The sequence below is a fragment of the Pelobates fuscus genome, chromosome 3 (assembly GCF_036172605.1).
Source record: "Pelobates fuscus isolate aPelFus1 chromosome 3, aPelFus1.pri, whole genome shotgun sequence".
In the NCBI taxonomy this organism is placed as follows: Eukaryota; Metazoa; Chordata; class Amphibia; order Anura; family Pelobatidae; genus Pelobates; species Pelobates fuscus.
The window spans coordinates 328405570-328549748 of record NC_086319.1 but is presented as its reverse complement, the minus strand read 5'-3'; the positions used below and the strand labels follow the sequence as shown (position 1 = coordinate 328549748).

Genomic DNA, 144179 nt, shown 5'->3' with positions numbered 1-144179 from the left:
TCTAGCATTGCATTGACTAATACAAATTCTACACCCTTGATTCATGCACAGATCCTACATGCAAGTACATCATTGCATTCACACAAAGCAGTAGGGACATGTTTGGGTGCCAGTGAATCCTCCCCTTTGCGCATTTACTCATAGATTCCATGCATTAATTATTATAAGAAGCTGTAGTAGTTATGGCAATTAGGGTGTCCATTTTAAAATTTTGGTGGATGAAGGTTTTTTTAAGAGGCCTCGCACTAGAGCATCACATAAGACCTCTCTAAATCATATATCATATATCTGTGTGTATTCAACTGTGTGGCAATTTGCATCTTCTTGTGTCGCAGGGCTGCCACCAGAAATTTTGGGGCCCCTGACACAGCCTACGGTCTGGGCCCCCCGGGGCCCGCCCCCAAGTCAGTCCACATGACCCGCCCCAAGTCCGCCCACATAACCCGCCCCCAAATGCACCCACAGCGCCCATCTTAAGTCCACCCACAAGGATGAAGTGTCTGTGTACTGAATTTGTTTGTGTGTGTGTATAGTGGCTATAAAATGTGTGTAGTGGATACAAAGTGCGTGAGTAAAGTGGATACGCTGTTTATAGTGGATTCAGATTGTATGTTTGTGTAGTGGACAGAGTGTGTGTGTATAGTGAATGCAGAGTGTGTGTTTGTGTAGTGGAAGTAGTGTGTGTATAGTGGATGTAGTGTGTGTGTATAATTAATGCAGAGGGTGTGTTTGTGTAGTGGAAGTAGTGTGCGTATAGTGAATGCAGTGTGTGTTTGTGTAGTAGATGCTGTGTGTGTGTAGTGGATTATGTGTGTAGTGAATGCAGTGTGTATTTGTGTAGTGGATGCTGTGTGTGTATGTGTGTGTGTGTAGTGGATGATGTGTGTAGTGGATGCAGTCTGTGTGTTTATGTAGTGGATGATGTGTGTGGTTGTGTAGTGGATGATGTGTGTGGTTGTGTAGTGGATGCAGTTAGTGTGGTTGTGTAATGGATGATGTGTGTGGTTGTGTAGTGGATGCAGTTAGTGTGGTTGTGTAGTGGATGATGTGTGTGTGGTTGTGTAGTGGATGCAGTTTGTGTGTTTATGTGGTGGATAAAATGTGTGGTTGTGTAGTGGACAGGGGCGGGCTGGGCCGGGGGGCAGGGAGGCAATTGCCCCCCAGGCCGCCCCAAACCATTTTAAGACCGGCCGCTGCAGGGCCGGCCCTTTAAATGCTGCAGCCGCTTGAGCGCTCTGTTAAGAGGCTCAGGCGGCTGCAGCACATCTTCTCCCCTCCCCTGTAGCGTGGCCGAGCTCCTCTCCGGTGCGGTGGCCGGCCGGAGTGATAGGAAAGTGCACACTCAGTGTGCACCTTCCTGTCAGTCCGGCCGGTTACAGGAAACAGAAACTCCTGTTCCGCGCGGAACAGGAGTTTCTGTTTCCTGTAACCGGCCGGACTGACAGGAAGGTGTGCACCTTTCTATGACTCCGGCCGGCCACCGCACCGGAGGGGAGGTGAGGGGGGTTAAGAAGAAGGGGGAGGGGTGGGGAATTAAGAACAAGGAGGGAGGGTGGGGGATTAATAAGAAGAGGGGGGGAATTAAGAAGAAGGGGGAGGGGTGGGGAATTAAGAACAAGGAGGGAGGGTGGGGGATTAATAAGAAGAGGGGGGGAATTAAGAAGAAGGAGGGAGGGGTGGGGAATTAAGAACAAGGAGGGAGGGTGGGGGATTAAGAAGAAGGAGGGAGGGGTGGGGAATTAAGAAGGAGGGAGGGTGGGGGATTAATAAGAAGAGGGGGGAATTAAGAAGAAGGGGGGAGGGGGGAATTAAGAAGAAGGGGGGAGGGGTGGGGGATTAAGAAGAAGGGGGAGGGATTAAGAAGAAGGGGGAGGGGTGGGGAATTAAGAAGAAGGAGGGAGAGTGGGGGATTAATAAGAAGAGGGGGGAATTAAGAAGAAGGGGGGAGGGGGGAATTAAGAAGGGGAGGGGTGGGTGATTAAGAAGAAGGTGGGGGATTAAGAAGGGGGGAGGGGTGGGGGATTAATAAGAAGAAGGGGGAGAGGTGGGGGATTAAGAAGGGAGGAGGGTGGGGGATTAAGAAGAAGGGGGGGAATTAAGAAGAAGGGGAGGGGTGGGAGATTAATAAGAAGAGGGGTGATTAAGAAGGAGGGGTGGGTGGGATTAAGAAGAAGGAGGGTTGGGGGGATTAAGAAGAACAGGGGGTGGGGGATCAAGAAGAACGGGGGGTGATTAAGAAGAACAGGGAGGGGTGATTAAGAAGAACAGGGGGGTGGGGGGATTAAGACGAACAGGGGGGGTGGGGGGATTAAGAAGAACAGGGGGAGTGGGGAGATTAAGAAGAAGAACAGGGGGTGGGGGATTAAGAAGAACAGGGGGGAATTAAGAAGAACAGGGGGATTAAGAAGAACAGGGGGATTAAGAAGAACGGGGGGAGTAAGAAGAACACAGGGGGTAAGAAGAACACAGAGAGGGTGGGGGAGTGAGAAGAACACAGGGAGGGTGGGGGAGTAGGAGGGAACACAGGGAGGTTGGGGGAGTGAGAAGAACACAGGGAGGGTGGGGGGAGTGAGTAGAAAACTGGGGGGGAGTGAGTAAGATCACATGGGGGGAGGTGAGGAGAACGGGAGGGGAGTGAGGAGAACACATGGAGGGGGGGAGTGAGAAGAACACAGGGAGGGAGGGGGTGAAAAGAACACCGGAGGTTTGGGGGGGGGGGGTGAGAAGAGCACCGGGAGAGTGGATGAGTGTGAGAAGTGACTGCTAGGGGAGAGGGTGGGGGGTGGAGAGACCACTAAGGGGCAGGGGAGAGCTCTATAGGACAGGGGACAGGACAGGGAGCTCTTTCACACTACGCGCACACACACACAATGCATCCCTATACGTACACAGAAACACACAATGCATCCCTACACACACAAAAACAACAACATGCTTCCCTTACACACAGAGAAACACAATGCATCCATTACACACAAAGACAATGCATCCTTTGCACACATACACAGAAACACACAATGCAAACCCTTACACACACATGCAAACACACACACTGCTTCTCTTACATATACACAGAAACACAATGCATTTCTTACACACACTCAATGCACACACTTACAGACACACACCTTGCATCCCTTATGCATACAAACACAGATTCACACAATACATCCCTTATACACAAACACACACTGCTTCCACTACAAACAAATACACTGCATTACCTACACAAACTGGTATCCCTATACACTACCTACCATAAGCACACACATTAGATCCTCTACAATAACACATAACACACTCCACACATACACACTCCACTCCCTGTGAGCGAACTCATGGGTGGAACATGTAGGTGGGCCTTATGGGCATACTCATCGTCAGGCCCTGGGGCCCAGACCTTGAGCTGTGTAAGGGGCCCCCAAAAAATGGAGCTGCTTCCCATTCTACTAGAACTTTGAATTTTGTGACTACAGTTACAAGCAGCCTCCAGAGATCCTGTTCTACACCAGACCAGTGGAGCCAAACTGCAGCCCATCACCATCCTCATCTGATTGTAAGTAGGCAATCCAGGATATTATTAGTGACACTAATCTATAATTTACCTCACATTAAAGGGACACTATAGTCCCCAGAACCACTTCAGCTTAATGAAGTGGTTCTGGTGTCTATAGCCTGTCCCTGCAGGCTTTTTAATGTAAACACACACTGTGTGCAGCATTGGTATTAGTTCATATGGCAGATCATATAGGTGAAGCATTGTGATGTCACATGGGGGGGCGGCAAATTTTTCTTTTGTCTAGGGCGGCAAAAATCCTGGGCAGGTGCATCAGTCTACTGGTGACCCACAGGAGGGGAATGCACTGATTTCACAGCACTCTCCTCCTGCCCAGATCCGTTTTTACCGCAGTACAAGTGCCCTCTGCCCCTAATTTACAGTGGCTCACACTCACAGCAAGCAGTGCCTGGAGCCCTTTGCATAGACGGGAACAAAGAGGTTCTGCAGCAGCTGGCCGTCCTGCAAGCATTACATTAAACAGCTGTTCCCCATACAGCCACAGGTGACATTGTGCTGGGAGACTGTGATTACTCTTCACTTCCTCCCAGCCTACAGAGCAGCGCATGGGAGAGAGTGAGGAGGAGGCATGATTTAATCTTACAATAAATCCTCTAAGAAAAACCTTTATAAATTTGGAGGGACCAGCTCTGGTTCCACAGTTTATTGGTGTTTACTCTCATCTCTGTATTAATATTGAGGGAGGTCTAAGTAGTAACGTCAGTGTGTGTCAGCAGGGCCAGCCGTTGGGGTGGGCAAGCTGTGCGGTCACGCAGGGTGCCATGACAACAGAGGCGCCCGGTAGCCAACACAGCTCACAAGTTGGGGACACCAGCATATTCAATTGAAACGATTCGCTGGTGGTCCACTGGTGCACACCAGCAGTAGGTGCAGTCAGATCATATCCTCTCCCTCGTGGTTCCGGCGCTCAGTTAGTGAGTCAGAGCACAGGCTCAGAGATTCTCAGCCTGCGCTCTGACAACATTGAAAGTCAGAGCCGTGAAGGAGCGGGTATGGCAAAGAGCTACTGATTAGCATAACATCAATATCCGTTATAAAACCAGAAAAAGGTGGGCATGGATGGTGAACTGATTTGGTGGCGCAATGGGCCACTTGACTGGTTTTGCCCCCCAGGCCTGAGGCTGCCAGCCCTCCCCTGGTAGTGGATGCAGTGTGTGTATAGTGGATGTAGTGTGTGTGTATAATTAATGCAGAGGGTGTGTTTGTGTAGTGGAAGTAGTGTGCGTATAGTGAATGCAGTGTGTGTTTGTGTAGTAGATGCTGTGTGTGTGTAGTGGATTATGTGTGTAGTGAATGCAGTGTGTATTTGTGTAGTGGATGCTGTGTGTGTATGTGTGTGTGTGTAGTGGATGCAGTCTGTGTGTTTATGTAGTGGATGATGTGTGTGGTTGTGTAGTGGATGATGTGTGTGGTTGTGTAGTGGATGCAGTTAGTGTGGTTGTGTAATGGATGATGTGTGTGGTTGTGTAGTGGATGCAGTTAGTGTGGTTGTGTAGTGGATGATGTGTGTGGTTGTGTAGTGGATGCAGTTTGTGTGTTTATGTGGTGGATAATGTGTGTGGTTGTGTAGTGGATGCAGTGTGTGTATTTGTGCAGTGGATGACGTGTATGGTTCTGTAGTGGATGCAGTTTGTGTGTTTATTTAGTGGATGATGTGTATGGTTGTGTAGTGGATGCAGTTTGTGTGTTTATGTAGTGGATGATGTGTATGGTTGTGTAGTGGATGATGTGTGTGGTTGTGTAGTGGATGCAGTTAGTGTGGTTGTGTAATGGATGATGTGTGTGGTTGTGTAGTGGATGCAGTTAGTGTGGTTGTGTAGTGGATGATGTGTGTGGTTGTGTAGTGGATGCAGTTTGTGTGTTTATGTGGTGGATAATGTGTGTGGTTGTGTAGTGGATGCAGTGTGTGTATTTGTGCAGTGGATGACGTGTATGGTTCTGTAGTGGATGCAGTTTTTGTGTTTATTTAGTGGATGATGTGTATGGTTGTGTAGTGGATGCAGTTTGTGTGTTTATGTAGTGGATGATGTGTATGGTTGTGTAGTGGATGATGTGTGTGGTTGTGTAGTGGATGATGTGTGTGGTTGTGTAGTGGATGCAGTGTGTGTGTGTGTGTGTTTTGGATGTGTGACAAATGCTGCTGGGATTTTTTTTTTTTTTTTAAGAATTTGTATAATTAAAAAGATATATTCCCCCCTCCCTGCCTCTTACCTGTAGCCAGGAAGGGGGACACTGGATTCCCTGGTGGTCCGGTGGATCCGCTTGTTGGGGCAGCAAGGAGGAGCCCAGCAGACTCCCTCCATGTTCTCCCTCCTGCCAGCCACTGCTCTATGCGAGCCCAGCATGCATTGCGTGCCGCGGAGCGTTTTTCATGACAACCCGCGGCAACGCTTTACTGCTGTGGCTCGCGAGAGTGCTGGAGGGGAGGTAAGTATATCCTGGGCCCTGCTTGGAAGCCAGCAGGGCCCGCAGAGGCATATATACATAGCGGTACTCGCTATGTATATATGCAGATTGAAAGGCTGGGGGCCCGGGCATGCAGAGGATTACCTGTGCAGTCCGGGCCCCCTAGGACCGCCGGGCCCGTGACAACCGTCATGGTTGTCACCCCCTGATGGCGGCCCTGTTGTGTCGTAATATATATCTGTGAGTGTGGCAGTCTATGTCTGGGAATGTGTGTTTCTAGCAGTGCGTGTAACTGTGTGTTAGTGTGTACCAGTGAATGCCTATCTCTGTGTTTGTTTGGGGATGCATATATGTAGCCGGGAATACCTATCTGTGAGTGTGTATCTCTGTATCTGAGAGAGTTTATCCATGGGTGCTTGTGTCTGGGAGTTTGTATCTGTGTGCACCGGTGAGGGGCAGTTTTAACAGTATGGTTTTGTAAGGAGCCCAGCAATTTCTGATAACTGGGAATTATGAATTGCATCTTTGCACACAAGCTCCTTCTTTTGAACACGCTCTCGGTCCGTCTAACAATGTAAAGATTCTGTCACGACTACTAGTGTGGTCCAGCACGCAGAAACTATGTAAACATATACATATACATATACATATACAAGGAAAGGAAAATAAAAGGACAGAACGTAAACCGGACCTTAGAATGGCCGGACTAATACGCTAGAGACAGAGAATGGTCAAAGGGAAAGCCGAGGTCAAGGAAGCCAGAAAATACACAATACCGTTTACACAAGCCAAGTCAGAGAAACCAGAATTTAGAATAACCAGGGAAAAGCCAAGATCAGGATACCAGGAAATCAGTTACATGAATATAGAGCACACTCTGAGTTAGGGATTTAAATATCCCTCTCTATGCTCTGATTGGTCAGAGGGCGACCTCTGACCCCAAAACGTGCGTGTGCGTTGACGTCGTGATGTCACGCACACGTTAGTATAATTTTCGGGGGCGGAGCTAGAGATGGACGCGACCAAGCGGTCGGCGCCATCTTGGATTTGGGCGCGATGCCCGGAAGACCTGGGGGAGCGGTTGCCGGCTCGCCGACGAGCAGGTAAGCTCGTGTTGTCGGCGAGGCTGTGCCGGTCGGGCACGGACGTGTGACTCGGCGGGCCGGCGACCGCAACAGATTCTAATCCCTAGAACAGAAATTTTCAGCAGTGGTTTCATCTGGGATAATGCTTGGAGACTGTGACAGAGGCAAGCAGAGCCAAGACCAAATGGAGTTCAGTTAAATATAATGTGGGCATGGGTCAAAATGATAATTCTATAGATCATTTGAATACGTCCTTGGTTGTCACGTTATTTAAATGAGACAGCAGATGGCAGTGTTTGGTTATGGTTTCTAACAGTGAGCACCTATGTCTGTTTGAAGAAATTGGTAGTTACAAGGAAGTGCTTTTTGCTTGTGTAGGATAGATTAGAATGTAGACATATTTTATCAGTGAAATATGTATATGGGTCACCATTCCATGTCACTGGTTAAAGTCATTCTCATAAGTCTAATCTAATATTGCTGCTCCTGTTTCATTCTGATAAGGGTGTTGGGCTGGAAAGCTTCATATCAGATTCCTGCAGAACAAATAAATGCATTTGTCCTGGAGTAAAATTCAGAATATGGTAATGTCTTGTAGCAAAATACATAATGTTACTTATTTACACTATATATATAAATGACACCCCACTCACCCCCTCCCTCCACTTCTCTAACATCAGTTGTTTTAAGTGTTAAACTCTATCAGATTGATCAGTATTGCTTCAGACCTGAGGAAGAGAGGAAAACTCTCAAAATCGTGTCTTTGAAATATTATGTTAGTCCAATAAATACCAAATACTCTGGTATTTTGGCATTATATATATATTTATGCAATCCACTAAACTAAATTAAAGAATACATAATTAGATCCTTTTTCCAATATCCAATTTTCACACTGTAAAGTAATGGCAGTCATTCAGAGAAATCCAGATCATTTTTCATTATTGGCACTTGTGAGCAAACCACTATGCCAGGCCCACAGTTTACAACAGAGTAACAAGCAACTCATTCCTGTTCTACTGGCACCCGATGTACATCTTGTATATGAGGATGATCCATAGGTAATCAACTTTGGAAACTGTCACTTGCAACCCCTCCTTTCATAGTTACAAAAGAGACCTGCATCCATCATGTTTAGCCCACCTGGACAAATCTCCATTTTGCTGTCCATATACCCGGAGGCTGTTCTGGAAGCATGTGCGCTTGCAGACCCACGATGCCGCCACCTCGGTATCCATGGGTCCATGGACATAAAGCACGGGCTCTTATTCAGGCCTGGGACTGAAGTTAAGGGGCACAGTTGTCCTGCGGTTCGGGAGGCAATCAGCAGCGGGGAATTCAGCTTTACATGCCAAGCCTGGAGACAGAGAAGAGGAATGCTGTCCCTGACATTAGGAAGAGCTTTCAGTCATGGCCCTTAATGCTCCTTTACTACTCAAGACCCAGTGGCACCAGTTGCCTAGTGTGTCTTTGGCATTCTGGTATTGCCTGAAGATTATTAATATGTGCAACTATCAGCATCTTGAGCTTGATTACCTGTGTCTATGGGACCCTATCCCATGTCAATGTCTCATTTGTTTATACCACATTATATGGTGCACTAGAACAGTGTAAGTTTGTGCCTAGACACTGACAGTATCTTTGAATATTGACAGACCTGGTTTATTATTATTTTCTCATTAAGTGTTATTAAAAAAATGTGCTATATTATCGTTGTCAATGCAATTGTCCTACTATACCTTGTTGTTGTTGTGGCATTGTAATCTTGTCTGTATATCCTAAGCCTAGCAACAACAAAAAAAGACTATAAAACGTTTTTTTTTTTTAATAATTCCTTTACTTTAAACTAAATCTTCCAGTCTAAATACACGACCTCGTGTCCTATAGAACATGTGCCAAAAAGTGTACAGCATACATTGCACTGACATTGCAGATTATTGCTTAGTTTGTCTATAACAATTCCCAAATCCTTCTTGTGTGTTATCCCTAATTCCCTTTTTACTGTTTAAAGGGACACTATAGTCACCTGAACAACTTTAGCTTAATGAAGCAGTTTTGGTGTATAGAACATGCCCCTGCAGCCTCACTGCTCAATCCTCTGCCATTTAGGAGTTAAATCCCTTTGTTTATGAACCCTAGTCACACCTCCCTGCATGTGACTTGCACAGCGTTCCATAAACACTTCCTGTAAAGAGAGCCCTATTTAGGCTTTCTTTATTGCAAGTTCTGTTTTATTAAGATTTTCTTATCCCCTGCTATGTTAATATCTTGCTAGACCATACAAGAGCCTCGTGTATGTGATTAAAGTTTAATTTAGAGATTGAGATACAATTATTTAAGGTAAATTACATCTGTTTGAAAGTGAAACCAGTTTTTTTTTCATGCAGGCTCTGTCAATCCTAGCCAGGGGAGGTGTGGCTAGGGCTGCATAAACAGAAACAAAGTGATTTAACTCCTAAATGACAGTGAATTGAGCAGTGAAATTGCAGGGGAATGATCTATACACTAAAACTGCTTTATTTAGCTAAACTAATTTAGGTGTCTATAGTGTTCCTTTAAGGTGCAAGTTGCCTGTGCATTCTTTAACTCAAAGTGCATAACTTTACATTTATCTACATTAAATTTGTATCTGCTATTTGAGTGTCCAGTCCCCCAGTCTATCTAAATCTCTCTGCGGCAAAGTAATATCCTGTTCATGTTGTATTACTTTACAGAACTGCAAACACCGAAACATGACTTTCAATTCTTATTTCAAGACCATTTGTAAGTATGCTAAATAAAAGCAGTCTCAGAACAGAACCCTTAGGGCGCCGGAGCAGGGGGGCGCAAAAATCAGAATCCCCTGCCTCTGCCTCTAGGTGCATAGTCGATGTGGTATGATCTACAGTACATTTAGTCTTAGATCTGTATGCGTCTGAGGAGTGTGTCCTCATATATGAGGGAGATTAAGGTTAGACCTCAGTTGGGTCTCATTTTCAGTGGGCGTGTATATTATGTCTATACCTTGTGGTATCGTGCGGGTGGTGTTGCCTATCTTGCTGGTCCATAGGTGGAAGTGTCCGGAGTATCTGTTAATCGCTACAGGTTTGATCATAAGATATCCGCCCACCTCGCATTAGAGTGTGTTAGTATTTGAGGTCGGTGCTGCCGAAGCCTAGAGATAAGGTGAAGACAGAGTGAGGTAGATGGTGAGTAGAGAAAGAAGATAGCGAAGAGGCTAGAGCGAGGAGAAAGAGGAAGAATAGAGGAGGAGGAAGAGAAAGAGAGAGCGAGAAAAAAAAAGGGTGGGGGAGAATGGATAAGAGAGGGGGACTTGGATTTCTAATTACCTCTCTCTCCCTGCAGCCTGAAGCCATTGAAGTCGGCCGGACTCTCATGATGATGTCAGGAGGAGGGGGCGTGACTTTCACTGCTCCTTCTACCAGACTCCCCAGCGGTCCTGGGAGAAGAGCAGTAGAAGTCACGCCTCCTCCTCCTGACATTATCAGGAGAGGCTGGCCGACTTCAATTGTCTGCTTTGTGCTAGATGCAGACTCCAGCACCTGTCTCACCCTTCCCTGGCCAAACCAATTTTTTTATTTTTTTTAAGCAGCCCCTGTGCCACATCACAGCCCCCTGTGTCCCCCCTCTAGAGCTAATGTGCCCCCCACCACGTTCCCTGTGCCCTCTAGAGCCCCTGCCCCCCTCCACAGCTCCTATCACCCTCTAGAGCTCCTGTGCCCCCTCTCTCAGTCCCTGTTCCCCCTCCTCACCACAGCAACTCACTCCAGCTCCTGTCCCTCCCTCTCCAGCTCCTGTCCCCCCACCAGTTCCTGTCTCCCCCTCTCTCTAACTCCTGCCCACCACTTCAGCTTCTGTTTTCCCTCCCTCTCCAGCTCCTGTCCCCAGCTCCTGCCGCCCCACAGCTCCTGCCCCTCCCTTCCACAGCTCCTCCTGCCCCCCCCCCACTCAGGGCCTGTGCCCCTCACCACAGCCCCTGTCCCCCCCACAACAGCCTCTGTTTCCCCTCTCTAGAGCTCCTGTCCCCCCTCTAGAGCCCTTTTCCCCTTCCACTCTCCACAGCTCCTGCCACACCTCTATCAAGCTCCTGTCCCTTCTCTCAGCCCCTCTGCCCCTTCTCTCAGCTCCCGTACCCCGTCCTCACACAGCCGTGCCCCCTCCTCAGCACAGCCCCTGTCCCCCTCTCCAGCTCCTGCCCCCCCTTTCATCAGCTCCTGCCCCCCCCACCCTCTCCAGCTCATGTCCCCCAATTCTCAAGGCACTGTGTCCCCCTAACAGCCCCTGTTTGTCCCTCTCTCAGATCCTGCCCCCCTCCCAGGGCCTGCATCCAATACCACCGCCCATGTCCCCCCTCTCAGCCTCTGTCCCCTAAACCACAGTCCCTTACTCCCTTACTACACATCCCTCCAACTACAGCCTCTATCCCCCAAGTGCAGCTCTAACCCCACTTTTACACCCCATACCCCCACTACAGCCACTATTCCCCTAATAAAGTCCTATATCATCCCCACTTCAAACCCTCTCCCCCAATTACAACCCATATCACCCCCACCACAGCCCCTTTCCCAAATTTTAGCCATCAACCTACTTCAGTCCCTATCCCCCCACTATATTTCCTAACCCCCCAATTATAGCCCATTCCCTCCACTACAGTCCCTAGCCCCTTACTACAGCTCCTGTGTCCCCACCTCAGCCCCTGTTCCCCCAGAGCCCCTATCCTCCTCCACAGCTTCTGTCCCCCTTCTCCAGCTCATGTGCACTCACCTCTCCAGCTCCTCCCACCACTCAACAGCCTCTGGGTCCCCCTTCCACACCACAGCTCCTGTCCTCCCCTCTCTAGCTCCTGTCCCCCCCACCTACTATACAGCCCCTGGGTCCCCCTCTACAACCCCTGTGTCCCCCTTTCAGCCCCTGTGTCACCCCTTCTCAGGGCCTGCGTCCCTCACCACAGCCCCTCTCTCAGCCCATGTAACCTGATGTGGCCCCACCAAAGCCTCTGTATACCTGTCTCGGCCCCTGGGGGGAAGAAAGAGACACACAAAGAGGCTGGGGAAAGTAAGAGATACACAAGGAGTTTTGTAAGAGTAACACAATAGGGGTGTAATACATAGTAAAGGGGGGATAAAATGCACTAAATAGGGTAAAAAATTAAAAAGCGGGGTTACAAGACACACAGGTGAAGAAACATTTTTTGTTACGGTGTAACCTCAGCTGGTTTCCTTATTTACCAATATAACGTCTTAAAGCATAGAACTTAGCAGGGCTAGCCATACAGATATCTTAGCCATGATATTATATAGTTAGTAAGAGATCTTCTATCTAAAATATATAAATAATTGAGAATACAATATAAAATGAGGATTGTCTTGGAAGCAATAAAGTTTTGTCTTTTTAGATATTTATTACATAAAAATATAAATATAGACATATAAAATCCATTACAATAATTTTTAGCAGAATTTATAAAATTAAACTAGATGCTTGCAAATATAATTTTAAATAGAATAACACACCCTTTTGAACATGTCAACATCTCTCAGTCATTATATGGAGCGTGTCTGTTTCCAAATCTCTCCTCTGTCCCTTAACATTAAAAAGGTACATAGTTATATAGTAGATGTTCATTTTAGGACAACCCTTAACTTGGCAAAGATACAAGGCCGTAGCTAAAACGTAAGTGCACACTTCAGCGGAAATTCCCTAACTTAAGACAAGATGGAGTCTTAAAGTCTGAACATCTTATCTATTGTTTATACTAAAACGTAAGTGCACGTCATGGGAAATTCCCGGATTTGGGGAATTTCCACTAACTTGGGACAAGATGGCTTCCTAAAGTCTGAACATTTTATTCACTGAATATGGGAAAGAGGTAATGTATTAATGAAACATTGTATGAAAAACAATATGTTCCATTCTAACACCTTGTCAGTTTGCAATATATCTTATAGACAAAGTACACAGTTTAAGAAATACAAAATTTCATTGTAAAACTTGTAATATTTGCATTTGCCCATAACAAAGGGGGGAGGGGGGTGCGTCAAAATTCATCTTCCCCTGTGTAGCCAAAAATCCTTGCACCGGCCCTGCCTCTGTCCAGCCCTGCCTGTGTCCAGCCCTCTCAGCCCCTGGGGCGAAGAAAGAGGCACACAAAGAGGCTGGGGAAAGTAAGAGATACAAAAGGAGGGTTCTTAGAGACACACAAGAGGGTGTAGGACATAGTAAAGGGGGGATAAAATACACTAAATAGGGTAAAAAAATTCAAGAGAGGGGTTACGAAACACACAGGTGAAGACACATTTTTTTTAAGGGGGGAGGCCTTAAAATGCATCTTCAAAAATCCATGCACCGGCCCTGCTTCTGTCCAGCTTGGCAATTTATTTATTTATTTAATTTATTATTAATGACAACTCTCTGTACTCTATATTTAAGCCAATGCTTTACCCATGAAAATATTTTCTATCTAGAGCAATTTCTTTTAGTTTGAACACTAACCTATTGTGTTGAACCATATTGAATGCCTTTACAAAATCCAAGTAGATCACATCCACTGTAACTCTATACTTCTAGTTTCTTCTTCATATAAGGCAATTAGGTTAGTTTGACATGACCTATGTTTCATTAAACAATGCAGATTTTTGCTAATAACAATGTTATTGTTAACAATGAGAATATTGAGAACCATCTATGCTCACTGAGAGCCAGAGGCAGCCACCTTATCCAAAGAAAGAAATACCCTTTTTCAGAGACAGTCTCTTAGCCGCGAGAGCATGTAACTCTGTGCTGGATTGGGAAATAGCCTCAGCCTGGCTGTGGACAGGTAGCCATAACAAGTCAAAAGCTACCTTAGTCGCTGAACTGATGGAAACAGGATCTCAGTGAGAGATGAGGACATGGCTGGTATTCTATGGTCCCCATCCGTCGGAGAAGATTGTCCAGACTACCATGGTTGACGTGACAGCCTTTCTGCAAGCAGAGTGAGAGAGAGATAACCAAATCTGATTGGCGGAGTTGAAGCCTTTAGGGGGAGCAGTACTGGCTTCCCTGAAAGCACAGTTGGGGAAGAAGAAAGTTCAGAAAGTACAGCTCCGTCTGGCCATTGTTAACCTTGGGCCACAAGGTCCCCAAGGCACTGGAGTTTCCCTGGGTCCTGCTGCTGCACATCCCGCTTCTCGAGTTGGTCTACAGTGTCATATATTTCGGCAAGATTGACATGTATAAATGGAATAACCACAAGGAACAGATCATGCTCAGTGGATCTGGCCCGGGCTATACAGATATGTCAGAGAACACTGATAAAGGGAGGTTAGCGGAGACGGGATCCGTATCGTGCCATACGTGCTGGAATTGCAAGATTGCTTGGAGGAGCAGACCCGAGCAGTACCAGAGAACCTCCTGGAGGCCCAGGGTTGCGAGCATTTATGGTATGATAGGGGTGCAAGGGACTGCAGCTTTGAGGTCTGGCCAAAGGTCCTTGTACTGAAATTAGCCTGGCAAAATCAGCTATAGGTTGCCTAGCAGGGCCCTTTCTGAGTGGTGCAACAAAAACAAAAAATATGTAAACTCTGAGGACAAAAGCTTAAAAACAAAAGCTTTGGTAAATCCCCGCTAAGGTCTCAAAATAGTTTTTTTATGCCATTACAGAGAGAACATATTACGAAGCATATCAGACTGATCCCATCCGCAAGGGCAGTCCAGAACTTAAATGCCTGCAAGTTCTCTTTGCACGAGACACACAGCAACTCCAGACAATTGTTTCAGCCTTCTTTGGGTCTCATCAGTGAGGTGTAGCTGATACCCTTCTAGGAACAATGGGCATCGGTACCATGTCTGGATTTGCCTTTTAACTTTGGGAGAGATTAGAGAAAGTCAGTAGCTTGCCCTTCAGTAAATCCAGGGGCGTATTTGCCGCGAGGCAAACAAGGCATTTGCCTTGGGCGGCATTTTCCAGGGGGCGGCAAAAAAAGCCGCCCCCAAACGCCCAGGGCAAATGCCTTGTTAGCCTTGCGGCTAACAGACATCCTGGGCTGGTGGCTGCTGGGCTGGTTGCTGGGCGGGCGGGCGGCTGGCGAGGGAGCACTTCCTCTGAGCTGTCTGCTCAGCTCCCTCGCGCGCCGCAGAGTGAGGCTGGGAGCCGGAATATGACGTCATATTCCGGCTCCGCCTCCCAGCCTCACTCTGCGGCGCGCGAGGGAGCTGAGCAGACAGCTCAGAGGAAGTGCTCCCTCGCCAGCCGCCCGCCCAGCAACCAGCCCAGCAGCCCGACCGGCAGCCCCACTAGACCCCAGGGAGAGGGAGAACCCCCCCAGCATTCCCAAAGGTAAGGAGGCTGGGGGGGTAAATTAAAAAAAAAATGAGTTAATGTGAGTGAGTGTGTCTGTTAGTGTGTGTCTGTTAGTGAGTGTGTCTGTTAGTGTGTGTGAGTGTGTCTGACTGTGTGTGTCTGTTAGTGTGTGTGAGTGTGTCTGTTAGTGTGTGTGAGTGTGTCTGTTAGTGTGTGTGTGTGTCTGTTAGTGAGTGTGAGAGTGTGTGTGAGTGTGTCTGACTGTGTGTGTGTTAGTGTGTGTGAGTGTGTCTGTTAGTGTGTGTCTGTTAGTGTGTCTGTTAGTGTGTGTCTGTTAGTGAGTGTGAGTGTGTCTGTTTGTCTGTTAGAGTGTGTGTGTGTGAGAGTGTGTCTGTTAGAGTGTGTGTGTGTGTGTCTGACTGTGTGTGTCTGTTAGTGTGTGTATGTCAGTGTGTGTGAGTGTGTCTGTTAGAGTGTGTGTGTGTGTCTGACTGTGTGTGTCTGTTAGTGTGTGTATGTCAGTGTGTGTGAGTGTGTCTGTTAGTGAGTGTGTGAGTGTGTCTGTTAGCAGCTAACAGACACACTCACACACTCACTAACAGACACTCACACACACTGACATACACACACTAACAGACACACTCACTAACAGACACACTCACTAACAGACACACTCACTAACAGACACACTCACACACAGACACACTCATACACTCACACACACACACTGATAGATACGCATCCATTAGCTAACAGTTAGCTAATGGATGCGTATCTGTCAGTGTGTGTGTATTTAGAAGGCGGGGGAAGGGTTGGGTGGGGGTGGCGGGGGGGGGTGGGGGTGAGGGGGGCGCCTGAGTTTTGTCCTGCCTAGGGCAGCACAAAACCAGGATACACCCCTGAGTAAATCCTTTCTAAGGTCTCATAATAGTTTCCAGGTGGTGGCCCAGTTCCCCTGATGAGAGAATCCAATGCATGTTCCATATGAACATGCTCAAGCCCTACAAGCAGGAGGTAGCAGCCATTTGTGCCCCTGCACCAGAGGATTTTGAAAATCCTCCTCTATCTGATCTCTTTGAGAAAGTCGATCAGGCAGGTTCCTTGGACCAGGGTATGAATTAGGGTTTCAGGATCGAGCTCAGATCCATCAGCTGCTAGAGGCCAAGTGAGTGTCAGGGTACCTGTGGTCTCTACCTCCGAAAGAGGTAGAGACTTAGCTGTTCCTCCATCCAGACGGTCTGATGGCTTCCTTCCCCGCGGTCTATCCGGTCATGCAAGGCCGTCCGCGAGGGAGTGACTGCCTTTTACAGCATCTAGGCAGGAAGTCGTCATCAGGACACTCCCCCGGAACGATCTGTCAGTCAATTGCTGCTGGACCAATCAGGACGCCTCGGAGGCGTGGTTACTGCTCTGAACAGGGTATTTAACAGAGCTTCTTTCATTAGCTCATTGCCCTGTCGTGGTTCTAGCTTGTTCTAGTCACTCAGTGCTTGTGTATTCTATTATCCCTTTTGGTTTTGACCCGGCTTGTTTACCTTACTCTGCTTATCTCTGTTACCCTTGATTCGGCTTGTCTCTCGCTTACCTGTCTTCTGTTACCCTCGACCTCGGCTTGTCTTTGACCATTCTATACTGTACTACTTACGTTAGTCCGGCCATTCTAAGGTCCGGTATACGTATCTGGCTACTGTTTGTACTCTGCGTGTTGGATCCCTGTCCCGATCCTGACATTACGACAGGGCCAATGGATCCTGCAAGTACAAACAGTCAGCTGGCTTCTCCTGATCCTAGGTTTGAAGCCATGGATCACAGAATGGATCAGATGGCGATTGCGCTACAGGCTATTATCTCGTGCCAATAACCCACCAGAGGAGATACGTAATACCCCTGTTTCTCCTGTCGGTTCAGGTCTAGAGGTAGCCACAGTGGGTGCTTCTTCTCGCATTACCCCCCCAGTACGCTATGGTGGGGCTCCTGAGAAGTGTCGTGGTTTTTTAAACCAAATTAGTATCCACTTTGAATTGCAACCTCGCTCTTATCCTACAGATAGGGCAAAGGTAGGATTTATTATCACCCTACTCATTGAGAAAGCTCTGAGATGGGCCAACCCACTATGGGAGAACGATAACCCATTAGTTTATAACTATAACGCATTTGTAGCTACTTTTAGAAGAACATTTGACCCTCCAGGTAGAAAGGTTAATGCAGCCAGATTACTGTTGCGCCTGAGACAGGAGAACCGAACACTGGTGGATTATGCACTAGAGTTCAGGTCTCTGGCGTCAGAAGTCAAGTGGAATGAGCAGGCGTATATGGATGTATTTTTGAATGGCCTATCTGATGTAATCCTTGATGAGGTTGCTACCAGAGAACTCCCTGAGAATTTAGAAGATTTAATTTCGTTCATCTCTCGTATAGATGAACGTTTAAGAGAGAGACAGAACACTCGAGAGAGGAACCGGAGACCTTCTTTTAGGTTAGCCCCCGCTTTTCCAAGTCCTGACTCCACGGTATCTTTGCTTCCTGAACCTATGCAGATAGGGTATACCCGCCTCTCTGAAGAGGAAAGACAGTACAGGAGAAGAGAGGGTTTGTGTATGTATTGTGGAGCCAAGGGTCATTTACTCTCGAACTGTTCTAACCGCCCGGGAAACGCTCGCACCTAAGTCTCTCTAGAGGACAGGCCTTGGGTGTTTCTATTTTGTCCTCTACTCCTAATTATAAAGATCACAGGCTTCTGCTACCAGTTTCCTTAACTTGGGGGAAGGAAGTAGTAAGGGCTATGGCATTGATAGATTCCGGTGCTGCTGAGAATTTTATCGACCAAGCCTTTGCTATTAAAAACAATTTCCCATCCCAGCTAAGGGAGACACCCTTGGCTGTTGAGGCCATAGATGGTAGACCACTACTAGACCCTGTTATCTTTCGTGAGACCATACCCATTAATTTAAATGTTGGTATCCTACACGTGGAGAATTTATCTCTTATGCTCATTTCGTCTCCTTCCGTTCCCATAGTTCTGGGGTACCCATGGTTGAAGAAACATAACCCTATTATCGATTGGGAGTTAGGGGAGATACTCTCGTGGGGCCAGGGCTGCCAGGATCGGTGTTTGTGCAAGGTTTCTCCATTAGCTAATATTAACATACCGGAGAATCCTACTCAGTCCACAGAAAGACAAATACCAGACCTTTACCTAGACTTAAGGGCAGTGTTTGACAAGAAGAATGCTGATTCTTTGCCGCCACACAGGTCATTTGACTGTAAAATTAAGCTTCTACCCGGGACTATGCCTCCGAGGGGCCATGTATATCCTTTGTCTGTTCAGGAAAACTCGGTTCTAGAGGAGTATATTCGGGAGAATTTAGAAAAGGGATTCATCAGGAGGTCTTCTTCTCCGGCCGGGGCTGGGTTCTTTTTCATTAAGAAGAAGGATGGCACGCTGAGACCTTGTATCGATTACCGAGGCTTGAATAAAATAACTGTCAGAAATGCCTATCCTATCCCACTGATTAGCGAGTTATTTGATCGTCTTAAGGGCTCCAAAATCTTCACCAAGTTAGATCTCAGAGGGGCTTACAATTTGGTGAGAATCCAGCATGGTCACGAGTGGATGACGGCATTCAATACCCGGTATGGCCATTACGAATACACTGTTATGCCATTTGGACTATGCAATGCTCCTGCAGTATTTCAAGATTTGTTAATGAGGTACTTAGGGAGTTTCAGCATGATTGTGTTATTGTTTACCTGGACGACATACTAATACACTCTAAGGAGATTGAGACTCACCATAGACAGGTCAGAAAGGTATTACACAAGCTGCTGCAACATGGTCTATATTGCAAATTGGAGAAGTGCAGTTTTGATCAGTCTCAGGTAGACTTTCTTGGATACGTGATTTCTGGGGAAGGTTTTAAAATGGATCCTGTAAAACTCCAATCTATTTTAGACCGGCCTTTGCCCAAAGGACTCAAGGCTATCCAAAGGTTTATTGGTTTTTCCAACTACTATAGGCGCTTCATTAAGGGATACTCCTCTATCATTGCGCCTATTACCAATATGACCAAACAAGGGGCTGATACTAAGTTCTGGTCTAAGGAAGCTCTTGGTGCTTTAAAGACTCTCAAGGAACTTTTTGCCTCGGCCCCCATTCTAGTCCATCCTGATACGACTCTGCCTTTCTTGCTCGAGGTCGATGTCTCTGAGACAGGAGTTGGGGCTGTTCTGTCTCAAAGGTTAGGGGTGGATAAACCGTTACACCCTTGTGGTTTCTTCTCTAAGAAATTTTCTGGGCCTGAGAGCAGATATGACATCGGGGAAAGGGAACTGTTAGCGGTCATTAAGGCCTTAAAGGAGTGGAGACATTTACTGGAAGGGACATTACACCCTGTTACTATCTTAACGGATCATAAGAACTTGTCTTATATTGGGGAGGCTAAGCGCTTATCCGCCAGGCAGGCTCGCTGGTCCTTATTCCTCACTCACTTTAATTATGTACTTACATATAGACCTGGTTCTAAGAACTCTAAAGCCGATGCTTTGTCTCGTCAATATGAACCATCCACTATAACTGAACCAGTCCTGTCCTCCATAGTTCCTAAGGGGAATATCATCGCGAACACGAATCTCAGGATTCACTCTCCATTGCTTTCCGAGATCATGAAGTTTCAGCATTTGGCACCCAAACAGACTCCTAGGGATCGACACTTCGTTCCTGCCGCTCTCCAACTGGAGGTGCTACGCTGTCTCCATAACAGCAAGGTGGCTGGGCATCCTGGCATCCGCAAGACATATGCTCTGGTCTCTAAAGATTTTTGGTGGCCTGAGTTACGTAAAGACATTAAAGAATTCATCGGGGCATGTGAGGTTTGTACCAAGACCAAGCTACCCCATTCGCTTCCATGCGGATTTCTGCACCCTTTAGAGGTTCCTGAAAAGCCTTGGTCCTGCCTGGCAATGGACTTCATTGTCGATTTGCCTATCTCCAAAAAGCAGACTGTCATTCTCACTGTGGTGGATAGATTTACTAAAATGGCTCACTTCATTCCCTTACCTAAACTCCCATCTTCGCCCGAATTAGCGGAGATATTCGCCAGGGAGATTTTCCGTTTGCATGGGATACCTTCCCAAATTGTCTCTGACAGAGGCTCCCAATTTGTTTCCCGTTTTTGGAAATCGTTCTGCTCCCAACTGGGCATCAAATTTAATTTCTCCTCTGCCTATCATCCTCAGTCCAATGGAGCTGCTGAACGCACTAACCAAAAGATTGAACAATATTTGCGTTGTTTCGTTTCTGAGCACCAGGACGATTGGGTCGGTTTGATTCCTTGGGCGGAGTTTGCACATAACAATCTCATTTGTGATTCTACGCATTCTAGCCCTTTTTTCTTGAATTATGGCTTTCATCCTTCCATCCTTCCTTCGGAATCTTCTTCTCAGGGGGTACCGTCGGTGGATGTTCATGTTGCCAATTTAAGGAAGTTGTGGGATCAGACTCGACAAATTCTTCTGCACAATTCTATGCTGGTTAAAAAACACGCTGACAAACGTAGAAGGGCAGCACCGGTGTTTGTTCCAGGTGATAGAGTATGGTTAAGTACTAGAAACATTCGCCTAAAGGTGCCGTCCATGAAGTTTGCTCCTCGTTATATTGGACCTTACAGGGTACTGTCTCAAATTAACCCAGTTGCGTATCGTTTAGCGTTGCCTAATGCCTTACGCATTCCGAATTCATTTCATGTTTCCTTGCTAAAACCACTAATTTGTAACAGGTTCTCCTCCACGATCGCCCCTCCTCGCTCAGTTCAGGTGGAGGGTCAGGAGGAGTATGAGGTCAATTCCATCATTGATTCTCGAATCTCCCGGGGGAAACTGCAATATCTGGTCGATTGGAAGGGTTATGGTCCTGAGGAGAGAAGTTGGGTACCTCAGGAGGAGGTGCATGCTCCCCGTCTCCGCAGGGCGTTTCACTCTCGATTCCCTTCTCGCCCTGGTGTATTCCGCCCGGTGGGCGTATCTGAGAGGGGGGGTACTGTCAGGGTACCTGTGGTCTCTACCTCCGAAAGAGGTAGAGACTTAGCTGTTCCTCCATCCAGACGGTCTGATGGCTTCCTTCCCCGCGGTCTATCCGGTCATGCAAGGCCGGCCGCGAGGGAGTGACTGCCTTTTACAGCATCTAGGCAGGAAGTCGTCATCAGGACACTCCCCCGGAACGATCTGTCAGTCAATTGCTGCTGGACCAATCAGGACGCCTCGGAGGCGTGGTTACTGCTCTGAACAGGGTATTTAACAGAGCTTCTTTCATTAGCTCATTGCCCTGTCGTGGTTCTAGCTTGTTCTAGTCACTCAGTGCTTGTGTATTCTATTATCCCTTTTGGTTTTGACCCGGCTTGTTTACCTTACTCTGCTTATCTCTGTTACCCTTGATTCGGCTTGTCTCTCGCTTACCTGTCTTCTGTTACCCTCGACCTCGGCTTGTCTTTGACCATTCTATACTGTACTACTTACGTTAGTCCGGCCATTCTAAGGTCCGGTATACGTATCTGGCTACTGTTTGTACTCTGCGTGTTGGATCCCTGTCCCGATCCTGACAGTGAGCCACCTTCTCTAACCTACCTGGATACAGCTTGGCTCGGCATAGGGTAGACACCCTAGGACAACAGCTCTTATGCCATTTGCCAACCCCCCTCCCTGAAGCAGTTAGGGAAGAGATGAGAAAAGAGATCCAGGACATGCTCCGTTTGGGGGTTATTGAAGCATTGTGCTGGTGCCAAAGCAGGACAGAACCACCTGCTTCTGCATAGACTACCGTAGGTTGAATGATAAAAACAGTATCAGATGTTTATCTCATGCCCTTGGATGAGCTGCTAGATCACATGGCCAGGGGAAGGTACCTCACTACTAGACCTCTGCAAAAAAACTTTGGTAGAACCCCCTGGCCGAGGAAGCCATCCTAAAGTCGGCCTTCGTCACCCCATTCGGCCTGTATCAATTCAAGGGTCATGCCTTTTGGGCTGAAAACTCTCCAGCCACCTTCAAACGGATGTTGTACAGGCTCCTCGATGGCCTGGACATACCTGGATGACATTGCGATCCTTAGAACCACTTGGGAGGAACACATAGAGCACATAGATGCAGTGCTGTATAAAAAACAGGGATGGTGGCTTGACCCTGAAGTTGAACAAATTCCATAGCAGAAGTACATTATTTAGGTCATTGGGTGGGTTACAAGAAGCAGCGGCTGGAATTGGCCAAGATAGAGGCAGAATCCAATTTGCCAAACCTCCGCCATAGTTATAGCCATAGTTATAGCCTTCCTGGGTATGGCTGACTATTAAAGAAAATATGTTCTAACTGTAGCTTCCTAGTTAATCCCCTCACCAATCTGACTAGGAAGAAGATTCCCAGACAAGTAGTATCGTTTCCGGAGCAGGCGTTCCAACAATTGAAGGCAGCATTTAATATATGCCCCGGTACTAGAATCTCCTGATCCATCTAAACACTTTCTTGTTCACACAGATGCATCTATGTTTGGGTTGGGATTTGTGCTGAGCCAAGTCAAAGAAAATGGCGGCCAACATCCAATGGCCTACCTCCACTGACAGCTATCACCCAGGGACACGAGCTACACCACCATTGAGAAAGAGTATCTGGCCCTGGTTTGGGCGCAAAAGAAACTACAACCATACTTATTTGACCTACACTTCTCTATGTTCAGGGATCACAACCTGTTAATTTGGCTTAAGCAGGTGTCGGGGAACAATGCAAGATTGTTGTGGTGGAGTTTGGGGCTCCAACCATATGACTTTACCATCCATTACCGCCCCTGTAAGCAGAACAGTAATGCTAATAGCTTATCCTACCAGTCTGAACTGGAAAGTGACTGTGAGCACCTTGCACATCCCCAAGCTAACTAGTAGGGATCAGGCTGTGTCTGCCGGACTAATGGTTAAGAGAGTACCTTGTGGCAAAGCTTGCTCCAGTCATGCTACTAACTGGTGCAGAACTCAAAATCTAACTCCTCTTAAAGGAGCCTAATCTCACACCTTGGCTTATCCACACTCCGGCTAAACTTCATTCAACTATATCTCTGACTGGGTACATCTGATCTGGGCGTATTTTGGACATCTTGCTTGTGGGGATTAGTCCTGTGCAGGGATGCATAATTTGTTAATGTGCTACTGTGGAAACACATGTTTTTAACGTGTTATTGTGTGACGCCCTGTTTTCTGGAAGTTAATAAAGTCAGTCCTAGATAAATAAACTATCCCCTAGACACAGCGGCGCCAGGGAGGAAAGCTATTGTTCATGTTGTAATTGTCCCTTTAAATATGTGTGCTGGGTGACAATAAAGTGTGTTTTTACCCTTCACCAAGTGTCCTCTGGTGTTTGAGGAAAGAGCTATGTTCACTCCAGTGCTGCATTCTCCAGTCAGAGAGAACTTTTAACTGAGGTGCTCAGCCGGAGTACTGTGCTCCGTTACAATCCTGTACGGGATGCTGATTTAAGCATTTCTCTCAAAACCTTTTTTTTGCCTTAACTTGTTTTGTTGTAGTTACTGTGATGCTCATCCATTGTACAGAGCTGCCCATTCTATTGACATTTTATATTAATAATAATGTGACGGGTGTATAGGTGCAGTGACAGCATATATAAATGGCAGCACATCTTTCGTATACACGTCTGTGCTTGTGAATCTCTAAGGCTCAGTCTATCTTGCAAAAATTTAGAGCTTTGATCACATACTCTCCACCCATGTTTTATGTTGAGGTTTGGCTCATTGAAATGTTTAAAGGCAATCTATTGTCCCAAAAATAGCAGTTAATTTTTGCCAGCTATAGGCTTCCTTCTATCATTGAGACCTTTCTCCACCCCCAATTTGCAAAAAAATAATTACAAATATTAATTAAGTAGATTAAAAATTACTCATTGACGTCTTCCGCGATCCAATACTTCTCATAGAGAACATTTATTTATTATTGAAATATGCATTGTACAAACATAACTTATGTTTTGATGTATTGCCAAATTTCATTGAAAGCTTTTAACCTCTTAAGGACCAAACTTCTGGAATAAAAGGGAATCATGACATGTCACAAATGTCATGTGTCCTTAAGGGGATAAAAAAGAAAAAGTTTTTAAAACATAATACAATAATACTTGGAGTTTTACTGCTCAGAATCCCTCCACCCAGCAGAGGCAGAGTACAGTGAATGCTGTGTACAGCGCCCCCTGTTGCTGTGTAGTGGTGGTCTTCTCCCTGGCATGCTGCCTGCTGTAACAGTTGTATATAGTATACACCAACCCCCTTTCTATAGCTTTCAGTGCATAGCATAACGATAGCAGCTCTGCCCCCTCTGCGGTAAGCAGCCAATCACCCAGCGCTGTGATATTAGTCTGTAAGAGGAAGATTCCTGGAGAGGAAACACACACATTGTATTCCCTGCACAGACAGTGTGTATACCTGGAGTTTCCAAAGGTAAGGCTGTCTAACTCTTTCACAACACTGATACATGAACGTTCTAATCTGCTGCTTGTTCACGTGGGGCTCACCAGACCACTGTCCTAGCAGTGCATAGGAAAAGGAATGCATTATGGGAGATGATCCTCATTGTGAGGGGGTGTGATAAATAGCTCAGAGCACAATGTGAGGGGCACAACATGGCATAGATCACATCAACATCCTGCTGTCATAAAGTGTCAGTGATTAGGTTGAATGTAATTCTCAGTGTTACTGTGTAACTGATGTAGACTGAGCATGTGTTTCTATTCCGTATTATTTATTTTCCTTATTGGAAGGGGTGAGGGGGGCAGATATATTGTATTTAGAATCTTGCAGAATTCCCATTTGAGTCTGTCACTGGTCAGCCCATAGTTAGGGGATACTGGGGCACATTATGTGTGGTTTGATTGTATAGCTTTACTTGTAAATAGGAAGTGCGTGCATGATCTATCTGAGATGGTGTTGTTGAGTGAGTCTTGAAATATAGGAATTTGGTGCAAAATGCAACCTTAATTCTTACTGCAGTTTGTTTACTTATATTTACTTTTCAGGCAGTCATGGACTTTTTGTGTGTTTTGTTGAGATTTTGTATGCGCATATTTTGGCATGTGTGAACACTTTTTTTTTTTTTTTTAGTAAATCGTGATGTTAAGCAAACACAAGTGATGTACTGCCCCTTTAAGTCTCTCCCTGTCTGGTTGTGAATACAGTGTACTTATAGGGTAGTCCCTCATGCCAGCTTGACTAGCGAAAATCAAGGTTCCTTAAATTTGCATTTTACTGACCTTGAAGACAGTAGTTTTGTATAGATGTGAGCCTCAGGATTTGTAAATAAGACTTGATAATACACAGTATCAGTTCTGCCTACATTCGGTGTAACCATCCCTGTAGCATTGTACACTTAGTAACACATAGGAATTCCACTGTGGTGTGCATGTTTTGTTGGTTCTGCAACCCCCATAACTCTCCACTGGTGTCATGGCAGAAGGTTTCAGAAGTTGCAGTCAGTGTTGCCTGAGGACCTTGAGTTAGATGTCCAGGAGGTGGTTTCATATATATATCTATCTATCCTGTTGTTCTCTACCAGCTATGATCACTTTGTCCTTTTTTTAATTGTATTGCATCTTCACTAAATTTGTTTTCTATTTAACTGGTCAAAATCTAAAAACAAAAGTAAGTTCCCCATTTGTTTTACAAATTGCCCATCTCAAGCACTCCAGACTTGCGTCACAGAGTAAGAAGATCTGAAACCAATTGCATTTATTCACTTGTGTTTATTGCTTTTGCAATCTATGTTGAAACTTCGTAATATCCTGCTTCTAATGCCAGCTACAGCGATTATGCTTACCCTTTACAAATAGGTGGATGTTAAAATCACAGGACTGTATGAATGATCTACTTTAAAATCATCTGCAAAAGTAGCACAGTTTGCAGCTTAATGGCACTGCCTAAATTTTTTCATGCAAGGGGTGGGCAGAAAGGGCCCCAAGCTCTTGAAGTTTTGCAGGAGCTGGTGGTCTATTTTGGCCACACCTGTTTTAATGATGTGGCCAGTTTGTCAGTCCAGAGTTTAGCAAGTCATTCTTTCCCAGCATAATAACCAGACTGTAAGATTGGGTCTGATATTGGCGTTTATACTCTAATAACGCTTCCCCAAGGACTCCAAAGCTATCAGATTGTCAGTAAAAGTCAGTAAATTATCTTTGCTATTAATAAAAAATATTTGGAGCCCAAACCCAGCTTCAAAACTTGATTCATTCATGTAAAAAATATACTGTTTTGATCTATGGAAACCCAGTTGCATTTTACAAAGTCTGGACCCCCAGGTTAAAGATTTAGTAGTCCTTATACCTCAGAGCCCTACAGGAGATATATGAGCAAGTGAGTGAATGAGTGAGTGAGCTAGCCAAAGAGGACTCGTGCGGGTCCCTGTTGGATTTTAGCTTTTCAATCCAAAGGCTGAGTTATTGTCTCCCAATCCTGCTCGTCTTGCCTTTCTGATTGTCATCATTGTGGCTATAGCTTGTAAACTAAATAATAAGCAGGTTGTCACTCTTTATTCAGATTTCTTGTGTTTTACATTGATTTCTGTTTGAATAAAAACTTGGAAAAAAAATAATAATTTCAACTCAAGGTGACCACTAAACAGGGTGTGCTTTTACCTCTGATTCTGTAAAGGTCAAAACAATTCAAAGATCAGTGCGCTCAGTGAATGAAGTGGCGTTAGTTACTGTATCAGGAACTGTGAACAAGTAAAAAAGGGGCTGCAAATATTAGGCCAAAATAGCTTCACTGGAAAAATGGCTATTTTGGCCACTTTTCCCAATTCATCTATATAACATTTTCAATATTGGCGGCAATCCTTGTTAACCCCTAAAGAATGAGGGTGATTGTACAAATTCTGTACCAAAACAAAACCTAGAATGTGAGCTATATGTCTGTTCAACCATAATTTGCCTCTTTCATATTAAAGGACCACTATAGACACCCAGACCACTTCAGTTCAATTAAGTGGTCTGAGTACCAGGTCCCTCTAGGGCAGTGATGGCGAACCTTTTTGAGCCCGAGTGCCCAAACCGCAATGCCAACTTTTTTTTCCTTAAAGTGCCAACACGGCAATTAAACCTCAATACTGAGGTTTAAGTTTAGAAAAAACAACTCGTACTGTTGTCTGAACTAATTAACAACTTTTGTTTTAAAAGAACACAACAGAGAGTTCAATGATATAAATAGATAAAATTAAGCTCCAACAAATGCAATACATACACACACAGACTGCTGAATACATACACACAGACTGCTGAATACATACACAGTCTGCTGAATACACACACACACAAGACTGCTGAATACAGAGACTGATGAATACACACACACACAGTCTGCTAAATACACATACAGACAGACTGCTGAGTACACACACACACAGACTGCAGAGTACACACACACAGACTGCTGAGTACACACACACAGACTGCTCAATACATACACAGACTGCTGAATACATACACAGACTGCTGAATACACACACACAGTCCGCTGAATACACACACTGCTGAGTACACACACACACAGACTGCTGAATGCACGCACACACACAGACTGCTGAATACACACACATACTGCATTGAGGGTGTAGTGTATGTGTTTGTGTGTGGTGTGCTGTGTGTGTGCTGTGCTGTGTGTGTGAGGGGTGCTGTGTGTGTCTGAGGGTTGCTGTGTGTGTGATGGTTGCTGTGTGTGTGTGTGAGAGGGTTGCTGTGTGTGTGTGAGGGGTGTTGTGTGTGTGTGTATGAGGGGTGTTGTGTGTGTGTGTATGAGGGGTGCTGTATGTGTATGTGTGTATGAGGGGTGCTGTGCTGTGTGGGGGGTAGGGGTGCTGGGCGGGGGTAAAAGTGCTGTGCTGTGGGGGGTAGGGGTGCTGTGTGCGGGGTAGGGGTGCTGTGTGGGGGGTAGGGGTGCTGTGTGTGGGGGGGTAGGGGAGGGGAGGGAAGCTGGGTGTGGGGAAGGGGAGGAATGCGAGGGGTGCTGTGTGGGGGGGTAGGGGTACTGTGTGTGTGGGGGGGTAGGGCTGCTGTGTGGGGGGTAGGATTGGGGAGGGATGCTGGGTGTGGGGGAGGGGAGAGATGCTGGGGAGGGGTGCTGTGTGTGGGGGGTAGGGGTACTGTGTGTGGGGGGTAGGGGTACTGTGTGGGGGAGTATGGGTACTGTGTGGGGGGTAGAGGTACTGTGTGTGTGGGGGTAGGGGTGCTGTGGGGGGTAGGGGTGCTGTGGGGGGTAGGGGTGCTGTGGGGGGGTAGGGGTAAAGGTGTTTAAAAAAAAAAAAAGGATGCTAAATCAGTATCCCCCTCCCTCCTTCTTACCTTTAATGAAGGAGGGGGGGACACAGCCATCCCTGGTGGTCCGGTGGTGGCAAGTACTGCTTCCGGGTCGGGAGGCAGGGGGAGGGATCTGTGAAGCAGCTCCCCTGTCCTCCCGCGCGATGCTGTGTGGAGCATTGCCATGGTAGCGGGCAGCAACACTCCACACAGCATCGCGCGGGAGGACAGGGGAGCTGCTTCACAGATCCCTCCCCCTGCCTCCCGACATGGAAGCAGAGTAGGCGCCTGCCGTTTTGGGCAGGCAGGTGCCTACTCTGCAGTGATGGCGAACCTATGGCCGGGTGCCCACAGAAAGGGCCCGGCGTGCCACCTGTTCGCCATCACAGATCTAGGGTTAACCCTGCAGCTGTAAACATAGCAGTTTCAGAGAAACTGCTATGTTTACAATAGGGTTAATCCAGCCTCTTGTGGCTGTCTTATTGACAGCCACTAGAGGCGCTTCCGCGCGTCTTACTGTGAAAATCACAGTGAGAAGACGCTGATGTCCGTAGGAAAGCATTAAGAAATGCCGCGCATGCGCATTCATCGCTGACGTCGGAAGAGGGAGGAGAGTTCCCTAGCGCCGAGGGAGCCCGGTGCTGGAGAAAGGTAAGAGTTTAACCCCTTCGTCCCCGGCGAGAGTGGGAAAACTGCCGTTTAACTGATGATATCATCGTCCTTATGTTTGTGTCACACCACTGAAAAAACTATTTAAAACAGACCAGAAGGAAGGCACAAACAGCCTATTGGCACTATAACCACTACAGTGGGTTGTAGTAATTATTATTAAAAAAAAAGGATCTCCCTCACCGGCCCACATGTAGTGTTTTGCGGCCACCGGCGGGGGAGAGAAGGAGGGAGACATGAGAGGAACCCGGAGGAGCTCTATCTTGCAGCTCTGCCGGGTTCCTCTTGGGAGACTCGGAGCATTGCCATGGCAATGCTCCGGTTTTCGCGAGAGTGAACTCTATCCCCACAGGTTAGAGCTCACTCACCACTAGGACCACCACGGATGGCAGCAACACGATCTCCCCTCCCAGGCTAAAGGTAAGAAGGGAGTGGGGATATACTCACACACACACACCCTGCAACCCTGACATTCACAGCACCCTCACTCACACACACACATACTGCACCCCTGACACTCACAGCACCCTCACTCACACATACACACTGCACCCCTGACACTCACAGCACCCTCACTCACAAACACACTGCATCCAGATGAATGATCCCACTTCTAAAACCAATTGTAGCGGAGCTCCCTGTACCCCTGGCTGGGTACCTCCGCCAAGGACCGCTTCATAGCTGGAACAGGGGACAAACAGCAGAACTTTTTCCCACAGTCGCCGTGGCTTGACTAGGGCCCTGGAACCGCTCCTTCCTGGAGGGGAATGGGGAATCCCCCTGGCGGCGAAACGTGCGTCGGGACGTTCACAGAGTATGATGCTGGTCTAAGAGATATGGGACGATACTAACTAAGACCTTTACCGACATTACCAGCCATACTCTATCAATAATATTTTACATTTTATCTTTACCTTTATTTTTCAGGTTTTTTTTTTTACTATTTAGCTCTGATCATTTTCCTCTACAGCTGCTTAACCACAGTAGACACTTATAGCTATTCTGCTTTATCAAGACCACCAGGCAGTCTATGTAGAGGAGGAGGGGGGACTAGCATTTTTTAAGGGGTGCCCTCGAAGGCACAACAGAGTAGGGAATCTTATTGCCTGCAGGATTTGCTTCCCAGCTCCCCTTTCTTACAGCCTGCTATGTTATACCTCTCCCCTCCAAGCTAATACGATATGCTACAAATGTAGCCTTTGTACATACTGCTACATTTTTGTTACATATTGCTATGTATTGTGTGATTACATACCTATACTCACCCATATATATTCCTTTTCTTGTTACATTAACAAAACTTAATTATTAGTTGTTTGTATTAATATTTTGACCACAGTTATATATGTATATTTTTTCTTTATTATCATTTATTTGAATATCTATTTATTTATGATTTGTTTTGTAGGATTTTCATCCTATTATAGATATTAATGTTCTATATGACAAGTGTTTTGATATTTTAAATAATTATATTAAATGTGACGTTTTCTCTATCTACTTTTGGGTTACTCCTCACGCAAAAGGGTTTATCTCCTAAACTGTGTACCCTTGTGTTTTCTTCACATTATAGCGAATGGGGAATTAGCTCTAGTCCTTACTAGTACTTTCCCTGTTGAATCCCCTGCAAGCTGGAACAGCAAACACAGGAGTAAATCTTCCTGCACTCCAAAACGGTGTGTCGTCCTGTTATTGGAGTGCAAGAAGATTTACTCCTGTGTCTGCTGTTCCAGCTTGCAGGGGATTCAACAGGGAAAGTCCTTGTAAGGACTAGAGCTAATTCCCCATTCGGCTCCAGGAGGCCCTAGTCAAGCCACGGTGACTGTGGGCAGAAGTGCTGCTGTTTGTCCCCTGTTCCAGCTAGGAAGCGGTCCTTGGCGGAGGTACCCAGCCAGGGGTAAAGGGAGCTCCGTTATAACACATATATACAGACACACACACATACATAAAGAGACACATACATACATAAATAGAGACACACACACATAGACACATACAGACAGATATATACAGACACATACACACATACATACACACAGACAGACACACACAAGACACACATACATACAAAGACACATACAGACAGACACACACACACACACACACACAAGACACATACAGACAGACAGACACACACACACACACACATAAGACACACATACATACACACAGACACATACACACACACACATACAGACAGACACAGACAGACACATACACACAGACAGACACACAAACACATACAAACAAACACACACACATATACAAAATGTTTAAGTCACCCTCCTGTTTCCTACCTTTTAGGTGCATGAGGGTGACTTAGAAACATATAAAGTGACGGCAGATAAGAACCATTCGGCCCATCTAGTCTGCCCAATTTTCTAAATACTTTCATTAGTCCCTGGCCTTATCTTATAGTTAGGATAGCCTTATGCCTATCCCACGCATGCTTAAACTCCTTTACTGTGTTAACCTCTACCACTTCAGCTGGAAGGCCTTTACATGCATCCACTACCTTCTCAGTAAAGTAATACTTCCTGATATTATTTTTAGACCTTTGCCCCTCTAATTTAAGACTATGTCCTCTTGTTGTGGTAGTTTTTCTTATAGTCTCCTCCTTTACTGTGTTGATTCCCTTTATGTATTTAAATGTTTCTACCATATCCCCCCGTCTCGTCTTTCCTCCAAGCTATACATGTTAAGATCCTTTAACTTAAGTTACTTTTCCTGGGGTGTGGTGGCTCAGGTTGATGGCACTCTGAGTCCCTCTCCTGCCTCCCGCGCGGCTCTCTGATAGCTGGGAGGAGTGACGGGCAGTCACTTTCTCCCAGCAGTGATCTCATCACAGAGGGTCCAGTCGCAATGTTAAAGCGCTGCAGCGCTGACCGGGCCCCCTGGAAATCCATACCCATCGGGTGACCCTAACAGCATGGGCCACCCGATAAGCCCCTTCACCTGCGGCCCCGGCAGTTTGCCACGCGGGCCAGGGCCGCAAAACATGGTGGCGGGTACCCGGTCGCAGGGGTCCATAGGGCAGCCGGGGCCTCTGGAGTGACGGGCCCGGTCGCAACTGCGACCCCTATATGTACGCCACTGGTTAGATCTTTTAGTGAATTATGGACAACCAATACATAAAATAGTTTCTTTCATAAAGCAGAATAGTTTAACCTTTATGCTTACATATAAATTGCTGAGTTCATGAATTGTGTGCAAAGTATGGTATCTTCCAGTTAGAAGTGAATATGAACTTCTTAAAATAACACCATGTCATATACTGTGACTGGATAAATAGACAGCAGTATAAATCCTCTCAATGCAGTTCTAGGTGACATTGAAATGCAGCAAACCAAGTATCAGTGGTCGATATAACAATGAAAGGGCTGGTTAGAATTTGTTTTGGCCCCTTATAGAGCAAGAGTGACCAAAAGGTAGATCCCTAACAGTCGTAAAACTCCCTCCATGCTTTGACAGCTGGGGAACTACCATTTGCTCATCATTGTATGGTTGTATTTGTGAGCAGTGTCTGTGTGCTTTTATGGAGGTATATGTTTGTAGGGGGTATGTGTGTGAAAGGAAGGGTGTATTTAGGTATAGTGTCGACGTTTGAATACAAGGGTGTTTTTGGGTGTAGTGTTGGTGTTTTAGTGCAGGGGTAAATGCAGGTTTTGTGTTGGTGTTTAATTTCAGGGGCGTATGTGGGTGTAGTGTTGGTGTTTGAATTTTGTTTGAATGCAAGGAGATATTTGGGTGTAGTGTTTATGTTTGAATGCAGGGGTGTATATGAGTGTAGTGTTGGTGTTTGAGTGCAGTGGTATATTTAGGTGTTGTGTTGGTGTATAAAAGCAGGGGTATATGTGGGTGTAGTGTTGGCGTTTGAATGCAGGGGTGTATTTGAACTGTAGTGTTGGTGTTTGAATGCAGGGGTATATTTGAACTATAGTGTTGCTGTTTGAATGCCGGGGTGTGTGTTGGTGTTTGAATGCAGGGGTGTATGTGGGTGTAGTGTTGGCGTTTGAATTTTATTTGAATGCAAGGATGTATGTGGGTGTAGTGTTGGTGTTTGACTATAGGGGTGTATATGAGTGTAGTGTTGGTGTTTGTATGCAGGGGTGTCTTTGAGTGTAGTGTTGGTGTTTGAATGCAGGGGTGTATATGAGTGTAGTGTTGGTGTTTGAATGCAGGGGTGTCTTTGAGTGTAGTGTGGGCGTTTGAATTTTGTTTGAATGAAGGGATGTATTTGTGTGTAGAAGTACGTTTGAATGAAGGAGGTTTATATGTATGCAGTGTTGATGTTTGAATGCTGACAAACAGATATTCCTACATATATATACACATACACTAATACAGAGGCGCACACAGATCCACACTCTAAAAAACACACATACACAGATAAACATACATAAATAGGACACAAAATCTTAGTCATCCTCCTTCCTCCATACTTTAGGCTTCCCTTTCCCTGGAGTATGGTGGGGGCTGGCTAGGGCTGTATGGAGATGTCTGCAACATTTGGAACAGGCTGGAGTAGATGTGAATGGGCACGGGATGTCTTCTTTCTCTGCCTCCTGTCCTCTTACGCAGCATTCTGTGTATCGGGAAGAAGTGAAGTATGATCACCTTCTTCGGCTTAGCACAACCAGGCATGGGTGCAACCACACTGGTCTGGTTTGTTGTGCTGATAATGAGTGACGGCTCGTCAGAGTTGCCCATCGAATGGCCCTTAGCATGAAGGCCACCCAATGGGACCTTGAGTGGTAGCACTGACTGCACCTTTGGTAATTCCACCCCGCATACCCTTTGTAGCTCCACATGCCCTATCTATGGGATTTGTTTGCTCCCATGTTGTTAGTTTAAGACATTAAACACTTATTTGTAACAGTTTGTCTCTCATTTACTGTTATATGCCCACAATAATTTTATAAAATGCTATAGATTATGTAGGTGCCAACAACAATAAATACATAAATCTGTGGTTAATGCTGCATGGAAGTATGCCAGTCAGTAAAGCTATCATGCTTTCTAAATTCCTTGAAAGCTGATCTCCAGAAGTATTTTCCTTCTCCCCACCTCGACTAATTTTTGGCTACAGGCTACATGCGTCCTCTGTAGTCTAAAGTGTTGGATAAAAAGTGTTTAGTCACTGTGACTATTCCATTCTATGACACAAATGTAATCTCCTCAACAATGATGTTCCAAAAGCTTTTATCTACTACTTTTATATCCTTTACTATAGTATAACTCACACTTATGAATTAAAAAATACCATGCAATCTTCCTTTATATTTGAAAGGAGCACTCCAACGAAAATAATATTTAAAAAAAAAACAAAAACCACAATTTAGTAGATACGCTCCCAATGAAAACATACATATATTTTTTTCTGCAGCTTTTTTATTTTGTGGAGTACATGAAAAAACAGCATGTAGAAGCTGCAGGCCTGCAGAGTTTGCAAGCCTTTCTGCCTTTCCCCGTACAGCATATCAGTCTGTGCTGAGTAATTAACCAATTAGAAGGTTCTCGTTGAGAACCCTCCGTTTTGGAGCCGTAAGAATGCATACACGACTGCAGATTTCCTATGCTTCTTAGAGCTCATTGAGAAGGGTGGAAAGCAAACTAAAGTACTTAAAGGGACACTCCAGGCACCCAGACCACTTCTGCCCATTGGAGTGGTCTGGGTGCCAACTCCCACTACTCTTAACCCTGCAAGTGTAATTATTACAGTTTTTTATAAACTGCAATAATTACCTTGCAGGGTTAACTCCTCCTCTAGTGGCTGTCTACTAGACAGCCACTAGAGGGCACTTCCTGACACATATCACAGATTATTTGTGTGTGAGTGTGTGTCTGTGAGTGTATGTTAGTGTGTGTGAGTGTGTGTTAGAGTGTGAGTGTGTGTGTTAGTCTTAGAGTGTGTGTGTGAGTGTGTGTGAGTGTGTGTTAGTGTGTGCGAGTTTGTGTTAGTGAGTGTGTTAGTGTGCGTCTGTTAGTGAGTGTGTATGTATGTCTGTCACTGAGTGTGTGTCTGTCAGTAAATGTGTGCGTCTGTTCATGAGAGTGTGTGTGTCTTAAGCACTTACCTTTCTCCAGCGCTGGACTCCCTTGGCGCTGGGAATCTCTCCGCCCCGATCCGCCTCTCAGCTCCGAATGCGCACTGAGAAACATGAGTTTCTCTGAAACTGCTATGTTTTCAGCTGCAGGGTTAAAACTAGAGACCTGGCACCCAGACCACTTCATTGAGCTGATGTGATCTGGGTGTCTGTAGTGGTCCTTTAAGTGTATGTGTTTATGCATGTACTGGCGTACATACTGCGGTCGCACAGGTCGCAGCCCTGCGACCCGTTGCCCGCCGCCATGTGTTGCGGCCCCAACCCGCGCAGAGTAAGCGCGCGCGCGGGGGGGCTCACGGATCAGTTTTCGCACCGGGGCCCCATGGGTTGTGTGTACGCCACTGTCTACTGAGCTAACCAAACCAGAAAAAGTTAAATTAACTGTTGTCTGCTTGAAAGCCAAGAGGGTGTAACCAGGCTAATTTATAAAAGTGTCAATTTCTATTGAAATCTGCACTTTTTTCAAAATGAAAAAAGAGGACACATTTTTCACAAATGAGCTTTTCAGCAAGCTAAAGTTATTTAGGGATCTGGAGTGACCCTTTAAAATCAGGGCCGGATTAAGAGCACAGTGGGCCTGGAGCTGACAATTATGATGGGCCTAATTACGGACTCTTATCGACCCAAATCACTAAAACAATCATACCTCCCAAGCGTCATGTATCTGATGGAGATGGTGCCCGAGGGAAACTCATAGGATGAAGCTATAAGAAAACACATACTCTATGCTAATCTCTCTCTGATTTATGCTTTCATCTTTCAAGTAAATCCATAACCCCTAACAGCAGTGTCCAGTGAAGCAAGAAGTCAATGGGCGGGGTAAAAGGGTGTGCCACTGGCACAAATCACGTGACAAGACCTGCCAAAAGGGGTGAACATGCCCAAAAAGGGGGCATGTTTTTCCAAAGAATTGGAAGGTCAGCCTGGCATGAATACATGTCAGGCTGCCTGCCAATCCTGCAGGCTGCCCAACTAAGGACATACTATGCAGGCAGCACCTTGAGCTTGACATAAATGCGTCTAATAATGCGCTCACTCCATGCTTTCTAAGGACTGTCCCCTAGCACTCGCTGGTCCACTTGTCTCCTTACCTTCTTACTAGCAGGCAGAAGTTCCTGGTATATAGTCTGAGACAGAGAAAAGATGTATGTAGTGAGTGTAGAAGAAAGGGGACATGCCACAGTGTTAGAGAGACCAACGTCTGCATTACCTAAACTAATTTTAATGTCAGCCAGTCCACACAAGTTTTGTTCCCATACATCTCTCTTAAGCTTCCAAACTTAAAGGGACACTATAGTCACCAGAACAACTACAGCTTATTGTATTTGTTCTGGTAAGTAGAATCATTCCATTCAGGCTTTTTGCAGTAAACATTGTCTTTTCAGAGAAAATAACTCTACTGGCCGCTCCTTAGATGGCTGCTTCCTGGGGCAGTACTGCCTAGTGTGCAGCACTGCCATTCAGTGTCTCCACCCTCTGCATGCAGACACTGAACTTTCCTCATAGAGATGCATTGATCCAATTTATCTTCATGAGGAGATGCTGATTGGCCAGGGCTATGTTGGACTTGTGCTGGCTCTGCCCCTGATCTGCCTAGTTGACAGTCTCAGCCAATCCTATGGGGAAGTATTGTAATTTGCTCAGACCACTACTTCTGAGCCAGCAGCTGCAGAATTAAATACAAGTAATATTTTACTATATTTAGGGAGGCAAGAAGGGGCCAGGGTGGTGGTTTTAACATAATAGGGTCAGAAATACATGATTGTGTTCCTGACCCTATAGTGCTCCTTTAAGCAAGAGTATGTGAAGAGTAGTTAAGGTTGCCACCTTTCTTGGAAAAAAAAATACCAGCCTTAATCATTTGTATAATTAATTAGTTATGCGTGACATCACATGATGTAAATCACAAGGAGTGACATCAGAGAAAATTCTGTAAAATCACGAACAAACTACTCACAGTTTGATTCTGCTGTATAGATGGATTGCTCCCAGTGTCTCCCTGTGTCTCAGTGTCCCTATGTATCACAGTGTCAGTGTCCCCATGTTGCCCAGTCCCTTAGTCTGCCAGTGTCTGTGTCCCCATTTCTCCCAGTGTCCCAATGTCTCAGTGTGTCTCCATGTCACTAGGATACTGGGGACACAGAGACATGGGGACACTGAGAGACCTGGGGACACAAAGACATGGGGACACTGGGAGACATGGGGACACTGAAACATTTGGGGACACTAAGACACTAGGGACACAGAGACATGGGAACACAGACACTGGGAGACTAGGGGACACTGGCTGGGAGACAGACACTTGGGGACAGTTGTGGACATAGACATGTGGACACTGAGACATATAGGGGCACTGGGAGACATGGGGACACCAGGCACACTGAGACACTAGGAACACAGACACTGGGAGACATGGAAACACTGAAACATTTGGGGACACTAAGACACTAGGGACACAGATACATGGGGACACTGGGAGACTAGGGGATACTGGGAGACTTGGGGACACTGAGACACTAGGGACACTAGGGACACTGGCTGGGGGACATGGGAACATAGTGTCTCCGTGTCCCAATGTCTCAGTGTCTCCCAATGTCCCTATGTCTCATAGCGTCCCCATGTGTCTCAGCATCCCCATGTGTCCCAGTGTCCCCTAGTGTCTCACAGCGTCCCCAAGTCTCCCAGTGTCTGTGTCCCCATGTGTCCTAGTGTCTCAGTGTCCCCTAGTGTCTGTGTCCCCATGTGTGCCCTAGCGTCTGTGTCCCCTAGTGTCTCAGTGTCCCCTAGTGTCCCCATGTTTTTCAGTGCCCCCAGTGTCTCAGTGTCCTCTAGTGTCTGTGTCCCCATGTGTCTGTGCCCCCTAGTGTCTCAGTGTCCCCATATGTCCCCTAGTGTCTCAGTGTCCCCATGTATCCCCTAGTGTCTCAGTGTCCCCATGTGTCCCTGCTGCCTTTCCCCCTATCCCTTACTTACCTGAGCTGTAGAGCTGCTGTCTGGACTCTCTGTGCTGTGTAGCTGCTCCCCCACGGATCAGTGAGTAGTAGAGAAAGGCAGGGAGGGATTTTCTGTAACTTCCTAGCCCTGCCTCTCTCCACACGCAGTGACCCCTACTGGCCGGTGCTGGCATTGCAGAATAATTTCCATTTATTCTGAGAAAATTACTTGCATTTGTATTGCCGGTATTACTGCAATACTGGCACTGGCCAGGCAGCTTAAAATACCAGCTGGGGGGGCGGAGTCTGCCCGCCAAGCCGAACAGACGTGGGGGAGAAGAGCTCCTGTTAGGCGGGCAGCATACAGGGCACATACGGAGGCTACAAAGCCCAAAACTCTCCAAGGGGGCACCACCCAAGTTGGGGGTGCACTCCTGCATCGGATGATACCTTTCAGGGGCCCATTGGACTCAAGTGACAGGAACGCCGGCTGCGGCCTGCGGGAGCGGGAGCCGGAGAGAGGCAGACGCTCACTCCGGCACTGGACCCCCACAAGACTTTGTTGCTCTCCTATCCCCCCCCCCCCTGGACTGGCGGGGGTCATCCCGGTCCCCACTGGACAAGCGGACTACAATTACAGAAGAGTGAGGCCAGTTACAAGGCCTGCGAGGGGCACAGGACCACCGGGACCCATCTAAGATGGCCGTCTGGCATGCGCCAAAGCAGGGGAACACGAGTAGTCACTTACTCTCTCACCCCCTGGACAATCTTGATCAGCTATGCCTGAACCTCTGTGCGATCCTGGGTGACAGGGGAGTACCCTATCGGCGAGCGGCCCGCATGGTAGCTGCATGGATCCGGCCTACAACACGGCGAAGCTATTATGACTACCCTCTCCTGGCCTTCACAGCAGTCACACGGCCACGCAGGCACCGAAAACCGAAAAGCTACCCAAGCACATGTACCCACTCCCACTCGCAAGTGAGCAAGCACACTGGGCAAATCTCACGCTCCGGCATCACATCGGCCCAGGCTACCCCACACAACCCAGCCCTGAAACACTACCTACCTGGGCCAGGGGTCGACACGAGATCCCCCAGAAATCACCATCTTCACTCCTCTGAGGTCCCCAGCCATCGCATGGTACCTCAGGGAAACCGAGCACATGATCCGCCCACATGCAGACAGGAGACCCGTGCCCACCATCCACGCAGCAGCATACAAACACCACCTGCCTATCGCAATGCTAGCCTCACCACGACGGACCTGAGGGGCAGAGGCCTGCGGATACCCACCTTACGCCCAGCCACCAGAGGCTCTCCACTGCAGTCAAGACTGGACACATCACAGCTGAACGGCACCCGCACACCCACGTACCAGCACTCACAGCGGACCTACAGGATGGCACACGAGACTACTGGAGAAGCAGAATGGCCGGTCTCCAGCTCAAAGCCACCAAGAGGCATAGGATGACTGATACCAACTGGGCGCACAGAGTATGGGCCTTATTCGTTTTTATTATGTTTTACTAATTTTTTCACCAGCCCTCTCAGGACTGACACTGTGCTGCATTATTTTGCTGCCTAATCACTATTATTTGTACTATTATTTGCATTATCCATAACTCACTATTTGCCTATGCGCTATTTGCCCATACTTACTAAGGCTGCAGCCTCTATGCTGCAGAACCACCTTCTGGCCCACACCTATATGGGTTACTTGCTGTGTAGTAGTCTAAAATGCTATGGTCTCCCATAAATCTTGTACCCTAGCTCTGTACATGCCTCAATAATCTTGTTTAAATAACCGGGTATCTACGCTAACGCATATTAAGTGACATCCTTAACGTTACTTACTAGTAAAATTTTGTTTTTTAAAACTGTGCCACTTATTCATGCCATGTATTTGTTCTACGTCGACATCATTGCTTATTTACTCTGACGCGGCATTAAGAGGTGCACTAGTTGGCTATGCACTATTTGCCCTTACGCTATTTGCTCATACACTATTTGTATACACGCTATGTGTCTAAGCACAATCTGCCTACTGAGGCTGCAGCCTCTATGCCGCAGAACCCCCTGAGGGCCCACACCTATCTGGGTTACTTGCTGTGTAGTAGACAACAATGCTATGGTCTTCCATAAATCGTTTACCCTAGCTTTGTACAAGCCTCAGTAATCTAGCTTACTAACCATGTTTCTACGCTAACGCATATTAAGCAATGTTCTTACCGTTACTTGCTATTATACTTCTAAAAAATGTGCCACTTTTTTCATGCCATGTATATGTTCTGCGTTGACATCATTGCTTGTTTATGTTGTTATGGCATTGCAAGCCTTTGTGTTATCATGTGCGCAGAAAAAATAAAGAATTTAAAAAATATATATATACTAGCTGTGCCAGTAAAATACCAGTCAAGTGGGAAACCTAAGAATAGTGTGTTAAAAAAAAAAAAAATTTTTTTTTTTTTCTTTTTTTTTTAATGGGCCTATTCCATGGGCCTGGGCCTGGGCCTGGGCCTGGGCCTGGGCCTGGAGCTGCAGCTCCATCAGCCCCTATGTTAATCCGGCCCTGTTTAAAATATTATTTTATTAACTTTGTGCACATAGTGTTCCTGTGTTAAACACGCAAGCATGCTCACAGCTCTTTACATGAACTCACATGTGCAGTCTACAGAGCAGTAGAACAAAATGTAACATGCAGAAGAATTCTGCAACATCTACGACAGGCTCGCAGCTGCTACGCTAGTAAAAGTGATTTCGAAATGTCACGTGGCCAGTCCTTGGTGTATACGTGCAGGGAAACAGAACAAAAGTGATAATAGCCGACTGCACAGACTATAGTTACGTGCTGAATGAGACGGGAGGGGCAAAACCATGCCCTTTGGCCTACTGTAGAAAAAGTTATTTGAACCGTAGGACGTACAATACAGAACTATCATATACATGCTTTTTATGTAAGTTTATTGCACAGAGATTAAGTGAAAAACATGAGGCCTGCAGCCTTTTTCTATATTTTTTTTAATTTTATTTTTAAAGGGCAAGAAACATCTTATATGGGTGCCTTTTTTTATTTTGTTAACATTATTTAAATTTCAAATAGTTTTCTTTACATATACTGAAAAGGTTTTGCCAGGTTCACCGTCCTAGAAGTACCGTACACTTTCCAAAGGGATTCCTTGGTATTTTGCCTGGAAGATCATTATAAATGTTGTCTGCCCAGCAGAGATTCATGGGATATGTAGTTTAGCAATGACAACTTATTTAATGAAAATACAAGAATAAAGTTATATTACAATTTAGTTAAAAGTTGCATTAAAAAAATTCTAGGAAAATTTGTTTTTTTGTCACATGCAGAAGTAATGTTTCTTATCCTTTTTAAGAGGTATATGCCTCTGTCACACTGTGGCTAACAAATCAAAGCCAATCTCTGATCTTCAACAGAAGAATGACTGCTCATGTGCACATTTCAAATATACACATTTAGTGTCTGTCTCATAGGAGTGAATGGTAGCCTCTCCCATCCGTTTTATGGAGAGGCACAGAGCATGTACTGTGGAAAGCTCACAGATATATACTCAATGCACGGTATGTGTTATTAGTATTTATATAGAGCCAACATATTCCACAGCTCTCCTGAGGTAGGCCAATACATATCGTTAGGTTTCTTGCCCAGGGACACTTACTGGTAATGTGGTAAGGCAATGCTGTTACCATTTCTCTAACCAACCCAAACTGAAAATAAATACGTTTTAGAAAAAAAGAAGAGGTGTGAAGGTATAGGAGTATTAAGAAGTATTTTTTTCATACTCTTACAGCTCTGCTAGCATGCATGAATACTGGGCACTGAATGGATATCTTGCATTTATGTGTCTATAGTGCATTTAGAGAAGCCAGACTCAGCGATTTGTGCTGGCATTATGTTTGTGTACTACTTACAGCATTATGTCTACTGGAAATTGATTCAAACACATCAAAAGGGGATTAAGGGTCAGATAGCACAATAGTAATATTTTAATTCAAATCCTTAGCAACATTGAGCCTGATCTATAAAGGGACACTATAGTGACCAAAACAACTTTAGCTTAATGAAGCAGTTTTGGTGTATAGATCATGCCCATGCAGTCTCACTGCTCAATTCTCTGTCATTTATGAGCTAAATCACTTTGTTTACACATCCCTAGTCACACCTCCCTGCATGTGACTTACACAGCCTTCCTAAATACTTCCTGTAAAGAGTCAACAAATATTTACACTTCCTTTATTGCAAATTATGTTTAATTTAGAGTTTTTTATATTCTGCTATTTTAATAGATTGCTAGATCCTGCAGGAGTCTTCTGTGTGTAATTAAAGTTCAATTTACAGAGCAGGAGAAAAAACGTTTTTAAGTGAAAAACACTTTTGAGAAAGCCTCTTGCCAGGTGAAACCCGTTAAGTGTATTTATTATTATTATTATCTACCTCAATTTGAGTGTTTTTGTTTGTGTTTTATATTTTTATATGAATTACCTTTAAATAATAGTACTTTTTTATTGGACCAACCTTTACTGCTATTCTGCTTGAACTACGCTAGCCGTGGTGGGGATTGTACCACCCAAGCCCGAGGGATAGAGCAGTCCACATCTGCTCCATCAAATACCACCATCTATACTTACAAGTGGGCACTACACTATAATACCCTAAGCCCATATCCGCAGAGCTGCTTATGTTTCCACCATTTGAGTGACTGCAACCACCAAGAACCAAACTATATCTATAGGCTGGGATTGCCCATGCGTTCAAGTTGGAGCTACAATTTTAGCTCCAGGAAATTGTGAGTGTTTTTCTTCTGTTTTATTCTATTTATTTGGACAGTGACATACTACACTATACATTTTCTCCCTGCTTTTATATAGATTTTTTAAGGACACTTTAGGTGCTGCACCACTCCTTGTACTTTCATTTTAAAGTAAGTTACATCTGATTGAAAATGAAACCATTTTGTTTTCATGCAGGTTGTGTCAGTCTTAGCCAGAGGAGGTGTGGCTAGGGCTACGTAAACAGAAACAAATGTGCTTTAACTCCTAAATGACAGTGAATTGAGCATTGAGACAGCAGGGGCATGATCTATACACCAAAACTGCTTCATTAAGGTAAAGCTGTTTTGGTGACTATAGTGTCCCTTTAAGCCACATTAGTTATTGTACAGTGAGCTGTAATTATAAACTTTTTCCAGGTCTCTGGAATATCCTTTTAATCCTTACGAAAAAACACAATTAAAAAAAACAATAGTACGTATTGGGAACTGCATGGAATTAGAATGAATAGAAGCTGCGCAATAGCTTTTAACTAGTAATACCTGTGGTTTTTTCCATTCTAACTAACATGCCTTCTGTAAACGAACTTCACTGGAAAATGCAGAAGGTGGGGGTTGAGCATGTGAAGTGAAAATAAAGTCGTATTGCCAGGGTATCTCTTCTGAAAAAATATAATGTTAAAAAATTTATATGTAGCCAGTGTTTTTTTTTTTTTTTTGTTATGTGGACCTCTCAATGAAAATAAGTGAATGGCAAGATTTGTTGCACTTACTTGAAGTTTAGGTACAAGCAGATCTTTAGACCTTGGGTTTCCATATTCTACCAAAATAAGAAGCTTAACAGACATCCTATACTGGAACAGTACATTTCAGCACTGCCAGAGCAAACTGGACATGCTGCTACCTCACTGACCTTGTGATAAGTGCTAATTAACTCCTGACAAATGTATACAGTGTAACTTTCCCAACTATACTTTCTGTAGCCTTGGCCAAGTCATGCACTTCTTCGCAATGGGCCCAGAATTTTCTTTCTCCTCCCACTGTGCCATATCCATAATGACTACTCCACTCGTGGTCTCTCCAGTCCTTTTGTGAAGAATCTTTCCTTCCCATGAGTGGTTCTCCCTGTTTACTAACTGTTACTGTGCATCTGAATAGTTTGATCTGAGATGAGAGATATAAACTGCAGATCTGACATAGTGTTGATGCCAATGTGCATCATGTCCTTTAGTGACTTCTCTGGTCCATCCTGTAGGCACACACTAAGTTCCATCTTAGAGGTCTCTAACTGCCTGTGGTGGCATCCATGTCATAGATTGCACCAGAGACACATGAAACCCCAGAAATACTGCTGCAATTATTGCACAGGAGTGCCATGAATGTTAACGCTTTACATGGAAATGAACATGATAGTGTTGTCATACCTCATACCTGCCCGGGCCTTCGATTGTGTAAGATTTCAGATAACGGAAGGACAGGAAGGCAGAGCGATCCGATGCTGGAACACAAACATTTTAGGTTAAACATTTTGTGAACTGTTTAATCCCTATAGCGGAGCCAGCACAAACCTCCTAGTACCATAGCAAATGAATTTCAATGAAGATGTAATGGTGCCCAAACTGGTCATTTAATAATAATGCTACCAAAGTGCTTGGTTATGGAATATGTTACTGATATACTATACTTGTCTTCTAATATTACATCCAGTGCATGTCACCAAGATATTTACCTATAAATTTTTACATTATCATTTTTTCTTTTCCAGTTGAATACACTTTGTAGAAATGGGCTCCATCGGAGTTATGTCCTGTGGCATCCATGCCCAGCAGTGTGCCAATATATTGAAGTCAGGTGTGCACAGAGGGTCCTGCCGCAGCCTTCACATGACAGGGAGATATGCCGCAAAAGAATATTATGATGTGGTTGTAGTTGGAGGAGGAGCCGCTGGCATCACCATGAGTTCTCGGATGAAGAGGAAAGTAGGAGCCGGCAATGTTGCTGTTATAGAGCCAAGTGAGGTACAAACTGAATATTTATCAAAGCTCTACATCACATTGTCAACATTATTATAATGTGACTTCTGAAAAAATCCATACAAACATAATATTCTATTCTATTGCGTGGTTTCGTTAAACATGAAGAATATCTGCCATTTTACTTATTATTATTTTTTTTATTCTTTATTTTGATACAAGCAGCCATACATAAGTTATACAAATCATTTGTATACTGCAACAAAGAGATATTAATATGTGCAGCCATCTTGTAATTTTAACTTTATGGTTGAACACAAAGACAGATTACTTGTCTTTTCACTATATTTAGTTTAAATGGTTATCACAACAAAAAAAATGTTTTAAGAAAATATTGATTGTACTCAGAGTAATCCTTCGTATCCTGTTCCCCACGCCTCCAAAGGGGAAAAAACATCTAAAAATTGTGTTTTTTCCCGCTCTGAGGGCAAGTTGTCCGTCAGCCCGATCCTGTATGTACAGTGTTGCTGAATTATCTTTCTAGAGTAATCTTTATATCTGACATTGTAATGATAGTTTCCCCATTACAGTTTACATATATATTGCTAAATAACTACCAGAAAAAGATTTATCTGAGGTAATACAATCAAAACCCTTGGGAACTGTGAAGTTTTTTAACAAAGGAAAAAAATAAAAATAAAATAATAATATTTATTTGCCACCTCTATAAGTGCACATAAAATATATAAAATTATAATATAACAAACAGGCAGTAAAGCTGCTAGCCCACTATAAAAGATGCTTGTACCGGAGTATAGAATGGAGGGTCATACTTTGGGACTATATATTAGGATTTATTTCTTAATAATTCCTCAGCCACTGGAAATAGTGCTAACTGACAGACACAGCAAGCAATCTATCTCTAGATGTACTAACCATTAATGCACTGATTTGATCTCTATAGAAACACTATTACCAGCCCATGTGGACTCTCGTCGGTGGTGGTGCAAAAAAGCTGGCAAGTTCTGAGCGTTCTACATCCAGTCTGATCCCGTCAGGAGTTAAATGGATCAAGTCAGAAGTAAAAGGCTTTGATCCTGATAAGAACTCTATCCGCATTGATGATGACAAAGAGGTATTTGTTTAAAAAAAAAAATCTATTGTTATTTTAATCTGCCCTCAAGAAACTCTGACTAGGGGCAGCTTTAAACTGTGAGCAGTAAATCTGGTTGTACCTCTGTTTGTAGTTTTTTTTTTTTTTTTACCTGTGTATAACTAGAATTACTACCTTTGAATTATTACACATGAGATCAGCCACATGGAAGCACATAGCCACTGTTTAAAACCTATTGCCCTGGTGATAGACTTGGATAAATGAATTGAATAATTGTAACAATTCTCAGTATGTGCTTGAGAGGTGCTAAATACCTGCAGTAGATAAGAATGAGAATGCCATAACTAATGAAAGACTCCAGGGTTTTGAGACAGGCTGAGATTGCTGACTGGTTATACTTTTAGGAAGTTTTACCAGATATTGCCAGATATCAAGTTAGGGCCAGTCCATCGACTGCAAGACAGACATAGACCAAAATCAAGATTTATTTTTGGTACCTTTCCAATCTTTTTCCATGTACAGTAAGCATTCATTCCTTACGTGTAACCACATGACCAGGAGGAGTTATTGTTAACACTGGAGTTATCACGTTTAAAACTCGTGAGTTTGTATCTTAAACCCATTCTACCACACTCTCAATTACGTGATTAATGTTAAGGTGACACGCCAGAGCTCACTTTAGGGTATATTAGAAAGCTTAAGCTAAAATCCTTTTTTTTTTTTTTACCTCTCTTTTTTTGTTTGTTTGTTTTTTTCTTTTTTATATATTTTAATTTTATATATTTATTTATTTGAATTTGAAAAGCATCTACAGTACTGTTTGGGAATCGGTGCACTTTAAGGCAGAGGTCAAAGTACCTTTCCAATCTTTTTCCATGTACAGTAAGCATTCATTCCTTACGTGTAACCACATGACCAGGAGGAGTTATTGTTAACACTGGAGTTATCACATTTAAAACTCGTGAGTTTGTATCTTAAACCCATTCTACCACACTCTCAATTACGTGATTAATGTTAAGGTGACACGGCAGAGCTCACATTAGGGTATATTAGAAAGCTTAAGCTAAAATACTTTTTTTTTTTACCTTTCTTTTTTTTGTTTGTTTGTTTTTTTCTTTTTTTCTTTTTTATAGATTTTAATTTTATATATTTATTTATTTATTTGAATTTGAAGAGCATCTACAGTACTGTTTGGGAATCTGTGCACTTTAAGACAGAGGTCAAAGTGCAGGCTGTAAATATATTCTACAGATAGAAGCAGTTTAAAGGGCCAGTTGTTCCACTTTGTTGCTCAAGTGTCATTTTTTATTACAGAGTACTATCTCCTGTAATAAACATCGTTAACAAGCATTGTACGAGAAGCTCCTCCTCTGTATTCTTTTATGTTTTCTCCATTATTTCTAAAAAAAAAAAACAGATATGGAGAAAAGCTCTAAATGGCAGCTTTAAATTGTATAATAAACCTTTTAGTTCTTGCCTTTACCCTGTTCTTCATTTCTTTGAATAATTCGGGTTGACAGGGTTAATCAGCAAGATTTCAAAGAATGTGTTAAGGTGTTTATTTACTAAACAGGGATTTGTGGTGAGTACGAAACTGAATTTCAAAATAGCCTTACATCGATATTCCCTACTGAGATCGAGGGAATTTCATGCAAATCCCGATTTAGTTAATACAAATATTTATAGCTAATATTAGAGTAATAGGTGTATGGGAAACATTTTTGAATTTGGCAGTTTTGCCCATACACATTTAATTGCTATTTCTCCACATTTTGTGAATAAACCTCAAAATTCTATTTTATCAGATTTTATGAAATGCGTATCACATTCACTAAGCATATTATTTACGTTCAGAGATATAATAACCAACTTTTGGCAGTGTGGAGGACCTGTGCCATGATGCTCGGGGTAAAAAGGCCAAAGTTAGGAAGTACCAGTCGTGTTTTCTGAAATGCTGTTTTAGAGCATGATAGCATAGCTATAGAGAGGGCCCACCGGCTATAGTGTTAAACATTGTAAGCACTGCGAGGAAATGATTTGTGTGATTTATGTTTAACCAACTGAGCATTTAGTGGCGCTTAACTTATGAGATAATGTAATTACTCTGTTTGTCACATATAATAAAGCAGGAGATTGATGGTTAAGAAATGAACAGCATGTTGTTTCTTCATATTGAGACAGCCTTATCTCTAAAATATTAAAAACACTCTGTATCAGACGTGTGCATAAGTTTATTAATCCAAAAATGTATTAAATGTTTAGTACAGGATTTACCTGAGAATTTATATCTCATAAGACTTCACAGGTAAATCCTGGACAAAACGATTAATTCGGCATTAATTAAAAGGCATTTGATTTGGACGAATTTCCAGAACAATGTTTTTCAATAAAATACAAAACAAAGGAATGGCCCTGGAAAAACCAATACTATAAAAGAATATTGTATGAGGCAGCAAACCTAGAGTAGGTTTCCCTCTAAGCCCTACTTGCAAGAATAATACAGAAGGTAAAAAGGGGAAGGTAGCACCAAAGAAAAAAACTAAATATTAAAATTATATATTTAAAAAAGAGTTCAATAACAATGTCAGATTCACACCACAAAAATGCCAAAGAGAGAGAGGAAGGTCCTAATGCAAATCTTGCCGGAGGGATAATCTACAGTCTTTGGGAGGAATGGTCTCTGTGGGAGCCGAATGGGAACAACTTGTGGGATCTGTATGTGGAAACATAGAAAGGATGATGGTGCAATACATCCAATAAAAATCAGATTATAGAAGCAACAGGGTCTAATGCAATCCTACTCACGTTTGGTAGAGCTATAAACCAGCTCTAGGATGAATGGCATACAACGGCAATCCCCACTTATAGGACACGTGATGAAATGTAAATATCAGAGTAGTTTGTAGACCATAAATAGATTTTTTTAAAAAGGGAGACAACTTATAGTGCTCACTGTGTAAAGATTTTTGATAGGAGTATAAATATAAAAGTGTGTACTCACATTTGGTTGAGCAGGCGGACTGCTCAATGAATCAGGCGTGAGTGGTATAATCCCCATCTAGGATTTGTTGGAGTAATACTCAACTGGAATCATAAAATCCGGATACCAAGCAGCGACAAAAACCTTCTTTTTTTTTACCTCCACTTGAAAAAACCTCTATAGGTGAAGCGTGTTGTGGATATTTTAATATTGTGTTTAATAAAGGTACTTTGGCTACTTTTAACTACATTGATTGTGCCATTTTACTTTTTTTTTATCACCTTTTGCTTCTATTTTTATTTTTTACTGTCCTTGCTTCGTAAACAGATTTTATGATTCCATTTGAGTATTACTCCAACAAATCCCAGGTGGAGATTATACGACTCACACCTGATTCATTGAGCAGTCCGCCTGCTCAACCAAATGTGAGTAAACACTTTAATATTTATACTCCTATAAAAACATTTTACACAGTCAGCACTATTAGTTGTCTCCTGTTTTTTACCCTTTTATGGTCTACAAATTACTGCGATATTTACATCTCATCACATATCCTATTAGTTGGGATTGTACCGCCATTCATACTAGAGCTGGTTTATAGCTCTACCAAACGTAAGTAGGATTGCACTAGACCCTTTTGCTTCTATAATCCAATTTTTATTGGACGTATTTCACTATCATCCTTTCTTTGTTTCCACATATACGGATCCCACAAGTTGTTCCCATCCGGCTCCCACAGAGAAAATTCCTACCAAAGACTGTAGATTATCCCTACGGCAAGATTTGTATTAGGACCATTCTCTCTCTTTTTGATATTTTTGTGGTGTGAATCTGACATTGTTATTGGACTCTTTTTAAAAATATATAATTTTAGTATTTAGCGTTTTTCTTTGGCGCAACCTTCCCCTTTTTACAAATTTTTTAATAGTCTACTCCGTATTAGCCTGTGACAGACCTTTACTATCACTGCTCAATTTCATACAGTTCGCACCAAAAACATTGTTTTGTGACACGCAAGTTGCAGAAAACGCTCCCAAGTAGCAGATAGTGGTGCAGGCCCATATTTAACTGCATTAACTCTCCACCTAGGATGAACTACAGGACATTACACCCCATACACAAGTACTGCAGCAGCGCTCAGCATATGGGTAACATGAACGATCCTCCCTGCTGAGCATCCTGGCAAAAATGTGTTCTGGATAAGTGGCATGCCCACTGTTTGCATAAATCAGACAACCATTCTATATAACAATACAAACAAAGAAATAAAGCTTCACAAATATCACATGTTTTGTTGTATAGTCCTTTAGCCAATTTTCATGATGTGTATTTTTAACCAAATAATAGGATAATTACCCAAACTGTAGACACATAAATGAGGACACAGAGGACAATTTCATCTTGTTTTTGAGTGTCACTGGGCAGCGATGGCACAACCCTTGAGTATTCCAATGCGTAACAGTAAGATCACAGTGCCCAGATAAGACAAACATGGTTTGGTTTAGTGAATGATACATTGCTACATTAAAAAATTTCTAAAGAAACATCAGCCCAATTGGAGGAATTGTTTTCCCTTCAGGAGCTTTCGGCAGTGATAAAGGCAATGCCTCTTAATAAAAGCCCTGGGCCAGATGGTCTCTCGGCATGCTATTATAAACAATTCCATAATATCCTTGAGCCACATTTTCTAAGAACTTTTAATGGTCTATCTCCAACTATGGACACCCTGCCATCAATGTTGAGAGCAGTAATTGCTGTGATACATAAAGCAGGGAAAGATCCAGAAATATGCAGTAGTTATAGACTGATTTCTCTTATTAACGTTGATTTAAAAATATTTGCAAAACTCTTGGCAAATAGGCTGAAGCCCCTCTTGCCTGGACTGATCCACCCTGATCAAGCTGGCGTTGTCTCTGGCCGTGAAGCCAGAGATAACACCACTAAAATCTTGAATGTACTACATGGAGCTTTAATAAATAAAAGTCCTACAGCTCTGTTAACTATAGATGCCGAGAAGGCCTTTGACAGGGTGGATCGGTCCTATCTGTTTGCTACTTTAGAGGCATGGGGGCTTGGCTTGAGATTCTGCAATTGGGTACAGACCTTGTATAGAGGCCCCTCTGCTAATGTCCGTGTTAATGGTCAACTATCCAACTCCTTTATTATTAGTAACGGCACCCGTCAGGGCTGTCCATTGTCCCCTCTTCTTTTTGTTTTAGCATTTGAACCTTTTTTAGAAGCCAAACAAAAGAACATAGACATTAAAGGATATAAGTATACGGGAGGAGAGGTTAAAGTAACTGCTTTTGCCGATGACGTTTTATTTACGCTTATAGAACCCCGATATACATTTCCTTATGTTCATGAGGAATTGGAGAAATTCGGTGGCTTATCTAATTTTAAAGTAAACTCAGATAAGTCTGAAATATTGGGAGTGGGGATAAATATAGGAATTAAAGAGGAATTACAAAAGCTATATAAATATAAATGGACAGACACTAGTATAACATATCTAGGGACACAACTGACGATACATCTAAAAGATTTATTCAAATTGAACTATGGGAAACTATTGAGAAAGATTGAAGAAGATCTAAAAAATGGAACCAGGCCTCTTTCACATTGATCGGGAGAGTTAATATTATAAAAATGATGATTTTACCTAAGATACTATACTTATTTCAGACATTGCCAGTCTTACTGCCGAGAGACTTCTTTAGAAAATTGCGATCTACATTCCTTTCATTTATATGGAACCATAAAACTCCACGTATTGCATATAATACATTGACACTACCTGTCGAGAGAGGCGGCTTGGGCCTTCTGCATATCTATAGATACTATGTTGCAGTATTATGTGCGCGAATTAGAGAATGGACGGCTACAGACAAGGGGAAGCCATGGTATAGGATAGAACAGGATTTTATAAAGGTGAAGTTGGAGACCCTGCCTTGGCAGAATTGTAAATTAAAATTACTATCACCATCTAAACACCCAATTATAAACCACACCATACAGATTTGGAGAAGGCTTAAAGATAGATGGGGGCTATCCCCGGGACTATCGGTATTCTTTCCAATAGCCTCTAATTTGGATTTCCAGTTTGGGCCGGGTCATAAACTATTGGAAAAGTTAACTGGAGATGCAGTCCCTTCAGTAACAAGTTTAATAACAGATGAAATACCCAATAGATTAGAGAGTTCCCTTCATGGGACAATATGACAGCGCTTATAGATAGAATGGGTATCAGGTATTTAAAGTTTTTCATAAACCAAAAAGTGCTACCATATTGGCAGACGAGAGATAGAACAGAATTTGAGTCACTTTGTGGTCCCGGAATAGAGAAAAAGCATTACCTGTCCAGTATATATAGTTTAATTCATAAGGGTGCTATGGAGAAGACTGTCCCTTCATTCCAATTGAAATAGATGCAAGGTTTGAATATTCAAATGGACAGCAACGATTGGTCATTTGTGTTCAAATTCATCCCCAATTTGAGCACAAATGACCAATCGTTGCTGTCCATTTGAATATTCAAACCTTGCATCCATTTCAATTGGAATGAAGGGACAGTCTTCTCCATAGCACCCTTATGAATTAAACTATATATACTGGACAGGTAATGCTTTTTCTCTATTCTGGGACCACAAAGTGAGCACTTCTAGGAAAAATGTTTTTTTTTAAAAGAGTTACTAGATGGTACAATACTCCAGACCGACTTAAAAAATACGGAGCACTGGCTTCGGATGGCTGTTGGAGATGTGGCGAGAGGGGGGCGAATATGGAACAAATATGGTGGGAGTGCAAAATTATTGGGAACTATTGGTTACAGGTACTGAGTGTCATTTATAAAATCCTTCCAATGCTCGATCATTTATCCCCATCCAAGATTCTGTTGGGTTGGCCAGCTTCCTTCAAGGAAAATAACAAACAGATATTGTTGAGTTACTTATTGAATGAGGCAAATGCTCTGATCCCGTTGTATTGGCTTAAATCTAGTATCCCGACTAAAGAACAATGGATTCTTAGAGTGGAAGCTTTGAGGGAACTTGAAGAAGTTCATTGGGCCATTCAGGGGAAGAGAGACCATTATGATAGGACATAGGAACTATGGCGAACGTATTGGGCAGAAACACCATAGCAAGACAACACCATAGCAAGATTACGTTAAGATATACTGAAGATGAGTTATTAGACCACTAATGTTAGAAGTATTGGCAGAACCCCTCTCCCTTTTTTTTTTTTTTGTTTTTGTTTCTTTCATCTTTTTCTTTTCTTCTTTCTTTTTTTTCCCCTCTTTTCTCCCCTTTCTTTCTTGGATTGTTTTAAGCATATGATGATATGGGACTTTGATAATGCTATTTGGCAATGGCGTAAAGATGTCCCAATATCTGACGCAAGTATAAAAAATAAATAAAAAAATAACAGAACATTGCTACATTAAGAGTAGGAATAATATGTGGTCATTTTTAGAGGATGTGCTAGGAGAATGTTGACAGGTTTATGCTTGTAGAGGGCGGTGGGGGTAAGGGTTGGGGAACCTCAATGCCACAAAACTAAAGCATCTCTATAAATGAAGCATCCCCATTGGACACATGGAATATTGTGTTTAAAAAAGATTAAGACATAAAACCCAAGGGGTAGTTGTTGATTTTTGCCAGTTTGCCCATTGGACATGTAGAAATAATTATGTAAAAATAAACCTGCATAAATATATAACATTTTAAATTATCAGTTATCAGCAGTTTTGACCGTTTGCCTTTTGTGCCATCTAATATATTGAATATGTCTGAATTAGTTTTATACTTTAAATAAAAAAAAATTACTTGGGCAGAGCCCACTTCACCTACTATGCCATATGTTTACCTGTTGTACATCGCTGTGGAATATGTTGGCACTATCCAAATAATTGTAGTTGTAAGAATATATATATATTTTTTTTCTCACTAGGTATTATTTTTGTTCTGACATTACAATGTAAGAATTTGTTACAGTGGCAAATTCCTGATAACCACCTGCAGCGTTTTATGTAAAGTGTTGACCTCTTGATTTAAACAGATGTCACAGTAGAAAACCAAGGTTGGATTATTGTCCTAGAAACAACGAGTCCAATCCTTTAAAATCCTTAATCCTTGATATACTTCTTACCTTAACCCAAGACAGCAAAATAAAACCAACTAGCTTAACTGCTACTAAACGCTTGTTTTAATGCTGTAAAATAATATCATATAAAGCATGTGGTGCCTACCTCCTAAAGACCTTTACTCTCCGATGTAAGCATTTTATTGTCACACAACCATTTATTTAGATTGGTTTAAAGACAACAGAGTTAAATGCTTGATTTGGCAGTGGATTTTTTTTAAAGAGAGCAGAACTTTCAAAATTACTTTATGACATCAATTCCATCAATTGCATCTCTATATTGTTCCATTCAAATAGCCTTCAAATATGTAGATTTAATTTTATACTTAAAGGACCACTATAGTCACCTGAACAACTTTAGCTTAATGAAGCAGTTTTGGTGTATAGAACATGCCCCTGCAGCCTCACTGCTCAATCCTCTGCCATTTAGGAGTTAAATCCCTTTGTTTATGAACCCTAGTCACACCTCCCTGCATGTGACTTGCACAGCCTTCCTTCAGTCACTAAAACTGCTTTATTTAGCTACAGTAATTTAGGTGACTATAGTGTTCCTTTAATGTAGTATATTTTTTGTCTAATCTGACCTCACCCCATGTGCTGGCATCCTTCATAATAATTATACGTGGCTTTTCTTAATTTTCTTTTTCCTGGTGAGGTTTTCCTGGTACGTAAATCTCACCTTCTTCTTGTGCAATGTGATTGTATAACTGATTAGAGACTTCACATGTCTGAATCAAACTGTTCTGTGTACACTACTAACCCCATGAAACAATAAACGTATTGTTGACATTTTGTTAACTTTCTTCTTTTTTTTCTTTCTTTCTATTGCAGATAAGCTATAAATACTTAATCATTGCTCTCGGTATCAAATTGCAGTACGAAAAGGTAAGATATTTTTTCTTTGATTTCACTCATACAGTTAAACAATCTGAGGTTTGCAAAGCTTTAAAACACTGTAAACTATGTATAACTAAAGTTAAATGTATGGCAACCAAATTGCATTAAATGGACACTATGCAACCAGGCCACGTTATGTCAGTGAAGGGTTTTGGGTGCTATGTCCCTGTAGTTTTGTCTCTGCAAAACAACAATGTTTATATTGTAGGGTTTAAATGCTCTATTGCAGTGATGGCGAACCTATGGCATGCGTGCCACAGGTGGCACGCCGGGCCCTTTCTGTGGGCACGCGGCCATAGGTTCGCCATTAATGCAGAGAAGGCACCTGCCAGCCCAAAACGGCAGGCGCCTACTCTGCTTCCGGTTCGGGAGGCAGGGGGAGGCAGGGGAGGGATCTTTGAAGCAGCTCCCCTGTCCTCCCGCGAGCAATCAGTGTGGAGCGTTGCCGCGCGTTACCATGGCAACGCTCCACACAGCATCGCGCGAGAGGACAGGGGAGCTGCTTCAAAGATCTGTCAAAGTGATATGTGCAGCTGCATGGTGGAACCTGGAGATAGGGGGAATGGAGCCAAACATACCTAAAACCTGCCATTTTCCAGGTACAAATCCGCCCTCAGATCCTTTGTATGTCACAAGTTGGATCACTAGTGCACTTTATACAATGAGATTATTTCCATTTTGTCCCCATAAACTGCACTGATGGCAACAGAATTTATTTATTTTTTTGAAAGATGTAGCAGTCTGAATTCCTCTGCCTTTTGACACGCTTTACCAAAAATAGTCTCGTCCACGAGACAAAAGTAGTCCCTTACAGTGGTTTAAATCAAATATCTTTATTGCATACTGTATGCAAGTTCTTCAAAAACATTCTATCCAGATTCAACCTTTAAAAGTGTCAGTTATGTTTTTACTCCCATTTAAATCCCACCAAAAACTGCAGAGTGCTGAGCTCTAGGGGGGGGGGGGGGGGGGAGAGAAGATAAGGATTTACCATCCTTTTTTTTTTTTTTTAAACGTTTACCCCCCCATCCCCACACACACACAGCACCCCTACCCCCCAGCAGTACCCCTACCCCCCCACACACAGCAGCCCTACCCCCCAGCAGTACCACTACCCCCCCACACACAGCACCCCTACCCCCCAGCAGTACCCCTACCCCCCCCCACAGCACCGCTACCCACCCAGCAGTACCCCTACCCCCCACACGCAGCACCCCTACCCCCCCCCCCACACAGCACCCCTACCCCCCAGCAGTACACCTACCGCAGTTCCCCTACCCCACACACACAGCACCCCTAACCCCCACACAGCACCCCTAAACCCCAGTAGTACCCCTACCCCCCACACACATACACATCACCCCTACCCCCCAAACACTGCACCCCTACCCCCCACACACAGCACCCTTACCCCCGCCCAGCACCCTCACCCCCCACACTGCACAGCACCTCTCTCACACACACACAGCACCCCCCATACACACACACACACACACACACACAGCACCCCTCACAGACACATACAGCACCCCTCACACACACATACAGCACCCCTCATACACTTACACAGCACCCCTCACACACACACAGCACCCCCCATACACACACACACACACACACACAGCACCCCTCACAGACACATACAGCGGGGGGGGGGGAGAAGGAAGGGGGGGGAGAGAAGATAAGGATTTACCATCCTTTTTTTTTTTTTTTTTAAACGTTTACCCCCCCATCCCCAAACACACACAGCACCCCTACCCCCCAGCAGTACCCCTACCCCCCCACACACAGCAGCCCTACCCCCCAGCAGTACCACTACCCCCCCACACACAGCACCCCTACCCCCCAGCAGTACCCCTACCCCCCCACACAGCACCCCTACCCACCCAGCAGTACCCCTACCCCCCACACGCAGCACCCCTACCCCCCCACACAGCACCCCTACCCCCCAGCAGTACACCTACCCCCAGCAGTAGCCCTACCCCACACACACAGCACCCCTAACCCCCACACAGCACCCCTAAACCCCAGCAGTACCCCTACCCCCCACACACATACACATCACCCCTACCCCCCAAACACTGCACCCCTACCCCCCACACACAGCACCCTTACCCCCGCCCAGCACCCCCACCCCCCACACAGCACAGCACCTCTCTCACACACACACAGCACCCCCCATACACACACACACACACACACACACAGCACCCCTCACAGACACATACAGCACCCCTCACACACACATACAGCACCCCTCACACACACATACAGCACCCCTCACACACACACACAACACCCCTCACACACACAACACCCCTCACACACACACACAACACCCCTCACACACACACACCCCTCAACACCCCTCACACACACACAACACCCCTCACACACACACAACACCCCTCACACACACACACAGTACCCCTACCCCCCCAACACAGCAGCCCTACCCCCCACACAGCACCCCCACCCCCCACACAGCACATCACCCCTCTCACACACACACACAGCACCCCTCACACACACACACAGCACCCCTCATACACAAACAAAGCACCCCTCATACACTTACACAGCACCCCTCACACACACACACAGCACCCCTCACACACAGCACCCCTCACACACACACACATACACTACACCCCTCAATGCAGTATGTGTGTGTATTCAGCAGTCTGTGTGTGTGTGTATTCAGCAGTCTGTGTGTGTGCGTGTATTCAGCAGTCTCTGTGGGCGTACTCACCAGTCTCTGTGCGCGTACTCAGCAGTCTCTGTGCGCGTACTCAGCAGTCTCTGCGCGTACTCAGCAGTCTCTGCGTGTACTCAGCAGTCTCTGCGTGTACTCAGCAGTCTCTGCGTGTGTACTCAGCAGTCTCTGCATGTACTCAGCAGTCTCTGCGTGTACTCAGCAGTCTCTGCGTGTGTACTCAGCAGTCTCTGCGTTTGTACTCAGCAGTCTGTGTGTGTACTCAGCAGTCTGTCTGTGTGTGTGTACTCAGCAGTCTGTCTGTGTGTGTACTCAGCAGTCTGTCTGTGTGTGTACTCAGCAGACTGTCTGTGTGTGTACTCAGCAGATTGTCTGTGTGTGTACTCAGCAGACTGTCTGTATGTGTATTCATCAGTCTCTATATTCAGCAGTCTTGTGTGTGTGTGTGTGTATTCAGCAGACTGTGTGTATATGTATTGCATTTTTTGGAGATACTAATAAATATAAGCTTAATTTTATCTATTTATATCATTATTTAAAATTTGTATCATTGAACTCTCTGTTGTTGTGTTCTTTTAAAACAAAAGTTGTTAATTAGTTCAGACAACAGTACGAGTTGTTTTTTCTAAACTTAAACCTCAATATTCAGGTTTAATTGCCGTGTTGGCACTTTAAGGGAAAAAAATTGGCATGTATTGCGGTTTGGGCACTCGGGCTCAAAAAGGTTCGCCATCATTGCTCTATTGGCTATCACTCAGACAGCCACTGGAGGTGAGTCTGATGAAATTGTCAATCCGATGGTGTCATAGAGACCGTCTGAGTGGCACAGTGTGGCATTTTGATGCACATGCGCACTAGCCTCCCAATGTTTTCGTTAGCCAACGCGTTGGGCCAGTCATGGAGAGTGCATCTTGACTTGAGAGAAAAGGTAAGTAAAATACCTTTTTACTCCTTATGGGGGGCAGTCACATAAATAGTGACTAGGGCTCTATAGTGTTAGGAATACCTATTTATATTTCTAATGCGGTAGTGTTCCTTTAAGCCATGATAATAATCAAAAGCCCGACATCTCCCGCAGGAGAAAAAATATGCAGAATTACTGCAGTATGTTCTTTGTTTCCAAGAGAAAAATATATCAGAAATAACATATGCACCATCACAATGCAGTTTAAAAACTGTCTATACTTTGTACTGACCATATTCTAACCATATTCTAGCAGTAGACTATACCCTGAACATTATTAAAGAGTTTAAAGGCACAAAGACCACTTCATCCATAGGAACAGCAATGCCTACATTACAGGGCTAAAATGCCTTGAGGGGTTGTCATTCGCACAGCCACTAGAGGCACTTTCTCTGAAATAGCTGCGTAACACACAGCTATTTCAATAAGATGGTTTTATAGAGACCATCTGAATGGTGCAACATTTTGCCGCGCATGTGCAATCGTCTCCCAATTCTTTCCTATGGTAAAGCATTGGATTAACTGAAATCATCTATACTGACTCACCCTTCCAACTCTCATAAGGCAGGGTTAACTCTAGTATAGATAGTTTATAACTATATGGCAAGGAATACATGTTTGTATCTTTAATGCTATAGTGTTGCTTTAAGGGACAGTTTTTCCGTTTTTTTGCTCAGTAGATAGTAGAGAGCTTCTCGGCAAATCACAGACTCTGATTTACTGCTGATATCCAATACTCTCTCCAAGGTTTTTTTTTATTATTATTGGTTACTTTTATTTAGGTTTCGAATGACATTAACAGAACACTATCGTGTTAGGAATACAAACAACTTATCTACAAAATGTTTTACATTGCAGGACTAAAAGGACAGGACCATTGTACCCGAACACTTCATCGAGATGAAGTGGTCTGGGTTCCTAAAGTGGGCCTTTAATCTACCTGCATTGTTTGCCTATGGATATTCATTAATAATATTGTTTTATTACTCTCTCGGGTGACTGATCCTGTTTAAGAGTCTGTAAAGACAGGACGTACCTGCACTTTTGGTTGAGTGAGACATTTTGATTTTGTTTTTAGAGAGCACAGTGTATTCCTCATAAATTCTGATCACTTTGGTCACATTGATGCAGAAAGTACCCTGGGAGAAGTGAAGAGTGTGGTGGGTTTGCAAGCATGTGCCCCAATCATCTTGATGACATTGGAAAACAAAGCTTAATGTAGTTGTTCTGGTGAGTATAATAGCTCCCGTCAGGCATTTTCATGTAAGCACTGCCTTTTCTGAGAAAAGGCAGTGTTTACATTACCCCTAGGGACACCCCCAAGTGGACACTTCTCAGATGGCCACTGGCGGGGCTTTCTGGCTCAGGACTGCACAGTAGGCAGCCCTGCCGTTCAGCGTCCCCACGTTCTGCATGGAGACGCTGAATTTTCCTCATAGAGATGCATTCGCCCATTTTGAAGATGTCACAAAGGGGGCGGAGCCAGCACCGGCTGACCCACACGGCGTTTAGGGGAGCTAAGGGGGGGCAAGCCACCTAAATGGTGGGTTTAGCACTATATGGTCAGGAATACATGCTTGTGTTCCTGACCCTATAGTGATCCTTTAAATTAATTTAGATTTTTAAATTTGTATTAATATAAAGTGACATCAAGCTTTTCTATTACTATTACTATTACTAATTTTTTTAAGATCACTATTTCAGGCAGTCCAATCTCGATTCAGATAGCAAATCAGTAGCAATAAAGATAAAAAAAGCTATAATTTCCTGCAGGGGGGGAGGAAGGGGGGGGGAGAGAAGATAAGGAGTTACCATCCTTTTTTTTTTTTTTTAAACGTTTACCCCCCCCATCCCCACACACACACAGCACCCCTACCCCCCAGCAGTACCCCTACCCCCCCACACACAGCAGCCCTACCCCCCAGCAGTACCACTACCCCCCCACACACAGCACCCCTACCCCCCAGCAGTACCCCTACCCCCCCCACAAAGCACCCCTACCCACCCAGCAGTACCCCTACCCCCCACACGCAGCACCCCTACCCCCCCCCACACAGCACCCCTACCCCCCAGCAGTACACCTACCCCCAGCAGTACCCCTACCCCACACACACAGCACCCCTAACCCCCACACAGCACCCCTAAACCCCAGTAGTACCCCTACCCCCCACACACATACACATCACCCCTACCCCCCAAACACTGCACCCCTACCCCCCACACACAGCACCCTTACCCCCGCCCAGCACCCCCACCCCCCACACAGCACAGCACCTCTCTCACACACACACAGCACCCCCCATACACACACACACACACACAGCACCCCTCACAGACACATACAGCGGGGGGGGGGAGAAGGAAGGGGGGGGAGAGAAGATAAGGATTTACCATCCTTTTTTTTTTTTTTTTTAAACGTTTACCCCCCCATCCCCAAACACACACAGCACCCCTACCCCCCAGCAGTACCCCTACCCCCCCACACACAGCAGCCCTACCCCCCAGCAGTACCACTACCCCCCCACACACAGCACCCCTACCCCCCAGCAGTACCCCTACCCCCCCACACAGCACCCCTACCCACCCAGCAGTACCCCTACCCCCACACGCAGCACCCCTACCCCCCCCCACACAGCACCCCTACCCCCCAGCAGTACACCTACCCCCAGCAGTAGCCCTACCCCACACACACAGCACCCCTAATCCCCACACAGCACCCCTAAACCCCAGCAGTACCCCTACCCCCCACACACATACACATCACCCCTACCCCCCAAACACTGCACCCCTACCCCCCACACACAGCACCCTTACCCCCGCCCAGCACCCACACCCCCCACACAGCACAGCACCTCTCTCACACACACACAGCACCCCCCATACACACACACACACACACACACACACACAGCACCCCTCACAGACACATACAGCACCCCTCTCACACACACATACAGCACCCCTCACACACACATACAGCACCCCTCACACACACACACAACACCCCTCACACACACAACACCCCTCACACACACACACAACACCCCTCACACACACACCCCTCAACACCCCTCACACACACACAACACCCCTCACACACACACAACACCCCTCACACACACACACAGTACCCCTACCCCCCCAACACAGCAGCCCTACCCCCCACACAGCACCCCCACCCCCCACACAGCACATCACCCCTCTCACACACACACACAGCACCCCTCACACACACACACAGCACCCCTCATACACAAACACAGCACCCCTCATACACTTACACAGCACCCCTCACACACACACACACAGCACCCCTCACACACAGCACCCCTCACACACAGCACCCCTCACACACAGCACCCCTCACACACACACACATACACTACACCCCTCAATGCAGTATGTGTGTGTATTCAGCAGTCTGTGTGTGTGTGTATTCAGCAGTCTGTGTGTGTGCGTGTATTCAGCAGTCTCTGTGGGCGTACTCAGCAGTCTCTGTGCGCGTACTCAGCAGTCTCTTTGCGCGTACTCAGCAGTCTCTGTGCGCGTACTCAGCAGTCTCTGTGCGCGTACTCAGCAGTCTCTGCGCGTACTCAGCAGTCTCTGCGTGTACTCAGCAGTCTCTGCGTGTACTCAGCAGTCTCTGCGTGTGTACTCAGCAGTCTGTGTGTGTACTCAGCAGTCTGTCTGTGTGTGTGTACTCAGCAGTCTGTCTGTGTGTGTGTACTCAGCAGTCTGTCTGTGTGTGTACTCAGCAGTCTGTCTGTGTGTGTGTACTCAGCAGTCTGTCTGTGTGTGTACTCAGCAGTCTGTCTGTGTGTGTACTCAGCAGTCTGTCTGTGTGTGTACTCAGCAGTCTGTCTGTGTGTGTACTCAGCATGCTGTCTGTGTGTGTACTCAGCAGACTGTCTGTGTGTGTACTCAGCAGACTGTCTGTGTGTGTACTCAGCAGACTGTCTGTATGTGTATTCATCAATCTCTATATTCAGCAGTCTTGTGTGTGTGTGTGTATTCAGCAGACTGTGTGTATATGTATTGCATTTTTTGGAGATACTAATAAATATAAGCTTAATTTTATCTATTTATATCATTATTTAAAATTTGTATCATTGAACTCTCTGTTGTTGTGTTCTTTTAAAACAAAAGTTGTTAATTAGTTCAGACAACAGTACGAGTTGTTTTTTCTAAACTTAAACCTCAATATTCAGGTTTAATTGCCGTGTTGGCACTTTAAGGAAAAAAAAGTGGCATGTATTGCGGTTTGGGCACTCGGGCTCAAAAAGGTTCGCCATCATTGCTCTATTGGCTATCACTCAGACAGCCACTGGAGGTGAGTCTGATGAAATTGTCAATCCGATGGTGTCATAGAGACCGTCTGAGTGGCACAGTGTGGCATTTTGATGCACATGCGCACTAGCCTCCCAATGTTTTCCTTAGCCAACGCGTTGGGCCAGTCATGGAGAGTGCATCTTGACTTGAGAGAAAAGGTAAGTAAAATACCTTTTTACTCCTTATGGGGGGCAGTCACATAAATAGTGACTAGGGCTCTATAGTGTTAGGAATACCTATTTATATTTCTAATGCGGTAGTGTTCCTTTAAGCCATGATATTAATCAAAAGCCCGACATCTCCCGCAGAGAAAAAATATGCAGAATTACTGCAGTATGTTCTTTGTTTCCAAGAGAAAAATATATCAGAAATAACGTATGCACCATCACAATGCAGTTTAAAAACTGTCTATACTTTGTACTGACCATATTCTAACCATATTCTAGCAGTAGACTAGACCCTGAACATTATTAAAGAGTTTAAAGGCACAAAGACCACTTCATCCATAGGAACAGCAATGCCTACATTACAGGGCTAAAATGCCTTGAGGGGTTGTCATTCGCACAGCCACTAGAGGCACTTTCTCTGAAATAGCTGCGTAACACACAGCTATTTCAATAAGATGGTTTTATAGAGACCATCTGAATGGTGCAACATTTTGCCGCGCATGTGCAATCGTCTCCCAATTCTTTCCTATGGTAAAGCATTGGATTAACTGAAATCATCTATACTGACTCACCCTTCCAACTCTCATAAGGCAGGGTTAACTCTAGTATAGATAGTTTATAACTATATGGCAAGGAATACATGTTTGTATCTTTAATGCTATAGTGTTGCTTTAAGGGACAGTTTTTCAGTTTTTTTGCTCAGTAGATAGTAGAGCTGACCCACACGGCGCTCACCGGCTGACCCACACGGCGTTTAGGGGAGCTAAGGGGGGGCAAGCCACCTAAATGGTGGGTTTAGCACTATATGGTCAGGAATACATGCTTGTGTTCCTGACCCTATAGTGATCCTTTAAATTAATTTAGATTTTTAAATTTGTATTAATATAAAGTGACATCAAGCTTTTCTATTACTATTACTATTACTAATTTTTTTAAGATCACTATTTCAGGCAGTCCAATCTCGATTCAGATAGCAAATCAGTAGCAATAAAGATAAAAAAGCTATAATTTCCTGCTGGAAGATAATTGTCAGCACTGTATGCAATGCCATCTAGGTTACACATGGCAAATTCCCAGAGGTCCTTCCTTGCCTTAATGACGCATGTGAGATTATCAGACAAAAGGATACATGAATCATATCAGCTTTATAACAAACATCATAAATCGTGGAGAACAAATGGCAGACTGTGTCCTAAAACTCAGTTATCGGTTTGACAGATGCTAAAAAAAACAACAACAAAAAACTCACACTTCTCATAAATGTCTACTCTCATAGTGTCTACCTATTTATTCCTATTCCTTGGGATATGTGCGCTTGATTTTATTAGATTTTTGTGATAGTTACCATGCAACATCGGTTTATATGTTTTTGAGGTCTGAAAAATAAATTTAATGTGGAAATCCACTCTACTTTATTACCCTCAAGCCTGGAACGGAGTACCTCCATTTTGGCTCAAATATTGTTATAAGCGCTGTCCTTTCCTGAAACTGCTGCCAGCCAGCAGTTAGAGAGAAGAGGAGAAACAATGTTTTAATTTACCTCCTTTAACCCCTTAAGGACACATGACATGTGTGACATGTCATGATTCCCTTTTATTCCAGAAGTTTGGTCCATAAGGGGTTAATGCACGGTGTTCCTTGTCTGCTGCTATTGCCAAGTGCAAAATCTTTAACATAAATTTAAAAGACAAAGAAACATCTCACAAAAAAGGTTTAACAAAATTAAACGAGGTACAATGTTTTTGTTTTATTGTGTGTTTAATTTCCAGGAAAGTGACAGCTGTAAAGTTATCCCAAGCATTAATGATGAATGTAAAGGAGCTACTTCCCTAGTTTTTGCCAGAGTTTTTGATATGGTTAACGATAATATTCCACTAGATAAATCCAGCAAGCGATGCCGTTAATCATTTACTAATCTAGTTCTGTCCCTTCTGATCAGCCAGAACTCTACTACTACTAGGTTTGACAATTGTTCTCTTCCTTTAAAGCAGCTCTGTACCTGTCTGGGATCTTAGTATAATTTGCAAAGATCCCCGACTGTAACTGCTCCTGTGGTGGCCCAGGTGGTGCAGGGGAAGCTGAGTTTTACTTACCTGAAGTCATCGCTTATAGCTGCTGCTGTGGTCTTCCTCCCAGTCCTCTTCAGCTCTTGGCACTGCAGCTGTCAGGAGCCCACATCAGTGTTGCACTCTCGCGCATGCATGTCTATGAAGTCTATGGAGGGTCCCGCGAGATTGCCTTATCCTCCGTAGACAAAGCCTTTTCCCTACATTTTATCGTTGTGCACTATTCATTTTGGAGGGGGGAACTACACTGCTGCCTTAAGTTTCCCATGGGGTCTTCCAAGGATTTATTGTAGAACGCCTCTCAAAATCATTATTTTGAAACAGCAGTCACAGTTTTCAGTGGTTAAATGATCCAACATTAAAAAAACAAAATGTATCACAACCAGCAGGTGGATTGCAGGTTTAATTCTCAGAAATGTAATGATGGATCACTAAAACAAAATGATCTTAAATATTCACACACAAAAATGATCAGCTAATATTTAGAATAAAGTAAAAAAAAATCATACTTAATTTAGAATAAAAATAACGCCATTATGATTTGAGCCAAGAAATCCGATACATTTCCTGTGTGAAGTTAAACCTTCCACAGGCGTTCATACTGGTGAATAATCATAGAAACCTTATCACAAAATAATATAATATTTTAGAGAGCAATCTTACCCTGCTTAATACATGGCAGTGGGCCTCAAATCTAAAATATATTAATCATCCAACTAAAATTAACCTCAATAAAACAGTTTTTTTGACTGTATTTTGCAGCTTTAGTTTCCATAGTAATTACCCAACTTACTAGGGTTTATCCAATAAACAGCAAATTGTGATTAACTGAAAATCAAATTGCATAATTCAGGTTAAGGTAGCCTGTGACTATATAGGTGATATAGAAACTTTTTCCAAAGCTGATATATTACTTATCATTTTGGTTTTAATTACAGTATCAATTGCTGTTCAGTGAATAAGCTCCAGAATGGTGATATTTTAAAATGTACTGCTGATACTCAGACATAAGACCTTCTTTAAGTAAACGTTACTGCAAAAATTATAAAACCCTAGGAATCTGCAATTAACACACGAACTTCAAATGTAGCTATCACTTTGTACTTTATTTTATCCACTTGCCTTTTTAATAAGTTATTAACTTGGCACATTAAAACGAGGGGCTTAAAAGACTGGTATGTAAATGCTTGAAGGATCCACTAGGTGGAAGTATGCTCACAATTTATCCTTCATGTCTTGGCCATCAGTACAAGTTACAAATAACCATTGCAAAAAATATTTTTTATTCTTGATTGTGTGCTGATCTAGAATTCATTCTTAAAACCCACCCTTAAGACAGTATTCATTCTGAAGACATAACTGATATCTTATTTTCTACTGTGTATACCACTGCAAGTAAGCAATGGAAAATGGGCTTAATATACTCTTTTAATTCAAAATATTAGTGTAATTTTACGAGCCATAAAATATTATTTTACTGTTATTTATACTTTCCTTACTAGCCCCACATTTTAGAAAATCTGAACTACTATGTATCATCTGCCAGACACACAGTCCAAAAGTTGATTGGACATTTTGGTACACACAGGCTAGGGTGGGTATTAGTTATTGTCATATACAGATTAGCCAATTTTGTGTTGATACATTTAAATGAAGTTACATTTACATATGTTTAACAGTTGTAGGAAAAAGTTGACTTTATGAGCTACAGAGTGTACAGAATTTGGCCATGAGTTTATATTATATGTGTTCTGTTATGTTTTTCTTGTAGGTGAAAGGTTTGCCGGAAGGTTTTCAGTATCCCAAAATTGGTTCCAACTACTCTGTAAAATATGTGGAGAATACGTGGAAAGCTCTGCAGGATTTTAAAAAGGGAAATGCCATATTTACCTTTCCAAATACTCCAGTGAAATGCGCTGGGGCACCCCAAAAAATCATGTACTTGTCAGAGGCTTATCTCAGAAAAGTAAGTTCCCAATACTGATTGTGTATTGTGGTGATCGGGAGGTTTATCAAGATTTTATATACATCATAGCATGGGTGTTATTTTTGGTGGGAGAACAAACCTCAGCCTTTAAAGAGTCTCTACAAACAGCATATCAATTAATTTTTTATCGAGTGAGATATAGTACAAATAGATCCCATCTTTCTAGACCCGGAAACACAGGCAAATGCCGGGTCTACGATGTTGGCCATGGGCTGAGGCAGGCTGGTGTGATCAAATGAACTTCCCAACTGGCCCAGGCAGGATCAAAATTATTGGAGCAGCATGCAGCATCCCAAAGAGGGTACTCTATGGACAAATGGGAGATCAAAGATCTTTACACTCTAATACTGGTATCCCTGGGAGTATGTAGCCTGTACCAGCAATAGGTGCAGACTATCTGAACTGCTCATGCAGTGTGAGCCACTCAATGTGTTGCCATCAAGCTACCTACTGGAGGTGTAAACCACTTGCTTTGCCCACCAGCCCACTATGGAACAGATTCCAATTCCCTTCTTCCTAGACAAAGGTAGCAAGAAGGAAGGGGGAAATCTTTTTTTCTTTTTCTCTCTTAAAGGGACGCTATAACATTAGGAATATAAAACTGTATTCCTAACCCTATAGTGCCCATGTCCCTTTCCTAATGCAAATGCTTGGCGAGCGTCACACGCATAATAGAGCTTCCCTATAGGAAAACATTGAATCAGTGCTTTCCTATGGGGAATTGGTATACCTTAGCATGAGGCTGTCCCGCGTCAATTCTCGGAGTTAAACTCCCTTAGAAACCAAGTGTCTCTAGTGGAAGACACCTACTAGTGGTTGTCTTAACCCTGCAATGTCAACATTGCCATTTCTCTGAAACAGAGTTAAGGGGACACTGGTGCTGCACCCAGACCACTTCAATTAGATAAATTGGTACCTATAGTGTCCCTTTAATAATAGTTTTTGTTTGATTTAACCTCCCTAGCCCCAGTTCAAGAAAAAACTCCAAACATCCTCCACCACACTCACTACAAACAGACCCCATCACACACAACTAGCACCCTATCTACAAACAGACACACACTACAAACGACCCTATCTACACACACTATACAGACAGTCCCCATACACAGACACACTACAAACACTACAAGCCCCCTTCCACACACACACATTACAGCCAGACCCTACCAACACACACTACACACCATCCTTGTCCAAATACATACTACAAACAGCTGTCGCACATATGCAACACCATAAACAGCCTTCCCACACTTGAGCAACAACGCACTTTGGCTCCTTACCAATTCTGCTCTCTCTTGCCCCATTGATGAGGAGACCAAAGACAAGTCACCAGGAAATGCAGCAATAAGCATGTCATTGAATATGCTTACCCTACTTAAATCAGGAAATTAACCTGTGCAAGAGCACTTTAGCAGGTCTGTCTCTACAATTCACGCTTTAGTAAATAACCTTGTTTGAGTGTTAGAATGCTTTATCACCAAAAAGAAACTTGCTGTTTCCCAAGATTCTCTATAGATAGCGCTGTCTACCATACAGTTAATACTGAAGAGACGTTACTTGCATAGCCTACACTTTGCTGTAATAGTTTTTATGTTACTGATTTTCAGATTCCTGATTGATCTAAATTGAGGCAAAACATCATTATACCTGTTTGTTTTTGTGTGTGTGTGTGTGTGTGTGTGTACCTATGGTGACCATTTTATTATCATTATTATTGGCATTTATATTTCGCCATCTTAATCCGCCACGCTTTTACAATTTTACAAAAAGGGGGAAATTTAACAGTAAATGAGACAATTAGAAAATGTTACAGGAAAAAAAGGTTGCCGAGGACCCTGCTCTAAAAAGCTTACAATCTAGAGGAAGTGGGGTATAAATACCACAAAAGGAAGAGCAGTGTAGGGGGTAACAACCAAGCAACAGAGTGGGAGAGTAGCAGAATTGGAGTGTGAGAGTGGAGTGTGGCCCTTTGAAAAAGCAAGAAATAGGTTTGTAAAATAAAAATAACTATGGGGGGACTTTGGTAGAGTCTGTGTTTTTTTTTATATTTGTCCATTAATGGACGGTGTGCAGTCATAAACAGTCATTATATTCAAATGTAATTTAGGTCCTACAACACCAGATCACAGATACTAGTAATGTATTATATTATATCTCGATCAATGATTAAAACATCTGTTGGAAATGCGAATTATAAAGGATTTTTAATTATTTTTTTAAATCGTATTTTATTGAGATTTTATCCAAGAGATAGTAAAGATCAGAAGGAGCATGCAGACTCTGAAAAAGTATAACCACAATATGGCAGTAGACACAGGTTACATAAAATGAAACGTGAAACATTGAGAATATACAGTTAAGGTGTAAAACGACTTATCAACAATGTTGAAATCGTTGCTGGGGTAAGCTGCAGCGGTGCTAGTTCAGCAGTAAGTTTTTGTGGTTCTCCACAGACGTCGGACAAATTGTCCCGTACCATATCCCAGAAAGGTACGATTTTGGAGCAGCTCCACTAGATATGTTCGATCGTCCCTTCGCCTTCAATGGTTGATACAGCAGTCGGAAATATTCATTTTATTTCTTACATTGCAGTATCAATTAGTATTATAGTATTTCTTAGTATTAAAATAATATAATCAAACATTCTTATTAGAGTGCCTTTTATGTAACTGTCATGTCTCAGTACAGATGTAGAGACCACACTGTGCCTCACCACATAAGATGTTTAAGGAGCAATACAGTTTTTTGGAAAATAAAATGTATCCACTACGGTATGATGTTAGCATTCCAGGAGATACTTGTTAAAATAAAATTTTGGGATCACTGACAATAGCCAATCAACCTTTTCCTGAACTTTATCAGTACTTCTACTTTAACATGTGGATTGTCCCATTTACCTTCATGAGGAACACATATATAGCCAATAAAATCCTGAGTTTGTGTCCAGTCACCCTTGGGTGAACAAAATCCAGCACATGCACCCGGTACAAGTAGAAATCACTGACGTCCATTAAATGATAATGTCCCAGCTTCCTCTGTGACCCTATAACCTTATTGTGTTATTCTCCACTGTGAATAGCAACTCAGGTTGCCCTTGTTACAATCCTGTTTGTTGTCCCTTAGGAAAGATCATATCTCAGGCCTCACCTGCTATTGTCCTGAGACATATTGTGTACATAATTCATTTTCTGCACTTTCAGAGTGTAATGGTGTCGTGGAGACAGGCACTGAGGGTAGTGGTGTTGTGGAGAGAGGCACTGAGGCTAGTGGTGTTGTGCAGAGAGGCACTGAGGCTAGTGGTGTTGTGCAGAGAGGCACTGAGGCTAGTGGTGTTGTTGAGAGAGGCATTGAGGCTAGTGGTGTTGTGCAGAGAGGCACTGAGGCTAGAGGTGTTGTGGAGAGAGGCATTGAGGCTAGTGGTGTTGTGCAGAGAGGTACTGAGGCTAGAGGTGTTGTGGAGAGAGGCACTGAGGCTAGTGCTGTTGTGGAGAGAGGAACTGAGGCTAGTGGTGTTGTGGAGAGAGGCATTGAGGCTAGTGGTGTTGTGAAAAGAGGCACTGAGGCTAGTGGTGTTGTGCAGAGAGGCACTGAGGCTAGTGGTGTTGTGCAGAGAGGCTTGAAGATTATGGTGAGGCCTAATAGAAAGCAGTTGTTGTTGGGGGATTCCATCATAAGAGGTGTAGAGATGGACAATGGTCGTCTTGTGAGGTGTCTTCCCGGAGCTACTGCTCACAGAGACAGGAGACGTATCTGTAATATTGTTAAGCAAGCAAAGCAGGAAGGGGAATTGGATGTACTTGTCCATTTAGGGACAAATGACTTGGCTTGCAATGAGGTTTCAGAGGTTAAGGAAGTTTTTAGTGTTTTTGCCAATGATATACGGCAGGTTGCTTCCACACTGTCATTCTCTGAAGTTCTGCCTGTGCATAACACTCAGAATGACAGGCGGATGCATATTAGGGACTTTAATTTGTGGCTTGGTGAATGGTGTCGGGAGCAAGGATTTGGCTTTATTGCTCATGGTAGCTCTGTTTGGAATGGAAATAAACTGTACAAAAAAGATGGTTTGCATCTTTCTCAAAAGGGAACAAATGTTCTCAGTGAGCAGTTCAGAGGTTTTGCTAGGATGTATTTAAACTAGGAGGGGGGGGGGGGCAAAAGGGTGATAAAACATCAATCCAATTGTCCCCCAAAACAAGGACAGAAGGTGCCTGTAGCAAGTGTGTTAAAAAATGATAAGCTTAGAGTCATATCTACAAATGCTCACAGTTTAGGGAATAAGATCCATGAACTTGTGGCAATAATGGCAACTGATAGTGTAGATTTAGTCGATGTTACTGAGACATGGTATAATGAGAAAAATGACTGGGACATAGCAATACCAGGGTACTCTTTATATAGAAAAGACAGGGAAGGCAAGAAAGGGGGAGGGGTGGCCCTGTATGTGAAGGATAGCATAAACTCTAGCCTAATAAAGGTTAGTGAGATGAACATAGAGTCCGTTTGGGTTACGTTAGAATTTGGTAATCACACAGTAATTCGTGTAGGTGTGATTTATAGGCCCCCAGGACAAATTGAAGAGTTAGATAATCTACTAGTTGAAGAAATAGCTAAAATGACAATGAAGGGGGAAGTTATCATCATGGGTGACTTTAATCTTCCTGATGTGAATTGGAAAACAAAAATAGCTACTTGTGCCAGGAGCACACATATTCTAAACTCCCTACTGGGATTGTCTATAAAACAAGTCGTTGAGGAGCCAACTCGTAAAGAGGCCATACTAGATTTAGTGTTAACAAATGGAGATTTGGTATCAGATATTACTGTAGGTGAAAGTTTAGGATCCAGTGATCATCAGTCAGTGTGGTTTAATATAAGAACAGTGACTGAGTCACACCACACAAAAACAAAAGTTTTAGACTTTAGAAAAACAGACTTTTCTAAAATTAGAATATGTGTAAAGGAGTCATTATCAGACTGGAGCAACTTAAATGGAGTCCAAAAGAAATGGGATTATTTAAAAGCTGCACTACTGAAGGCAACAGAAAATTGCATTAGGCTTGTCAGTAAAAGCAAAATATTCAAGAAACCACTGTGGTACTCCGCAGATGTGTCCAAAATAGTAAAAAACTAAAAGTTAGCATTTAGTAATTATAAAAAAAAAACAGAGTGAGGAAGACAGAATGACCTATAAGATTAGGCAGAAAGAGGCTAAGCAAGTTATAAGAGCTTCCAAATCACACACAGAAGAGAAAATAGCACAGTCAGTAAAAAAGGGGGACAAAACTTTTTTTAGATACATAAATGAGAAAAGAAAAGTAAAACAAGGATTAGTTAGATTAAAAACAAAAGAAGGAAGGTATGTAGATGAGGATAAAGGTCTAGCTGACTGCCTCAATGAATATTTGTGTTCGGTATTTACAGCTGAAAATGAAGGAAAGGGACCTCCGTTAAGAAAAAGGATAAATGAGTCATTTATTACACGTGAGTTTACAGAGGAAGAGGTTCTATTTCAACTGTCAAAAGTAAAGACAAATAAGTCAATGGGACCTGATGGAATACACCCAAAGCTATTAAAAGAGAACAGATTTATTTAACCAATCATTGTTAACAGGAGTAGTCCCAGAAGATTGGAAGTTAGTGAATGTTGTGCCCATTCACAAGAAAGGTAATAGGGAGGAGTCTGGCAACTATAGGCCAGTAAGCCTTACTTCAGTAGTGGGGAAAGTGATGGAAACCATGTTAAAGGATAGGATTGTTGAACATCTAAAAACACATGGATTTCAAGATCAGAGACAACATGGGTTTACTTCAGATCATGCCAAACTAATCTTATTGATTTTTTTGATTGGGTAACTAAAATTATAGATCAGGGTGGTGCAGTAGATATTGCTTACCTAGATTTCAGTAAGTATTTGACACTGTTGCACATAGAAGGCTTATCAATAAACTGCAATCTTTGAGTTTGGATTCCAATATTGTTGAATGGGTAAGGCAGTGGCTGAGTGACAGGCAACAGAGGGTTGTAGTTAATGGAGTATATTCGAAGCTTGGGCTTGTCACCAGTGGGGTACCTCAGGGATCTGTACTTGTACCCATTCTCTTTAATATTTTTATTAGTGATATTGCAGAAGGTCTTGATGGTAAGGTGTGTCTTTTTGCGGATGATACTAAGATATGTAACAGGGTTGATGTTCCAGGAGGGATAAGCCAAATGGCAAGTGATTTAGGTAAACTAGAAAAATGGTCAGAGTTGTGGCAACTGACATTTAATGTGGATAAGTGCAAGATAATGCATCTTGGATGTAAATACCCAAGGGCAGAGTACAGAATATTTGACAGAGTCCTAACCTCTGAGGAAAGGGATTTAGGGGTGATTATTTCTGATGACTTAAAGGTAGGCAGACAATGTAATAGAGCAGCAGGAAATGCTAGCAGGAGAGGTATTAGCAGTAGAAAGAGGGAAGTGCTCATGCCATTGTACAGAACACTGGTGAGACCTCACTTGGAGTATTGTACGCAGTACTGGAGACCATATCTTCAGAAGGATATTGATACCTTAGATAGAGTTCAAAGAAGGGCTACTAAACTGGTTCATGGATTGCAGGATAAAACTTACCAGGAAAGGTTAAAGGATCTTAACATGTATAGCTTGGAGGAAAGACGAGACAGGTGGGATATGATAGAAACATTTAAATACATAAAGGGAATCAACACAGTAAAGGAGGAGACTATATTTAAAAGAAGAAAAACTACCACAACAAGAGGACATAGTCTTAAATTAGAGGGACAAAGTTTTAAAAAATAATATCAGGACGTATTACTTTACTGAGAGGGTAGTGGATGCATGGAATAGCCTTCCAGCTGAAGTGGTTGAGGTTAACACAGTAAAGCAGTTTAAGCATGTGTGGGATATGCATAAGGCTATCCTAGGTATAAGATAAGGCCAGGGACTAATGAAAGTATTTAGAAAACTGGGCAGACTAGATGGGCCGAATGGTTCTTATCTGCCGTCACATACTATGTTTCTATGTTTCTATGAGGGCCATCTGTTGAATTTTAGTCTGGGCAACTGGTTTAGTCAGGACAAGTCCAGCAAGAGAATACCAATTATTTTGCAACTTAACCTCTTCTTGGTCATCGACTAGCATTGGGATTCAATTGAAGATAACTAATAAACATTGGTTTTGTTTTTTCCCATAGACAGGAAAGCGATCAGATGCCAATATCATATTTAACACATCCCTGGGAGTCATCTTTGGTGTTAAGAAATACGCAGATGCTCTGCTGGATATCATCAGGGAACGAGATATCCAGGTGAATTTCAGGCACAATCTAATTGAGGTGCGAGCAGATAAGCAGGAAGCCGTGTTTGAGAACTTGGACAAACCTGGAGAAACCAAAGTGTATCAGGTAAACCAGGAACGATCAAGGGCTACATACATAATTATATCATTACCTGATTGCCTATTCTCCAATACTTGTTACCTGATTGCCTATTTTCCAATACTTGTCACCTGATTGCCTATTCTCCAATAATTGTAACCTGATTGCCTATTCTCCAATAATTGTCACTTGATTGCCTATTCTCCCCTACTTGTCACCTGATTGCCTATTCTCCAATACTTGTTACCTGATTGCCTATTTTTCAATACTTGTCGCCTGATTGCCTATTCTCCAATAATTGTCACCTGATTGCCTATTCTCCAATAATTGTCACTTGATTGCCTATTCTCCCCTACTTGTCACCTGATTGCCTATTCTCAAATACTTGTCACCTGATTGCCTATTCTCCCCTACTTGTCACCTGATTGCCTATTCTCCAATACTTGTCACCTGATTGCCTATTCTCCCCTACTTGTCACCTGATTGCCTATTCTTCCCTACTTGTCACCTGATTGCCTATTCTCCAATACTTGTCACCTGATTGCCTATTCTCCCCTACTTGTCACCTGATTGCCTATTCTCCAATACTTGCCACCTGATTGCCTATTCTCCCCTACTTGTCACCTGATTGCCTATTCTCCAATACTTGCCACCTGATTGCCTATTCTCCAATACTTGTCACCTGATTGCCTATTCTCCAATACTTGTCACTTGATTGCCTATTCTCCCCTACTTGTCACCTGATTGCCTATTCTCCAATAATTGTCACCTGATTGCCAAAACGGCCTACTTGACACCTGATTGCCTATTCTTCCCTACTTGTCACCTGATTGCCTATTCTCCAATACTTGTCACCTGATTGCCTATTCTCCCCTACTTGTCACCTGATTGCCTATTCTCCAATACTTGCCACCTGATTGCCTATTCTCCAATACTTGTCACTTGATTGCCTATTCTCCCCTACTTGTCACCTGATTGCCTATTCTCCAATAATTGTCACCTGATTGCCAAAAGGGCCTACTTGACACCTGATTGCCTATTCTCCCCTACTTGTCACCTGATTGCCTATTCTCCCCTACTTGTCACCTGATTGCCTATTCTCCAATACTTGTCACCTGATTGCCTATTCTTAAATACTTGTCACCTGATTGCCTATTTTCCAATACTTGTCACCTGATTGCCTATTCTCCAATACTTGTCACTTGATTGCCTATTCTCCCCTACTTTTCTGTCTCTTGATTTTTGCCTTCCTGGCCTAATTTTGATTCCTAGTCTCTCCCTCCTTTTCCAGCTATGTCCACCAATCCTCCCAATTTGGCACCTGGGTGGGACTGTCTATTGGCAATAATCACCAAACCCTGAATATGAAATTTATTTTATGCTTCATCACCTGCCATGTCACCCCCTTTTGTGTATCTGCTGACCTTCCTTTTGTGTCTGTAATAATCCCAGTATTCCCCTTATGTTTCTTCAAAGCCCCTCACCAGCTTTTATGTCTCTCTTAACCCCCTTACACCTTGTGTGTCTCTTTACCCTCAACAATGCTTGTGCCTCCCACCATCCTACCTGCCATATATATATACACAGTGGGGCTGCAGTAAAAGGATTTTCATCCAAGCTATGAGTGGCATGTAGGAAGTAGCAAGAGAGAGAAAGGATTCAGATCCTCTTTTTATTCCACTCACAGCTCCCTCTCAGTTGCAGTCCCAGGCCTGCTACATTTAGTGACAGTACAGGAAGGGGTGCTCCCCCACCTCCCTGGTACTTTGTTTGCCAAGTACACAGGATTTTAGGATTTTTTTTAACAAGGTGTACAGACAGTCAATGAAGATCGCAGATCCTGAGGGCCAATTACAGTGATCTCATTTGTTCTTCATAATAGGTTATAATATGTTCTGCAGGTGTGCAAGACGCACAAACTCAGTGACAGCAGTGCACGACAAACAGTAATAAAAAGAAACATTAATAGTAGTAGCATTAATTAATTAAGAAGCATTAATATACTTTAGCATTAGCTAATTAAGAAGCATTCATAGACAAACTATTAAAATGTGTTTGTTTCAAGGGTTATATCCAAATTCCTTATCATAGGTTGTTGTTATCACTGGGCATTGCTATGGCTTTATTTTAAACACTGAACAAACTTATAAACGCAACACTTTTGTATTTGCCCCCATTTTTCATGAGCTGAACTCTAAGACCTAAGACTTTTTCTATGTACACTGCTCCTTTGCCGAGATAATCTTTCCACCTCACAGGCAGGGCCGGATTAACATAGGGGCTGATGGAGCTGCAGCTCCAGGCCCAGGCCCATGGAATAGGCCCATTTAAAAAAAAAAAAAAAAAAAAAGTCTTTTTTTTTAACTTTTTTTTTTTTTTTTACACACTACTCTTAGGTTTGCCACCTGACTGATATTTAAAGGCACATCTGTTATTTGAGGCTGCCTTGCCATGACGGTATTGCAGTAATACCAGCAATACAAATGCAAATATTTTCTCAGTTTAAACGGAGATTACTCTGCAATACCAGCACCGGCCAGTAGGGGTCACTGTGTATGGAGAGAGGCAGGGATAGAAAGTTACAGCATCTCCCTGCCTCTCTCTACTCACTAATCCACGGTGGAGCAGCTACACAGCACAGAGTCCAGACAGCAGCTCTCAGCCTGCAGAGACAGACTAAAGCTCAGGTATGTGAAGGATAGGGGGAAAGGCAGCAGGGAGACATGGGGACACTGAGACACTAGGGGACACATGGGGACACTGAGACACTAGTGGACACTGGGAGACGTAGAGAAACTGAGACACTGGGAAACATGGGGACACAGACACTAGGGGACACTGTGAGACATGGGGATGCTGTGAGACATAGGGAACACAGTGTCCCCATGTCTTCCAGCCAGTGTCCCTAGTGTCTCAGTGTTCCCATGGCTCCCAGTGTCCCCTAGTCTCCTAGTGTCCCCTAGTCCCCCTGTATCCCCATGTCTCATTGTCCCCAAATGTCAGTGTCCCCAAATGTCTGTGTCCCCATGTCTTCCAGTGTCCACATGTCTCCCAGCTAGTGTCTGTGTCCCCATGTCTCACATTATCCCTATGTCTCCCAGCCAGTGTCTCAGTGTCCCCATGTCTCCCAGTATCTGTGTCCCCATGTCTCCCAGTGTCCCCATGTCTATGTCCCCAAGTGTCTGTGCCCCCATGCCTCCCAACCAGTGTCCCTAGTGTCTGTGTCCCCATGTCTCCCCGTGTCCCCTAGTCTCCCAGTGTCTGTGTTCCCATATCCCTCAGTGTCCCTAGTGTCTTAGTTTCCCCAAATGTCTGTGTCCCCATGTCTCCCAGTGTCTGTGTCCCCATTTCTCCCAGTGTCCCCAAATGTTTTATTGTCCCCATGTCTCCCATTGTCCCCATGTCTGTATCCACAAGTGCCCCCAAGTGTCTCAGTGCCCCCGGGTCTCTGTGTCCCCATGTCTACCCCATCCTAGTGACACGGAACACACAGACATGGGGACACTGGGAGAAATGGGGACACAAACACTGGGAGACTAGGGGACTGGGCGACATAGGGACACTGACACTGTGATACATAGGGACACTGATGCCAGGCTGGCCTTCCAATTATTTGGATAGGCATGCCCCCTTTTTGGACATGTTCGCCCCTTTTGGCAGTTCTGATCACGTGATTCGAGTCAGTGGCCCACCCTTTTACCCCACCCATTGACTTCCTGCTTCACTTGACACTGCTGTTAATTAGATGAAGAGATTAGCATAGAGTATGTGTTTTCTTATAGCTGCATCCTTTGAGTTTCCCTCCAAAACCAACTCCATCAGATACATGACGCTTGAGAGGTATGACTGTTTTAGTATTTTTGGTCGATAAGATTCTATAATTAGGCCCCATCATTATTGTCAGCACCAGGCCCACTGGGGTCTTAATCTGGCCCTGCTCACAGGTGTGGCATATCAAGATGCTGATTAGACAGCATGATTATAGCACAGGTGTGTGTTAGGCTGCCCATGATAAAAGACACTCTAAAATGTGCAGTTTAACTGTATTGAGGAGGTCCAGGGGGTCCGAAAACCAGTTAGTATCTGGTGTGACCACCATTTGCTTCACGCAGTGCAACACATCTCCTTCGCATAGAGTTGATCAGGTTGTTGATTGTGGCCTGTGAAATGTTGGTCCACTCCCCTTCAATGGCTGTGCAAAGTTGCTGGATATTGGCAGGACCTGGAACACGCTGTTGTATACGCTGATCCAGAGCATCCCAAACATGTTCAATGGGTGACATGTCCAGTGAGTCAGCTGGCCATGCAAGAACTGGGATGTTTTCAGCTTCCAGGAATTGTGTACAGATCCTTGCAACATGGGGCCGTGCATTATCATGCTGCAACATGAGGTGGTGGTCGTGGATGAATGGCACAACATTGGGCCCCAGGATCTCATCACTGAATCTCTGTGCATTTAAAATGCCATCAATATAATGCACCTGTGTTCGTTGGCCATAACATACGCCTGCCCATACCATAACCCCACCGCCAGCATGGGCCACTCGATCCACAGGGTTGACATCAGCAAACCACTCACCCACACGTACAGTGAAAACCGGGATTCATCCATGAAGATAACACCTCTCCAAAGTGCCAGACGCCATTGAATGTGAGCATTTGCCCAATCAAGTCGATTATGACGACAAACTGCAGTCAGGTCGAGACCCCGATGAGGACGAAGAGCATGCAGATGATCTTGCCTGAGACAGGTTCTGACAGTTTGTGCAGAAATTCTTTGGTTATGCAAATCGATTGTTGCAGCAGCTGTCCAGGTGGCTGGTCTCAGACAATCTTAGGAGGTGAAGATGCTGGATGTGGAGGTGTGGATACACATGGTCTGCAGTTGTGAGACTGGTTGGATGTACTGACAAATTCTCTGAAACGCCTTTGGAGATGGCTTATGGTAGAGAAATTAATATTGAATTCACGGGCAACAGCTCTGGTGGACATTCCTGCAATCAGCATGCCATTTGCACGCTCCCTCAAAACTTGCAACATCTGTGGCATTGTGTTGTGTGATAAAACTGCACATTTTAGAGTGGCCTTTTATTGCACACCTTTGCAATAATCATGCTGTGTAATCATCATCTTGATATGCCACACTTGTGCGGTGGATGGATTATCTCAGCAAAGGAGAAATGCTCACTCACAGATTTGTGAACAATATTTGAGAGAAATAGGCCTTTTGTGGGAGCTTGACAGCCGAGACAAACGATCGCACTACTCTGGAGCTCCGAGGCCCAAACAAGAAAAACCTGACAAATACCCATATAACCAGCAACTGAACCACGGCAGAAGCCCCCGGCCCACACCCTAACAACATGGGTCGCAAAACAAACAAAACAAACCCGGGGAAAAATAACCCGGGACTCACCATAGGAGACATGTGGAGGCAGGCCCGAGGCGCAAACTAAGCCAACATGGCGGCACTCCACGGAGGCTGCTCGGACTTCTCTGACGACCTCTCAGGTGAGGAATACCTACCAGCCCACAAAGCAGGACGGCCCTCACCACCGACCAACGCCACACCGGACTCCACACCTGTGACAGTGGCGATCCTAAAGCAAATACTAGCTGACCACCATGACGACATCCATAAGGACATCACTGCACTGAGGGGAGACCTAAAAGGGGTAACAACCCGCCTAAATGCAATGGAGACCCGAACCGAAACAAACACCAGGGACATAGGGGAACTCAAACGTACTGTGCAGGAGCTACAACTACAGCAACGCTCCCACGAACACCGCATGGCCGAGAACGAAGACGCCAGGCGGCGTAACAATTTGAAAATCAGAGGGCTCCCGGAGGAAACCACAGATGCAGAACTACCACAGGTCGTCAAACGCCTGCTCGCGATGATACTGCCACCCGCACAGGCAGAAAACATTCACCCAGATTACCTCTTCAGGGTCCCCAAATCACCAAAGGCACCCGCTGGGACCACCACGGATGCCATAGTTGCTCTCCGGAACGGAACTGACAAAACGGCGATACTGGACGCCCTGCGGGGCAGGACGCCCCTACAATTTTATGTTTTTACGCCGACCTCTCCAACGGCACCTTGGCTTGGAGACGGTCCCTCCAGCCACTCACCACCCTCCTCCGCCAAAAGGGCCTTAGTTACCCCTGCCGACCATCCCACACCCTAACAGTCCAACAGGGACCTGACTTGCATCAGGTAGGGGACTTGTGTGGCGCGTCACCACTTCTACAATCATTAGGCCTAACTATGGACTCCCTCAACCCAAAAGGCCGGAAGAGCCCAGTATCCCCGCAGCACAGATGGGACCCAACCAGAACTGTCCCGTTCATCCCACAAGGCCTCACACCCGACCCATACGCTACTATTACCACTTGAACCGCGACGGACGACCACACGGAATACCTGTCACATGGCACGGCTGAATAGCAGTGCTCAAAATTAATGTGCTCCCAATGGGTTCTCTACCTTTTCCAGACCATCCCACTAGCGTTACCGGCGCCCTTTTTTTCCACTCTGAAAAAATCGCTCATTCGATACGTTTGGCGAGGGGAGAGATCCCGGTAACGCCACAAGCTGTTATGTATGCCACCACACAGGGGACGACTGGCACTACCTGACTTCAAAAAGTATAAGTAGGCCACGGCATTGCAGCACATCCTTGAATGGCACAAGAGCGACACACAAAAACAATGGGTGGCCCTAGATATAGGGGGCGCCGGGGCGAGCTTGAAGTTAGCTGTATGGATGGGAGGATCGGGGGAGAGAAACTACAGGGACAGTGGAGACTCGGTAATGCAGACATTGAGAACGTGGGAGTCGATTAGAGAACTTCCACATATCTCACCTACCCCTAGCGCCCTACTCCCAATAATGAACAGTAGCAACATAGGGGGAGGACTTCCCTCAAGTGCTTGGTCATTTCTGGGGGAGGGAATATTTATACATAACTGCAAAGCCCTGATAAAGAGGTCGCTACAGGTACTGGACTCGTTATTGGAGGGTAGACCAAGGACGTTCCTGTTGTATTTTCGATATATGCAACTAACACATTACTATAACTCGCTTCCGCATAAAGAACTGTTGCACAGGGACCTCTGTGTGCAGGGCAACACGCTTGACAGGGCAGTCTCCACACTATACCAGTACTTTCTGGTGGGACCCCATCTGGTGAACAACACCTTCCAAAGGCAATGGGAGGAACTTCTAGGCAGATCCTTGTCACCGTCATAATGGGAAAAGGCGCTCCTATGCCAGCATAAAAGTTCTGACAGCTCTCATTATCAAGAAGTCAACTATAAATTGATATCTCTGGTACAGCACGCCAGTCCTACTTCATAGAATCTTCCCCTCAGTGCCCCTGACCTGCTGGAGATGCCAAGAGGACAGGGGGATGCTAATACATCTCTGGTGGGAGTGCCGGGACATTATTCAATGTTGGGAACAGATCAAAATGGATGTGAGAACGATCCTAGTAGACGAAACCGAATGGTCGGCCGAACTGGCTTTACCGCACATATCCTCACAGCCGATCTCCCGCTACAAGAAATTCAATCTTACGCCATTTACTAAATGCGGCCAAATCCCTCATACCGGTATATTGGAGTTCCCTACTCGGGAGGAGTGGATTCACAGGGTTGCTTCCCTGGCAGGGAGGGGGTCCAGGCACGCAGAAACATGGCAACCGTGGTTCATGTTTAGGGCAGATGATCAGTAGATACTGTGGAATGATATGGGGGAGGAAGGTCCTGGGGGGGGCTCAGGGCTCTCGGACGTGAACCATTCTCCCTTCTTACTTCCTCCTACGCCTCTATTTTTCTTTCTTACACTCTTCTACATTAAGGGGGCCACTCTTATGTTTTTGGCATTAGGCAGCTGACAAACTCAGGAGGGGTTATGGAGTCCCGAAAAAAAAGGCGATCCTAATATGAACGCTCAGAAACTTATCCTAGGCCCTACACATATTCAACAATGCTAACAACCAACAGTAACAAATTTTAAGACAACAGACAATGGTAACTGATAAATGGCATATGCCGAAGCAAATGTACATATAGAATTGCACATTAACTTCCCTGTTTAGCGGCCTGCGAGTCCATCCTATTCTTACTTACACTATCCTTCTCTCTGGGAATAATTGTTTAAATTAGGTAATTACAGCTAACAAGTACCTAAGCGTTGTTACGCAACAGCCAATCCTGGAAATATGTACATGTCAGGTTTCGTTTCAAGTATACATATTGAACTGCAATTTATTTATCATGTTGAGAGGCCTGCGAGCTTACTCTGTATCTTTCTAAACATTTCCTTCTCTTTGTAAATGTTAAAAAAAATCTGCATAAATAAAGATTTACAAAAAAAATTATAAAAAAATTCTTGAAATCATCATCCATTCTTCTATTCACAGTACGAAATGCTGCACGTCACCCCACCTATGGGACCACCAGATGTGTTGGTGAATAGTCCAGTGGCAGATGCAGGCGGCTGGGTGGATGTCAGCAAGGATACTCTACAGCATAAAAAATACCCCAATGTGTTTGGCATTGGTGATTGCACAAACCTTCCAACATCGAAAACTGCAGCAGCCATAGGTAATCATAGTAATAATAATAATAATTATCATCATAATTTCACATCAGTCAATTTATCTCACTGTTTTGCTTTTTATCTCTGTGTATATAATTATCTCACAATAATTTGAAATGTATTAATGGATGCAAGTTGATTCCTCTGTTTACAACAAATAGACAATGTAATCAGCATTAGCACCAGCACACAATCAGGGCTTTAAACCAATATTTTGTATTAACAAAATATTTTCCATAGGTATATCTCCTAATGCCTCTCTGCCATTTCATTTTAAGTGTCATTTTGAGCTAATCCAGGCAAATAGCACTTGTGTGAACACTCACACAGTGCACATCTGTTCTTGGCAATCCTCAGAATTGGCTTCTCCCAGCTGGTCGGTTAGTGTTGAGTGTTTATCTTTTGATTGCATGCCTGCATCACGTGGCTGATAAGTCCTGTACAGTGATCTTGCTCCTTACGCTCTGCACAGTTTGTACAGTCAGTGAACGTTCTAATTCAATATTATGACACATTGTATACAGAAAAAACAATATGTCCAAAACAAGCTTTTATGTTATCAAGATACAAAACAAACAAATACATAGATATTATGAATATTAAGCAGTACGCATTATTTTACATTTCTTTTTTTAAATAATTATACTATCAGAAACAGGGTTATTTATTTAAGTGTCAATTGTCTAAAGTTCAAAGTAAATTCTTCGTTAATTTCACATTTTAGACCAAAATAAACAAGTTTAAAAAAGAGAGAGTTTTGGGCTGATATTTAAGTCACTTTGAATGTCTGACAATTGACATTTGAATGAACATCCCTGAGTCTATTTGAATTTGTTTTGAGTGTTTTTGTGCATTGTTTTAGATTATTTAAGTGGCTTTTTTTCTAAATCAATGTTTAAACATTCTAGGATAATTATTTCCTAAAGCAGACTTTTTATGTATTTCTTTATTGGAGCATTGACAAGGAATTTGCAATGTATAGGTCATAATTACTAAGCCGATATAAAAGGTCAGTTGGAGAATTTTCCATAATGGGTGTTTTGATCCAACATATGCAGTTCTCTTGCCATTGTCCTCAATAACTGGAATAATGAAAATTAGTACCCCCAATAGGTAATCAACCCCCTCTAAAATGTCCGATAAGTGTGAGTGAAAGTGGCAGTTGTATGTTTTATTGTTAAGAGAAACCACATTTTATTGGCTAAGTTTTATATGTTATGTTTGTAGTCCCATCCTTTTTAGGGTTCCAATTTTTTGGAGTTGATTCCGAATTTGCCGTTTGTATATGGAAGCTGTTGATATAAACGCTCAATACGAGGTCAAAGTGCTGTCATTGCAAGTGAAGCAGCCCATCATTTGGATAGAAAAACAACACACACAACTAATTAATATAGAGGGTTAACTACAAGGTGCTACATCTGATAAGCTACAGGAATAGGCCAGAATAAACGTTGCCCACCAATATATAAAAAGCCTGTCCAGCTCTGCAAAATTTTTATTGGACAGATAAAACTGTACCAGATTGATGGGGAGAGAAAAGTACGGATAAGGGTAGGAACGTCTCGTTGTGTGAAGCTTACCACAGCGCTATGGCATGGACGTATATGGCTGTCAGTGGAACTGGGTCACTAGAGTTTATTGATGGTATTTACTGTCAGATGGACAGTAATACAAAACCTACTGCGAAAGCAACCAAAGGGTTTGAAAATTGTGTTTCACTTGCTGAAGACAAACCTGAAGGCCGAAAGATCCCCAAACAAGTGGAAACCTAAGACAACTGTGGTAAAGAGCTATCAAAGTATGGCTAGGGGAAATACCAAACTTTATGTCTCGGGTTTCAGACTTTGGGCAGCCATTCATTACAAAAGATTTTAACCCAAATATTAAGAATGGTCACTATTTATTACAATTATTACTATGTTAGTTTCTTGTACAGTTTACTTTTGGGACTCCAAAAATGGCGGGGTTATCACATCTTTATTGTTGCATTCAAACCATTGTGGTGACATACAGAGCCATAACTTTGAAAACTGCGTCACTGGTGGCGTACAGAGCCATAATTTTGAAAACTGCGTCACTGTGCTAATAATGACCCTAACAAGGACCTAACTGTAAGTCTTGGGATCACTTCAGGGAATTGCTCATCTGGTATGGAGGAAATCAGTGTCATAGAAATGATCTAAATGGCATACTTTATATGTCAGATATTTATCAAACACCAATTATTTATCAATTTGCCTTCATACCAGCACAGTTGATTTCTGTTTTCGATGCATTTTGTTGTCAAAATTGTAGAAAGATGGCATCTAGAAATTCAGTAAATTGCTCCAGAAATGGCTATCTGGGCCGTCGTGGGTAATCTGCTCTTGTTCCAAATGAGATCAGGATTGGAACAATTCGAGGCAGTTTCATGATTTATGAAGGACAGTAAATCTAATTAATTGCCTTTGTAATTTATTCTCTAAGTGTTTCACAATCTATCAAATGAGGTTATTCATTAAATTGAGAAATCAGGATAAATTACAATGGAATTGCAACTTTAATACCAAAATAGCTGATTTGGAAAAATAATCTAATCTACCAATCTCTGCTATCCCAGCTCCTGCTCTGTGACAATAAAGCAATATGATAAGACATTTCTGAGTTTATTTACTCTGCCAGCCATTGTGGAGAACTGACAAGGGATCAGAAGCATGAGTACTGGCTGTCTTTAAATGCACAATAATTGTTTTATGACTAGAAGTATTAGTTGAGGACATGTAAGGACTACACCAGTAACCAGTGCAAAACAATTGTTGATATTTATGTTTTATGAATCTGACTAGAAGTAGTAGCTGAGGTCATGTAAGGACAACACCAGTAACCTTCATTAGCCTTTGAAGCGGCCAGCTGAGCTGCCTGTACTCCATGTTGTGGCATTCCGTTGCCCTTATCCTTTGGGTTATCTCAGACATGCACTGCTTGTAAAGCATAATGTTACATATAGTGCTTCAATATACTGAAAACTGTATTCACCCCAGCAGAGGTTAATTCATGTGTTTTGTTAACATTTGTAAACTCCTGTCAATGCATGTGTTTTAATATCTAATGTGTACACCTGTCATGCATTTGTTTTAATATCTAATGTGTGTTTCTGTCAATGCATGCGTTTTATTATATAATGTTTGCTCCTGTCAATGCATGTGTTTTAATATCTAATGTGTACACCTGTCATGCATGCGTTATAATCTCTAATGTGTGCTTCTGTCAATGTATGTGTTTTATTATATAATGTTTGCTCCTGTCAATGGATGTGTTTTAATATCTAATGTGTACACCTGTCATGCATTTGTTTTAATATCTAATGTGTGCTTCTGTCAATGCATGTGTTTTAATATCTGTGTACTCCGGTCAATGCATGCGTTTTAATATCTAATGTGTGCTCCTGTCAATGCATGCATTTTAATATCTAATGTGTGCTCCTGTCAATGCATGCGTTTCATTATATAATGTTTGCTCCTGACAATGCATGCTTTTTAATATCTAATGTGTACACATGTCATGCATTTGTTTTAATATCTAATGTGTGCTTCTGTCAATGCATGTATTTTAATATCTGTGTGCGCCTGTCAATGCATGCGTTTTAATATCTAATGTGTGCTCCTGTCAATGCATGCATTTTAATATCTAATGTGAGCTCCTGTCAATGTATGCATATTATTATCTAATGTGTACTCCGGTCAATTCATGCGTTTTAATATCTAATGTGAGCTCCTGTCAATGCATGCATATTATCTAATGTGTACTCCGGTCAATGCATGCATTTTAATATCTAATGTGAGCTCCTGTCAATGCTTGCATATTATTATTTAATGTGAGCTCCTGTCAATGCATGCATATTATCTAATGTGTGCTCCTGTTAATGCATGCATATTATTATCTAATGTGAGCTCCTGTCAATGTATGCATATTATTATCTAATGTGTACTCCGGTCCATTCATGCGTTTTAATATCTAATGTGTGCTCCTGTCAATGCATGCATTTTAATATCTAATGTGAGCTCCTGTCAATGCATGCATATTATTATCTAATGTGTACTCCGGTCAATGCATGCATTTTAATATCTCATGTGAGCTCCTGTCAATGCATGCATATTATTATGTAATGTGTGCTCCTGTCAATGCATGCGTTTTTATATATAATGTGTGCTCCTGTTAATGCATGTATTTTAACATCAAATGTGAGCTCCTGTCAATGCATGCATATTATTATCTGATGTGTACTCCGGTCAATGCATGCATTTTAATATCTAATGTGTGCTCCTGTCAATGCATGTGTTTTAATATCTAATGTGTGCTCCTGTCAATGCATGTGTTTTAATATCTAATGTGTGCTCCTGTCAATGCATGTGTATTATTATCTAATGTGTACACCTGTCAATGCATGGGTTTTATTATCTGTGTGCTCCTGTCAATGTATGCGTATTATCATCTAATGTGTGCTCCTGTGAATGCATGTGTATTATTATCTCCTGTCAATTCTTGTTTTTTTTAATTGTGTGCTCCTGTCAATGAATGCATTTTATTATCTATTGTGTGCTCCTGTCAATGCATGCGTTTTAATAACTATTTTGTTAAAAAAAAATAACTATGCTTACTCCTGCTTTATGCATTAATGGATTAATATTTATTAACATGTCAGTCCAATATAATGAAAGTATTTTCTACATTATTAATACAATGTATTTGTTTCCAGCCGCCCAATCCGCTGTACTTGATAAAACCATTTCCTTGGTGATGAAAAATGAAAATCTGACCAGCAAGGTAAATAGATTTGCATGTATTCTGATATTTTTTGTAAATCTTTATTTTTGTCTAGCATAAGTGAACCCAGCATCCTGCATTGTCACAACACATGCAGGAATATGCAGAAGACACAATGAAACATATTACATGTGGATATTAACCACTGTGCTTCATTTCCAGGATTTTTTTTTTTGTTTGGTTACGGTCATATGAGCTGCAGGGAAGTACGTCTGTATGCACTATGTTAGTGTGGCATTTAAACATGAAGTTACTGCTATTCATATCGGTAGTTAAGTTTGAGTTTCGTATAATGAGCATGGATTACTCGTATGTGCTTAACATGCCTACAGTATACCGTGTGCATGCAAGACATAATAGTAGCATTACAATAAAATTAAATTGAACACGTAAAGAGAAACAGTAAAGCTGCCCAATATTATAGCCCACTTCGTAAGGTGTAGTGGCTGTGTAACATAGGAGTGATCACTAGACGTTTAGCTAGGGTAGCTTGAAAGGTGAACCACTGTGGCCCCTTGCATTTTCAGTAGTGGGCAGACTGGGGAGGCCTGCTTAAGGTGCCCAGGGTAGCCAAGTAAGTGTGAAGACAAGGTAGCGTTATGGCGGGCTCGGGCTATGGGGACAGGCAGATATGTGTAAGGCCCTATTAGGCCATCTCTCTGGGAAATCGCATCAATGCATAAGTCATATGAGTAGGGCATGAGACAAAGGATCAACTAAAATTTAACTAAACTTAGGACAAAATGGGTAAGCACTGGCCCTTATCAAACCATGTGTGTCAAGTCCTGAATCCAGATGACAAAGTCAACTTTAGCCTACTCCAAAGCTTGGGAACTTTCGGGTGTAACTTGGAGTCAGTCCGCGAAGGGGGCTATATGTGGCAACCCTCCAGCCCCGGGCTGTGGGGAGGGCCTGCATCGATGTACTACGGACTTGGGTGCTCATAGCTGAGTCCAAGTCCTTCCCCGGCGGGGTGCGGTAGGATCGCTGAGATGTTCGCCGCCTGCAATGCTGGAGGTCTATCCGCTTGGTGAGTAGTTTTGCCCGAGGATGGCTCACGGACCCTTTTTTCGCCCCTTCTCCATCCACTTTCCCGGCCTTGTGGTACTGCCGTGTTTTGGGCCTCTAGTTGCGCCCAGAAACAGGCAAAGATTGCATCCAGACGTTGCGACACTTAGTCGAATGCCGACCGTCCAACTTGCGCTACTTGCTGCATCTGGAGCTCAGGAGTAGGAGGCCTCTCTGCCATTTTGAAAGAAGTGTCCTCGTGGCCTGTTTCCCAGCAGTGACTACTGCGTGAGGTAAGCAGGATGTGTGGAGCTGAGCAGTGGGGGTATCACCACGTGCTGCAGTGTTGCCAGGTCTTGATTATTGCCGTTTGCTGGCTTTTAAACACAAGTAGAAAGGGTATTTACCCCGAAATCTGCGGCCAGATGCGGGAGCTCCTGCTGAGCCATGCTGGTCCTCTTGGCAGTGAGGCTCCGCCCCCCCTGTATTCTGCTACTAAATTATCACTGCTTATCTATGCAAAGTAGTAATAGAGTTCTGTCTGCAAGAGATAAACAGACTCCATTCATTATTATCAATAATTGTGAGTTATATTATTTTCTCGTACAGTATGATGGCTACACTTCTTGCCCATTGGTGACTGGTTATAGTAAAGTGATTCTAGCAGAATTTGACTACAATCAACAGCCTTTGGAAACGTTTCCCATTGACCAAGGCAAAGAGAGAAGATCCATGTATCACATGAAAGCAGATATGATGCCGTTTCTCTATTGGAACCTTCTGCTCAAGTAAGTCATCTTGCCTTAGCTGTGCTTAGCCAATCAGACATTGCTCAACACACATCAAGAAAGGTTTCTTTCTTTAGGGTTTGTATTTGCGATCATAGGTATTACTGGTAGAATATGTTGGGATATCTCTGTTGGAGTAGCCTGCCCGATCCACTTCTTGTTTGAAAGGTAGAACAGTGTGCAGAGGGTTGAAGAATGAGATATGTACCCATACTCTTTGTAAAATTACTCTACTATATTCCCCAGAATTATACAAAGATTATTCTGCAGCATTACCAGCAAGCCCTTTCACCCTATCCGTGTCCTCTCCATGTGTCATGTGACTACGAGCTGCAATCCCAGAAAAAATAAGTCAGATCATTTTGCAGTTTATTTATAAAGAAACATGAATCAGGAAAGAACAAAGCAAAACAACAACAACCATCAAACCAAAAAAAGATAAAAAATTATATAAAAGAGAGAATGAGAGGAGTTGAGAGAGCAGGCCTCCTGACAACTCCATGACAGTAAGAACGCATCTTTAGATGAATGGAGCTCCTTAAAAGGTGATTTGAAGTGGTCATGGTTGAAGGACTCTGTATGTACAGCATTGCACACACAGAAATCAGCATTTTTTTAATCGGGGGCACGCTGTTCCAGATTTCCAAACGCCGCCCCCCCTCCCAAAACTATTGGAGTAACCTTTTCACTGTTCAAAGTCTAACCAAGGTGTGGATTTCTGCATTTAATTGTATTAAATACGTGTTTATTAAATATTGGGATAAGTAAATATAATATTTAATAACCTGGGAAATCACAATTGCATTTTAAGCATCAACAGTATTGTACCAGCGGAATGTCAGTTATTGAAGTATATCAATAAATATATGGCTTGCTATGAAAATAAACCATGTTCTACCTAATGGTAATATATTTATTGCTACATCCAGATTGTGTATTTATTTAGTCAGTGAAAATGTATGAATCATTCTGGTAGTTTGACTTAAACCATTGCTTTTTTGATTTATTTTACAGGGGATATTGGGGAGGACCTGCTCCCTACAGGAAACTGATGCATCTTGGGTTCAAGTAATACCCTTTTAACAAGGAAGCAGACATCTTCTCAACGCCCACTATCTGTAAAGACAGTAGCAGTTTGCCAATCCATACCTTTAGGATATATAAAGAGTTCAGTTGTGCTTATCCCTCAATCAAGTCATTAATTAGAACATGCCATTGGGATACCATTGAATTATGAGGGAAGGGACAAAATCCATTTAAGGGTTTCCAAGCTGGGTTCAATCTGGGCATGTGGGGCAGGATGTAACATCCCTTTAAGAGTTAAACCTCATTTACATTTTTGGGGGGAAATTGTGGCACCTGAAACAGAATTTCAGCATTATAAATGACAGATTTGGTTGTTGAGCCGATATAATCATGTGCATTTGTTACAAATAAAGTTTTTATTTTACCTTCACATTTCTGTTGTTACAAAGGAGAGAGAGTGTGGTATTTTAAAATAATTTTTTATATTTAATATGTCACCCTATTTTCCGGTGCTGTACAAAAGAGAAGCAACAGGCACCTCGTTTAAAGGCTTTGTTCCTCTGGTGTGGATGTGAACACAGCATTAGGAAGAGACATGCATAGTGCTGCATGTTGCAAGGGATAAGCACACACACTTTGCATCACCTGGTGAATGGCAAAAAATAAATAAAAAATTTAATAATATATAAATATATATATACACACACACACACACACATATACAATCCAGCGCTCTCACTTATTCACTAAACAATGATTTCAAATCTTAGAGATTGTAATAGTTTTATTTAAAAACACCTCACCTAGGCAAAAAAAAAAAAAAATGGGGCTTTAGTTACATTATATGATCATATATTGCATAAGCCTGCCACAACGTCAGTGTACCCCATTCTTGGCAGGTCCTACTTGGTTTCATTATATTATATATATATATATATATATATATATATATGTTTGTTGGGGGTGGGGAGAAAAATGTCACATGCTTAGTATCTAGAAGAGAGCAAAGGCAACAATGAGTGCGCCAGCCCTTCTCCCAGGCCAGGTTCCTCTAGTTGGAATGGTAGAGTAATGCCATTTTTAAAATTCCTAATGCTATAGTGTCCTAACTATTTAACTTGTGTGACCGCTTCCCACCCCCCTGCGAGGGTTAAAATAAGCAATTTACTTACATTTTATCTTGTGTTGGTCGCTCTGCTTCCTTGGATTCTCAGCAAATCCAATGCACTATTTCTTGCAGAGGAAGCTGGATTTTCTAGCAGACAGGTGGCTACCATTAATAAATACTCATGTTTTGAAAATACAATCTAGAAGCAATGTTATACAGCAGGAGTAGGCAACCGTCAGCACTCCAGATGTTGTGGATTAAATCTCCTGTAATGCTCTTACACCCATAATGCTGGCAGGAGAGATGTAGCCCACAACATCTGGAGTGCCCAAGGTTGCCAACCACTGCTCTACAGTCACGATGCATTGGATGTGGAGAAAACAAAAGACAAGAACAGCAAGTATAGAGTAGACACAGTTAGGTTAATAAGAAGCAAGAAGTCAGTAGGGACTTTGTATTATTATAGAATTATTATCAACCTGTTTTGGTCTAGACTCTTGGTCAGAGACCTACTGTCAGGATTACAGTTGATCCAGCACACAGGATAGTATCACACCTAGGACTAAGGATAACGTTTAACCGAACCTTAGAATGGCCGGACTTAACATACCGGAGAATGGTCAATATACTTGCCAAGGTCAGGGACACAGAACGAGACAGTGATGAGGAAAGCCAGAAGTTAAGGATACTAGAAATCAGAGAAGTCAAGACGAAGCCAAAAAGTCAAATACCAGAAAAACGCAATCAGGAACACCTTCTCGGATAACCAGCTAGTGCAGGGGTGGGGAACCTTCGGCTCTCCAGATGTTTTGGACTACACCTCCCATGATGCTTTGCCAGCATTATGTGTGTAAGAGCATTATGGGGGATGTAGTCCACAACATCTGGAGAGCCAAAGGTTGCCTATCCCTGAGCTAGTGGAAACTACAACAGGGCACTGGAAAACAAACAAACGTAATTTGGGTTTAAATAACCCTCCTTAGGCTGTAATTGTCCGTTTCGGACCTCTGACCCCAAAATGGGCGTGCACGTCTATGACGTGACGTCGAACGCACATTGGCGCCATCTTTAATGTGGGCGGAGGCAAGTCTCCTATTAAAACTGGAACCGCAGCGGCCGGCGTCTCTAGGAACGCCGTACTCGCTGGGGACTGGGATGGAAGGAGGTCGAGCAGCGGTTTGCTGCGACCAAGGTAAGGATTTTATTTTTCTGTCGGTGTCGCCGCTGTGTTTCAGTGCAGCCACGCCGACAGAATCGTGGGGAGCCGTGACACCTACAAAGAAGGGAAGGTGTTGAAGAGAAGAGGGTTTATTGCAGAAGAGAATTTACCTAGTTGTGTCACTTGCCCATAATAAAATGTGTATTAAAGAGTTGTATCTGGGGGACAGGAAGAAGCCTGGGTGGGTGGCCACACTGTCAGGAATAATGAGAGAATGACCTGGTCAGATATGGTGAGCTGTGAGGGACATCAGTCACTCCTTTCCTATACATCGCAACCAGCACTAGCAGAGTTCCCAGGTCAACTAGAATACATACACTCCTGTGGGAAGTCTCTACCTACTCAGTCAATTCTTGATGGTGAAAAGTCTGTCTGACTGGTGGGAGAGTATTAATAAATAGATTTTTCTCCCAATGCATTTCAATCCCCTTCTTTCAATCACTAGCACAGTGTATTCATACAATTGTGTTCTCCATAAAAAGAGCATAATTTACAGCTATTCTTACAAGTTAAATGATGACTGGGGTTATAACTTATTACACACTTCCTTTAGCTTTCATGATTTACAAAATACAATTTACATGCATTTAAAATTTCCATCAAATTTTCAGGGCCTGTATTTTTTGTTGAGCAAGAAACCAGATCAACAACATGGCTCCGCACCGGACAAAGCCTCATCCCATGAGGCTTCGGGTTAGGATTAGTTCACATTTAAGATTTGAATACTAGATGATATTAAACCGCTCTCTTGCAATTGGCTATGAATATGCACTGGGAGAACTGCTGTTCTGTCACCATCTATCCCATCAAAAATATCTTCTCTTTGTGACTGACCCCATTTTAGTTGCCCTTTACCTAGTGTCAACGTTTCTGTACTAGAGCCTTTATCCCCTTCCTTCTTTCAATCACTCTCTACCCTTACTATATGCCTACCACAACAGTCACCTTCTCTACTTCTCATCGGTTATATTCCTAATTCTAATGAGCATTGGTCAGTATGCTCCTGTAAACAGAGGGGGTGAAGCACTAGCCACTGACAGTGCAATACACAGCAGAGATCATGAAATCCCACTTAAAGCCAGTAGGTGCTATGTATGTACCTTCTGTTGCTTTGCTTTTAGGACAACCTTTCAGTAGGTCTCATAATTATGTCCGAATTTACACCAAATTATTGGTCACTGCAACTCTTCCATCTTTATTTGAGTTCCATTTTCACCTCATTCATTGGTTGTTCCCACCGTGCAATGTTATATAACCTTTAAATTGCTAATCTGCTTTATTCCCTGCTAATATCACTCCTTTGTTTTGTTATTTTACAAAGTTAACAAATGATATAAAAAAAAAAAAAAAAAAGTAAAATACCAAGTTGAATAAAAACTGGTGAATAGATGGATTATTTTGTCGCACTATACAATAGTGAGCCGACTTTTATAAAAACAGGAAAATGCAGCACATACATGAAAGTAAACAGTTTTCCATACAATGCCCTGTATTACGGAGAATACCATTAAATAATCCCAATGGAGTTTGAGAAACATGACACATTCCTTTACAAATAATATGGAGGAAACAGAATGTGATTCAAGTAATCGTTTATTCGGATGGAGTGCTTCTAATTTACAGCAGCTTCTTAAAAGATTTTATATTAAAATGCATTTCAGTATTTTTTAAAAAATTGCAGCAGATGAAGCATGTGCAATACAAATATATAAGTTAAAAAGGCATCTTCTTGGTAAAAACGGCAACATCTTCAATTTATTCCTGCAATAAAAACAAAACATAATACCGTTGGAATATAAACAAACAATTAGAATTTACATGGTGTTAAAAAGATTTTTACATAGCAGCACAATCCCACAACATCCAGAACTACAGAGAATGTACGCTCATTTGAGCAGAGGCGCGTTCACCTCTTGTATCTATCGCCATTAGAATGTCTGCCAAATACTGTTTTCTCTATGTTAATGTATACGTTCCGATAAGTCAGTGCTATATATATTTGCTCAAATAACATTTTAAGCTTTTTTTTTAGATAGATGTACTAACCATTGTTATAACTTGCATTATCTAGCTTTGAGAACATACTTCAAATACTGGAGGTAGAGCAGCTCTATTAAGATGATTAAAATGCATTCAGAGTTGCAGTTTCAGCTATTCTAATCCAGTATAGGATATATAAGGTGCAATATTATGGGATACTTGACGGACAGTACGTGTTACCTTGCAGTTGATCATGTTAAGTATGTCTCCATACACTCTGTTGAACAATTCTTCTTTTGTATTTGTTCCATCCAGTTGTTCTAGAAACAAGACGACTATTTAGCTTGGTTGTCGAAAAGCAGAAAAGCAAGTCATGTGCATGACTTAACAGAAAAGTGCAGCAATATAGGTGAATGCAACCTACTTACCAACAGTAACGTTTAACTCTTCCATTATGTTCTTGTGCTTAATGTACATCGGCCAAACATGTCCATCAAAAAGTCCTGGTGGATCTGGAACAGTGTAGTTTCTAGAACTGTACATTTGTAGAAGAAGAAGAAAAAAAACAAACATGAGTCAAACCCTGTAGCATTTCATGGAGTTTCAATTGTAAACTGTAATCAGCATCATTAAAGGGACACTCTATTGGCCAAGTACAAAATAAATAAATCACTGTTTAGTAGATTTACCACAATGAAAACATGCATGCATTTAATTTAGCTTTTTCCCCCCCACTGGGCGTATACCTAAAAAAACAGCTTTCAAAAGCTGCAGATCTCTTGTCTGCTGCCTTTACAGACCCTCCCCTTGTAACTCGGCCCAGACTTTCTATAGTTATCCAATAATTGAATTAATGCAGGTGCTCTGGACAATTTCCTCCTCTTGAGTTTAGCTCCAAAAGAGCTAAACAAACCAGGAAGTAATATAATCAGTTGTCTAAGTAACAGCTGGAGGGAGGGGAGGGAGAGGTTGGAGGAGGGGTGTGACAAGATTAATTTATAAAAGTGTATTTCTGTTAAAATCTGCACTTTTAGTAAAAAGAGGACACACTTCACACAAAGCATTTCAGTAGGGTGCTTCAAGGGTCTGGAGTGTCCCCTTAAGTCTTTTTTATTTCTATATACAGGGGAGACCGGTGACCCCAGTTGTTTATATATCAGAGATAGATGTGAATGCAGCTTTATTCATAAATAATATGATATTGTTAGAGGATTCCTTTACAGTGTGTGTACAGAGCGAGTATGCACTTCCTCTATTCACAGCTAAATGCAGCTCCAACCAGAGTGCCTCAATGGGAGATGGTGTCTTTGTCCTGCATCAATCCGAACTTTATTTGTCCCACTTTGTTATTCTTTTCTGGGTGCTAGCAGTTTTTACGAATGTGAGTATTTAAAGTGAATTAAAATTTTTAGGCCAAAGTACTGGAAGCATAACTAACTTTTTAAGTGAGTTTCACTTGCTATCATACTAAAGCGCTGCGGAATATGTTGCCGCTATTAAAATGTTAGTAGTAATAATAATAATAATAATAACAACCACCCTGTGGGTGTATCACACAATTGTGCAGCAATACAATGTCACAGATAATATGCTTTGTTTTGTAGCACAGAGTTCCAGTAACTCAGGAGGTGTCTATAGCCATCAAAATTCAACACACATCTTTCATAGCTCAACAGAAATAGAATTCAAAACCTAATTAAAAAACATTGCAAAACAAAGGCTAACTGTGCAGTGTTTGGTTCAAGAGTATAAAGCTGTTCCAGAGCAATATAACGAATGTAGTAGAACGTGATGAAAATAAAATGCAGCTCAATAGATACTAAAAAAGCAAAAAATAAATAAAAGAATATAGACAGTTGAATTTTTATTTTTTTGTGAAATGTATGCAATTCACAAAATTCAATAAACAGTGGCTGATATATCTCATCCACCCTACAAAATAGGACAATTGTGCTCCAGGAGAGATAAGTAAAAAGAAGATCTTGTTCGACAAGTCTAGAGATAGCACATCATCCACCCTACAGATACAGCCTGTTATTTCAGGTCAGGTTCTAGAATGACTAAGCAATTTTGTATAAATGATTTGTGTTCACATTCTGCTAGTGTTGCTGATAAGAAAAGATTTAAAGGGACACCATAGTTATCAGAACAACTACAGCTGTTCTGGTGAGTAGTCAGTCCCTGCAGGCATTTTCATGTAAATACTGCCTCCAGTGGCAGTTACTCAGACAGCTACTAGAAGTACTTCCCGGGTCAAAATGCACAGTGTGCAGGACTGACGTTCAGCATCTTCACACACTGCATGGAGATGCTGAACGCTCCCCAAAAAGATGCACTGATGCGTGCGCATTTGATTGGCCGGGACTGTCAATTGTAAAGATCTCAGCCAAGGGAGCGGAGCGAGAATAAATAAGAGTTTTAACCCTATGTAAGAGGGGGGGGGGGAGGGAGACAAACCAGCTAAATGTTTTTTTTTTTTTTTTTTACATTATATGGTCAGGAATACACATTTGTATTCCTGATCCAATAGTGTCCCTTTAAGGAATTGTAGGAATAATCCTAGTTTGCTCATCTTCTTTGTTGTTCCTAACTGTAACTACTGTGTTCCGTAGTTCCATGCAATACAAATAGGAATTATGTAAGGTTTCCATGGTGATCGCACCAGATTTAGAACAGTTTATGAAGTCCACATGCACATATATTATGACAAACGCTTTTCAACAGTTACAGAAATGCTTAAAGGACCACAATAGGCACCCAGACCACTTCAGCTCAATGAAGTGGTCTGGGTGCCAGGTCCATGTAGGATTAACCCTGCCTGCTGTAAACATAGCAGTTTCAGAGAAACTGCTATGTTTACATATGGGTTAATCCAGCCGCTAGTGGCTGTCTCATTGACAGCCGCTAAAGAGCGCTTCCCACTGTGATTTTCACAGTGAGAAGATGCAAGTGTCCATAGGAAAGCATTGAAAAATGCTTTACTATGGACTGATTGAATGCGCGCGGCTCTTGCCATGCATGTGCATTCAGCTGATGACGTCGGAAGGAGGAGGAGAGTCCCCAGCGCCAAGGGAGCCCGGCGCTGGAGAAAGGTAAGATTTTAATCCCTTCTTCCCACTTCAGCCCGGCAGGAGGGGGGCCACGAGGGTGGGACCTATTACACTATAGTGCCAGGAAAACAAGTATGTTTTCCTGGCACTATAGTGGTCCTTTAATATTATATATTTGACATACTGCAACTGCACATATTTTTTTCACAAGCGTTCTGATTGAGGTGATAAACACATTGTATATTGCTTCCAAAGTATTTTAACATAAGTACAGTATTTATTTTAGCCATATTATCTTGCAACAAGTCAATACTTTAGACGTATAACTATGCAGAGACGCCTCGGGTACTACATTGGAGTTATAAAATGGTATGCATCTGTACTTGGCAGGTTTGCGTGCCAATATCAATTAATGGGAAGGGTGCCATTGACATTTAATATGTTCAGTATATAGTTGGCTAAAACTATTTATACTCAACACTTGACCAAGTGCCAAAACAATAATAACAAAAGGTCATGTTGTTTGGAGTCTGGATGTGCAACATAAAAGACATAATGTTAAATATCTATTTACCTCCTTCTTGCCTTGCATTCATCGTAGGGTATTGAAAGAAAGTAGCGATGGGTGAACATATCGATTAGTGGTCTGCAAAACAAAAAAAAATGGTAACCATAATATCAAAAAGACCAGAACAATGGATATAGAAAAAAGAAGTACTGTATAATATCCCAAAAATACCAGAAAACAATGCTAAACACCCAAAAGTGTACCTCACATACACCAATATAATATGACAAAGAAGTAAATCTATACTATACCAACAATTTGCCGAGATTACCGTGCGTTCCACAGTGGAACGCGGAAGTGTCTTTTCAGGTAAAAGGACGGCATGCATTCCAGAGTGAAACGCCGAAGTAGCCCTCCCCTTCACAGACGACCGAAAACGTCATCACGTTCGGCCAATCAACAACTGGCAAAGACGGAACCCGGAAGTAGGAATTTCTTTCACGGCAAATTCAAGATCCTCTGAGGCTTATATAAGGAAAGGACTGTTGAACTGTACGACATATGCCTGAAGACGTCTTTAAGACGAAACACGTTGGATACAAGCTAGAACTTTTTGTTTTTGGCTCTTCATTGTTTTTGTTTGTTTTTACCACAGAGGGACTATTTTCTCCTGGGTACCACTTGTTAGTGGAGACAAGCGGTTTTAATCTTCCATTGATGTAAGTGCATTTTGTATCAATAAATCCTCTTTTTGTTACAATACTGCTCTATATATCTTTTTCCTTTGAGGATTGGATGTTCTGAATATTTGCTGCTGTGTTACACCGCAAACTCACCTTGAAGGAGACGCTGTCCTAAATATATATACCCTATGGAAAGGGAGACAGGCGCAGATCTTCAGCATGGTCTTGTAAGTTCTCTACCTTCGGGTCTGAACTATTCATTTCCGTATATACACTTCACTATTGTGTGATTTTTTTTATATTTTAGATCTCCTGGAGAATTGTGTTATTTTATACACTGGTTGTATTTTTCACAATATTTGTTTGCTACCCCTTTAATCTATACTATCACTTGTTGGTATAATATAGATTTACTTCTTTGTCATCCCAGAACAATTGAGTTCTGAGGAAATAAGTTCATTTTCTCTTGAAGGATAAACATTTATTCACTGCTGTACATAGGAAATATAATGCTTTGACAGTCCTTATTTAGCCAAGACTTTCAATGACGAATTTACATACAGAAGTGTGATAATTGACAAACATAGATAATAACCAGAGATAATAAATATGGAGTAAATATACCTCAAAATTTTAAAGGATAAAATAAGCATTTAAAAAAAAAAAAAAAAATGTATGCATCAGTGTTTAACCAAACATAATGCTTTGAATAAGAGCCATGATTACAAAAGACAAGGAAGGATTACGTCTTGTACTCAGTAAAAAAAAAATATATATTTTTTTGATATTCGTGATTAGGAATATATCCTAAAACATTTTGAATTAGCACCATTATGTATTATACTTTACAAGCTAAACACTATGAAATCAATAGGTCAAAAAACAAAACAAACTCACATTTGAAAAGAGTTAATGTGAAAAATTTAGAATTTTAAAAAGGTTTAAGCCTTAAAATAAATACAAATCATATAAACACACACACACACACACACACACACACACACACACACAGAGAGAGTTGTGGCAGTCATATGCAATGTATTATCATATACTGTAGTTAAATCCCCATTATTTAGCCTAAGTCAGGTTTTAAAAAAACAAAAACAAAAACACAACAACCCACATATTCAATTCTGTGAGCTTTGACGTACATAAAGGAGGCTATAAAGAACACTTTATGAGTAGTGTGATAAAGGGTAATTAGGGGACACTATGGTTGAATATGATTGTGCTACCTCTGGTCTCATCTCCCCATTTTAACCTTTAGATGGTAAGCTCACAGGCAGGGGCCTCTACCCGTTTTATCAGTCTGTTCTTATTGTGTTTGTATCTTTTTCCCAACTGTACAGCGCTGCGGAATTTGTTGGCGCTTTATCAATGCCAGTAATAATTATAATAGGTATATTTTTGGGATGGGAGGGCACCTATACAAAGCAAATAAGTGGGCTTGGGAGATTCAATAACTAAAACCCCTACTACATTTTACACACCTCTGTCAAACCATAGGATCATTATTCCATGCGAAGGTTTGACAAAGGGGTGTTCCATGGGATATTCATTAGGATAAAGGAGGAGTTAAATTCTCAATTAAATTTATTTAACACTAAGAAAAGAAAAACAAAAAAAAACTCCAGGGCAAAAATGAATATCAAGTCTGCATGTTCAGGTGAACTGGATAAGAATTTTTATGCACACCCCAGACAAATATCGAGTGCATCTTTTACACTGATATTTAGAAAAAGACAAAACACGAATCCCAAGCACAGACGATTGAAAGTTAGGTTTTCTTTGTGAATCATTCGTCAGATCAACGTTCGCCCAATCCCTAAACAGTAAGTAATGCAAGGTGCACATAACTGGAATGAGGGGGAAAAAAAATCCATATCATGAAACGAATTTTACAGCCTTTGTTTCAAACATCCAGCTTATAAGAGACTAGATAATAAGATAAATAGCAGCATGTATTAAGGAAACCTACCTGTAGGTATAGAGAAGGAAGCCTTCCACTATAAGGATATGGTTATCCTCTTCCTGATGTTGATGTGGTTCCTCACTGTCCAAAACATTGTTAATGCCGTGAGAGCGTTCAAACTTTACTGGATTTTTTATCCAAGCGTCAATCGTGTCAATCATTGAGTCCATATCCAAGGCAGTGATAACTGAAAATGAAGTTCAGGGGACGAAGATATAATTTGATGCAATACTAGTTTAATGGACAATAAATCTTTTCCCTTCACGAGGGAGAGGAAGGAAGGAAGGAAATAAAGAAAGAAAGAACCTGCTTACCATCATACTGCTTAAATCCATCTTCAACTGCAATCTCGTCTTGGGGCTGAAATTATGACCAAAAATAAATAAATAAAAATGCTATGTCCGTATGGCACAGATTTGACCAATGACAATGTATAACAAAACTTATAGGAATTTTTCAACTTTGTCAGAAATTGTCAGTAGAAAAGAGGATGCTACAAACATTAAGATATAAAACATATACAGCATATATCCATAGCACAGCCTGGTATAATTATATATAGTGCAAATAAAGTTTAAGTCCAATTGTAGCCAATAGGTAATCCTCCAGCATCATGAACAGCACAGTGACCAGTATCCAATTTACAAACTGAAAATCTGCAGTTGTATACACCATAGGCACTGGTCTCCATTCAAATCGCAGGATCTCCCCACCAATAGTGCCATTATTTTAATTTAATTTTTGAGTGGCCAAGGGACAGGCCCTGTCTTGCTTTATGTCTGGTTCTCCCTTGTGTTACAACCAATTGATAGGACAGAATAATACTGCTGACACAAGTTCAAGCTGATAACACACTGATGACATATGATGTAACAAGATGTAACATTGCACCTTGCGTGAAATACACCATTACACAAATATATTATTATTATCGCCATTTATATAGCACCAACAGATTCCGAGAATTACAGATGGAATATTAGAGAGGAATATACCGGTGTAAACGTGCATCCTCATTCATTGAAAAGTACCTCTGCATTCAAACACTGACACAAAAACAACCCTGCACACAACTAAATGCATCCATTCTCAAAAAACACACTCCTGCATAAAAAAAAAAAATGAAAAAAATATCACCCCTCATTCACACGTTGAATAGATCAGTTTCTCGAGTACCTCTTTCAAGCTCAGACAGTTAAAAGAATGTTGCCTTGAGCACATCTTTATGTGACTGTTACGAGCACCTACATGATGCATTCATTTCAACTGCCTAAACATGAATTAAAGACTCTAAACTAAAGTCTTGATATTCTTAAACATCACTTTCTGTACTGGAATATTTTAGAAGATCTATATAAAAAAAACTAAAAAAAAAAAAAAAGGGGGGGGTTTTTTTCTTCCTCTGCAATAAATCTACACTTTGCTACAATAAGATTGTTATAAAATCAGTGATTTTCCTGTGATGATGATGATATTTTTATTCATAAAGCTCCAACAAATTGTGTAGCGCTGTACAATGAATATACAAATTTATCACAAAATATAAATTGTACAATATGAATTCAATTTTAACTAATATTCTAATAAAATGTCAAACTTATTCATAGTTTGCATTTTAATGAGGACTTGGATATATTTTGCAAATAAATCAAATGGAAATGGGCTGCCATTTTAAAGTAGTTCCACTTTTGTAGACATCACACAAATATGTAAACAGACATTTTGAATTGAACCTTAAAATGTGGCACACACTCTATCTACCTTATATAGATTCTCCCAGAAGATCAAAGAATAAACAAAGGAATTAAAAAAAAAAAAAAAAAAAAAAACACTAGCCAGATAAAAGTACTCTGTGATCGACTTTATGTTATTAAGCAGAAAACCCAATTGATCACGTTGTATGCACATTTAAAGTTTAATTAACTAACAGAAGCAAACCCTATATGTAGATTTCTTACCTTAAAGAAATCATCTTGATGTACAACACAGCAATTAGGCAATGATGAAATAAGCCTGTTGGTTAGTGTAGTTTTTCCACCATTGGTAACACTAAATAAAAAGGAAAACAAAACAAAGTCAATTTACAATGTAAAAGCTCAGCAGTTTAAGATATACATCACCTGCACATATTATGTTAATTAAAAAGTGAATGGAAAATTCTTGTTTGTATAGTCATGAGTGTTTTGGCAAACATTCACAAACATTTCAACCGGATATCCAGTTTCCCTGACAGTTAAAGGGATCCTATAGTGCCAGGAAAACAAACCAGTTTTTCTGGCACTATAGGGTCTTGGAGGGCCCCTCTAACTCTGCACTAAACTTCAGCCACGTACCTTAATCCAGTGCCGGGCTCCCTTGGCGCTGATGACCTCTCTCCCCCCCCCCCCCCCCCGCCAGCTCCCGAATGGAGCCGAATGCGCATGTGTGGCCAGAGCTGTGCGCTCATTCAGTCCCGCCCATAGGAAAGCATCACTCAATGCTTTCCAATGGGGTTTGTATATGATGCTGGACTCCGTGAAGACGTCCAGCATCAGATAAGTGCGATTTACTCAGTGTAAATCGCGGAAGTGCCCCTTAGTGGCTGTCAGGGAGAAAGCCACTAGAGCAGGGGTAGGCAACCTACGGCACTCAAGGCTGCTAGAGCCAAACAGGCTCAGGCCTATCAGTAGTCCCAGTAAAACTTCAGATATCTGCTAATAAGAAAAGGTGGTGAAGGACAATCCTCAATTTATGCATTGCAGCACGTAGAGGAAGTGATCTCGGATCTGTAGTAGAGCAGCCTGCAGCTGCTGTTGCAGCTCCTGTCCTTGACCTGTACCTGGCCAGCCTGGTCCCCACTGGAACCCACCCACATTGCTAGATATACACAGAAATGCAGAATAACCCTCCCCTCATACAAATAATCCGAACAGCCCACAAACAAACATACACACAATCCGCACAAACGTAACCCGCTAAACAATCCACATACATGCACACAACCCCACATGCAATACCCCAAACAGCCCCCACACACTACTGAACACAATGTGTCATATCCATCCACACACAATTCCACAAGCAACACCCATACACAGCCCACATTCATATGCATCATACATGATACCATAAACTACTAATGAAGATATAGAATATAATAGCTCCTATACGCACAAATACAACAATACAAAGCAATCATAGTAAAAATAACAAGCAGAATACGGCAGCATACACACCTCACTTTAAAAAAAAAAAAAAAAAAATGACCGGCACGCTACAGGACATCACACTCCTAAATCGGCACAGTGCTGCTAAAAGGTTGCCTACCCCTCCACTAGAGGCTGGATTAACCCTGCAGTGTAAACATAGCAGTTTCTTTGAAACGGTTATGTTTTCAGCGGCAGGGTTAGAACTAGAGGGTCCTGGCACCAAAACCACTTCGTTGAGCTGAAGTGGTCTGGGTGCCTTTACCGGTCCTTTAATCCATAGTAATGAGCATGAATTACTTTCAGAAGCAATAACTTCTTGCTCTTTAATTACAAAAGATACTGAGTAGTCAGAAGTGATCTTAAATACATTAAAAGTACTTAGCTTTTACATGCAAGTATAAAATTAAAACTAAACTCAAGTTGCATTGATGGCATACTAATACGCATATTTATATCATCATATGGATCAGGCACAGCAGCTGACATGTCCTATAACAGTGCAAATGTAATTTAGATTAACAAGCCAGAGGGGTTCTCTCCTTGTGTCTGCGTAGAGTTATTTACTAAAGTGTGAACGATCCGTTATTGAAAAGGAAATTCAAATGTTTAGGATAAAGTAGACAAAATGGAAAATTTGATTACCTTTCAGCTATTGTGGCCCAGCATTTTATATTCACTTAAATTCCCACCATGGCAAACTTTCGTAATTAACTCTGAAATACATTTGATCTAAAACGTTCCATCACATTCTATATCATTGTGCAAGGAGACCTCCCGCACTACCTGTATTCAAATGTATAGACATGTTACATAAACAATCTAATTCTTAGGGGTTTACTCAAGAAACTATTAAAACAGAATAGCAAAATTCAGGCTCATATAAAATGTGTTGCCAATAGCAGTTTGAGACATTTTCTGAATCAGTTCTTCTTGCCTAAATTTTGCCATTAGATTTTCAATTCACTACAATTATTATAATTGATACAGCGCCAACAAATTCCACAGCGCTGTACAATTCAGTGTTTAATAAATATGACCTCTAGAATACTTAGATTATAGGCTTGTTTGAGCAGGGATTTCTACGCCTCGTCTTTTAATATTTCGCATGTCAACTACTTTGTAATTATCGCCATTCTATTATTGTAAAACACAGCAGAATATGTTGCGGACATACGAATAATAAAATAATATATTCCTGTTGGTGCTGTCACATACATCTTAACTAGAAAGATAAAAAGTGAAAATTTAGCCCAGAAAATACTAATCCAGCTGATGTTATATCACATGATTTAAAAAAAAAATAATTAAATATTGTATTTTGTTTTAATAGTTATGATAGTATTATAGCATACACAAAATATTGTTGTAAACGATTTAGTAAAAACAAACCGTATAAAAAAAAATCCACAAACATTTGCAAAATGCTGGTTAGAAGAAATGGTTTAATTACTGAAAGAGTCTAGATAGAATCCTCAAATCCTACTGCATACTATAGACTTTCTCTTGTTCAAACAAACTAATGAAATGCGAGACATTAGAAAGTTTGTTGGCATTGCAACACACCTCTAAAAGAGGAGGGAAAAAAAATAAACCATAAAACAGCTAATCAGATTACAACAAAATGGTGGAAGCGGGTTTTGTTTGTACAAGTTGAGTCACATTTAAGATTAATGTAATGATTTGTTACATAAAGCAAAAGGCGGCTTCATTAGATTGGACCTATTCCTGATGGACTATGCTAATGTGCAAGGTACTATATAATGTAAGTTAAGTAATTTAATTAATAAATGTGAAAATTAAGCCATAACTATGAGGCATCATATAAACATCCACACAACCTCTCTAGGGTGACATTTTCACCATAATTCCCTGCTATGTATCTTTACTAATTCATTACCATTTAAAAAAATAAAATAAAATGTATTTAAAAATTTGGGGCGCCACAATACACTCTCCCTATTGATAGATATTTGCACACACACAGAGTAACATTTATTTATTTTATTTTTCAAATGAAACAGCAGAAATAAAGAAGGAGGAAAGAAGGAGGAAAGAATTGGAAAAATAAAATAAATTGGAATGTATTTGAATTAAATGTTCCAATTCAATAGCCAGATCTCCAAATGTCCTGGGTTAGTGAATAACCCCTAAACATAGATTCAAAACAGAAAGGCGGGAGGGAGGGAGGAAGGAAGGAAACAAATGTACGTACACAAGGTTTCCTTACTGACACAATAACTATTAACCAAAACACATATGGAATAATAAAATCTGAGTGCCCAGTACAATATGAAGGCAGTGCAGCTACAGCAAAGAGGTGACATTATTATTATTTTATTATTTATATAGCGCCATCACATTCCGTAGCGCTGTACAATGGGACATAAAATGCAGAGCTTTGTAAAGCAATAGTTGGCTAATAAACCGATTCCCTGTTTGTCTCTTCTTAAATGAAATGAGAGTGAGCATGTTGTATGCTGAGCCCCAGGCAGGGAGGGTACAGCAGCAGTGAAAGTGACAGATCCCCATGAGTCAGTGTCTGAGTACAGTAAGCGGTTAGTATAGTATACACACAGTAACAGCAGCCATGCTGCACACACTCACCCGCCAATTCCTACTATCAGCTTCATGGTGTCCTCCTGTCACCTTGGGCTCACAGCAAAAAAAAAAAAAAAAATCAATGAAATAAAAAAGATGGTAAATAGACCCTAGATGGATGCGGAGAGAAGGAGGTGGATTTAATGTCAACTAATAAACGTGGATTCCATGGTAGTGAAAGTGACCCAGCCAGAGCTCAGCACGCAAAGGGCAGGACTCAGCTAGGAGCTCAGGCTCAGCATGTGGCTGCTCTCCCGCCATTGGTCAGAATCTGGAAGGAACACCTGTCTGCCAATGGGATCGGGGGGTGTTGCTGATGTCACCCGGAAGGTGTGGTGGGTAGGAGCACGTGTGTGCCTGGGAGAGTGAGCTGTCACACTGTATATTATTAGTAATCCCTGCTAGACTATGGCAGCAGCAACAACAGGGCCATCTGTGGGGCTGGTTTGCACAAAGTTTCTTTCCTCACATCAGAAATGTTCACCAAAACATATATGTGGAAGCAACAGTGGTGTCACCCTGTTCAACCTTAAAACAGATCCTCTTACAAGAAGGAATGCAGCAAAGTTTTGAGATTTATCCTGCTGGAAACTAATACAATGTGTCAATGCTTAGCACTTTGCACCCAAAATAGGACCCATTTTGCTTGGATAAATCTTCCCCATAAAAAAAGGCCAAGTGCAACAAATAGTAAGAAGTAGTACAGGAAATTTTAAATATCCTACAATTTACAAAGTTGTGTAAGCTGTGTGTGTATTTTATGTTTTATTAGTAATTAATTAAAATAACAGATCTGGTTTGTCGTGGAAATATGTGATAACCTACAGATAAGGCTGCTTTGGGGACGTTTGTTATTATGTTTATATAACAGGCATACTCAGAATTGAACTGTTCAAAAACTGTTTAACATTTCACAATGCACAATTTATCAGTTATAGATAAACTCCGCACAGTTCAAAGCATATAATAAATGTAAATAATAATAATTGACTTAATGGAGATGAGATACAGAAGATATTGTTCACAGTGAGGACTATGATCAGTCATGGGCCTAAAATAGTGATGACCATTCATTATGATTTCATAACTCCTGCTTTAACCCCAAGGCTAAAAGTGTGTGTGTGTTTATGACTTTCTAACACTAACTGTAATTATCACCTTCAATGTACGCCATATAATTACCACTGTTATAGCTTAGTACATAACCCATAATAACCCTCAATGCATCCCTAAACTAACAGGGTTTTTCCACTGAGGAGATCATTTTTCCTGTTCAGCTATATTGACCTTAAATTTGAAATTCATTTTAAATTGTCTAAGGCACTTATGCTTTCAACTTGGTTACTATATGACCTTACATTGGAAATTCACTTTGAATTTTCACCTTACTAAATAACCCCCTGTAAATGGTATAACGTATTCTGCTTTACCTCATATATATATATATATATACAAAGATATTCTTGGCACTCACCCTTCAAAACATTTTTCTTTGTGTTCCTGCCTGGGTGCAAACCTCGTAGGTATATATATTCATTTGAAGAAAGGTGCACTCACAGGACTTAATCCATAAATTCTTTTATTCTTACATATGTGTTACATGTGTAATCAAATCATCAATCAATGTTTCGACCCCTAAAGGGTCTTTTTCAAGATCTTGTTCATGCCTTTTTCTCTATGTGGTTCGGTAAATGGAGCCGAACAAACTGGCGAACAGCCGACGACCACCCTGCATGTGGAGTGTGCTGCTCATTAACCACCCAGAAGCTGTGGTTAACCGCAGCTTAATTGACGAACGGCTGGGTGGCCGGTGTTCGTATGAACGAACACGTGGCGGCGGCCATTTTGTTTAGCCAAACGCGCTCAGCTGTGTTTTGTCGTCGAACGCCTGGATCTATAATCGGCTACTATTTCCCATGAACACCACCGAGACTTCCACCTTCCTTGCGTTCGGCTAAGTCCATACGAACGGAGCGCTATTTCTGGAGAACAAACTGACGGAACAAGACGCTTTCAATGAAGTAAAAACCAAAGAAAAGAAAAAGTTACCTGTGCTCTCCTTAATCCCTATGTATATTTAGACAAATGGAGGTAATTTAGTTGCTCCAATGGTCATTGGAGGGAATGCCCGCCTGCCAACGTTAAGGCAGACCCCCCTAAGCGGGTACTAACACTGGAGGGTCAAGTAACCAGGCTGAAGGGTCAGTGTTAGGACCCGCTTAGGGGGGTCTGCCTTGACGCTGGCAGGCGGGCATTCCCTCCAATGGCCATTGGAGCAACTAAATGACCTCCATTTGTCTAAATATACATAGGGATTAAGGAGAGAACGCAGGTAACTTTTTTTCTTTTCTTTGGTTTTTACTATATATTGGGGCTGATGTATACTGTAGTCATTGCTGCCGGCCCAGTAGTAATGGGAGTGCGCGCAGGACTTCTCTTTTTGTATTTGCTTTCAATGAAGTACTGCACAAACGGATCCGTTCGTGAAATTTATACATTATGGGAAGGAGAAGATAGACCGGCTGCACAGCCTAAATCTGTGGAACTATTTTTTTCATGAAAGCCATACTTGCGGTCGGTCAAATGTGACTTCAATAGAATTCGGGAACCCCTGCTCTGATCTGGGTGATTTTGGATATGTTGTTGGCCCAGATAAGAGCTATCCAGGGATGTATAATTTGCGGGGATATGTTGTTGTTTTGGGGTGTTTCTGGACTTTGGGTAAAATTGGATATTTTCTGCCTGTGGTAATTGAATTAGTCCATTGTGTTTGGTAATTGTATCACAATATAAAGGGTGAGGTAGAGGCAAAAAATGCCTACAAAATTCAAAATATAAACAAAGAAAAAATTAGACCTGTGCTGCAGATACTCCACACTGAAGTCCCAACAGTGTATATACAACCAAAAAACAAACACGAGTCCTGCGCATCCAGTATAGGTGTGATGTAGAATTATTAAAAATCTTTATTGAACTTGTATTGAATTATTGTACTAACTCCATTTTAACTGCATACTGTGAATCCTCCATTTTGTCCTCCTAACCTGACTTCTTCAATCCTCCATTTTGTCCTCATAACCTAACTTGTTCATTTTAAAACTACATTACATGACAGAATTTCCCAGCACATCTAATACAATAGACAAAGACTGTATTCTCTATAAAGATATGATTAACTCAGGAACTGCTGACTTTACTGACTTTCCCCTAACTTGCAACATAGTATAATTTGAAGGCCACGAGAACACAGTAGTAATGAAATGTTCTATTCATAAGAGACCTTGCACCTGGACATGAGGCCCGATATCACTGACTGTGTAAAATGACGCTCAAGCCCCCCTTTCCACCGAGTAAACCTCATGCTGGGAAAGATGGCGCCTGAGCCTTCTGTCCACACCCTTGTCCAGAACAATACCACCTCCCGGTGGGAGGACACCTAGCTGGTCACTCAAACCCCTGAGCCAATTAATAATATTGGTGGGTGGACACGAAGTTAGTCACATAATGTTTAATCCAATTAATGATGTTTATTTGTTATTATCTGATATTCAATGATGATGTCATTTTGCTTTTAAAAAGATCTGCACAACTGTTTTCCAACCAGATTGTATTAAATTTTCTGAAGTGCTTTTAACCTGAACTCCATGTGTCAGTGTGAGCTTACTTCTGCGTATACGCAATTTAATCATCTCAGATTTGGACAGGAACAGATAGACATTTAAACATATTTGTTTATTTCTAAATTAATCTACATCAATTTGGCGCATCCAACGTGGGGCATCGGGCTATGGCCTCTGGCCGGTGAGCCGTCCTAAGGAAGATACTGTTGGACGGGGGAATCCTGGGGGTAGGAAAGGAGACTGATCACCTCCAGATACACGGTAGAGACTTCTGCAGAGTCACCGGTATGTTCCGGCCCCTTTGATTGACCCGTCCACGTGTCTGTGACTGCTTCCCGGGAGGACATCAAAGACAGGTAATATCTTGCCCGGTGTCTCGTTACTCACTTGTTTACCTGCATTTTAGTCTATCTGTTGCCTGGGTGTGTTTGAATTGTTTGCCTGTTTCCCCATTTTGAGATAAAGGGGGGGGTGGACCTGCAGGGGATTTGCCTGGGGTTCTGTCTTGCTTGTTTTCCCCTTTTTGGGATAAAGGGGGGTGGACCTGAGGGGACTTGCCTGGGTCTTCAGTTTGTCTGTCTATCTGTTTGTATTTTACCCCTTTTGGGATAAAGGGGGGTGGACCTGAGGGGATTTGCCTGGGTCTTCTGTTGCCTGTTTTACCCCTTTTAGGAACCACGGTGCTGTGGTTGTAGGGAAAAAGGGGGGTTGACCTGTGGATGTGTTCCTGGGGGTCATCTTTTCCTGTTTAACTCTTTTAGGAGCCTCGTGGCTGGGGCTGTAGGGAAAAAGAGGTGTGTTGGATCTGTGGAGATTGTGTAGACTCATAGTTTCCTGGGGATCCTTCTTGTGTCACTTTGATAGCCTAGCTAGCTTCTCTGTGCACGTTACTCTGCTTGCAGAGTGGTGGTACCCTCCAGCTTTGAGCGCTGAGCTGGAGCCATTCCAATTTTTATTTGGTGGTGTGTGAATTCGGGCAGGCATTGCTGTCTTCATCACCACGGAGTAGTGGGACTTATAAAGTGGGTCTTTATAGGGGCACTACAAGAGTGAGGGTAGCGCAGACACTATTAGTGGGCTGCTGTGACGAGGGAGGCATATGGATTTCGAACCGGTGTTAGCTGTTATCCTTGGCCGCTGGTAGTAAGATACTACGGGATTGAGGGAGGTGACTTTGGAGTAAGCACACGAGTAAAGGAAAGGGATTATTGTTGATTTCATTTGAACTGTGATGCATGCACTGTATTTCAATTGTACTGTTGTTTTGTTTGTGTAAATAGGAGTTATTTAAACTCCTGTGTCTGTCTCTAAGGATTTTTCCTTGCCTTTTCCCTTTTCTATACTTCCTATATTATTATTCTATCCTCTCCTATTTCTATTGTGAGAGAAGTGATTGGTCACACACTTCTCACCTCCAATTAGTGACTAGTCTACGTTTTGGGAAGACGCACTGGGGGTGTCAGTCCACCATTGTAGACACTGTTTAAAACCTTTTCCCCCTATATCTGGGACGCCTGTATAGGAGGGGAATGGAACAGGGTTAGAAAAGCCCAATAAGGGCTGGCTAGCGCGTGTGATCTAGTTGAAGATAGAGATTGCTAAAGTGTGTAAAATTGCTGTGCCTTCATGTGGTAGATTACTGACAGAGAAGAAAGCAAGCTTACTGGTACAGAGTAGCACTGCTATTCAGCAGGAAGGTAGGGTTGAGGAAGAACTAGATCACAAAGGGTTAAGAATGTATGTATATTATAATAATTGTTTTTGTATTTTGTGTTAGCCATTACCCTGGTAGAGGGTGGGGGTTTTGTATTGAGTTTCACTGAAGAGTATTATTAAATGTTGTGTTTTTGTGTCTCTTTGCTTTTGCAATAATTGTAACGTAACTGTCTTTCCAGCGCTGACATGGTTAAAAAACTTCATGCTGGCTCTCTCCTTGCCTTCTGTGAGACGCGAGGGGGGAGAGGGAGGGGTGACATTCCTGGTTTTTCAGTTCTGCGTTCAGTAAAATTATTCAGAAACTAATGATAAGATTTAGCAATGGAACAAAGTATTTTCTCCAAGACTGTTGTATAAGATAAGGAGTCAGGGATGTAGCTCAGTGTTTATTACGAAGGTTAGGAAAGTGAATCTGATGCAGGAATAGAGAATTATTTGGACGAGTTAAAAATGTAAAGGCAAGTGTGATTTGTTGCATTACTATGCAATGTGGATAGAGGGAATATGCAAAGTTGTTAAGCTAGATTGTGAAGAGGAAAAGTGATTAATGGCTGTAGGTATATTGTTTGCATTCCGTGAGTTTATTTATTTATTTTATTTATTTATTTTCCGCCCGTGTATTGTGTCATGCTCATCCTATCTTAAAGACATGCTGTCTTCCTTAATTCCCATATATTATGAACAAAAAGGTTACGGTTACTAGGATTATCCTGCTATTAGTTTCCCTGTGTCAGGAAGGTGTCTGTGACAAGTATTGGTTAATATGTAGATAGAATATATATGTCTATCGTTTCACGTATAAGTAACAAGTGTGTTTTAGCTTTGTGTACAAAGATTGATAGATAACATGCTGAAAGAAGGGTTATCTTAAAGAACATTTACTAAAAGAAAGTTCTAATAAACCAAGATTTCTTGAACAAATGAATAAGCCAAGTTTAAAGACTGACTAACATAATTTTTGTTGTAAGCCCAGATATTTTATTATTGCATATGCGTAGGAATTGAGACTTTGGGCATTATAGTATATTAATTCTAGATCTGTTACTAGCAGCAAGTGCTTAGCCTTATGCCTATCCCACGCATGCTTAAAACACTTCTACTGAGTTAACCTCTACCACTCCAGTTGGAAGGCTATTCCATGCATCCACTACCCTCTCAGTAATGTAATACTTCCTGATATAATTTTTTAAACCTTTGTCCCTCTATTTTTGAGACTATGTCCTCTTGTTATGGTAGTTTTTCCTTCTTTTAAATATAGTCTCCACTTTTACTGTGTTGTTTCCCTTTATGTATTTAAAATGCTTTTATCATATTTCCCCTGTCTCGTCCTTTCACCTAGCTATACCTGTTAAGATCCTTTAACCTTTCCTGGTGAATTTTACCCTGCAATCCGTGAACCAGTTTAGTAGCCCTTCTTTGAACTCTCTCTAAGGTATCCATATCCTTCTGAAGATATGGTCTCCAGTACTGTATCCAGTACTCTAAGTAAGGTCTCACCAGTGTTCTGTACAATGGCATGAGCATTTCCCTCTTCCTACTGCTAATACCTCTCCCAATGCAACCAAGCATTCTGCTAGCATTCCCTGCTGCTCTATTACATTGTACATTGTCATTAACAGCCAGAAACTGGAGGAAAATAAATGTGGATTAATGTATAGCCATTTATAAGCTTAACAAAATCTCCATTATCTTTTCCATTTATTTTGCAGAAGGCAATGTTATTTGTCTATTTTGTATGTTTTAAAAATACATTATCAGTGAAGAGTAGAATAAATTTTATCCCATTTACGAGACATAAAATTGTGATAATGTATATTTGTGATATAAGTAGAAATTACATTTTGAGATGTTAGATATAAATTATTAAATTAAGAATGAGAGTCAGGGATAGCGTCTGTCTCCGCGGGCACAAGACCCCGTGTGGAGAAGTGGTGGGCAAGCCATCATGGGCCACCCATGGGAGTGAAACGTTCGAGGCTTGTGGAGACAAGATGAGCATGTTAGCCTTTTATTATTTTTCTCTAGGGAAAGCATAGGGCCAGTTAATAGTTGTTGTACATGGGCTATTTGCAGCCTCCATTGCATTTCTACCTAGTCTTGATTTCTGATGTATCCTCCATTGCTACATCACCTGTTTGCTCCCTTACCTGTCCATCCCCGCTTATTCCTCCCACCGATCCCTCCCCTTCATCTACAGTCCCCCACTTTCCCCTACTGCCCCTCCCTCTACTCCTCCTTCTCCTCCTCCTACTCCTTCTTCCTGCTCTTACTCCTCCCTCCTCTTCCTACTCCTCCCTCTACTCCACTTTCTCCTCCTACTCCTCCCTCTACTCCACCTTCTCCTCCTCCTACTCCTTCTTCCTGCTCTTACTCCTCCCTCCTCTTCCTACTCCTCCCTCTACTCCACTTTCTCCTCCTACTCCTTCCTCTACTCCACCTTCTCCTCTTTCCTCCTCCTTCTCCTCTACCCCCCCCCACTCCTTCTTCCTGCTCTTACTCCTCCCTCCTCTTCCTACTCCTCCCTCTACTCCACTTTCTCCTCCTACTCCTCCCTCTACTCCACCTTCTCCTCCTCCTACTCCTTCTTCCTGCTCTTACTCCTCCTTCTTCTTCCTACTCCTCCCTCTACTCCACCTTCTCCTCTCTCCTCCTACTTCTCCTCTACTCCTCCTTCTCCTCCTCCTACTCCACCTTCTTCCCTCTCACTCTATCCGCTACTCATTCTTCCATCTCCCCACCACCATATCTATATCCTTTATATGCTTCCTCCCTTCTTATTCCTTACCAATTTCCTCCACCCATAGACAACTCTGCCTCTACCTGACAACATTATATTTTGAAGAAAAGTTGCTCTGGCCACTCTTCCGCCACTCCCCAGGGGGGAATACCACACTGAAAGAACTGTTTTGGGCACTCTCAAGGAAATAGTGCGGCCCTAACCCAGATTCCCATGGAAGTAAGGGAGGTGGCTGTCCCTCATGTTTTTTCTTCACTAAGTCCCCAGAAATCTCATGAAAGGAACTTGACTCATTAGAACAAAACATGAACATTCAATTTACAAATCTCTACAGAGGGGGGTCAGCAAGAGAACTGTGAATAGAAAGACAAAGTAGCTTTACCAGATCCTGACTCCACTCTGTTTGCGGATAAAGAGGAAAGGTACCATACTGGATTTGCTGTTGCTACAGAAGATCAGGTACGTCAAGCACCTTCACTTTCCTCACTCACATCTGCTCAAGACGCTGAATTGACAGCCTTCTCAGTGGCATACAAAATGCCTGAAGGAAGACATGCCAATACCTACACTGACTCAAGACATGCCCTGGGTGCAGCACATTATTTTGGATCAATCTGGAAGATAAGAAGCACCACTCAGCTGACTAAAAGCTGCCAACCAAGCCACAAGTGCACCAAGGGAAGTGGACAGAATGGTGTCCGCTAAAGAAACTTCTATACTCACCATGTAGATCCTACCTACAGATCTCAAGCTTCTAAAAGAATGACAAAGCAGCTACTGACCCTGAAGAAATACAAAGCTGGAAAAACAGAAAGGGGCAACCCTTGAAGACGGGCTGTACTCCAACGCTCTTAAGCTCTGTTTACCCAAAAACATGTACTGGGCAGTGAGCCCATGGAACTTTATACCTATCCAAGACCCTCATGAACTCTTTGATCTCTAAATACTCTAAAGCACCTAGAATTACTCCTCTAATCACCAGTCACTGCCGATCCTGTGTTATTTGTGCCAAGGACAGCTCAGGCAGAAGAGGAGGAGAATCCTAAGCACCTAGCTAACTCTCAATATCCCTTTCAAGAATCCAGGTGACAAAGAGCTACTGGGTCAAATATGCACTAGTTATAATAGACATTTTGTCAGGATGGCCAGAAGCCTAGCCGGTCATCAATGTGACAACCAAGACCATATATCCAATAGTGCATTGTGAAAGTTGCAGAGATCACTCAGTGGATTCATTGTTCCAGATTCAAGACTCTCTCTATCTCTGCAACATGAGAAGTAACATTTGTTGATTTTGACACACTTTTGACTCTAAAGAAAAAAAATGACTTGTTAAATAAAAAGATACCAGCAAGTAGGTGTTTGATGGCCATAATAATGCCTGACCACCTGCCATCGATGGAAAGCCGAGGACCCCAAAAGGAGACCTCGTGAAGCTGAAGAGATCCAAATGCCAAGCTTCCTCAGGATTATTTGCCCATCCTGAGTTTGTGGTGATATTAATATTGACTAAATGATCCGAGTCCACCTACGCTGATGTAGCGTGGGACAGGTTTAATACTACACCCTAACCAAGGTTATTATGTCAATACACATAATACATGACAAGGTACTCTTGACACACCACATTCATGCTTCAGAACATAAAAAGGAGCACCCCTCTAAAGGGAAAGTTTGATATATATATATTGATGCCATAGGTGTGCCAAGGGGGGTACCAGATGATTTTGCAGTAAAGGGAAAGTTTGAGTCCATTTTCTCAACCGTCACTGCTAATAATAATAATAATATTTTGATTTGCTTTTATTATATCTATTGCAACCAACAACGTTTACCTGTCACCATGACTTGTTGTGCCTATATTCCAGATAACACAGGTCCATATGGTAATGTAAGCTTGTCTATTTATGATGTCCCTCTGAAGAACTAAGAAGACTTTAAGAACCGTTACTTCATAGGGTTTTGTGCCTTTGGGCTAACCTGTCTTCTGAAACTAACTGATAAAGTTTATCTCTTAGAATATTAACATTTCATAGGGGGGACTGATGTAGAATTATTAAAAATCTTTATTGAACTTGTATTGAATTATTGTACTAACTCCATTTTAACTGCATACTGTGAATCCTCCATTTTGTCCTCCTAACCTGACTTCTTCAATCCTCCATTTTGTCCTCATAACCTAACTTGTTCATTTTAAAACTACATTACATGACAGAATTTCCCAGCACATCTAATACAATAGACAAAGACTGTATTCTCTATAAAGATATGATTAACTCAGGAACTGCTGACTTTACTGACTTTCCCCTAACTTGCAACATAGTATAATTTGAAGGCCACGAGAACACAGTAGTAATGAAATGTTCTATTCATAAGAGACCTTGCACCTGGACATGAGGCCCGATATCACTGACTGTGTAAAATGACGCTCAAGCCCCCCTTTCCACCGAGTAAACCTCATGCTGGGAAAGATGGCGCCTGAGCCTTCTGTCCACACCCTTGTCCAGAACAATACCACCTCCCGGTGGGAGGACACCTAGCTGGTCACTCAAACCCCTGAGCCAATTAATAATATTGGTGGGTGGACACGAAGTTAGTCACATAATGTTTAATCCAATTAATGATGTTTATTTGTTATTATCTGATATTCAATGATGATGTCATTTTGCTTTTAAAAAGATCTGCACAACTGTTTTCCAACCAGATTGTATTAAATTTTCTGAAGTGCTTTTAACCTGAACTCCATGTGTCAGTGTGAGCTTACTTCTGCGTATACGCAATTTAATCATCTCAGATTTGGACAGGAACAGATAGACATTTAAACATATTTGTTTATTTCTAAATTAATCTACATCAGGTGTGCACACCCAGGTGCTACCACAATTTATTTGAAGACAATGTTAATGCAGCCAACGTTTCGGGCAGCAGCCCTTTCTCAATGTTAATGTCCTCAGGAAGCGCTAGGAGCATCCTTCAAAGGAGGTACCCAGTCGGGGTGCCAGGTGATCCGTTACACACATAATTTCAATAAAACAAATATAAAAAAATAAACTTAGTGTTTAGGTGATGTGCCCCACAAAAAATACAAAGTGCAAGTGCAGTGCTAAAATTTTAGTACAATGACACCCCTTAAAGCACGCTTCCCCAAACTCCGGCCCTCCAGATGTTGCTGAACTACAACTCCCATGATTCTCCGCCTATTTCATTCATAGAATCAATGGAGTTGTAGATCAGCAACATCTGGAGGGCCGCAGTTTGGGGAAGCCTGCCTTAAAGCATGTACTCGGGCAGCATGTAGACATGAAAAAAAATAATAGTGCAATTCTGTGTGGTAAGTACAAACTAATATTAAAAGTGAGTGAATAAAAAGGAGTCTTTTAACGAGATAAAGGCTCCAATCATGCAGGGTTCTGTGCTCTTCCGGTGGTACTTACCACACAGAATTGCACTATATATTTTTTGGTATTTCCTTTTATATGTCTACATCCTGCCCCAGTAAATGCTTTAAGGGGTGTTATCCTACACAAATTGTAGCGCTGCCCACGCACTTTGTTTTTGGTGGGGCACATAACCTAAGCACTAAGTTTATTTTTATTTTTTTATTCAAGACTCCAATACACCTATAAATTGTATATAATTATGGTTTTCATTTGTCCTGCCCTCACTACATCTATTCAGTCTCATGTCATTCCATCAACCCAGGCTAATAATAATGGCAGCCAAGGGCCACAAATAACAGCCTGCATGTTATCAGGAGCCCATTATTAGTCTTTTAATAGTTCATAGGGTTGATAACAGCTGGTGTTCTTATTTTACCAACAAGGCCTTGATTTAATATTTTTGGATAGGCTTTTGAAATGTTTTAATATTTTTGGATATATTTTTAAAGTGATTTATTATTATGAAAACAAAAGAAAAGATTTACATTGTGTAGTATAGACATTTTGATATATCTTTTTTTTTATATGACATTTTTTGATATTGAAATATTTTGGAAAGAAAAAAACCCCGAAAGCATTTTAAAGGTTTATCCCAAATATTACAATCAGTTGGAAAGCGTTTTCCAGCAATATTACGTCAAGGCACATGTTTGAAAGCTTGGGTATTACCTTACTGTTTATGGAGTGGTTATCCATAAATACATGGCTATAGGAACCCCCATAGACCTATAAGACAGCATTGTAGAAGAAAATCTGATACTTTCCTTACTAAGACTATTTTCAGGACTTCCACTTATGGACTAGAACAGATTATTTTATATATTATAGATAGATAATGGGTACCATAGAAAAGAGGCAGACGTATTGTCTTTTCTAGGGCTCCAACAACTTACCGCATCAGCAGAGTTATCCAAATTCTCTGATTCTACAAAATCCATGTGTAGAATGGAAGAAGTTGGTACTGCTTCTTTAAAACCTCTACCGTAATTCTAAAAACTGACCAGTAGATGGTGCTATTAGCCTACTTGAGAACTTTTTGCCTTTACAAAATGTAAAGGAAGACCCCAGCACCATAAGTACTACAGCATGCTCGCATGTATTCACAAAAGGAAGTTTTGGATCTGCTAGTTCTTTTTGGTTCTTCTGTTCTGTGAATAACGGAATAACAGCTAAATAATATACATTTTAAATACAAAATATAGAATTTGCAATGCTTGTATCTAGTCAGCCAAATGTAAAAGTGGTGTTTTCATTGGTGTTCAGGACTATACCCTCACACAGTGGGTAAGGATGTGATGGTTAATATTAGTGGGTATGTGCTGGATTGGATGAGAAGAAATAACACCAACATACGATGTCCAGTAGACAATATACAGATGTGCTCAAAAGTTTGCATACCCTGGCAAAAATTTTAAAATGTTGGCCATGATTTGGAAAATATGATCGTGCAAAAAATATATTTTATTGAAGGATAGTGATCATATGAAGCCAGTTATTATCACATAGTTGTTTGGCTTCTTTTTAAAATCATAATGATAACAGTAAAGAGCCTGGTTACCATATGCCCGATAACACCTTGACACGCCTTACAGCTTCTGGAACTCTGTTATTTGGAGTGACAAGACCAAGATAGAGCTTTATGGTCACAACCATAAGTACTGTTTATGCAGGGGTCAAGTCCTGGGGAATAAAGTGTGGGAACTCACCCGAAATCCATTCCCCCACCCAAAAAAATAATATACACTCGTATGCATATATAAACGCAGACACACATATACACTCATACACATACAGACACCCCACATACACACACTCACAGAAACACACAAATTATTCATATTTTTTAAAATTTAAAAAAGTTCACCCAGCCTCCCTAACCTGCAGAGCTGGCGTGGACCTGTCCCTGGGGTTCAGTGAGGCGGGCAGCTGTCTCCCTGTCAGACGGGGCGAGGGAGCTGTGTTCCCTCTGATCGTCTCCCTCTCACCGCGCGGGCTGTCTACTGATGCCGGGAGCCAGAATATGACGTCATATTCTGGCTCCCGGCATCAGCAAACGGCGCATGAGGGAGAAGATCAGAGAGAAAACAGCTCCCTTGCCGTGTCTGACAGGGAGACAGCCACCCACCAGGGGGGTCTATCAGGCCACCTCTTGGGGCCCCCCATGACAGGTGGAACACGGGGGACATTTGGGGGCGACATTCTTTGCTGCCCCCTGAGTGCCTGCAGGAGCAACGGAAACTGTGTTCCTGCTGTGAAAAAAGTGCAGGAATGCCGTTCCCACGCGCAGGACTTGAGCCCTGCCCTCCAGTGGTAACAGCAAAAAAAGGTGATGGTTCCGGAGTGGCCATCACAAACGTGCAGTTCATGCATGACAACCAAAGACTTTGCATGGTCTGGAGGCATTTTGCCAAAACTAATGGGAAGCTATACCACCTGCAAGAATTAGGGGCCTCATAGACATCTAGTACAAAAGACTGCACGCTGTTATTAATGCTAAAGGGGGAAATACACAGTATTAAGAACTAAGGGTATGCAAACTTTTGAACAGGGGTCATTTAATTTATTTTTTATTTGTTGCCATGTTTTGTTTTATGATTGTGCCATTTTTATAACCTACAGTTGAATATGAATCCCATAAGGAATATAAGAAATGTGTTTTGCCTGCTCACTCGGTTTTCTTTAAAAATGTTACCAAAGTATTACCAATTCTTAAAGGGTATGGAAACTTTTGAGCACATTGGACTCTTCAAGGTCATAGCTTACCCTTCACCCATGTGCAGTAGACTTATTATTGTCAGGGCTAAAAAGTAAGGATACATTACCAATTGGGGTGTAGAAGCTCATGTTTGCCTATGGGGGAAAAAATTACTTGCTTCCAATGATAATCACCAAAGGTAGGACTTGCAATAAGTAGGGATGCACCGAAATTTTGGCAGCTGAAATTTCCGTCAGAAAATGGGCCTATTCAATTTCGGCCAAAAAGGGGTCAAATCAGCCGAAAGTTTTGGCAGTGAGATGGCCCTGTAAAATAAATGAAGCAGCAGGAACAGAGCTGATAGTACGGTGCAGGCTACCCCCTCCATGATGGTAACTCTGGGTTATCTAGCGGTGTGCCTGCCCTCCCTCCCTCTCTCACATATCCTGTGGGCAGACTAGATGGGCCAAATGGTTCTTATCTGCCGTCACATTCGGTTTGGGCCAAGAACCCGCAGGTAAAGTAGACCCAGCTGGAAACATGGCTACGCAGGGAACTTACTGAAAAACTATGCTTCGCCGGGGAGTTTAGCACCGGCCCTGGAGAGACACAAGAGGTAAAGCGGAAGCCTCCACCGCTTCTGTACTCTGCGGGATCTCTGACTCGTTCCTCCTCACCGAAGCAGCGTGCTCATGAAGAGACCGGCCAACATGGCCACAAGAACTTACCACGGTGCTGGCGTGCAGCGTCTTTGGACGTGGGTGCTGCGTTCTGCGGTGAAACGCACAACAGCGACAGTGGTGGGGTCATGATGTCAGTAGGAAGCGACCCTGCCAGAGAGGAGTGGGGATTTGTCAGAAACCCGTTTTAATTAGATTCATCGTTACTGGAGATGTAGTAGATAGAAAGCACTGGTAAACGGTCGCGGTTGCCGGCCCGCCGCGTGGCACGGCCGTGCCCGACCGGCACAGCCTCGCCGACAGCACGAGCTTACCTGCTCGTCGGCGAGCTGACAACCGCTTCCCCACATCCTCCGGCCGTCGCGCCCAGATCAAAAATGGCGCTGACCGCGTGTCGCGCTTAAACATAGCTCCGCCCCCGAAGTTTATACTGACGTGCGCGTGACGTCCACGCACATTTTGGGGTCAGAGGTCGCCCTCTGACCAATCAGACCTTAGAGAGGGATATTTAAATCCCTAGCTCACCCCAGTACCTTGCCCTGTCGTGGTTTCCTGTTCCTGGTTTCCTGAGAGTGCTTTGTCATTGTGAATCTGATTTCCTGGTATCCTGATCTTGGCTTTTCCCTGACTTGTGTAAACGGTATTGTGTATTTTCTGGCTTCCTTGACCTCGGCTTTCCCTTTGACCATTCTCTGTCTCTAGCGTATTAGTCCGGCCATTCTAAGGTCCGGTTTACGCTCTGTCCTTTTATTTTCCTTTTCTTGCCTATGTATATGTTTACACACAGTTTCTGCGTGCTGGACCACACTAGTAGTCGTGACATAAACTATGCTGTGAGAGCTTTATTCGAATATTATTTATTCGGTGTCTGATTATATAACGGCTTCAAACCCATAGCTGTTATAACTGCAATGTACTTTGTGTATAGGCAAATTGTGCAATCGTACAGTAAGGAAAAGGCTTTGTGATTGTTGTAGTGCAGTTTACACTTTGTGATTGGAACAGGCTTTGTGATTGCTGTAGTGTGTATCAGAGCTAGTCAGTAAATATGGAATTGTGGTAAATATAAAATGGTTTTAAAATCATTAAGTGAAAAATGTCAATTTAGATTTTCGCCCAATGGCATCCTGAATTTTCGGTTCAGAATTTTCATTTTGGTGCATCCCTAGCAATAAGTGGGCTATGATAGATTGGTATAAAAGGGAAAGGAGGCCTAGAATCCAATGTCTACCTAGGGATACATTCAAGGGTTTGTGGTGTACAGCAGGGCTTGTAGAAAAGTAAACCTGAACTGGTCAAGTGAAAAAGGGCGCCCCCTGGTGCATAACTATACATATATACAATGAAGTTATAATCAGCAGGGCTCAACAAATCCCAGGTGTCATGTCTCTATAGTGACTAGGAATTTTGTGCTGTGGTTGGCGTCAGTCAGTTCAACCTTGCACCGCTGCCTGCCCATGCAGTCACAAACTACAGGGATTAAAAGTAAGTGGGCATTCCCTGCAATGGCCATTGGAGTAACTAAATGACCTTCATGTGTCTAAATATACATAGGGATTAAGGAAAGAGCACAGGTAACTTTTTTTTTTTCTTTGGCCATCTCTGTTCTGTTTGTTATGGTTGGACTCAAGAGCTGGCCGGTGGGCCACCTTAGGGCCTCCCCAAAGTGACTACAAAGAATGGAAAAGGCAGCGACAAGGAAGCTGTGATCTTCCTGCTCCCTCACACACCCTGCTGTGACATGGCATCACTAAACAGCAGGCAAAAGAGCAGAAGAAGAAATTGCAGATTACACGATCATAGCAGCTCCACTGGTCTCCAGGGAAAGGATCCACTACAGTTCTCACAATGGTAGGTAGGCTTGGTGGACATAAATTAAAAGACAAATAATACATTTGTGAGTGTGTGAGAATGCTTCTGTGTGAGTATGCGTGTCAAATCAGTGAGTTTGTGTGTATCCGTGAGAAGCAGCTGAACTACCGCCAGTGCAGTTACACCGGGGTCTAGATGGTGGGGGGGTGTTCTATTGGATGGCCCATGTACTTAGAGCCACTCGATGGGTATTGCTTCATCAGGAAAGAGAGTAAGAGGCACAGGCAGCAGGCTGCTGCAGACCCACCACACATCAGCCTCAGCAGCACCCCAAGCAAGCAATCCTCCTGCAAACAGGTAAGGTAAGCTTAAGAGCGGCAACTAAGTAGTTGACATCAAGCAATAAGACAGTCAGAAAAATTAAACTAAGTTTGTTCCCATTGTACAGCGGTATGGAATTTGCTGGCGCTATATAAATATTCAAATAATAGCGGGATCTACAACCTATCAAGAACTTAAGGATCTAGAAGTGCTATATACTAGAGCAAAGTGTATCCTTACTACTTTCAATTATTTTCATATTATAGACTTTTTTTTTTTTTACAAACTTCAACATATTAAATGTATATATTGGCTCCTCCCACTGTGTAGTTTTGTTTTTTTTCCTTTCTTGTATCTCCTCAAAGAGGCAGTGAATCAATCTCTTGGGGAACATTCAGCACCTTGCAGCAGGGTGGAGATGCTGAACAAAGGTGCTGCATAGGACTAGGAAGCACCTGTAGTGGCCGTCTGAGTGACTGCCACTAAAGGTTTTACTAGGCAGAAATATAGAACACTGCCTTTTCCATAAATGGCAGTGTTTACATAAAAAGCCGCCGAGCACAGGCTATTGCTACCAGAAACCCTGCATAAGTCTATAGCTATTTTAGTCGAAAGAAGAAAGGACCACAGGCACTCCAAATTGAAACCGTATGCAGATTTATTAGGAAAAAATGCAACGCCAAGCAACGTTTCGACCAACAAAGGTCTTTTTCAAGCTCAAAAAGAGCTTGAAAAAGACCTTTGTTGGTCAAAACGTTGCTTGGCGTTGCATTTTTCCCTAATAAATCTGCATACGGTTTCAATTTGGAGTGCCTGTGGTCCTTTCTTCTTTCGTGTATAATTCTGGGATTGCTGGTCCTGATCCGGAGCACCCTTGGCCACTGGGATTGAGTGCGGTTCCCACCATCTACTTTGCGTTATAGCTATTTTAGTAACTATACAGTGTCCCTTTAAGATATTAGTCTTGTCCTAACTTTTAGTGGACTCCTAGATTCAAAGCTAATTTGTCAAGCCCTGGAGTAGAGACTACAGAGAATGGCTTAGAACCACAGCATTTTGTAGAAATAGATAAACAAAATCACAGTTACAAGACAGCTCCAAGATATCAGAGTCAGTTTTGTCCTACTTGTGCATACATGCAGCATTTGGCCTAAGCGCACACACACACACACAACTTGGACGGAGTCGTCTCTTGTTTCTGGAACAAGGGATCCAAAGTTCTATGAACCGGGCTGTGAATAAACGAATAGCAACTGAGGTATACGGCAATTAGTTTACAGAGCTGATCAGTTTATAGATTAATTTCAATTTGAAATATTCATGATTTAATACAAGTACTTCAGTTCTTCATTATGAACAACAATCATACAGAAAACTGTAAAAATATAAATAAAAAAATCTTTTCATTCCTTCGATTTATAATTTGCGATTGTGTAAAAGCAGACAGAGAGTAGAACTAAAAATAAATAACCCGCCCTTAGCACTCTCAGACAGACACTCACTGCTGTGAATATTTAGCAAACAGCAGCAGAGGGACTGGGGTTTAGACTCAGGAAGGGCCCCAAGTTTGTCAAACATCTCGAAAACAGTTTCAGGGTTATTCACTACAGGTAGGAACCTGATGTGCAGGTGCGGCTTTCCTATGGGTAAAAATAAATAAAACCAATGGATGCCCTTATGCACAGCTTGTCATGGCTTACCCAACACCCACATCCAATCCACCCAGGCTCTTCCTGTTTGCCCATTTGCTCTGTGGGGACACTTCCAGAAGCAGGGCAAACCTCCACCATGATTTCGAGACACTGGCTTTGTTGCCAGCATCTAAACGGAATGACATCACTCCGTTTCTATTCTCCCTAGAACATGCACTATGGGTGGAGAGCAGAGGGACCTCATGTGCAATGCTGTCTTTAGTGCAAGACTAACAAAGCATTTGCCTTGGACAGAAAAACAAAACAAAAAAAAAAAAAAAAACTCTCCGGCAGATGCCTTGTGTCATCAGGGCCCAAAGAGCTGGCCACCTTAGGACCCCTCTGAGGTGGTGACGAGGGAGCGCTGATCCCTATGTTCTTCTTGCTCTACTTCCTTGCATGCCACTTAGTGATGCTAGAAAGGAAATCCCACAAGGAGAATGCACTTTTACAGATCATTTTGGGTGGTTTAGTCTGGCTGTTCTGTAGCAGTTTTTTTTTTAAATAAATACAGAACAGGATTAGCCTATTACTTTGCATGTACTCTAGCCCAACGTGCTATGGAATGAAGAGTTGTAGTTTAACTGGTGGATAATTACAAGTTAAAAACAAACCAACATTCGCATTAGAGGCGTTTTTGTTTTTATATATTTAAAGAACCTATATACAAATATATGCATAATTTATAAGAACAGAGATAATTTTAACAGTATTCTGCATGTGGTTGATCTCTGAAATATTAAAGAGCTGATAATTCAAAATTTACAGACTGTCTTCATCCCATATTAGAACAGTGCCCTAAAAGTAGGATCATTTTGTTTCAGGAGTCTTTATCACTGTCTTCAGCCAGAACTTCTTGATCTGTCCGACCAGAGCCTGCAAGAATAGAACCAAAGAAAAGAGATCTAAACTTCTTGTTTGGAGGTGTACCAGGAATCTCCTTCTCCATCTCCTCATCTGTTTCCAAAGGAGGGGAGGGGTTTTCATGGAGAGGTCGTTTAGAAAAGTTTGGACTACCGGGGGCAGGTGATGAGACACCCAGGGTGGTTTCCATGGCAATCATGTAATCAATGTCGTCTCCCAAAAAGTCATCATCAGTGGCTACTGGTGGTCTGTGGTTCTGAGACTTTGATACATTGTCTGTCTCAGATAGAGTGGCCAGAACAAAATGTACTTCCAGGACGGTGTCCTCTACCCTGAATACAACAGGGCAGCCAGGGCTGTCAAAATGTATAGAGACTGGGTTGCCAATAGACTCGGCGAATGACAGGAGACCCCGAAATTCCTTCAGACAGAAAGTGATCTCAGTCTGCTTCTGGAGCTCGTACACCAGGAACTCATCCCTGCTCAGGGCCAGCTCTGTCAGCATGGCCTTACTGCTGTCACTGTCCTCCTCTATGTAATTCCTCATAGTCACCCTGCCACACTGGCTGGCCATCAGGGTCACCTCAGCCAGGGTCACCGGGAAGTGGACCACCGCCTCTGCCAGCAGCTTGGCCGGGGCTCGGAGCAGGTTGGGGCAGCTGTCCGGGCTGTACACGGCCTGCAGAGACTCGCAGTCCTGGTAGGAGAGGTTGTGCGTTTTGGTAACGCCATATTTACAGAGCAGCTGTATGACCAGGCGGGTGTTCGCGCTGCTCAGGGTGATGAGGCATTTCTCCACCGTCTTGTCCAGGGAGGGCAGGGAGCGGAACACCCCGGTGACCGCCTTCATGTGGGTCTTGCAGTGGCAGGGGCCGCCCGTGGACTCGTAGCTGTGGAAGAAGAGGGGGGCGAAGGTGAAGCAGGCGTAGGCGGAGCGGGAGGAGTTGACGGAGCGGAGGTAGAGGCCGTCATCCAGGGACTCCAGGTACAGCTCGTCCCCGATCCGGGACAGGGAGTGCACGGCCCGGCCGAACACCTTGACACCGGACCCGGTGATCACACACTTCATCCCCATGGCGCAGACATGCGGGGCTTTATGGGCACCTGACGGGCGGAAGTCAGACTTTTCTGCGTTACCGGGGTAACCGCGCGCGGAGTAATGACGTTCTATCTCCCGATTGGAGGACGAGCGCTCCGTGGAGGGGTCACATGACTTGTCTGCAATGACGCTTGTTATGACAGCTATATATTTTATGGCGGACAGCGGCTGGATAAACAGCTGTTCTAGAAGTACGGCGGCTCGGATGCTTTGCCGGTTGTCAAACAGTCTTGCAGTAATGTTCTGACCGCCTCTGGTCTGTTAGCTGCATCATAGATAGATGGGAAACAACAAATGTTTTGGCAAAGCATCATGGGAGCTGTAGTTCTATAAGGTTTGCAAAGCATCATGGGAGTTGTAGTTCTATAAGGTCTGCAAAGCATTATGGGAGTTGTAGTTCTATTAAGTCTGCAAAGCATTCATGGGAGTTGTAGTTCTATGAGGTTTGCAAAGCATCATGGGAGTTGTAGGTTTAAAACAGCTGGGGCTCTACCTGTTGTCAATCTATTCTATACATTGCATAGTGGGAATTAATGTCAAGCAACACAAGTGAGGTAGATGTTACCCATCACAGTGGCCATTAACAGCACTAGCAAGGCTATGGTGTCTGAGTTCTCACACCCACTATTCGACTGGTTCTAGACTTAGTCCTCAAGATCCACTAATATTACAGGTTTTGACAAGGCATAAAAGCACAGCCGGGAAATAACTAATATTCTAGACCAGGGTAGGCAAGCTTTGGCACTCCAAATGTTGAGGATTACAACTCCCATAATGCTCTTACAGCCTTAATGCTGGTAGACCAGACCATCAGGGGACATGTATTCAACATTTGGAGTGCGGAAAATTGCCTGCTTGAGAACTGGGTTAAGAACCACTGTACTATTCAATTAATGACAGTTGCAGGCCTTTTTACCTTTGACAGGTCTAAATTAGGGAGTGAGAGGGAGGGGGTGTGTATATGACACAATTAGCTTCAAGGACAATGGACCTGCTCACAAAGTGGCATCATGCTGACACACATATATACCAGGATGACAGGCTGCCCATGCACTGAGCAAAGCCGATGGACTTGCATATGAGCTTGAAGGGACAATGTAGGCAACTTTTTCAGTGTTAAAGGTACAATATAGTGTTAGTATATGCGGCGTCATCCCCCACACCCACCCCAGCATTCAACAGGTTAAAAACCCCTTTAAACAGTTACCTGATTCCAGCGCTGAGGTCCCTTGGTTCTGGCTTAGTCTCTGACTAGTCCAACATCATCACGAAGGGGAACTTAATTTGCATGCACGTGTGCGCAATTGGCCTTCCCCATTGGAAAGCATTGAATCAATGCTTTTCTATGGGGTTTTGCAAGACCCTGGATATCCTCATACAAAGCCACTGGTAGACAGCTACTAGAGGCAATTTTAACCCTGCAATGAAAACATTGCAGTTTCTCTAAAACTGCAATGTTTTCAGCTGCAGGGTTAATGAGACAGGGACAGCACACCCAGACCACTGTAATGAGAAGAAGGGGACAGGGACAATGTACGCAGACCACGTCAATGAAATGGAATGGTCTGGTATTTATATAGTCTTTTGAAACCATTTTTTAAGAGTTTAGAGGAACAAACATCCTAACGCTATCATTTTCTTTTAACTATTTAGGTTAGAACCCTCTTCCCTTTGCAATTAAAAAAAGTGTTTTATGCACCTTGTAGCCATCACCATGCCGGTCTCCGGTCGCACCTCCTCAGATGAGATTATCAGTACTGATATCAGCGAATTCAATGCTTCTTATAAAATAAAGACCGCGGCATAGGAAAGCATTTGTCTGGCAACACTGGAGGTCCTCATGCATAGCGTGAGGACGTTCAGCGTCATTTAAAACACTTTTCGTCTTTTAGGAACCCGGAAGTCCCTCTAGTGGCTGTCTGATAGACAGCCACTAGGGGAGGACTTAACCCTGCAAGATAATTATTGCAGTTATAAAAACTGCAATAATTACACTTGCAGGGTTAAGGGTGATGGGAGTTGGCACCCAGACCACTCCAATGGGCAGAAGTGGTCTGGGTGCCTGGAGTGTCTCTTTATTGTAGCATGGGAGCACATATTGCTTTTTCAAGATCTCACAGCAATGTTAATAGCTTATATTGCACCAAATTATAAATTTGAGGGGCACTAGGTGCAGATTCCCCCTATATAGTGCTTGGCACTGTGCATTGGCTCTCCCTACAAACAGTAGATGCAGGGCCGGCACGTCCATAAGGCGGCACAGGCGGCCGCCTTAGGGCGCACCGGCCCGGGGACGCAAAAGTCCGGGTGACCGGCAGGAGGGAAGCGCACAGCTCCCCTCTCCTGCCGGTCACTTCTTGTAGCGTGGCCGAGCGCCAACTGCAGTGCCGTAGACTGTGTGGAGGGGGCGGGGATATGAATAAGTCATATCCCTGCTCCCTCTGTAGCACACAGCGCAGCTGGCGCCCAGCAGGGGCAGAGCAACAGCCGGCCACATTCAAGTCGGCATGGCAGGGCTTCCTCCCAAGAAGACTGAAACAGGAGAAGGCAGAGAGGAGGGGAGCTGGGCAGGACCAGCTCCTCCAACTCCCAACTACCTCAGGCAGCACTTTGGATCCCAGGTAAGGGATCTGTCAGTGTGTGTATATGTCTGTCTGTCAGTGTGTCTGTGTGTGTATATGTCTGTCAGTGTGTCAGTGTGTGTATATGTCTGTCAGTGTGTCAGTGTGTGTATATGTCTGTCAGTGTGTCTGTGTGTGTATATGTCTGTCTGTGTATATGTCTGTCTGTCAGTGTGTCTGTGTGTGTATATGTCTGTGTGTCTGTGTGTGTGTATGTCTGTCTGTCAGTGTGTCTGTGTGTGTATATGTCTGTCTGTCAGTGTGTATATGTCTGTCTGTCAGTGTGTCTGTGTGTGTATATGTCTGTCTGTCAGTGTGTCAGTGTGTGTATATGTCTGTCTGTCAGTGTGTCTCTGTGTGTATATGTCTGTCTGTGTGTGTATATGTCTGTCTGTCTGTCAGTGTGTCTGTGTGTCTGTGTGTGTATATGTCTGTCTGTCAGTGTGTCTGTGTGTGTATATGTCTGTCTGTCAGTGTGTCAGTGTGTGTATATGTCTTTCTGTCAGTGTGTCTGTGTGTGTATAGGTCTGTCTGTGTGTGTATGTCTGTCTGTCAATGTGTCTGTGTGTATGTCTGTCTGTCAGTGTGTCTGTGTGTGTGTATGTCTGTCTGTTAGTGTGTCTTTGTGTGTTTGTGTATGTCTATCATTGTGTATGTGTGTATCTGTATGTCTGTCAGTGTGTATCTATGTGTCTGTCAGTGTTTGTGTGTATCTGTATATGTGTGTGTATATCTGTGTGTCTGTCTATCTGAATGTGTATCAGTTTGTGTATATGTGTATCTGCATGTGTGTCAGTGTGTGTATCTTTTTTTTTAATTCTTTATTTTTGTTGTGCATAGAGGATTACAACAGTGCTTGTACAGCCACATTAGCTCTCACAAGCACGATTTTCATAGAGTGATAACAGATATGTGGTATGTGGAGAACATGCACATTGTTTTGTAATTTGACTTTACATAGTATTACTAACAAGTTTAACGAAATAATAACATTAAAAATAGGTAGACATATGCGTAGAGTCGAGTAGTACTTTAACGAATATGTGCTATGAGGAATAGTGCCATACTAGTGTGATTGAGCAGTAGGTTATTCGCGCAGTTTAATAAGGAAGGTCTAAGTTAGCCTATTGTGATGGCTTGGGTTATGTGGGAGCGTACAGTTAGTGCCTTAGAGTTAGCACTTAAAGCGGCACTGTCATGCCGAACTTACCTTTCCTCAATCTCTTCCTCTTCTCCCCCTCTCTCGGGATCTGTTCTTCTTTTCTTCCTATCTTCTTTAGTTTTCTTTAAAATCATAAGACAAAGTAGGGACTCTTTGTCTTATGGAGGATTCCTCCGCTTGACCAGCTCTGACCAGCGGAGGAGCAAAGTGTGCTTCATTTCCGCTGGTCAGAGCAATTTTCCCATGATCCCTAGCGTTCCTCCCAGTTCCCACAATGCTTCCTGTCAGTATTGCCGAACGTCCTGTCACTTAGATAGAACGCCGGCAAAACTGCCGAATTGCATCCTAACAGAATGAGAAGAGTTTCTCCATTGGTGTTAGGATGCAATTCGGTACTTTGATCGTATCGGAATTTAATTCTAATGAATGAAACTCCGATCCTATTCATTGCTGTGGCTGCATCTTGCAGCCGCTTAGTAGATAACTCCCTAATTCCCACGGTATCAGGGAGCTATCTACTAAAAGGCTCAAAGACCTAAACTGGTCTTTCAGCCAAATTTACTAACACTAAGTAAAAATGACTTGGTATTAGTAAATAATATGCCCCTACTCGCTATACCGCGAGTAGGGGCATGTCTAGTAAGCAGTGAGCAGCCTGTGGCTGCTCACTGTAAAAAAAAAATAAAAAAAAAAAAAAATATTGCCCCCCACCCCTAAACGACGGGTGGGGGCCGTAAAGTAAAATAAGGGAGGGAGACCTATTGTCCCCCCCCCCCGGCACCCACCCCTGAGCGGTGGGTGGGGGCCATAAAGATAATGAGGAAGGGGGGGGGACCTACTGTCCTCCCCCCCCCGGCCCCCACCCCTGGGCGGCGGGTGGGGGCCATAATAGTAGTAGGGGGGGGGACCTACTGTCCTCCCCCCGGCCCCCACCCCTGGCTGGCGGGGGCCATAATGGTAATAAGAGGGGGGGGGACCTACTGTCCTCCCCCTCGGCCCCCACCCCTGGCCGGCGGGTGGGGGCCATAATGGTAATAAGAGGGGGGGGCTACTGTCCTACCCCCCCTGGCCCCCACCCCTGGGCGGCGGGTGGGGGCCATAATAGTAGTAGGGGGGGACCTACTGTCCTCCCCCCCAGCCCCCACCCCTGGCCGGCGGGTGGGGGCCATAATGGTAATAAGAGGGGGGGGGGGGAACTACTGTCCTCCCCCCCCGGCCCCCACCCCTGGGCAGCGGGTGGGGGCCATAATAGTAGTAAGGAGGGGGGGACCTACTGTCCTCCCCCCCGGCCCCCACCCCTGGCCGGCGGGTGGGGGCCATAATAGTAATAAGGGGGGGGGACCTACTGTCCTCCCCTCCCCCGGCCCCCACCCCTGGGCGGCGGGTGGGGGCCATCATGGTAATAAGGGGGGGGGACCTACCGTCCTCCCCCCCGGCCCCCACCCCTGGGCGGCGGGTGGGGGCACTAAGTAAATTCCCCCCCCCCCAATCAAGGTGACTAGGGGTCCCCAAGCCCCTAGTCACCCACCCCCCACCCAAATAAAAAATGCCCCTACCTACCCCCCTCACCCTAAAAAATAGTGAGGGGGGAATAAAATTGCTAACCTGTAAAGTAAAATTAAACTTACCATTTGACGTCTTCTTTTTTCTAAAATCTTCATTTTTCAGCCCCAAAAAAGGCCAAATAAAAAAACCATCATAGCCGTCTGTGGCGAAACCAGCTTCGCCACTGTGAACTGGAGAGGCCTGGCTGCTAGCCTCCTGCCCGCTGACTATGGCCCCTGGACATATTGCACTTTAGAAACTATATTTGGGCATGTAATAATTTGTATTGCTGCTGCTGGCCCTTTAAAAGCAGCGATGGACATATTGGAACTTTTGGGACTACTGTACCTTTAAGACTGTGGAGCGTAGTACAGTAATCCTGCCTTTAATACTTTCATGTCATGTATGTATTTTTGTATGCAGTTAACCTGGGTTATATATATATATGCAGCCTTCATCTGATTGTTCGGTAGAATCACTCCATTCATTGTATTGAGGAAACTACCGAACAACCAGACCACCCAGGATTAAGGGTGCCTCCAATTACCGTTTGCAACAATGTTGCAAACGGGTAATTGGCAATCATGTAATGTGTTCTGTGTCCTCTGGGTGGCCGCCATTCAGGAAACAACCACGTGGCGGCGGCCATCTTAAACTACCGAACAGCGGTGTTTTGCCGTCGAGTGTCTGGAACTAAAATCGGACACTTGACTAGGCAAACACCGCTGAGACCTCCATACTTCCAGAAATTCGTATGGAAACTACCGAATGACCCGCCGTTCGGTAGAAAGAACCCCACAAACAAGGGAATTCATTCAAACCCTCTCCAGGCTCTATAACACAGGCAATTCGCCTGTTTTCATTCCCTTGTTTGTGACCGACCGCAGGGCCAAAATGCATGGAACTGTTTTCGGATACTTTACCCATGCGGTCGGTCAAATCTTTGGAACTTCATATCTCCCGAACCATTCATCCGAATGACCTGATTCTTGGATATGTTGTCCCCCTGAATAAGGGCTATCAGGGGATACCTGTTTTGGAGGTGTAGCATAGGTATTTGGGGTACATCCAGGAATTGGGGAAAAAGGTGTACAGTATAATTGTGTTAAGTGTTAATCTAAGGGGAGGAAATGTGTGGGAGGTACATCCATGTGATTGGTTAATTTCATCCTCCCCCTGGGAGTGTCCTGTATGTACTTGGTTGTAATAAAAGCCAGACTGGGTGTCCCAGTCCACAGTCTTGCTTAACCCTCAAAGCGATGTGTCGTCTCGGTCTTTGGGGGAATGGGATTGTATGCTGACTGCCAAGAGTGTAAGCCGATGTCTGCTTTTCTTGTTCAGCTGTTCCAGTGTTCGTGTGGTTCCAGTCGGGAGAATGGTGTTTGCAGTAGCTGCCTGTGCATCTGGAAAGGGGATTATCGCCTAAACTGGGTTTTATCCTCTTGTAAGTGAAACGGTCCGTTACACCGTCGAACTAAAAATAAAAAACCCGAGCGCAAAAAAAAACCAGACGAAAAAGAAAAAACCCGAGCGCACAAAAAAATAATCCATCTTCACCCATGGAGGGCTCCGCGCAGACTGAGCTCCGCAGGGCGGGGCAAGGCTTATAAAGCCTTGCCCCGCCCTGCAATTAGCCTAAGAACACTCTGATTGGTGGGTTTAAGCCAATCAGAGTGCTCTTTGTCATTTTACAAGCGTGGGAAAGTTCTTTGGAATTTTCCCACGCTTGTAAAATGACACAGAGCACTGTGATTGGATGGCTTGAAATCCATCCAATCACAGTGCTCTGTGTCATTTTACAAGCGTGGGAAAGTTCTTTGGAATTTTCCCACGCTTGTAAAATGACACAGAGCACTGTGATTGGATGGATTTCAAGCCATCCAATCACAGTGCTCTGTGTCATTTTACAAGCGTGGGAAAATTCCAAAGAACTTTCCCACGCTTGTAAAATGACAAAGAGCACTCTGATTGGCTTAAACCCACCAATCAGAGTGTTCTTAGCCTAATTGCAGGGCGGGGCAAGGCTTTATAAGCCTTGCCCCGCCTGCGGAGCTCAGTCTGCGCGGAGCCCTCCATGGGTGAAGATGGATTATTTTTTTTGCGCTCGGGTTTTTTCTTTTTCGTCTTTTTTTTTTTGCGCTCGGGTTTTTTATTTTATTTTTAGTTCGACGGCTATGATGGTTTTTTATTTGCCCTTTTTTGGGGCTGAAAAATGAAGATTTTAGAAAAAAGAAGACGTCGAATGGTAAGTTTAATTTTACTTTACAGGTTAGCAATTTTATTCCCCCCTCACTATTTTTTAGGGTGAGGGGGGTAGGTAGGGGCATTTTTATTTGGGTGGGGGGTGGGTGACTAGGGGCTTGAGCACCCCTAGTCACCTTGATGGGGGGGGGGGAATTTACTTAGTGCCCCCACCCGCCGCCCAGGGGTGGGGGCGGGGGGAGGACAGTAGGTCCCCCCCCATTATCGTTATGGCCCCCACCCGCCGCCCAGGGGTGGGGGCCGGGGGGCGGGGCAGGACAGTAGATCCCCCCCCTTATTACTATTATGGCCCCCACCCGCCGCCCAGGGGTGGGGGCCGGGGGGAGGACAGTAGGTCCCCCCCCATTATCGTTATGGCCCCCACCCGCCGCCCAGGGGTGGGGGCCGGGGGGGAGGACAGTAGGTCCCCCCCCCTTTTACCATTATGGCCCCCACCCGCCGCCCAGGGGTGGGGGCCGGGGGCTGGAGGACAGTAGGTCCCCTGCCCTTATTACTATTATGGCCCCCACCCGCCGCCCAGGGGTGGGGGCCGGGGGGTGGAGGACAGTAGGTCCCCCCCTCCCTTATTACTATTATGGCCCCCACCCGCCGCCCAGGGGTGGGGGCCTGAGGGGAGGACAGTAGGTCCCCCCTCATTCCCATTATGGCCCCCACCCGCCGTCCAGGGGTGGGGGCCGGCGGGGGAGGACAGTAGGTCCCCCCCCCCCTATTACCCTTTATTTTTTTACAGTGAGCAGGCTGCTCACTGTTTAGTGGACATGCCCCTGCTCGCGATATAGCGAGTAGGGGCATTGGGGAGATTTTAATCTCCCTTGTGCTATTATGGGGGTCATATTGAGTGAGAGTGAGGAGGGGACCTGGGGGGCTTATGAAGTGGCAGGGAGCACTGCTCCCTGCCGCTTCTATAGTTACATATTACAAGGAGGGAGCTGCAAGCCGGTAGCTCCCTCCTTGTAATAAACCGAACAAACAAACGAACACTGATACACAGTGTTAGTTTGTTCATCTGATTTTTTCTATTCATTCGTCTGTCTGATGAATGAATGAATAGGTGAAATTCCCGTTCGCATGTCCAGATGTTTCACTGGGCATGTGCGGGAATCTTACAGTCTGTGTAGTGTGGGCAGATGATGTGTCCCACAGGGACTTCACCTACCCACACAAAGATGGCGGCGCCCTGAATATAGATCAGGGCAGAAAGTAAAGAATTAAAAAGAGGTAATCTGGGGGGCTTAGGGGCATTTGGGGGTGACTAGGGGGTTGATTGGATGTAGTTGAGGCGGGAGGGGGGAAAAAAAAAACGGAATTCGGCATGACAGTGCCACTTTAATAGGTCATATCATGGTGAGGTAATACGGTCTTAAATAATATAGCAACAAAAATCATAGTTTAAACTGGTAACGTAAAGTCTAGGAGTGTGTGACACATAATAATTATTAGGTTAGGCACTTCCGAAGTGTACATGCTATGTTCGTCAAGGGGTTATCATTACAGTCACAACTATATATGTTAGTTTAACATTTCACATTTGTGTATAAATCAACAAATGTTATGTTTAAAACAGAGTTTTAACAGTCATATTATGTATGTTGGCTATACATTAACATTAGCTTTGCTAGTTGGCAGTTAGTTATTGCGTTCAGGAGTTAGGTAGCGTGAGTGGGCAACGGGCCTAAAGTAAAATATGTACGCTTCTGAGCGGTAAAGAGCATTATCCTGGGGCTTACAGTGTAACCTGTTGCTGCTCTGGAGAGATTAGGGTATAAGTCCACAGTGAAAAAGGCAATAAACACTGACCAGTGGGCTCAGTTCTGTGTGACCTCTGTCTCCCTCAGCAACTGCCACCCGCCGAGCTGCGGGTCCACCGTCCACTCAGCCAACTCCCAGGGTTGGCAAATCCACTGAGCATGTCTGGGAAGCGTTGGTTGTCAGTGCTCCATGGGTTAAAGCCTTCGGTTGCCCTTTTCCCTGGACCCTACCCTCGGCCCGTGTGTGATGTTCCCCGATTAGAGTATTCTCACCGATGCGGGTTGTAGCTTGGGGGTTGGTATATTCGGCATGGAGGTCGGAGGCTTCTGGTGTCCCTGAGTGGTTGACAGGTCTGGTATGCTGGCTGGTTTCGCATTGATGTGAGTGAGTGCTGTCGCCCGGGCGCCATGTCGGCCTTTCCCGCCATCCTTTTTGTCGGCTCCATTGCAGTCGGGAGGCCGCTCTGGTAGCTCCAGGCGGGAGTCCGCCCAAGTGTCGCCGGCTTGCAGGCCGCCATCTTTCTCCTCGCCTTCTTGAAGGCTCGGTGTGTGGCACAGAGTTCCATCCAGAGGTTTGCACAGATCCTCTCGAAGAATGCCAAGGTATTCCTGGGCGGTTTGATACAGGAGCGCTGCGTTGCAGGCTGCGTCTGTGTCGCCATTTTAACTGTGCCCTGGCAGTTTCGCTTTTTTGTTGGTTGTATTGATTGTTCCTGTTGCTTTGCTGGGGTAGTTGCCCCCAGCGAGGACCGGGATATCCCCCGCCGGCCCAGAGGGGGGGGGGGTAGCAGGGCAGCGTGTGTTTCTGGCTTGCGGGTAGTTCCTGTGCCGGGCGATCGGGCGCCTCCCCCAGGCACTGGTCTCCGTTCCCGTTTAGGCCTCATGGACGGTTTGAGCTCTCGTTTTGCGGATCGATGCGGGACAGGTTTCTTTGTAATCCGCAAGGTGTTCTGCATCGTTTTCCGGTCACCAGGTGCTTCATACATGGTTTGGTTATATAGGATTGTCGATTTAATGCCCGCTGGTGCTGGAGCTTTCAGGGAGCACGTCCGTCCATTTTGGCAGTCAGGCCCCGCCCCCAGTGTGTGTATCTTTGTGTATGTGTATCACAGTGTGTGGCAGTGTATGTGTATATGTATATGTGCATATATCTCAGCATTCAAACATCAACACTACACACAAATAAACACCTGCATGCAAACGTCAACACAACATGCAAACACACCCCTGCATTCAAATGTCAACACTACATACAAACACACCTCTGTATCAGACACCAAAATTATACATAAACACACCTGCGTTCAAAAACCAACACTACACATAAATGCATGCTTGCATTCAAACGCAAACACTACATACAAACACACCCCTACAATCATACAAACATACTCCATACAAACACATGCTTACAGTCAAACACACAAATACTGCTCCATGCTAAATACAATCCTGCAAGCATGGGGAATCGGTAGAGCCCCAGCTTTCAAAGCATTGTTGAAGTTACACGACAGATGGGGATCTATCTTTTAGCCATCCTGTGTACATACACAGACCGTCATACAGAGACATACAGTGTGTATGTCTCTGTATGACTGTCTGTGTATGTATTCAAAAGGAATAAACGCAGGCAACACTCCAATAGTAAGGATGGTATATTTATTGATAGCTGAACCACCCCAAAGAAAGTGCGACGTTTCGGCTCAGCAGAGCCTTATTGCATGACCTGAAACGTCACACTTTGGTAGGGGTGGTTCACTTACCAATAAATATACCATCCTTACTATTGGAGTGTTGCCTGCGTTTATTCCTTTTGAAGACTTTACTGGTGGATCCAGCGACGTCCGCCTGACACGGAGCATCCACCACTGTGGATGGCCGGAGCATTTACACGGTATCAGTGTGCAGGGTTCTTTGTTTGTCTGTGTATGCATGTCTCTGTATGCCTTGTCTATATGTCTCTTTATGACTGTCTGTGTATGTATGTCTCTGTATCATTGTGTATGTATGTGTCTATATGCCTGTCTATATGTTTCTTTATGTCTGTGTCTGTATTTCTGTGTGTGCCTGTGTCTGTATGAATGTATGTTTGTGTTTGTACGACAATGTGTTTGTACGACAATGTACCTTGTGGGGATATTTATGGGATGATAATAGTAAACAGTTGAGAATTGCCCACTATTTCAATTCTCAGATCCCAAAGATCGTTATCGTGTAAGTGAAATGTATTCCATATAAATAAAATCACAATTTGTTATAAAAATAGATACAATTGATTGTGACAAATTAAATAATAATAATATGTAACATGCGTGATAATAACTAATGAATATTCAGTATAACATGGTATGCAATACAATGGCAATACACAATCCAATGGTTAACATAGCAATCTTAATTGTTAAGACAGGATTTATGACGGTCTTCACAGAGAAACGAAAGTGAAGCTTACACACACAGAGCTTGCAGCTTGAGGCCATAAAACTTTAGCTGACAGTTAGAATAACCCTTCCAATGCTGGCTAGACCTCCTAGGTAATTAAGACCTATTCTCATGTGATCTTAAATAAAATAAAATTTAAACCAGCTCATTAGTCCTGGAACCATCCAAAAAGAGTAATCTACCATGTTCTATAAGCAGAATTTTAACTTGCCTAAATAGATATTTTATCTTATTTTAGAGCAAATCAATACACCTGGATAAATATCACGATATGCTAACATGTGATATGTCACATTAATACATAATTATTATTTTCCTATCTGCAGATTGGGATATCATAACCATATATTCTTTAGTTAACTAAGATTTCTAAATATCGAAATCTGATCGTGATTTATCCAGTCATATATCATGCTATTAGAAAATTTTAATTAATTTAGATTAATTAAATAAAACCAGTATTGTGGTGGAATCTCAGTAAAAATAAATTTACTAGGACAAGATTGCCACATGGTATGTGCATTTGCATATGTTGATGTACCAGTTAAGTCAGTTACACGTAGCTAAGATACAATCAGTAGTGTAAGGTGCATAAGTAGGAATACAGGATATACGAGTATTTCCCCTCCTCCATTGTGCTGGGCAAGCCATGTGGTCAAACAGGATTTTAGTCTCTATTCGGTTGATTAGATAAGAGTATGTGTAGGTTGAACTGATTATGGGGGGAGCTACATGCCTATATAAGGGACCTACACTGTATGATCAGGACTCAGACTTTGCTGTTTTTTGGTGACATTAGTCCCTCTGAGTCCCGGTCGGGGAATCGAATAAAGAATCTCTTCCTTCCTGAAGAAACCTGTGTCCATCTCTCTGTGCTTGGCTCCCGTCAGTTTCTCCGGTATCATTTGGTGCATTGGGCCGGGAAGCTCATCGTTCAACGGTAGCTGAGAAGCAGAGGCGTGGACGGTCTATCTTTGCCCACGTTCTCTACGGCTGCACCCCTGAACTTCTGCGTGGACCTCCTTTCGTCTCGGCGCCACTGGTCTGTTGTCCAGGAGATCATCGGCCTCTACGTAGTAAGTGCTGGGGTGCCCCCGTCGATGAGTGTGAACCCAGGTTCAGGAACGAGGAGGTAAGACGACCGCTGTTTTAGACGGCGGACCCACTAGGGGTATTGGATACCGATTGTGCGGTAGGCCCATAAGGGGTTATTTGGAATCTGCCCCCTCCAGTGGAGGGAAGAAGCGAAGGCGCACCGCTCAATTAAACGCCCTTTAGTAAGCCCGTTTAATTTTGGTTTGGAGTCAGGCGGGGTTCTGGTGTAAATAGCCCTAGCCGGACACCGGTGTCTTGTCTAGACTATCGTTCTAGGGTGTATATTTTGTTCGCTAGGTCGGAGGGACCGGGAGACTAAGCGGCGTCTGTGTAAATTCGCTCCGCTAGATCTCAACCTATCTTGGCTAAGTGGGAAGGCGTGTAAATTTGGAACCCACTAGATTTTTGATAGAGTAAATAGACTAAAAGGGTGCTGTTGTAAATTCCGCCCTCTAGTTCGCTATATGTGGTGCTTGGGCAGTGTGGCTAACCAAAACGTATGTAGATAGTTTTAGGTAGTCCATCAAGGTACTGGCCAATAGATTAGTTGGGAATTGTAAATGTGTTAAAGATTGTTGTAGTAGCGTGTATATCTTGCTAGATAGCGTGAGCTCTGCCGTCTAGCGAGAGTGTGAATAGTGTGTAACTGTATTATAGCGCACGGTACCATAACCATGTATAATTACTGATACTGTAAATAAGTACTAATAATTGTCGTCTATGTTGCATGTTTTAACACCATAACCACTACTAATTGTACTGTGACTTTAAATTGTACTTTAACCTATGCTAACCGTACTGTAACTACTGTTTGTAAAGACGATGTTACTGGGGTATGTTATAGACAGGTAATTCAAATATAGGGAATTATAGCGTGGGTGACCGTATAGTTTCGCCAAAGGGCACAGTATTAGTTACTTAGTGACTGGTGTAACAGCTGTGTGTGTACGGAAATTCCCTGAGTGTTTTGTTGTGTGCGTTTCACTTAGTAACTGTACCACGTGGTGCTGTTGCCGAGGGAACGGGTGTGACCGTTGGTAGAGTGTTTGTATAGTTTCTGTTGGAAACGACGCTCCATTGTTAAGTATGGGCGCGTCAGATTTGATGATTTTGGATCCCTTAGGATGTATGATAAAGAATTTTAAAAAGGGATATAAAGCATGGGATTTTGGGGTAAAGATGTCTCCAGCACGCTTGATTACATTGTGTAGTAGGGAATGGCCTACTTTGGTTGCCGCATGGCCGCCACGTGGCAGTTTGGATCCTAATCTGGTACAGCGTGTACACGTGGCTGTATCAGGTAGGCCTGAACTTTACGGCCAGTTTCCATATATTGATTGTTGGAGGCAGGCCGTAAAAGACTCGCCAAAATGGATCCGAGTATGCCACGAGGAATAATGTCGCCTCATGGTGGCCAGGACTCGCTTGTCCACTAAGGCCGTAATTACGCCCATTTTGGACACGCCTCCTGAGTCTGAGATCCCTATGCCGCCCCCTTACTCCTCCTCCACCGGAAGAGGAAGAGGGGGTGCTGCTGGAAACGCTCCTCCCCTTGCCCCGTTGTCCCCACCTACTTCCTCCTCTAGCTCAGAGCCCAGCCCTCTTGTTTTAAACCCTCCCCTCTCAGTACCTACCTCTGTCAACTCCACCTACCCAGATTTAGCGCCATTTCTAGTTCCTGGTCAGGCTCCTCCTAGCCCGGCCCGGAATATTTTACTCACCGACCTTTATACAGCGTTGACTAGCCAAAACCCTAAGAGTGATGAATCCTTGTTTAATATACCAGGAGTGTGGGCAGAGAACAACCCACCAGGACTTGCTCGCAATATCCCACCAATTCGAATCGAACTGAAACTTGGGGTCTATCCAGTGAGCTTAAGGCAATATCATATCCCACAAAAGGCCAAGAAGAATATACAATCGTATTTGGATAAGTTCATACGGTATGGTATCCTAAAATTCTGTACTTCCCCCTGGAACACCCCATTGTTCCCTGTTCAAAAGCCCGGTACAGATGAGTATCGCCCTGTGCAGGACTTGAGAGCAGTCAATGATGCGGTCGTAAGTATACACCCAGTTGTGCCCAATCCATATAACCTGCTTGTTTTAATTCCGGGCGGGGCTACCTATTTCACTGTCTTAGATCTCAAAGATGCCTTCTTTTGCCTTCGAATTGCTGCGGAAAGCCAGTCTCTCTTCTCATTCCAATGGGAAAATGCTGTAACGGGCTCGAAACGCCAGATGACTTGGACAAGACTGCCCCAAGGGTTTAAAAATTCACCCACCCTATTTGGATCAGCTTTAAGTCAAGACTTACTGGATTTCAAGTCCATCCCAGGAGAGTGTGTACTATTGCAATATGTAGATGATTTGTTGATAGCGGCAGTTACAAGAGAAATATGTCAGCAAGCAACACATGATCTACTACACATTCTCTGGAAGGCAGGATACAAGGTGTCCAGGAAGAAAGCTCAGTTGTGTCAGCCAACTGTCAAGTATCTGGGATTCCATATCTCTGAAGGTCAAAGGATAATGGGGCCAGAGAGAAAAGAAGCTGTATGCCAAATACCAATACCCAAGAATAGAAGACAAGTGCGGGAATTCTTGGGGGCAGCAGGCTTCTGTAGGATATGGATTCCCAGTTATGCGATATTGGCGAAACCTCTTGATGCAGCTATAAAAGGTACAGAACACGATCCCTTCCTGTGGACCCCTGAACAGCAAAAGGCATTTGAAGATGTGAAGAAGGCTTTGATGAGTGCCCCAGCATTAGGTGTACCTGATCATACACGTCCATTCTACTTATATGTACACGGGCAAAGAAGAATGGCTGTGGGAGTATTGACACAGTACTTGGGACCTGTTGCATATATGTCCAAACAACTGGATGCAGTGGCCAGTGGTCTTCCACCTAGTCTAAGAGCTGTAGCTGCCGCCGCCCTGCTGGTAGCCGAAGCTGATAAGCTCACTCTGGGTCAGGAACTCTACGTGCGAGTCCCGCACGCAGTACAAACATTGCTAGACTATAAAGGCAATCATTGGTTTAGTAATAGCCGCATGACTAAGTATCAAGCTATGTTGTGTGAAAACCCAAGAGTGCATTTAGAGACTGTTAATACCTTGAATCCAGCTACCCTTTTGCCACAACCTACTGAGAGTCAACATGATTGCCTGGAGGTGATGG

General features: G+C 43.2%; 3 protein-coding genes across 4 annotated transcripts; 1 reads left to right on the top strand and 2 right to left on the bottom strand.

The window, feature by feature from the left end:
• Positions 1-24717: 24717 nt before the first annotated feature.
• On the top strand, positions 24718-91569 carry SQOR (sulfide quinone oxidoreductase). The gene is made up of 10 exons (XM_063449011.1): positions 24718-24830; positions 44942-45194; positions 46114-46284; positions 55217-55270; positions 67296-67490; positions 74721-74930; positions 83336-83519; positions 88250-88317; positions 89935-90113; positions 91128-91569. The coding sequence occupies exons 2-10, from the start codon at positions 44961-44963 to the stop codon at positions 91183-91185; spliced, it is 1353 nt and encodes a 450-aa protein (XP_063305081.1). The 5' UTR covers positions 24718-24830; positions 44942-44960; the 3' UTR covers positions 91186-91569.
• Positions 85292-107673, bottom strand: LOC134603237 (nicotinamide riboside kinase 2-like). 2 transcript variants are annotated; one of them, XM_063449013.1, is made up of 9 exons: positions 107452-107673; positions 103618-103708; positions 101974-102019; positions 101666-101846; positions 99071-99142; positions 95875-95981; positions 95687-95766; positions 95207-95227; positions 85292-85304 (listed from the first exon to the last, which is right to left on the bottom strand). In XM_063449013.1, exons 1-8 carry the CDS (start codon positions 107475-107477, stop codon positions 95222-95224), a joined length of 609 nt encoding a protein of 202 aa, XP_063305083.1. In that variant the 5' UTR covers positions 107478-107673; the 3' UTR covers positions 85292-85304; positions 95207-95221. The 2 variants fall into 2 exon arrangements, with proteins under 2 accessions (XP_063305083.1, XP_063305082.1); XM_063449012.1 differs by lacking the exon at positions 85292-85304 and having other exon boundaries at positions 95042-95227.
• Positions 107674-125920: 18247 nt separating this feature from the next.
• Positions 125921-128163, bottom strand: RAD9A (RAD9 checkpoint clamp component A). The gene has a single exon (XM_063445678.1). It carries the CDS (start codon positions 128094-128096, stop codon positions 126978-126980), a length of 1119 nt encoding a protein of 372 aa, XP_063301748.1. The 5' UTR covers positions 128097-128163; the 3' UTR covers positions 125921-126977.
• Between the last annotated feature and the right edge of the window lie 16016 nt (positions 128164-144179).

Excerpts from the sequence above, each read along its gene's own strand:
- SQOR (XM_063449011.1), top strand. The coding sequence starts at position 44,961 with ATGGGCTCCATCGGAGTTATGTCCTGTGGCATCCATGCCCAGCAGTGT. Across the intron at positions 46,285-55,216 it reads GCATTGATGATGACAAAGAG|ATAAGCTATAAATACTTAAT; the intron begins GTATTTGTTTAA and ends TTTCTATTGCAG. Across the intron at positions 83,520-88,249 it reads GAAAACTGCAGCAGCCATAG|CCGCCCAATCCGCTGTACTT; the intron begins GTAATCATAGTA and ends ATTTGTTTCCAG.
- LOC134603237 (XM_063449013.1), bottom strand. The coding sequence starts at position 107,477 with ATGAAGCTGATAGTAGGAATTGGCGG. Across the intron at positions 102,020-103,617 it reads ATCAAGATGATTTCTTTAAG|CCCCAAGACGAGATTGCAGT; the intron begins GTAAGAAATCTA and ends TCATAATTTCAG. Across the intron at positions 99,143-101,665 it reads TTCCTTCTCTATACCTACAG|ACCACTAATCGATATGTTCA; the intron begins GTAGGTTTCCTT and ends TTTGTTTTGCAG.
- RAD9A (XM_063445678.1), bottom strand. The coding sequence starts at position 128,096 with ATGGGGATGAAGTGTGTGATCACCGGGTCCGGTGTCAAGGTGTTCGGC.